The sequence below is a fragment of the Archocentrus centrarchus genome, chromosome 17, assembly GCF_007364275.1.
Source record: "Archocentrus centrarchus isolate MPI-CPG fArcCen1 chromosome 17, fArcCen1, whole genome shotgun sequence".
NCBI lineage: Eukaryota > Metazoa > Chordata > Actinopteri > Cichliformes > Cichlidae > Archocentrus > Archocentrus centrarchus.
This window is the reverse complement of record NC_044362.1, coordinates 21348981-21488621: the sequence shown is the minus strand read 5'-3', so window position 1 is coordinate 21488621 and position 139641 is coordinate 21348981. Positions and strand designations below refer to the sequence as shown.

At 40.4% G+C, this 139641-nt stretch overlaps 12 protein-coding genes and 2 long non-coding RNA genes across 22 annotated transcripts in view; 9 read left to right on the top strand and 5 right to left on the bottom strand.

Annotated features, from left to right (window-relative positions):
- Nucleotides 1–4226, bottom strand: part of LOC115795209 (uncharacterized) — a 17336-nt gene extending 13110 nt beyond the window's left edge. The window contains exon 1 of the long non-coding RNA XR_004021245.1: nt 4142–4226. This is a non-coding gene — a long non-coding RNA (uncharacterized LOC115795209). The remainder of the gene's footprint in view (nt 1–4141) is intronic.
- Nucleotides 4227–33944: 29718 nt separating this feature from the next.
- LOC115795745 (ATP synthase subunit g, mitochondrial-like) lies at nt 33945–35743 on the top strand. The gene is made up of 3 exons (XM_030751798.1): nt 33945–34047; nt 34314–34474; nt 35546–35743. The coding sequence occupies exons 1-3, from the start codon at nt 33996–33998 to the stop codon at nt 35642–35644; spliced, it is 312 nt and encodes a 103-aa protein (XP_030607658.1). The 5' UTR covers nt 33945–33995; the 3' UTR covers nt 35645–35743.
- A 22-nt stretch (nt 35744–35765) lies between these two features.
- ift22 (intraflagellar transport 22 homolog (Chlamydomonas)) lies at nt 35766–38364 on the bottom strand. Its single transcript, XM_030751797.1, has 5 exons — nt 38087–38364; nt 36804–36886; nt 36526–36609; nt 36203–36405; nt 35766–36123 (listed from the first exon to the last, which is right to left on the bottom strand). Exons 1-5 carry the CDS (start codon nt 38150–38152, stop codon nt 35975–35977), a joined length of 585 nt encoding a protein of 194 aa, XP_030607657.1. The 5' UTR covers nt 38153–38364; the 3' UTR covers nt 35766–35974.
- A 181-nt stretch (nt 38365–38545) lies between these two features.
- On the top strand, nt 38546–50610 carry LOC115796141 (outer dense fiber protein 2). Of its 4 annotated transcripts, XM_030752409.1 has the most exons (18): nt 38556–38614; nt 38937–39105; nt 39212–39335; nt 39432–39563; nt 39705–39779; nt 40520–40591; nt 40679–40795; nt 40891–41076; nt 41159–41268; nt 41364–41499; nt 41747–41857; nt 42673–42777; nt 43102–43260; nt 43658–43758; nt 43833–43995; nt 44419–44544; nt 44657–44835; nt 49591–50610. In XM_030752409.1, the coding sequence occupies exons 2-17, from the start codon at nt 38945–38947 to the stop codon at nt 44828–44830; spliced, it is 2052 nt and encodes a 683-aa protein (XP_030608269.1). In that variant the 5' UTR covers nt 38556–38614; nt 38937–38944; the 3' UTR covers nt 44831–44835; nt 49591–50610. The 4 variants fall into 4 exon arrangements, with proteins under 4 accessions (XP_030608268.1, XP_030608269.1, XP_030608267.1 ...); XM_030752408.1 differs by lacking the exon at nt 49591–50610 and having other exon boundaries at nt 38546–38614; nt 38911–39105; nt 44657–45026; XM_030752407.1 differs by lacking the exon at nt 49591–50610 and having other exon boundaries at nt 44657–45026.
- LOC115796142 (CCN family member 1-like) lies at nt 48244–50424 on the bottom strand. Its single transcript, XM_030752411.1, has 5 exons — nt 50209–50424; nt 49894–50107; nt 49468–49803; nt 49173–49369; nt 48244–49081 (listed from the first exon to the last, which is right to left on the bottom strand). Exons 1-5 carry the CDS (start codon nt 50248–50250, stop codon nt 48833–48835), a joined length of 1038 nt encoding a protein of 345 aa, XP_030608271.1. The 5' UTR covers nt 50251–50424; the 3' UTR covers nt 48244–48832.
- Nucleotides 50611–55455: 4845 nt separating the features above from the next.
- bcl10 (BCL10 immune signaling adaptor) lies at nt 55456–57895 on the top strand. 2 transcript variants are annotated; one of them, XM_030752285.1, is made up of 3 exons: nt 55456–55955; nt 56347–56635; nt 56750–57895. In XM_030752285.1, exons 1-3 carry the CDS (start codon nt 55905–55907, stop codon nt 57154–57156), a joined length of 747 nt encoding a protein of 248 aa, XP_030608145.1. In that variant the 5' UTR covers nt 55456–55904; the 3' UTR covers nt 57157–57895. The 2 variants fall into 2 exon arrangements, with proteins under 2 accessions (XP_030608145.1, XP_030608144.1); XM_030752284.1 differs by having other exon boundaries at nt 56747–57895.
- A 790-nt stretch (nt 57896–58685) lies between these two features.
- Nucleotides 58686–63755, top strand: LOC115795978 (mucolipin-3-like). The gene is made up of 12 exons (XM_030752144.1): nt 58686–59075; nt 59159–59326; nt 59421–59574; nt 59834–59915; nt 59992–60088; nt 60199–60298; nt 60563–60675; nt 61702–61851; nt 61999–62100; nt 62199–62321; nt 62427–62633; nt 62743–63755. The coding sequence occupies exons 1-12, from the start codon at nt 58833–58835 to the stop codon at nt 62878–62880; spliced, it is 1677 nt and encodes a 558-aa protein (XP_030608004.1). The 5' UTR covers nt 58686–58832; the 3' UTR covers nt 62881–63755.
- A 1833-nt stretch (nt 63756–65588) lies between these two features.
- Nucleotides 65589–74083, top strand: ssx2ipa (synovial sarcoma, X breakpoint 2 interacting protein a). Its single transcript, XM_030752030.1, has 14 exons — nt 65589–65830; nt 66717–66854; nt 67083–67246; nt 67386–67610; nt 68344–68454; nt 68550–68685; nt 68774–68849; nt 68945–69125; nt 70265–70412; nt 70568–70704; nt 70858–71031; nt 71130–71247; nt 73187–73340; nt 73542–74083. The coding sequence occupies exons 2-14, from the start codon at nt 66821–66823 to the stop codon at nt 73684–73686; spliced, it is 1803 nt and encodes a 600-aa protein (XP_030607890.1). The 5' UTR covers nt 65589–65830; nt 66717–66820; the 3' UTR covers nt 73687–74083.
- A 91-nt stretch (nt 74084–74174) lies between these two features.
- On the top strand, nt 74175–75978 carry LOC115795916 (guanine nucleotide-binding protein G(I)/G(S)/G(O) subunit gamma-5-like). The gene is made up of 3 exons (XM_030752053.1): nt 74175–74391; nt 75286–75428; nt 75694–75978. The coding sequence occupies exons 1-2, from the start codon at nt 74215–74217 to the stop codon at nt 75409–75411; spliced, it is 303 nt and encodes a 100-aa protein (XP_030607913.1). The 5' UTR covers nt 74175–74214; the 3' UTR covers nt 75412–75428; nt 75694–75978.
- A 1984-nt stretch (nt 75979–77962) lies between these two features.
- On the top strand, nt 77963–93312 carry gpt (glutamic--pyruvic transaminase). Of its 3 annotated transcripts, XM_030751489.1 has the most exons (13): nt 77975–78165; nt 81349–81393; nt 82447–82633; nt 86598–86687; nt 86871–86979; nt 87119–87252; nt 87740–87983; nt 88243–88322; nt 88411–88547; nt 88729–88903; nt 91041–91196; nt 92243–92355; nt 92672–92813. In XM_030751489.1, the coding sequence occupies exons 3-13, from the start codon at nt 82496–82498 to the stop codon at nt 92760–92762; spliced, it is 1467 nt and encodes a 488-aa protein (XP_030607349.1). In that variant the 5' UTR covers nt 77975–78165; nt 81349–81393; nt 82447–82495; the 3' UTR covers nt 92763–92813. The 3 variants fall into 3 exon arrangements, with proteins under 3 accessions (XP_030607348.1, XP_030607349.1, XP_030607347.1); XM_030751488.1 differs by lacking the exon at nt 81349–81393 and having other exon boundaries at nt 77963–78165; XM_030751487.1 differs by lacking the exons at nt 77975–78165; nt 81349–81393 and having other exon boundaries at nt 82006–82633; nt 92672–93312.
- fuz (fuzzy planar cell polarity protein) lies at nt 78175–80326 on the top strand. Its single transcript, XM_030751490.1, has one exon. It carries the CDS (start codon nt 78484–78486, stop codon nt 79783–79785), a length of 1302 nt encoding a protein of 433 aa, XP_030607350.1. The 5' UTR covers nt 78175–78483; the 3' UTR covers nt 79786–80326.
- Nucleotides 93313–110336: 17024 nt separating the features above from the next.
- c1ql3b (complement component 1, q subcomponent-like 3b) lies at nt 110337–112637 on the top strand. Its single transcript, XM_030751614.1, has 2 exons — nt 110337–111290; nt 111599–112637. The coding sequence occupies exons 1-2, from the start codon at nt 110670–110672 to the stop codon at nt 111776–111778; spliced, it is 801 nt and encodes a 266-aa protein (XP_030607474.1). The 5' UTR covers nt 110337–110669; the 3' UTR covers nt 111779–112637.
- Nucleotides 112638–113276: 639 nt separating this feature from the next.
- pter (phosphotriesterase related) lies at nt 113277–117995 on the bottom strand. The gene is made up of 5 exons (XM_030751613.1): nt 117892–117995; nt 116408–116873; nt 115771–116036; nt 113907–114047; nt 113277–113516 (listed from the first exon to the last, which is right to left on the bottom strand). Exons 2-5 carry the CDS (start codon nt 116837–116839, stop codon nt 113306–113308), a joined length of 1050 nt encoding a protein of 349 aa, XP_030607473.1. The 5' UTR covers nt 116840–116873; nt 117892–117995; the 3' UTR covers nt 113277–113305.
- Nucleotides 117996–121603: 3608 nt separating this feature from the next.
- On the bottom strand, nt 121604–139335 carry LOC115796147 (uncharacterized). Of its 3 annotated transcripts, XR_004021289.1 has the most exons (5): nt 138734–139335; nt 136197–136289; nt 136031–136075; nt 126421–126483; nt 125572–126073 (listed from the first exon to the last, which is right to left on the bottom strand). It is a non-coding gene; the product is annotated as an uncharacterized LOC115796147 (long non-coding RNA). The 3 variants fall into 3 exon arrangements; XR_004021290.1 differs by lacking the exons at nt 125572–126073; nt 138734–139335 and adding an exon at nt 121604–121953 and having other exon boundaries at nt 136197–136524; XR_004021288.1 differs by lacking the exon at nt 138734–139335 and having other exon boundaries at nt 136197–136524.
- Between the last annotated feature and the right edge of the window lie 306 nt (nt 139336–139641).

Sequence of the window (139641 nt, the reverse complement as noted above, 5' to 3'; positions counted from 1 at the left end):
ACTAATCAACACACTGAAAATTGTTTCTTTCCACGAACCAATCGGTGCTGAAGTGAAACAGTTCTGTGTAGTATAACTTGCAGTAGCAAACTATACAATTACACTTACACAGCAGTACATGTACTGGGTGGCTGAGCGGGTTGGCTTGGCTTTTAGAGTGTATTTTAGAGTTATGTAAAATAATAATGGCATGTGTAATACTTTTGGGGAATTACCAGTAACCAGTGGTTTTTCTCCTTTGATCTGTTACCACCTCCTTCACCAAACATTGGGAGGAAAAAAGAGGGAAAATAACTTTCCCTTCCTATTAGTCACCCTTTCCCGGGAAGGTTTACTACTATAAGCCTGGATATAGTAAAAACAGAAAAACAGAAAAACATTTACAATTCCAGTGCAAGTACCATGCTATTGACAGTAATTTACTATATGCACAATTTACAATATTTTACTGTACATATAACAAAAATCAGTTACATTGTGACAGAAAATGAAAACACAAGTTAACTGACTGACAACTAATTAATTATTCTGCTGTTTACTGTCGCACAATCAGGTGTGATAACAAGATTTTCAAACAATCAAGACTTGCTTCGTTAACAAGTCAGTGTGACAGAACGCTGCCCTAGCCTGATACTGACCTGCATTGTTGTATTCATTGTTCAGTTTTAATTTAAAGGCATGATATGGCATGAATGCAGCTACAATCAGGGTGGTGCTTGGCAGTCACCATGTAAGTCAAGCCCTAAAAAAACAAGTCCGGCCTAAACAATAGCTTTCTGTAATGTTTAGTATGCTTACTGTATTACTGTATAATAAATCATTACTTAAGCCTTTAGACAAGCTATTTTTTTCTTGGGCCTTCATTGTTGAGGATAATATGGTCAGTGAGATCAGTATAAATGCAGGGATTAAAAACTTGGCATCTACTTTGTAAGCAAGCTTCAGATGATTCAGTCATATTTTCTACAACATAAAAGATTATTAATACACCTGAGCGTGATTTCATGCAACAGTCATTGTTGCATCCTTCTCGTGTGCAACATAATGTCATTGCTTTAGACTATTTCAGTTTTGAAACACTGTGAACTACCTGTGCTTTCTCAGATAAACATTGGCATTAAATCATTAAGCGTGTTCTGCTGTGTTTGTGCTCAGTGACTGCATCGTTGACAAATATGGACTCTAAAAGCTCAATCTGCCTCACCTTAATATACAAGAATTGCCACTGCAAAGGTGTGCATAGGTCTCAGTCTGTGGGGTTTTATGTTCTTGATAAAGGTACCCATCCTATCATTTATTATGACTACCCAATATTTTTTAACTGGAGATTTTTTACGTTATTATAACATTTATATGTTATTACAACATTTTCAAGCTATGACATGTAACCATTTTATTATACTCAAACAATGACAACAGCTGAGGGAACCAAGATGGTGGCTGCTTTGCAGTGTTAGCCTACTGTATATGTTGTTGTTCTTCTAGCTTCTTCTTGATTGTTTAGCATTGAGCTTTTAGGATCCTACAGGAGTACTTTCCTCCCCCCCAAAATGAGCCTGAAAGAGCTCGTACAGGGGTCATTTCTTAGTTTGGGAAACACAGAAAGCAGGGAGCACCCTAAAATGCCCCTTGAATTTCTGCAATGAACAGCATCCTATTGTGTGTGTGTGTGTGTGTGTGTGTGTGTGCGTGCGTGCGTGTGTGTGTATGCATGTATGTGTGTGATAGCTCAAAGCTACTGTAACCTTTGAATTCAATTATGAGCTTTTTCATATTTCAAAACCATATGTAAATATCTTGCTGTAATACCAGATTAGCACTTTAAAACTAGAAAAGTTAGTTGAAACAAAAAGAGAAATTCTCATAACTTCTGATAAAAACAATAAGTTAATGTAATTTTATAGCAATAAAATGTGTCACAATATTGTGGAACTTTGTCTTGATAGTCAGGAAGAGTTTTAGTTTTTTTTTTTCATGGTGGCAGTAATAAGTTGTAGAGATGAAAAATATGAAAGGATGACCTGGAAGTTTAATTGCATATTTAATCGCCGTAATTCTCACAAGTCAAGCTTTAAGAAGTGTTACTGTCATTGTAAGACTGAGTGTGAATAGGCAGCAGCTTGATATTGCTAAATGTCATCATCTTGACTGAAAGCCTTCAAAGTGAGTGAAGTCTTTTTGCTAAAAAGGCGGGTCCATGACAGGATGGCTGCAACATCATTTAGGTTTGATGAGTGATTTGCAGGACTGAAAATGACTCACTACTCTAAATGACACACAAGCAAGTTTTGCAGTTCCTCTAATATAATGCAGTGAATTTGTTTGTCATTTGTTTTTGGCTGAAATAAATCTCACGTTTTACCTGTGATGTGAAAACAAAGAAAGAGCACCTCTTGGTCAGCTTTGAACCCCTGACACACTGTTTGGCTCCTGGCTGCACTGTCAATCATACCAGATGGCAGCAGTCTTTTTTGTTTTTTTTTTAACCTCGCTAACATTCAGCACCAGACAAACTGTCCTACCTGTCAGCTTTTCTTCCAACTTACTTTTGAGAAAAGATTCATTTTATGAAGCCTTCCATACTTTTATTCTTCAGTGCTTTTTGTGAGGCAGCCTCCTTTTCCTCCTCCACCTCCTCAAAAAAAAAAAAAAAAAAGAGCCACTGATGTGACCAAAACATATGAAGTGATAAATGTTCAGCCGTTTCAACCCTGTTGACCTTTAATGGAGCCACTCATATCCTCTAAATCTGTGGTTTTCTGCTGGCTTGGACTGGAACCAAAACTAAGAGCTACCAGGGCAGGAAGAAATAATGATTCACCAAAAAAGAGAAAAAAAAGAAAAAGAAAAAAGATGAATGCTGCTTACACGACTTCTCTGTGTGCGGTCACCGCCTGCAAGACATACATGATTTACTCCGATCATTTAATTTTTCATCTTTCGTGCACCTTATAAAATGCAGCTTTTATGATCACATCATAAAGAAGGATATTGATTTTTAAAGGGGGGAAAATTTTTCTCTGTCTCTTTGATCTAAAGATGCTGTATTTCCCTCTGCAGCCAGCTACCTGCACAAAAAAACCTGAAACAATGGTTGCCTGAGAGTTTGTCAGAGGAGGTCTGCGTAAAAAACACTCAAATGTGTTAACGCTTAACCTTAATTTAGGTAGTGAAAACCTAGTCCCTCTCCTCCAGGCAGTTTGCAAGAACACGGCCAATATAATGTAAAACTGTTGACAGTCATAATAGAAGACTTTGCGAATTTGTGAAACCATGAATACTGGATAAGGTTATGCAATAACTTCTAATCTACTGTGAAATGACATTAAGGTGTTTGCCCCTTTGGCAGGTTTGGAGTAAAAAAAGAAGAAAGTGGATTCTCCTCAACTTGTGTTTAGCTTTGGCATTAATTAAGGTTAGCTAAAATTATTTTTAAATGCTGCCACAAAAGCTCAATTTTGTGTGCCCAGGAAATAATGCAGAAAAGGATACTCTTATAAACACAGAGATAAAAAGACAGAGACGGCCTCCAATCCTTTCGCTCCTCGCTCTGCACTTCACAGTCATGAGTCAATCTTTTATTTTCCTCAAGGAACACACAGATGATGCCAAAATGAGAACTCTTTGAAGACAAGTTCAGAGTATACTTTGTTTAAAACAAAGCTGAAAAAATAAATGAACTACTGGTTCAATTTTTACGACTTTACCAGACAATTCCAGGCAGTCATATTATGTGGGCCAGGCAGCACAAAACAAAAAAAAAAAGAAAAAAGAGCGCGAGTGGATGCCTTTCCTTTCCTTTGAGAGGAGTGACATTTGAAACAAAGAGCCCAGTTATGAGCAGTTCTGGGACAAGCAGTCTGACGGAGGCCAAATACTCCCAGCCCGCCAAATCAACCGCCCACGTAGGGTGGGGTCACCCTGGGATGACTCATTCATACATGCAGAGGGAAACATGAGCACACACACACACACACACGCACACACACACACACACAGAGGGGGGAAAAAAAGGTATACAGTGTTTGCAAGTTTCTCAAAACACTAGATTTGCAAGGCAAAGCTGTAGAGAAAGATGCAACACTGTGAGTACATGCTAAATGAAAACAAAAGAAGAAATAAATCTCTCTCCTACACTCACATTTCTCCCAGCAGCTGCTTTTGTCTGCGGCTCAGGTGAAAGTATTCCTGGTGGAATTGCCTGTCTGGCTGTCTTTCTCTTGTCACTGATAGTCTGTGCGTAGGCGGCCTTTGTTTTCACTTGCCATTTGGGCAACCTGCCAGACCAAATAGGACTTTTTTATAGTTTGTGTCTAGAGCACTCCTTTGTGAGATAGCTCATTTTATGGATCCCTGGAAAGGATTTGTCAATATTTCAGCATCCATTTAGTCACAGTAAATTACAATGGCCAGACAAATAAACACAATTTACTGGAGTTTGTGGGGTTTTTGTCACTGATGTTAGTCAGTTCAACTTTCAGTACTAGCTTCTGCATCTTTCCCTGAAACATTTCTTTGTGTTTCTCTTTGAGTCTGCAAAAGGGAACTGATGACATCAGGCATATACGTTGCTGCCGCACACTGAGTCGCTAATGATAATGTGATAACGTTGATGGAGCTGGCTGTTCCCTAGCAACACAATATTTGGCCATAAATAGAAACTGATGGACAAACATTGCCCAGCTTGGCTACCGTCCAAACGCCAGCTCTGATTTCAATGAACATTTTCATGAACAATTATTCCTAAAATGACCGATTTATGAACATCGATGACTTAACCAAAAAGGAAAGAAAATTTTTACAAAGTGGTTGGAGTTGTTTTCACACCTAAGCTACAAAGTCATCAGCCTTGAGCCTTCCTTCTTTGGTCTGTTTTTCTTTTTCAAGTACAGACATTTTTTTTTAAATATTTACTTTTTACATTCATAATGTTTAAACAAATGTTTAACAAAAAAATAATAGAGACATTGTCTGGGCTGTGATTCAGTGAGACATCAGTTTACCACGACAGCAGTGAGTACCATTAAGTTTAAAAGTAATCCACAAAAAGTAAGTTACAATAGTAACATTGTAACAGTGATTGCTTATTTGGAAAAAGTTAAAAATTCAAAGTAAACAACTGATTACTCTAATTAATGACATCACGTTACTCATTACAATGTATAAGGAATCTTAGCACATGCACTACTCATCACAGTGCATAAAATACTACAGGTTGGTCAGATGCTGCTGGTATCTCATCTTTGGCATTGGTGCCACCAGGAACATCAATATTGTTGTCCTCCAAGGAGCTACAAACACACTTTACCCGGTGTGTTTGTATTCTATGTCAAGGGGTCCTTTGCCAGCATCCAAATGTGACCACTTTGGAGAGACAGACACACTTATTATTGCCAGAATATGATGCATCACAGCATGGATGCAAAAGGGCATCTTGTGTGCATCTGTAGGACACCAGTGACTTCGTATTTGGTGCCCTGTGAGCGATAGCTATGTTGTTTGTCTATCAGTAATATTTATTTAAAAGCTGCCAAAGTTGATTACATTTAGTCTGGTGAAGTGGTTGAGCATGGGCAAAAGAGGAACCCTTTAAAGCTGCAGAATAAAGCATTGGCACTGGCTTTGGCGGGGCTGCGTGCTTTTCATTTTTTTTACATGTATACTGTCAAGGGATGCTGAAAAAAAGCCATCTGCATTTGGGCTGCGATGTAGCAGAAAAGATAGGATGAAAACACAGCAACATGCAGTTGTTGTTTATTGGTTCAAAATCAGTCTTAAAATGTTTAGAATGTTGGAGTATGGCCCTTGCCTGTGCTCATTTGAAGCATTTTCCTCTTCTTATGGATACATTACCATCAAAATTAAGAAGTGTTTTCACTTTTTCAGCCAACAACAGAACATTTGGTGTGTGTTGCTCATAGGGGAGCAATTTAGAGTTGGGGAAGCGTCTTAGTTACTAAAAAGAAAAGACTAAATCGAATGTGAATTTCTCAGTGTCAACAAATCTCGCCAAAAAAAATAAAAATAATAAAAGATCGAAACCAACAATGAACTGAGCCCACTTACTAGTATTGTTTGCGTGTAGTCAAATCCTGATATTGTGTTGGTCACAGAAATCTGCGTTGTCCAGAAATGATTAAAAACACACACTAGTGCAAATAGCGACACGAGAACTGTGTTTTATTTTAAATGGATTCCATATGCACCGTCCTGTTGCTGTAAATGTGAGCTAGAGCACCAAAAATTCTATTCATCGATGAATGGAAATTAAACGCAGGGAGGGAAGAGAGGTTTGAAAGGATTGGGAAACAATTTTCAGCTGTGGTCTTTTGTGAACATGTATTAACAGTTACTAAAATAGAGAATATTGTCAGCCCTATCCTAAAAAAGGAAAATATGTAGTATTTCTTGGTAGCACTGTTCAGTCCAGGTACACTGCAAGACAAAAGGCAGAGTGTGGCATCGACACTACCAGAAACAGGAGCTTGATTCCTGCCACACCACGCTCAGCATTCACAGCACTGTAAAAACCTTTTGGATGAAAGAAGCCACCAAAGGGCCTTCTGTTATAATAAAGTGAGATCAAATAAACGGAGGGGCAGAAGAATTGCTCTGGGATCACACGTGTTTGGTTAACGCCAAACAGATGTAGGCATACTGTATGATTACTACATCATAGCATGGATTGTATACCCACTCAGACAGGAAAGCGATGGCAGCTGTTAGCCATCAGCAAGAATGCACAGGCAGCCCTTAACTATAGGCTGCAGCCGTGCCTACTCAAACACACATGAACGTATGCACATGTTTGCAAATGTACACGCTATGCAGCCGGATGCGCGCTCACAGGGGAGCGTGGGGAGGCATGAACACACACCAACACACTCACAAATGAGTCCCTTTTATCTAGTTAATCTGAAGTTTAACGTCAAGGCCCACCAAACGCCTACCGCCATCTTTACAAGCACAGAGCTTCTGCTAAATAACGTAAACATCCTGAAATGATCACTGCTCTGTGTCATAATTTTCTTTTCATAACAGATCCTACTGCCTGGTTATTTAAAGGCTATCGGTGACCCTGAAACCAGAAGTTTCCTCACCCCTCCTCTGTTGTTATTTAAGGAAAACTTCAGTGTTTCCCTTTCTGCTTGGCAACTCCCTCTCTCTTTCTCTCTCTCTCTCTCCCTCCCTGTCTTTCTCTCTCTCTCTCTTACTGGGTGTGGTTTTAAAGAGGCAAACTTGTGTGAATGATGTGGACTCTCTGTAGTCGTAGCTTTGACTCAGTCCACACCCTTCAACTTAAAGAGGAGTTTTAAGGAGGTGGAGCAAAGCGACTTCTTGGAGCACAGTTTGAGCTCGGACTTAAGCTCGGAGATTTTTATGAGTTACATGTACTCACAGTTCTGTGACCTGTGTTGACTTTGTGCTGCGCTCTCTGACTTTTGGATCTCTTCACTCTGATCATGTCAAGGCATCAGAGGTGCGCTTTAATCTGTCTCATCCAAAGACTGCGTGTGAGTATGAGAACAAATTTTGCTTCGCTAAAGTTTTGAAGCTGAGTGGAGTTTGCATGTGGTGGTGCATACAAAGGTGAAAATGAAAGAGGTGAGGGATCCCAAACCGTCATGATGAAAATGCATTACTTTCAAAAACAACATTCACACTTTTAAAAAACAACACAGTGGAATTACAGCACTGCAAGTTCTAAAGTTTTTTTTTTATCCTCCGACTTTTAAAATTTGAGATTTTAGATTTGGTTGGTTTATTTATTTATTTTCCTGGCATCCTTTAATTGAGTGCATATTCATAGATTTGTTTAGTTATTTTGTCTTTTGGCTGCTCATTTCATCAGAAATCTCATACATGGAACTGTCTGCGTGGAAATGCGCTGAAGTGACAGAAAGAGATGGGGTGATAGAAAGATTAATGGTGTGGCAAAGTTATGAAATGAGGCAAGAACAGTCCAAAATTGTAAATTTAAATCGTTCACTAAAGTGAATTTTTTTAAAAAGAGAATAATTTGCTCATTTGCGGCATGTTCAGATTCTGAAAAGCTGTTAAGGGGAAGGAATGAATGCTAGAAAGCGTATAAGCGAGGCCCATTTGGTTGTTTGAAGATTACTCAGATTGTGTGTGCGAATGGCAGGTACATTTTTCAAGTGTTTCACATTTAAAAGCTGCAAACTTATTCAAAGCTTTCTTAAGAAAGCTGCTTGAATTCAGGCTTGAATTTTTCTTTTTAGTCAGACTTGTAAAGTTTCCATTGTGTTTAGAAATGGGAGAATTCATCATTTCTTTAGCCTTCCTCAGCTCTCCTCATATATAAACAACTAATTTCTCCAACACTCCAAATCACTTTTTCATCTGAATTACTTTAATGTATAATTGTATAGTTGATAATGGGTAACTTTAGTAAGTTTATCAAAGGTGATTTGAATCATTTTGAATGTGCTGACAAACGTCTAACAACAAGAATATAAAGCTCAGGCCACGAGGCGTCTCTTCACTCTTTTCTTTTTCTTTCTCGTTCTTCTCATTCTCTCTTCCTTCCTCCTATGTGCCAATGTTAAAAGTTGGCACATACGGAGGAAGTAGCCAGGCTTTTCCACCTGACATCACTTTACAGTTACAAATACACACACACACACACACACACACAGGCCAGGCCCCAACTCACTGCACACTCGGGTGCTTTACCAGCCTATCTGGGTTTCCTCAGCAAGCAGTAAAATCAAACTGATATTGTCCAGAAAACTATGGTAAAACCTTTCAAACACTGACTTAAAAAAAAGACACCTGCCTCAGTCTGTGTCAGGGGGAGGTGCTGAAATAGTCCAGAGTTGGTTTAAGTTCTCATAAAAAAAAAAAAGCCGACCACTGAACAAAGCACTGCTAAGAGCAGTAGCATGTCACTGTGACAAATTGCTGTTGACACGAAAATACGTCGGAAATAAGTCAGTAGTTTGAGCGTCTGCAGCTGTTTTTGGAATGATTTTGCTTTTAATTTGCATAATATTTCATACAAGCTTTTTTCAAAATACATGAAATACACTTTTTACTTGTCTTTATGCCAGCAGTGAAACATCAGCCTAATAATCACAGCTGAAACTTAGAAAACTAATGCTTTTAAAACAACAAAAACATCAGTTGTGCTGCCGCAGTAGTACACAAAAACAATTTATTGATATTTTAATCTATGAGAAGCAGAGAAAATTACAGGAAAACACTTGAACTACAGCACTGTTGTCAGAGTTTAATCTTTACATCAGCACCAGATGAAATAAGGGGCGCACAGAGTTTGCTGTGACGGTGTCCAGGCCTTGCTGGTTGGATGTTATTGGTCTGATATTTCATGTGTGCAGTGAAAACCAGGAAAACACTCTCAAAAGAAGCTGTTTTATTGATCATCTTGTTTATAAAGACCGAGTCCTGTTAGAAACAGCGTCACACTTACACGTCACACTCCATGGGGTGCTGTCAAAACAGGCCACAGAAGAAAGTAATGGCGAGTGAGGGGGACTACAGAGCTGTTTTGACACAGACTGGATAAAATGTCAGACGAAAAGAAAGTGTGAAGTCAAAGTCAGTTCTAGGCTGAAAGTATAGAAAAGCAAGGGGGAAAAAATGGAGGAAAACAAAGATGAAAGGCTAATACTAGGCAGTGTTGGAAGAGTGTGAGAGGATTTGTTCTCTTGTTTACAGGAAGTTCTTTTAAAGGTTCCACAGATGGCTGCATTCACAGAAAGCCTTTTTTATTGCATTTTTCCAAGGCCCATAAACTCCCTATACCTTCGTTTATGTGTGGGAAACTATGATTGATGCTGCTGCTTGGCTCAAGGATGGTCTCGTGAGGTTTCTTCAGTGCGGACTGCACGCTTGCTGCAGGTTGACTGCAGACATCCCCTACTGAAGAATTAATTTTGTCTTTGGCAGTGTGGATTTCTGAGTCACGGAGTGTGTGTGTGTGTGTGTGTGTGTGTGTGTGTGTGTGTGTGTGTGTGTGTGTGTGTGTGTGTGTGTGTGTGGTTGGTTGCGGGCGGGGGGCGAGGCATACACTTAACTGTATGAGTTCATGGGTTTTCTGTCAGGATTTTTAAGGTCAGCGCTTTCAAGAGTTTTAATCTTCTCATCAATTATCACATCGTAACAAAAAAAACAACACGCTTAACTTCTAGTTTGTGAGGATGGTTCTGAACAGAGGTTCACATAACAGCAATTAAGCATCTGGTATCATTTATTAATTTATAATTGCTTTGTTGAAATTGTTAAAATTATAAACTAAACTGTTAATGAAACATCATAATTACAGTTGAAATTGAAAGAAAGTAAACATCTCGGTCTTTTTTGTTTGATTGTGACCGGAAAAATTAATCATGTAATGATGGATTTTAAGAATTTAAAGAATCGTTAAGGCTACAAACCTTTTCTGGTTTGAACTCCTAAAATATAAGGATTTGCAGGTTTCTTTTCGATTTATGTCATTCAATCTATCTAAATATTGTTAGCTTTTAGACAGGCAATGTACACCCAAGATATATATTTTATGGATGCATTAGTCATTAATTAATTGTTTTATTATTTAAAAAATAAACACAGCTAAATCAATGTTGGCATTAAACTGCTGCTGCAGCTCTAAGTTGCTTGCAGTCACAGAAGAAACAAAGTAGTGTATTTAAATATGAGTATTCCTCTATGTGAGTTCTGCTGCAGTATATAGGTCTTAATGAGCTAAAGGGTCTGTTTAGTTCCGAGTGCCAAACACAGTAATTTGGTAACTTGGAGGCCCCTCTGAGGTCTGAAGTCCATAGAGGGCTCCAAAACCCTGCATTGCCGTGTTGGCATCTTGGGAGGTAAATAAAGTTAAGGACTCTTTAAAGGATATTTAGCCTCCAGATTTTCTGCGACGTTGGTCTGTAAGAGATTTAGTGGGCGCGGAATTTCTGCAGAAGTGATTTGGCTGCTGTGCCCAAACCTCAACCTAATTATTTTGTGTTGATTTATTTTACAGGCAAACGTAAACCATCTTATGACTTGTAATTATCCTTATTTTTGGAGATTATTATTATTATTATTATTATTTTGTTTTACACATGTGTCGACAATTCACTTTATGTGGAAAAATATATACAGGTTACATTTTGATGTAAAAGTTTTCAAATGACTACCAGAGGAGCTTTCAAACATGCATTTAATTGTAATGTAATTATGTCCCAGTTTCTCTCATCTTTTGAGTTAAATTACTTAGAATAAGCACAGGGAAGAAAAACTTTTTTTTTTTTGCCTGCAAAACATAAAAGATCAAAGACCATCATTAGGTATTTTATTCTACTGAATTCTATCATCACCACAAAGTTACTGCTTTGACAAAGTCAAAAATAGACAGATAAAAGTACTTCATAAAGGGTGGAATGGTTAGTTAAAAGAAATTGATTATTGAAAATAGCTCCAGGCAATTAATACAGAAATGTCAAGCAAGAAAAAAAAAAAAGTGTGGAACCACTTGAATGTCATATAAAAGAAACCTTTAAAGTCAGAGTTTAATGTGACATTTTCTTTGGCTGATATGTAAATATCACCCCAAACAAAACTACTTTGGGTTATTTTAGGCTAGATTGACTAAAAAAGTCTTGGATGGTGCATCTGGGCTCTAGGCTCTGAATATCACAAGTACAAATCTGCTGTGAAAAATCAGCTAAAGGCCATTAGAAGTTAAACCCCTCAGTCGCTAAAGCTATTCAGCCTTGTTAAAGTTTCACTGTCTACCTCACTCTGACTTTCCTCTTTTCCCTCTTTCTGTGTCTGCCTGGCTTTCTTTTCTGCCACTCTCCACCTGCCTGCCCCTCTTCATGCCACCACAAGCATAAAGTCAACTGCACTCCTGGCTCAGGAAACCCCTCCTATAGGTTTACAAAAATGCAGTGCCGCCTTTGTTTGCGCTGACACAGGCACTGCTGCATTACCACTTGTGGCTCCGGTATTAAGCCACCTTAAGATGTTGACAAGCGAATGACTTACTGAGGCCTCATCCAAACCTTTGAACATTACAAGCAAAGTGCCAGAACTGATGATCCAAATGTCCAGCAGCTGCTGTTATTTTTTTCTTTGGCGCAGCATACTGAACGCTTCAGGTCAAACTAGGATAAATCAGCCATGTGCAAGCCCCAGACAGACCCCAACCAATCATGTGTGCCCTTGGCCTGGTCCCAGAAAAAGTGTCTAGCCAAAATACAGCACAGCTGAGGCTGTTAAAATCACGGGGTAATCACAAGAGAACGGCTCTGGCTAGTAGCTCTCCAGAGAGCAAAGGTAAGGTGAGAGAAGCAAAGATTGTTCAGCGTTCAGCGAGAGCTCTCTTATATGAGGTCCATCTATGTGTTGAGTGTTGGGTTAATGCATCAAAAGACTGAGGTGGCAGCCAGGAAATGGATGCACTTTCAGCATAGCCATAGCAGCGCTCTGTGTTTTAAGCATACTTTTCCACCTGATAAAAGGATGGTGAGAAAAAGCAATTTTCTGCAAACTTTATACCTGTCATTCTAAAGAACATGCCGGCACTTGTGGATATGGGGCTTCAGTACTTATATTCTGCAAAGACAGCTCGGCAGATGAGCTTCGGGCCCTGCTGCGAGCAGCATGTTATTGTAGCATTACAAATGGAATGAAACATGTTCAGTGCAGCTGCTCAGAAAATGGTTTTAATTGTCATGAGATGACTTTCTTCAAACTATGAAGCAGTTTTCAGTCTTCACTGGTCAAAAATCAGGAGCTCCTGTCAGGATTACTCTGTCATACAGTGACAGACATACACGTGATTCTGAACCTCATTTATTTATTGTTACAGCTTCTGTGATTTTCATTTACAAAAGCAGTCAAATGTGTTGCAATGAACAGCACTTGTCAGTGCGGTCTTAGCTGTGGAACAATGATGGGTGGAAAATGGGAAAGAACAAAAAAAATAAAAGGAGTGTGAAATCTGAGTGGAGGGCATTAGTCATGTACGTTCTTCCTGCTGTTATTGAGTAGCTCAGGCGGTCTGGAGCTTGGCCAAGCCAATTGTTGCTCATTTAGCTGTCAAACACCCATAGCTGAAGGGCAGCCACAGGCAAGGAGTGAACAAGTTTTATACTGGTTGAAATGTTAGATTCTGTTTCAGTGTCATGTCATGTGAGCATTTCTTTGGAGACATGTGATCAATCCCTTTGAAGTCAAAATCAGGGGTAATTTGAATTTTTGCTTTTTTTTTTTAAATTTTGCTCCACATCCTGTGGCTAACTTTAGTAGTGTCAGTTTTGCTTATTTGGTGCTTCCAAAAATGCTGCATGTGAAACTCTCACATAGAGGCTCCTGTAACTGCCCCTATGTGCAGGTTTGTCACTCTTGCCATCATTAATTCAGTGGCTCTGCATTAGAGCACATCACTATCCAAAAATCCGACTCTAGGTTGGTGGTTGACAGATGGAAATCGTGTGAGGGAGACAGAAATATGGATGGAGAAAGGCAGACAGCACCGAGCTATTGAGTTACCATGACTGGTTGTCAGAGCTGAGCCCAGAAACAGACTAGCTCAGGGCTGTTTCTGTCAGCGAGCTGTGAATCCAGATAAACACAACAGGGTACACAAAAGTTTGAAACAGAGTAGAGAACCACTGTGACACAGGAGTCCAAAATAAGGCAACTATTAGCAAAAGGGTAAAGCAACTAAACCTCGTCTCACTTTGGGGACTACAAAAAGCTTTTAACATAGTGGTGACGTACCATCACCTGAGCTGATGTAGTGAATTTAAGCTGTGTCCACACTGAAAGCAAATAGCTTGTCGCACGTTGCTCTGAAGCTGATGGCTGGTCGCTTGCGGACATTCCAGGCTCCAGTTGCCTAAGTAATCCTCTAACATACTGACTACCAGGTCATATGTCATTTCACTTACCCAGAAGTTGAGAAAAAAAATGTATTTCAGGTCCCTGGTAATTGCTTGAAGTCACCAAATGTCATTCACTTTATACGATCTCTGGTGATTGCGTATCACTTCCAGAGTCGATGCAGCCTTAGCAATTAATTGCCAAACAAAGCCTTTTAGCTTTGTTTTGGTCGCCACCAACTCCTGAGGCAACTAAATGCTACCCTCTGATTTCCCAAAGGGTCATCACGACCCGGATGGATCCTCATGTTTTGATTTGGCCAGATGCCCTTCCTGACACAGCCCTCCCATTTATCCAGGCTTCTGACCTCCTGAGCTCGGGTTTGGGTTTGTGTCTCCTCTGAGAAACAGGGTTTTTGACTTTGACACCATGGAGCCTGTATGTAAAATGTTAACTGCTAGTTGTTAAGTTAGTGTACAGAAGATTTTTTCACCAATGTTGTTTTTTTTTCTTTTTGGGGGGGGTATTTTTCATGTATTCATTTATTTTTTGGCTGAAAATTGATGGCTCTGAATGTATGATACCACACAGTTAGGTGCAAATATAGAAATATTGATTATAGCAGCTTTAGAGCTTAAAGAATGTTCAAACTATTCTTTACTTGTGGGCCAATGTGCTGACTCTAATGTGCGATAGCTGTGCCTTCATACACCACTTCCCAGACATATGCCAGGCTCTACACATTTGACAGAAAACTCTAATTTTTTTTTAATACATTTGTATTAACAGTTCCAAAAGTTATGGCCAGCAGGCATAGAAACATTTGACTGAGAATATCAGTGTAGGACAGACAGGAAGGCTGTTGTTTACTCTGGGTTGGTTATTCATATTTCCTCTTCTATCAAACACTGTGTTGAGATAAATATTTGGGAAAGCTAGCCACATGTGCCATATTTACTCCTGCTTCTTGGATGCAAAATCAGGAAGCAGTTTTCCCAGTAGTCAACAGTGTTTCCCAGTAGTCAAGTCACATTTTCTGCCTCCTTATGTTCTCTGGTATGTGGATAAAAGGCTGTGGTTTTAATTGTATGACTATAATCAGGAATATAAGCAATGGGGAAAGTTTGTCTCACATTGTATTTCAGAGAGTACAGTATGCTCATTTGAATGTGCCTAATTACATAGATGCATTTTGCTGCTTAAAATTGTTATGGAGAAAAATTCTCCTCTTTCTTCACCAGCTCGCTCCGCAGCTTTATTAGTGTTACTGCACGTTTGCAGAGACAAATGCAGGAATCTGCCAGTCAAAAAAAAATCACATTGTGAGAACTTAAAGACAAAGTTGCACAACAGAGGTTATGGACTTTTCTTATGGGTGTGGTCTGACCCACAAGTATTGAGTACTGAGGTAATAAGAAAATTATAATGTAGAATGACTACTTAGTGCTCATGTAAAAAGTAGTTTTGATAAAGTAATAATGTAATTATAGCAGAATAATGATGGTTTGAAACGGTTTTATTTAATAGGGGAATGGACGATCCTTTCGCGGTAAAACGATTACTCTGTTTGTATGTCTGTATATTCACTTTCATAGCCAGGATATGAACAGCATTTTGTATTATTCTGCCTTGTGGGACTGCTGTTTGTTTCCAGTCTCTTCATAGTAATGTCTTTAGTCAACTCTAATCAAAGCCAAGTTCTTTACTTCACCTTGAAGGGCTTGCTGTTTTCATACTGCATACCCCAAACCTGACAGAAATTCAGTGTTTAAAATTTGTAACATGCATGGCATGCCAGAAGCATAACGACTGGCTATTCTGTAGGTTTGGGTGATTGTTGTATGCCAGAGGGTAGAAATATAACCAGCACGGTCCTGCTCAGCTCCAAAACAGACACACTGCGTCTCCCAGTCCATGATTCACCTGCTCGAGCGCCTACAATGACTCGGAGCTATAGATTTACAATGCAGATGTTTGTCCAGGTGCATCAGTGAAAGAAAACACCATCGCCCACCCAACACACAACACAAATATGACGTGTGGGTGTGCATGTGTGGCCATTTAAAAGTGTGTGTGCCATAATTACATAGTGATGAAGGAGTAAATGTTCTCTGCCGTGCTGATGTGTACTCAGACACCTGTGGTCTGTGCTTTGTTTCTCTCTGGCCTCACCTGCAGCCTTGTCTTTTTCACCATGACATACATCCGTTTTTTGTTCTTTTTTTTGGTACCCTTTTCCTCGTCAGCTTCTGTCTACGTACACAGGATACCGAATGGTTGGTTTTGCTGGAGGGATTCCTGGCAGAGTGATTTGGTTGTGATGTAATGTAAATCACATTGCCAGGGATTTCCAACCAGCTACAGCTGAAACCCACGCAAGTCTCCAGCACCTGATGGCTGCTCGCAACATCAATGGCAGTTCAGCTCACTGCTCTAAATCCTTAGAGGAATCCCGTCAGACATAAAAAATAAATTAATCTTTAGAATCTCTTGTAAATGTACTGTTGTGATGCTTCTTTAATGTCTTAATTTAGCTAAGGTGAAAATGTGGTTAGTCTGGTTCTATCTAGAGGTGAAAACCTCCGTGAGAGCACCTATAAAGCTTATTGAAGTGCAAAATCGATTCTTTGTGATTAATGGAATTTATATGCCAGGCAAACATTTGCCAGATGCCTTCAGCATGAGTTTGGTGGAGGTGAAGGACTTAGCTCGCTCCGTGAACAGTTCAGTGAAGTCCTGTGTTCACAGTGGCTAAGTTCCGCTCCTCTCAAACCCTTCCAGCTTTTCACTTCCTCTGCCATAACAGCTATAAGATGCTGACATGTTTTTTTTGTTTGTTTGCTTTAAATGATATGAAGCACATAATTTTTTTTTAAAAATATGAGCGTTAACAGTAAATATATAATTGATTGCTTGGGTTCAGTGTCCTGCTCCCAGTGTTATGAATGCTTGGACGCATGATGCACATCCTGTATTGGTTGTGTAACTGACCTGCTGTAGCAGAGAGCACAATGATTTCCTACCAGACCATTTACATGAAAATAACAAGCTTCTCTTTTACAGCGTGTTAGATGGAGCGACTCCAAGGCATTCTGCAGTGCGCTCCCCTTCTTCTCTTACCATCTATATTATACCATCTGTTATATATGTTATGAAGCACTCTTTTGTGCACTCTCTAAGAGGACAAAGATAAGGCTTATGAAAAAGGAGGATGGGTTAGATGTAGGCAGAACAGAGGGATGGGTAAGTCTTACTCATACAGGAAGTAAGCACAGGAAATGTCCCATTGGGAAAACAAGTAGCAGTGTAATTGTGAACCCTGGGCTCATTTACTGTCTGGGTGGTCATGAAAGCAAGGTACTGATTTTGTGTGTATCTCTGTGTGTGCATGCATATGTGTATTCACGTTTCAAGTAAACACTTCTGTGAACTTGTAAGTTGATTATACAGTGCTGCTAACACTGTACTTTGTTTAAATCTGATATGAGATGGTTTTTAAATGTTTCTCAAAGTTGACAGGTTGTTGTCACAATGCTGCAAAGCGCTGAACACTGTAGAATCAAGCATCACTGTACTTTCATTGGGGTTATCCTGTGTTTACTGCATCTGTTTATCTTTCAAGCTAGCCCATTTCTCCACACAGTATGGAAGTCCAAACTCAGCATGAGATAAAAAGAAAGCGCCATAGGAATCTGAAAAATGTCATTATAGGAATAATAAAATGTGTGCTCTGTCTGACTCAGTTTTTATGCATTTTGATATTTTAATTTCTTCCCTTTTCTTATATTCTCATTTTTTAAAAAATATTTTATTTGTATTTTTGTCCTTTTTCATATTGTAACTTCTTATTGTTTCATACGTGTTTTTGTATTTTAATACTGTGAAGCGATTCTTGATTTCATTATTTTAAAAGTCCTATAAAATTATGCCGTTGTCACCAGCTGGGACGTCACTGAGGCTGTAGCGAGTCCCTCAGACTTTAGAGCAAACTGGACTCACTGCAGCGTTCTCCTGTACTGTAGATGTCACTACTTGATGTAAAACCTCCACATCAGTGCTGGTATAGGAGGAGAAGTCCTATTACTGATTTATTACATGAAAACTGGTGCAGCACAATCTTAGCAAAAGATTTTTTAAGTATTAGGCTGTTTACTTGAGTTAAAGCCATAACTGTACTTCTTTATATATTTAAAGTACCTAAAGTAAACAAGCTTATTATATAGAATGATAATATTCAGAATTACATGCAATAAAAGCTTCTTTTGGCTGCTCCTTTATTCACAGAGGGTTGACACAGCAGATAGTTCCACGTATTTAATTTTGCAGATTTTTACACTACGCCCTTCCTGACACAACCCCATAATTGTTGATCCATTGATTATTTCAGTTGGGCTGGTGCTACCCTATGCCCCATTCAAGACACACTACTGGATAATCTGGGACTTTCTGAGCTCAGTCTGTATCACTGAAATGCTGGTAAAGACCAACACAGTCGTGTGCATCTGTGGTGCAAAACAAGCCAAAAAAACCTGTCAGAAACATGGCACATACCAGCAGTTGTGACACCGCTTTTGCCTTTTGCGTTGCCTTTTGCAAGGCTGACAATGACAAGCATAAACCAGGCATTAACTTTTTTAGTAACAATATATTTTTACAGCTAGCATGAAAGCGTGGATTCAATGTAAACACTGATTCTGACAATGTCATATAAATGTCTGAACTAACTGTAAATTAAAGTTTAAAAAATGCAAGATGAATGTTTTTTCATTTATCTGTATTAGTATTTAAGTGTACTGATAGTTCAGTTTACCCAGGTTTTATGGATTGTACCACTGAAAAATAATTTCACTCTTCGTTCGCAAAGCAATAAAAAAAAAGTCCCTAATCCCATGTGTCTTTCACTCACCGTCTAAAACTGCTTTTTCTTAAAGTCCTAATTGTTCACAGTGAATTTGCACACTGTTTCTAGAATTAAATATTGCTTTTACTGAGTGTTTTAAATGTCCTTTTAATGGTGTAGAGCAGGGCTCTTCAACTCCAGGCCTCGAGAGCCCCCGTCCTGCAGGTTTTAGATGTGTCTCTGCTTCAACACACCTGAGTCAAATATAGAAGTCATTAGCAGGACTCTGGAGAACTTGACTGCATACTGAGGAGGTAATTCAGCCATTTGATTCAGGTGTGCTGGATCAGGGACACATCTAAAACCTGCTGGACAGGGGCTCTCGAGGCCTGGAGTTGAAGAGCCCTGGTGTAGAGGCACAAGTTTCAATCATACCTACATGGCAAGAAATAACATGAGACACATGAGTAAATACTATTTTGTAATGGGAGAGGGGGGGGTGGGACGGGGGGGGGGGGGGGGGGGGGGGGGGGTGGATTTATTGAATTTTATCTGTCTGGTTTTATGTCTATCCTACCTGTATACCTGTTGTTTGGTTCCCCTTGTGGTGAAAGCAGGGTGGTGCAGGTGCCTGGGCTCAATCTCCTGTGCCTACTGAGCTGATAACAGTTAGATGTTAACAAGCACTGGCTCAGTTCAGCAGGAACCGGAGTTAGGCCCTCTAGAAACATCGACTCATAGAGCTGCACTCAACTGGCCTGAACCATCTGTCCACTCTTAGGACAACACACAGCAGTAATCTACATGTGCAATTAGCGTTGCCTATTTACTGTATACTGTACTGCACATGTAGCATTACAGCTGGCTTTTCTCCAACTGTAGTTGTGGGTTTTTTCTTTCCTGCTCTAGAAGTCCATTAGACTTTTCCCACAAATCTTCATCAAGGCCATTCTCCAAGAAACAGCCAGAGTGCAATCATCTGTTAATGAGAGCAACGGAAGCACATACCCACACATCCTCTCTTAATTTAACTCGTGGGGTGTAAAGCTTGTGATGGAGGAAATCTGCTTCTGTTGGTTTGGTATTACTAAAACATCACAGGAGCAGAGTTTTTCCAGCTGTGTTCACCACGTCTTACTGCTCAAAGGTTCCAGGAAAATTCCCTTGGATGTCATTTAAGCCAAGCGGTGTATTTCAACAACTACTTGACATGCCTTCAATTAGGTTCTTTTTGCTCATAAATCTGGGAAACAGACAAGTTGCATGTTGGCTAAATTAACAAAGAAGTTCTTTAAAATTACAACCTTTTCACACAAGGTAAATCAGAACTTTTTGCCCATTTTTATTAAACTTGTTAAATACAGTTAATGCGGTAATAAAGACTAAACCTAGGTCAGGATGTGGCAGCACATTCAGCGGTCTATGAAATGTTAGAAGTTCCAATAAAGATTTCATCTTTATAACTGAGGCTCAAAGACTAGTCAAAGACTAGCTTGTTTTAGCATGTTTTATAATCTAACAACACCCTGATTTTGTGAGACAGTAATAGGTGCCCAGTGATAAGGTTGGATGCCAATTGAAAGTATATAAATTAAGCCAGATCCTACAAGACTGCTACAACAGCAAAATGTTCTAAAATAATAATAGTTGTTGGCTTTTTTTTTTCTTTCTTTTTTTTTTTTGCCAGCGTGAGGAATATTATTGTTACTTTTGATGTAAGTACATTTTACTGGTTTCAGGGGGAAATGTGTATTTCCCGACCAGTTGGCAAGTGGTTGCTGGAGGCTGCTGATGTTCGCTCAGTGAAACTGGCCACAAAGAGGTGCTGCACTGAAAACCACCTTGTGATTGCTTTGCTTGCTAGCAGATTGCTGTGGTTACCCATGGTGGGGATGGAAGACGTCGACTTGTCTGCACTTGCCAACTACTCGCTGACACTTTCAAATTAAGTCAGAACTGTTTTGAAAACAGAAATGGAGAATATTCATCTTCAGAATAAAGCCCCAGTATACCCACTGCACTGGCCACTTTGCATGCCACTGGTGACCTTACCACACCTTTGTACCATTTATACCAGCAGTTAGGGTGCAAGTACCCACTGCACTATTCTCCTGAATGATAAGTGTCACCACTCAAACAAAACCTGGTATGGAGGAGGAGAAGTCAATTTTGGAAGCAAAGAAATCGCTTTTTTTTCTCAAAAAAATATTTTTTTTAAAAAAATGTTGGCTAAATTAATTTAATTTATATACTTTTTTTTTTAATTTATATACTTTTTTTTTTTTTTTTTTTTTTTTTCAAACTATTGCAAAATCTTTGTCTGTATAATCGGTGAATCTTCTGTACTGATATACCATTAAAATGGCAGTAATATCTAACATAATCATACACAAGTGTATTCAACTTGGCTGTGGTGGCAGTGGTACCAGGCTAATATAATCAAGAGGTGTACAGCTGGCTGAAATGACACCAAAGAGGTGGCTTGCAACAGCAGATGTGACATCACATTTTTCATAAATGCCATTTGTCAAGGGGAGAACAGCAAAAGACAAACCTTTTGGTTTGAAGGTGAACCATCTCCATTTTCTGTTTTTGGTACAGCACCGTCTTTGCAACTGATTTGGCCAAGCGACAACTAGCAACCTCCAGCAACCACTTGCCAACTGGCTTGAACATTTTTTTTTCTAGTGACCAGTGGTTGTCAGGGGGTCACTGACTGGTCTCATGGTCTGTGTGGCTAAGGCTTTAGCAGTTGATTTCACAATGACAGCCAGCAACCATTCACCACCTGGTCAGAGAATACATCATTTTCCCTAGAAATCAGAGGCTGACAAGCCTAAGATTCTAAACGTTTTATTGTAACCAAGTAATTTTGCATTTCTGTACTTGTGCTTATAGCTAAATTGAAAGATCAGACCTAAGTGTGGAGCAAAAATGCAGACTCAGATGATGGAATTAATAAACAGAAAACAAAACTTTATTTGGGATGTAGAAAAAGACCAACTGGCAACTGAAAACAAAGTCCAAAGATCCAAATGGGTAAAACATCGGGTGCAAAAACCACATGGGCGGACAGTCAGTATGATGCGCCGGAGAACAGAAGCAGACTGACGGTTCAAATGCACAAGAGGAGATGAGGGCAAAATGGAGACATCTGGGGAACCCAACACCTGGGGAACTACACATCTGGGGAAATAAATCTGATAACAGGACATGGGGAAGTAAAAAAAAAAACAAGAAAACATGACTATCAAATAGCACAGGAGGTAACTAAACATTCAAGCATTCTTACTGAACTTCACTTAACCTTTCTGACAAATTCTATAAAATCTGTCTGTTCAACAAATGCTAAGGTCCCGAATTTCCATTGTTGTGTCTACTGTATGTGTTAGCAGACCAGCTCAACACATTGTTACTTTAGAAACAAAACATAATTAACAAGAATTACTTTTACTATACTTTTAATTATACATAATTTTTAAAATTATTTTTAATTTATGTGGATATAGTACATGTGTAGGATTAAAAAACGTATTCAGAATACAGGAACATATATTCAAATTGATATGTATTTAGATGGTTATAACCTGTTATTGTAATGTACATAACAAAGTCATAATAAAATAAATGTTGCCAATACAAAAAAACACAGCAGAATTGTAAGCATAGTATTAAAGATTAAAGACATTTTTATAAAAATTTGACCTTATTTGACCTTGAAGAAGAGGTCATATGTCCAAATTAATATTATATTTAGAATCCTCATATATCATTCGTTATATACCATATGTTGGCAATACAAACAATGACAGTAAGAAACATAGTTTTGAATAGCTCTACTGTATATAGCATTATTATCACTTTGACCTTCAGATCAATCTGTTGACCTTGAAGTAAGGGTCAGCGGTCAAATGTGACATGATATTTTAAATCTTTATATGGTACTTCCTATATGCTGACAATAAACACCACAATTGTAAGAACAGTAGTTTTTAAGTGCTAATGCTTTTTGTCAGTTTTCAACCAATAAATCATTAAGCTGACCTTGAAGACCTCGGTGGAATGCAAATTTTAATGGATTGTTAACACAACCCCACTCTACAACCCCTACAGAGTTTTTATTAGAATTAATTCAAAACTTTTTTGACCTATCATGCTTTCAGACAGAATGACACGCACGCTACCAAAAAAATAACCTCATTGGCAGAGGTCATTAATCAGAAAAGCAATCAGCAGAGATTTTGATTATTAACCGTAGCTGCAGCTTCTGACATCTGAATTGGCTGGTCAGTTTAATGTGACACGAACTTGAATATCTTAACCTTTAGGTTTGATGATTGAACAAAAGCTTTATTGTTAGCTGTAGGTTCAGTTTGGTACTCTGAAAAGCGATAAACAGCAGAAAGGTACCACTTTCTGACTGCTGCAGCCTCTCAGTGACAAAGTGCCACTTATCCAACAGCTTCTCCAAATTGCTGATGACAGTAATGGGATGGATCCAGAGTTCACTGTCAGACTGTGTATTTCCTGTCATTTCTTGGAGAAGTTTGCCCCTACACTTGCCAAAAATAAATAAATAAAAATCTGTTAATTCACTACCTTTAGTCTAAGTACAAACTCCTGACTGAATAGTCATTAACTGCCATTATATTTCACTTTGAGGCCAGGTGTTCTTGTCTTATATAAAAAGGATCTGATTGTGTCTTTGTCATCATGTCTCTGTTCTTTCATTTAATGCTGTAAACATGTATTTTCCTTCTCTGATCAAAAAATTAAAGAGAGAACATTAAATATAGCAGAACAGCAGGGTAACTTTGAAAAAAAATCTGAAGCACTGGTTTCCAGCTAAGCTTGGTTTATTATTTATAAATGAATCATCATGTAAGCATCTATGGACACACAGCTACAGATTGCTCCCCTTTCATTAAATCCTGTACTTTGTCTCGTTTCTTAGAACAAGACATCATTTACCAGTGTGCTGTGGCTTAAAAGGATATTTAGAAGCATTGATGTTTCTGGTGCTGTGTCTTAAGTACAAAAAGAGAGGATATGAGAGATTTTTAGCTTCCCATCCCCATTCTTTTCCTCTGTCTGGACTCTGCAGCCATGAGTCATGTACCTGTTTTTGTTCGACATCTGGCCTGTTGTATCCGCACACAAGAGATTCACATTAATACTATCGCACACACACATTTCTAAACACAATTGCATCCACACAAACTCTTACATAATGTTTAGTTTTACACAGGTGTACCCACTCCCATAAGCTGAAACAGCACCGAAAGAAGAAGATTCACACACGCACACGTCAGGCTTCATTTTTGCTCTGACCTGGCAGCTCACACAATTAATGCACCACCAATGAGCCTTCTTATGTTTCCTCTATCTTAGAGAAAACACAGGCGTAATGTTTTACCGAAGGAGAAGCCAGATTGCGTGACAATGGATCGTCTTCCCTATCTGGGAGAAACCACAGCAACAGCTGTGTGCGTGTGTAAATGTGTGTGTGTGTGTTCAGTGTAGTCTGTGTTCAATATGAAAATGAATCATCTGAAAGTGTGTGTCACGCTTGTTTGTGACAGTCCCAAACCCAAACCCAGAATGAGGTCTCAGATTTCAATAATTAAAGTAGGCTCATACATCATCATGCTGGACACTTTAATCCTGCTCTTCAGAGGCTATTTCACATGCAAGGCCACAAATAGAAAGGATGCATACATATAACATGCTGTTTTTAGATTTAACAAGTTGGAATTAGGAGAAAGCCTGAAAGACACTTGGTATTCTGAAGCAGTCTTTCTGTTTATATTGAAATTGTTAACTAAATCATCAGTCACAAGACAGGCACATTTATTATTGGAGAAGCTTAAAACCAGTAATTTGAAATTAATCAGATTTAAGAACTACGCAGGTCTGTGAGTTTTTGGCATTTTGAAATCCTTTTGTGAGTCAGCCGAGAAGAGAGATGAGAAAAATAAAATGCAGGCTGAGGTTATTTAAGGCTCCTTAATTGGCTCCAGTGTGAAATGTCGGCTTTACAGCGCTTAGGGAGAGACTGAATGTGCTCTATGACCTGTGTTTGTATATGTGAATTTTTGCTTTGTGTGCTGTGTTAGCTGAAATCTGCGGCTTCGACCTCTGGATGTTTACTTAGTTACGTGTTCGTCTCTGAATCAAAGATCATGTTTAGCTTCTAACGTCAAAGTAGTGAGAGCACGACTGCTATACAAGCAGATTTAAGCTCCACTGACATTACTGCGGTGGCAGCGTAGAAATAAACTGGTTTACACTGAGAGGGGAAGCAAAGATGTTTACTCCAACAGATATAGGTTGTCAGTGTGAATGTTGAAATTGTTCTGTCTTAGCACACATCTGAAGTTGGTTATGATACAGGCTGTGAGACAAAATCAACTTTAACATACCGCTCTGTCCAATCTCCACAGTGGGGATGCGAAAGTCTTGTGCGAAGTTGGAAACCGAACCTAGAATTACTTGGTGGCTCACGCTGATCAGCCATAACACTGAAACCACTGACTGGTATAGTGAAATTATCTCACCATGATACAATGTTCTGCAGGGAGCTCTAGGACCTGGCATCACGGGGATGTTACTTTGACATAAAACACTCACATACACACTTGCAGACCAAGCTCAACCCCCATTGCAAAGACTCTCTCCATCAGGAGAACGATGTGCTCCACTACACTGCAAGAACTGCTCAGCTACCATTCGATGAAAACAAGAACCCAGATTTCAGTCCCATCTGGCACTGATGCTCCTGAACAATTTTGATCCATCTCCAACCCATAACAACGGGACACTCCCAAAAGTCTACTGGCCATGTCTTCATCAGTCAGATCTGATGTGGCAACACCGGGGATCTACAGAACATTAATTAGGTTTTTTTTTTAATATTCTGGCTGCTCATGTTGTTTTTTTATTCATTAAATTTCATAAAGGAAAGCTAAGAGGATAGAAGTGAGGAAGCTGGGAATTAACCATTTGCACTCTTTGAGGCGGAAGATTTCAGTTCACAGGTCCACTTTCGGAGTAAACTGATCACAGGGTGAAACATTGCCCAAAATGCAGATTGTTGCATTTTTCACACACATAACCACAAAAAATAGCAATATTTCTGAAATTTTCTGGAACAGCTGAAACAAGAAAAGCCCAGAAAGGACATCAAGCTATTCAGATTGCCGTAAATCTAGTTAAAGTTTAAGTTTTGTAGATTAGTAACTTGCATTTCAATATAATTTGATAACTGCATTGTCTGCATATAACTATACCAACAAGAGTTGCTAGACAAATTTCTTGATAAAGGCCCATTACACTTCTGTTTCATAGGTTTAAACAGGGGTATTCAACTCCAGGCCTCGAGAGCCAGTGTCCTGCAGGTTTTAGATGTGTCCCTGATCCAGCACACCTGAATCAAATGGCTGAATTACCTCCTCAGTACGCAGTCAAGTTCTCCAGAGTCCTGCTAATGACTTCTATATTTGACTCAGGTGTGTTGAAGCAGAGACACATCTAAAATCTGAAGGACACCAGCTCTCGAGGCCTGGAGTTGCATACCCCTGGGTTAAAAGGTGAAGTGCCACAGCAGTAATGGATGAGTCTCCTTCTGGCTGCAGTCCTCTGTCCCCTTTAGAGTGTGATTTCAAAATTGCAAGAAATTAAGGAGTGATGATACAGGTGGTTGCTGGGGTAGTGCTCTTTTTTTTCAGCTGCTCTGTTTAAGACATTGCCATCTGCCTCCAATCGGGGCCTTAACCAATCCAATATGGAATTTTTCGGATCCACATGCTGGATGCCCTTCCTGACGGAACCGTCACCCTTTATCTAGACTTGGGACCGGCACAATGGGTACCCCGGTATTCTTTCTTTCTACATGCCAGAAGAACCCAAACCTCCTGGAGAAAACCCACAGAGGCCTGAGGAGAGCATGCCACAGAAGAGCCCTGCCCTGGTTCAAATCCAGCACCCTCTTGCTGTGATCTAATAATGCTAACCACCGAGCCCCTGTGATCCCACCATGCTTTACCCTCAACAACAGGCCTGGTTGCCATCACGAAGGGAAAAATGTGCTGCAAAACTATACCCAACATAAGAAATAATGTTTCACCAACATAAATCAGCAACAGGGAAACACATAATTGAAACAGTCAAAAGTAAAATGAATTCAGCACAAGAACATAATTCACCATTATTAGCAGTGCACATACTGCACATTGTTGACAACACAAATAAGCAAGCAGACAGATGCCACGACATCACGCATAACCAGATCAGCAGGAGAGCCATAAAAGAGAAGCAGATACTCATAACTCATAACTTACTGGCATGGTAGCACAGAGGCAATGAGTGAACCAGAGTCACGTATCAATTCCCAAATTATGTGCTTGCACAAAAACACTTTTTTAATGATTTTAAGCAGTTATTACCAAAGAATAAGCCTTTTTAAAAGATGATGAGAGCATCTACAGCAGAGTTTAGATGATCTAATATTAGTAGCACAGTTTATCACACTAAAACCATTAAAAAATAAATAAATAACATACCTAATTTTAATCTGGCAGACATTCCTACAACACTTCCAGCTCTGCTGTAGATCTCCACCTGGGTGTTCTGACCGCTTGCATCCACCTTGAGACGTGGACGATGAAGACTGAAAACTGCTGTTTGGTCTCTTAGATGGAGACCCAGCTCTCGTAAGCAGTGATGATCCTTGACATGAAGTGTTCTCTTCCATTCTGTGTCAAGATGATCTCACACTGCTTCAATATTACTGAGATCCAGGCTCTACTGTGTGTTTCCCTCTCCAGGTGTGCTTTTATTGCATTGGGAGTGTCTTTGGGATCACTGCCATGCTGAAAAATGAAGCCATTGCCAATCAGAAGCTTTACAGATGATGTTGTGCATTAAAATTTATACTTTTCAGCTTTCATAATTCCAGACAAGATCCCATGCACCACTGGCTGAAATGCAGCCCCAAACCATGACAGAGCCTCCACCATGTTTTATAGAGGGCTGTAGACATTCACTGTTCCTCTCTCCTGACCTCCTCCATACACACAATTTGAACCAAAAATTTACATTTTGGATTCTTACCTCCAGACTTTCAGTCCAGTTCTTGTGCAATTTGACATACTTCAGCTTTTTCTTCCCATTTTCCTTCTTGACAGCCATCCTTCCAATGAGACCATTTCTGATTAGATAGATGGATCAGTAGGTGGATAAATGGAAGAGCCAGATGCATCTCTCAGGTCCTGTGTCAGGTCCTTGATGGATTTTTTTTCTATTCTGTAAGGACATGACTTTTAGATACTGTTCATCTGCTGTAGATAGTTTTTTAGGCCTGCCACTTCTTTTGTCCTCTGCTTGTCCAGTTACCTCAACGAACACACTGCACACTATGCCAAGATATACCAAGATATAAAAAAAACTTTCAGCAAAGAGCTGAAAAAACTGTGAGAAAAAAGAAAAAGAACTGTGAAGCTTTGCTACCTTCAAGCAATTCTTGTGCTGATGACGAATTACAGTCATTATTCCACTGATCCATCAACCTATTTTTTTTTAGATTCATTTGCAGTCTCATCTGTCTCTTTACTTTCTTATCAGAATCTCCGTACCTCTGGTGGGGTGTGGGTGGGATGTAATATATCCTTACAACAATCTTCATTAAACCATCACATAACCTGGCACTCATCATGATAGGAATGGCTGAACTCCAATGGCCGTCTGCACAGATGACCTTACCAGACTGAGAAAAAAGATCAATCTGTGAATGAAGACCTATGTAGAGAAGTTTAGAACTCTTATTACCTCTGTAGGCTGCTATAATGATCACAGCACTGCTGAATGCACTCAACTATCTAAGCTGAGCAAGGTGCGGGGAGTAGTGCTATAACTGGTCCCTTTACGCTAATAGACTCCGACTCCAGCAAGAGTTCACAATGTCGCCTGTTGTTACAGAACATGGTTCATTTGCTGGCATTAGCATGGGATATCTGCTGTTTGCTGATGGCACTGAGCTTTGGGTTTCCCACCTATATTCACTGAAGCAGTTTATTAAAAAAAGTGTGGACCTCCCAAATTTGTAAGCAGGGTTATCTGCTAATGCTGGTTCTTCTCAGGTAAGAAGGGATAGGCTGCATAAAGAGGAAGAGTTTGAGTTCAGCATCTGACTGAATTTTGTGATCATTAGGAGCGGTATCACAAGCACTAACATGTTATCTGTCACCAGGTTCATATTGCAAACTTGCTAGTAAACAGTTGGATCAAACATATACTCCACTGAGGCTCATGTTTGTGGTCAGCTGGTGAATTTAAGTCTAAAAGTCCCCTTGTTCACCACCATTTCCAATACTTAAGCTTGTTAATTTTGTGTGTACTCTGGGTAGTGCGTGATGGGTTTATCAGAACATTTTAATTGAAACCAGCTGCATGTGTTGGCTGAAACAACACCGATGAGAGAGAACCAGAAAATAAATTGCAAAAAAATCTGAAACATTTCATCATAAAGCACTGGGTAGAGCAACTCTAAGGCTTCTAGTGGAAACCAGGCTCAAACTCAAGGCTGCAATTTTTGACATTAACTGGCTGATTCATTCAAATTATTCGACTAAAGGACAAGCACAGGTAATTTTATTATAACAAATGTGCCAAGCACAGTGTGCCTAACATAGGATACAGACCTGTTCCAGCTCTTCCCTTCATCTAACATTTTTCACTTTTCCTCATTTGAGTTTTTATTTCTTAATCCAATTTGTAAATACACAATAATCTTCTTTTGAAGCTTGAGCACAGATTCCCACAGATAAAATCTGCAAGCTGGGAAGCAAAATCTAATCAGAATGCATCTGACAACAAATTTTATGAAAGTTGTGAACTGTAGTCAGTTTGTGATGGATTATCAATACAGTCACATATCAGACACCAGCTCCGAAAGGGGCCAAACAACAAGAGGAAACAATAACAGCAGAGAAGGGGAGAAGAAGACTGATCAGGATAAAGATGCTAATTAGAAGGGGAAAAAAACTGTGCAATGAAAGAATCAGTCTCAGGTTCTGAAATAGCTGCATATGGAATTAAAACAAATGACTTCATCACCTTAGTCTTCGCACTCAGCGTGACACTTCCCCATAGATCAGCACACAGAACTGGATGAGGTCCCTATCTGTCTTCATAGCCCGCAGGGCTACAACTGATTACTGCCTGCACTGCTGCTCTATCTCCAAATGTGTGTTTGTGCCGACTGCCAAGGCAGAGGTAGTGATGTCATTCGTTTTAATCTCATCTGCATGTACAGGCCACTTTATACCGTGAAAGGCAAGATTTACTTCATCACTGCAGCCTCCATTCATGTCTGTTTTTGTCTTTCTGTCTGTCTCCTGTGACTCACAGCATCCTTCTGTCTCGCTGTGTGGAACATTTCACTCTTGTGTGCTCTTAGTAATTTTTTTGTCCTTTACTGATCTAATATTCATAGAGTTAACCAAAGTGTTTCATCTTCCCATGTTGGCTTTCCTGTTGAAGAAACTTAAATACACATGTCTTCACTAAGATGCTGGAGCTGAGAGGTTAGTGGAAAGAGTGGAAACAGGGAGAAACAGCATGGTTCTCTGCAAAGGTTGGAGAATATAAATAAATAAAAGTTACTGCTTCATAGAGTGGTAACAATTTTTCTCATCTAATTCTAAGTCATCAGGGACATTGAAAAAATATCTTACTAAGGAAGTAATTTGAGTTGTGCATTAAAATAAATTACACTTTTCCACAGTTTTACTTTAACACCCAAAGTTACTCATTTCTCCACACCGTCACATCTGTTTGTAATCACCGTCTGCTTGCACATACCGTATTTTTCGGACTATAAGGCGCATTTACAATTCTTAAATTTTCTCAAAAATCGGCAGTGCGCCTTATAATCCAGTGCCCCTTGTGTATGAATTCTTGTTGTGCTTACTGACCTTGAACCAATTTTATGTGGTACACTGTGCTCAAAAATCTTTCACAAAGTTTTAGAGTGACTTTTGGTAAGGGACGCTTCACAAATATCGACATTTTCCAGAGCGTACAAAGCTTACGACAGGGGGGTAACACCCAGCATACGCTTTTCAAATAGTTAGAAAATGTCAGTCAGTCTGTGTAATTTGAGCGCTGCCATCTGACCACCAATGGCCAAGGGTATCCACACCCCTGCACCATTGCGTGGTCAGCAGTGATATGGCCTCAAGTCTGGCGGATCAGTTAAAATGCCTCATTGAATTCTCTAAAATAGTCCATCATCGATTCACAAAATGATTCTACTGACGATAGTAGACAGGAACAAGCTGTGAGTGCGGCACAGCAGGTGTGTAAAGCAGCCAAAGCCACCGGAGATAAATTCAACAAGAAGTGGAAGCATTGTTCCAAAAATAGAAACCGCAGAAAACTATGATGGATTTGGCCTGTTTCCATCTATGCTGGCCCGTATATCTGTGAGTAATTTGGCGATCGGCAGCCGTCACTGATGCCAACTTTTGTGCAACAAAACTCGCTGTTGGCTGTCTCAAAAATCGTTAGAAGTAGCTTAAGGACAAATCGAGGTCCGGGGGTGTGTGTGCTGTCCCCCTCTGTGCCAAAGAGAGGTCCGGGCGATGCCACAGCGTATGAAGGGACGCAGTACGAGCGCTGTATGTACACAAAACACGGTGACAGCGGAGTTTTCAGGTTTCCGGTGTTAAGTCAAAAAGGGATTTCCTTTTTTTTTTAAAAATGTTTTTTCCTTGCTTATATCGGTAAATAGACAGGTGCACAGGATTTGTGAAGGGCTAATATATAAATGAAGAAATGACTTGTTCTTACCCTCATTAATAAAGAATATATTGTAGCGTCTGTTAAGACGTTGAAGAAGATGGCGAGAGATTGCCAGCAAAAGTTGCCCTTTTATTAACAATTAAATGGTTGCTGTGTGTCGCAACCAAAACAAAAGAGTAATAACAAGGAGACTGACTCGAATAATGACGAGAGGGAACCCGGCATGCTTGATGCCAGAATCGCACAACTGTTCAACTCAGACACTGAAGATGAGGAATTTGATGGATTTGTGGAAGATGAATGATTTAAAATGTGAGTGTATTTTTCTGTACTTGTTACAGCTGAACAATATTCTAAGTTACTGTGAATGAGTTGAATAAAGTTCAACTTACCTGACGTTTTTGTTTCGTTCTACATATGTTTTATGATGTGCCTTATAACCCGGTGTGCCTTATGTATGAAAATAGACCCGTTCATTGATAGTGCGCCTTATAATGCAGTGCGCCTTATGGTCCGCAAAATACAGTAAATGCTTTGAGAAGCTGTCACACTTAGAGTGAATGTAATCCATAGTGGCATTTTCAAGGCAACTTGAAATGGAAAATTCTTTCTGCATTCTGAAACCTCTTTTACTTTGATGGTATTTTCCTGTGATGTGAGATGACATGTTTGGTATTTTTTGCATGATAGTTTTGGTTACTTTCAAAATAAAGCACTGTTTGCCTGGGAAACATGAGTTTGTAGTGATGGGCCCATCAAAGGATCTAATAAGGCTAAGAAATGAAAGGGTAGCTCATATTCGGGTTTAAATTCAGGTGCATTCAGCAGTAAGTGCAATGAGAACATAAAATATAAGAACATACATCATGTAAAAGACATTAACATACACTATCAGTACTACCCCTCTGACTCCTTCCAGGGGTTGTAAGATATTAGAGAGCACCCTCTAGTGATTTACTCTTTAAAAATCTAGTTAACGCTTCTGTTCAGTCGACCACATCCACCTCCTCTTTTTGACTTGAACTCTGCAGGAAATCAGAAAATGTCATGAGAATCCTGCAAGAAGTTACTACTGCACTTCTCAACTTGCTTTACAGCCATCTCAAAAATATTTTAGAGATAATTTAGGCATTCATGTTCTTGCGTGTGAAAGTTATGGTTATGCTGTGAATTAGTTAAGAGCTTTATATCAGTAAATCAAATACATGGCACCAGCAGTTGGGCGTTTACCTGGGAAACGCAGGTCTATCCTGTGTTCTTGTTTGTACTTTGTTGCTGCTCCAGTTATTTTGTTTAACATGGGCTGCAGGGTGAGTCAGAGGACAGTGAGTAATGATTTAGTCATCCATGTAATATTAAAAAAAAAAAAACTACATGCACACACATGCAGTACTGTACAAGTTCTGTCTTTTGTGACTCATTATAACACAGATATTTAGTTATTTTGTTACACCTACGCCCTTTTATTTCCAAACATAATGAAACATTTTCTTGTTTTACTCTGGTTCACTTGATAAAAATAAACTGAAAACCAGGTGTGATAAAGCATTTTAGGTAACTGAAATATAAATAAAAATTAGACTTTAGAAAACATACAAGAAAATGTTGTAATTTTGGTGACTTAAATAAAATACAAATAAAAATATAGAGGATACAGAGGAAATTTATTGTATTGTAATACCTATCTAGATAAGAACTAATAAATACCCTACATGTCATAGTCCAATAATAATAAACACTACAGCTAAAAGCTACTAAAACTAGAGATAAATTAAAGATGAAAACTAACCTGAGAGTCACTCTAGAAACCAACTGAAACTAAACTGAATTAAAAACAAAAAGTTCCAAATGAAATAAATGGTTTATTAAAAGAAAAAAAAAAGCCGGGGGGAGGGGGGCTCATTACAATATGCAAAAATATGTTATACATATAGAAACATATTTCTGCCAAAAGTAGGCAAAGGTAAGTCGAAATTTCAAATTATCTCAAATTTTCAAGTTAGGTATTTCAAAATTACTAAATCAAAATTTCAAAACGTTTCTTTAGCTATTTTCTATTTAAGTCCTTTAATCTCCAAAATTACTGGAACATTTTTTTGTTTCACTCTGGTTTAGCTCAGTGCTGTTATAGTTAACTAAGACTAAACTAAAACCGAGATGTGATAAAATATTTTAATTAACTCAAATAAATGATCTACCTAACTTATATATAAACAAAACAATAAAACAAAACAAACAAACAGAACACTTTTTTGCCATCCTTAAGTCAAAATGCCAGGTTATTATCTAAAATTTTCGACTTACTAACACAAATTTCTGAGAAAATAGCTTGAAATTTCGAATCATTAGATCGAAATTTTGAGATAATAACCCGAAATTCTGACTTGTAGAAAGAAAAAAAAAGTCACTTACCGACACACGTAACACATTTTATTTTGAAATCAACGACCCGGAAGCTGATTTTCTTCTTCTGGTGATCTCCCGGCAAGTCCTCGCCATGGCGCAGGCAGTTAGGAACGTTGTTGCAAAAGTTCCTGCTTTAGTCGGCGGTAGGTTTACGCACTTTTATTTTAGTACTGAAACATAAAGTAAATTAGTTGCGGTGAATCCTGTAGCAGTGATAAAGTTGCGTTGCTTCAGTTTGTAACAGCTGCACTGTGACCTCTGGCGTCAAAACATCAAACACTGCAGCAAATCGATAGAAGGCTGTAAAGGTTGAATTTGTACTTTATAAAGTTTTTCATGAGAGGCGAAGTAATTGTGTGGCTTTTGGTTTTTTGCTCCTTGGCTGAGGTCGTTTGCGTGTCGCTTTCAGCCGCTGTCACATACTCCAAACCCCGACTAGCGACCTTCTGGTACTACGCCCGAGTGGAACTGGTCCCACCGTCACCGGCTGAGGTTCCCAAAGCCATCGAGGCCGCAAAAGGTCTGATCAGGAGCTATCAGACGGGACGCCTGGGCCAAACTACAGTGAAAGTAAGTTTATAAGTTTTAACTGAGGCGTTTAACCTCTGTTGACCTCTTAGATTGTACAGAAAGTAGACCTGCAACTAAAGTCAGGTTTATAATTTGTTCTGAAAATATAATGTATGCGTCGGAGCTGCTGTGAGAGTTCAGGGCCCAGAGCTATTAGATTTCACGTTGCTCCTGTTGCTGATATCAGAATAAACAATATGGATTAAGAATGCATTGTTAGCCAAGTTCATGTGTGTGTGAAGGCTAATGAGCAAATACTTTTGGCAATATAGTGAACTTGCCCTGAAAACTGAGGGAGCTAGCTCAAGTAGGTTTCAAGATAGCGGAATTTTAAAATGGCCCCTCAAAAGCAATATTAGAAAAACATCATACACCCCCTATCTTTTATCTGTTAAAGCTTTTTGAGAAAACTGACAGTAGGGACCTGAAATTTTGTATCAACTTTCCCCCTGGAATTTTTTTCAGGCAAATCTTTGCTAAATGATCAGTTGGGAAGTTTTGTTTTGTTTTTAATTTGATGAACTGAAGTGGACTGACCCTTGACTCAGTGATCAATGGGTGGGTACCTTGCTTTTAAGCTGGAAAGCTTGTAACACTTTAACAGAATATTAATGAAGATGTTAATCAGTTAAAGAAGCACTTGTGAACAGTCATTCATTTATGGCCTGATTTTTTTTTTGTTTTTGTTTGTTTTTAACAAAAACACCTGTTTAAATGTGTAGCACAAAAGACAAGTTGATACACAAAGTCTGTTATATTGTCTCAAAGTAAATATTGTGGGTTTCACACACAAAAAAAACTTGTGTAAAAGTGAAACACACCAGGACTGCATAACAGTGCAGTAACACAAGGTGAATAAAAAGTTAACAATTAAACAAACTCAATACATCACTCTCTATGATGCATGGTGGTTCAGCTTGTGTGTGTGTGTGTGCTCGCATTTTGTATATTTTCGATGTATAAAAATTTTTTGTTACATCATCAGGCCTCATGAAGAAACTTCTACTGTGTATGTTATTCTAGACACATTTAAACAACTTTCTTGAGTGACAGCTTGCTGTTTTCTTGCAGGATGCCATCAGGAATGGACTGGTGGCCACTGAGGTGCTGATGTGGTTCTACATTGGAGAGTGCATTGGCAAAGGAGGCATTGTTGGATATGATGTCTAAATATTGAACTTTTCTTTCTCCTTTTGCTCTTTCAATCGTAACATTCTCAACAACCTGCACCAGTTTTTCCAATTAAATAGATGTTTATATACTGGAGTAGATTTTGTGTCCCGAGCATTAATTTTCAGACTGAACTGGATCGTATTTTATTCATGAAATATTTACAAAATACAAGAAACCAAATATATTTTCTACACCTAATGCATAAAATGTTAACATTTGTGACTAATTCAAAGTGAAAACGTATATTAATAAATTAAAAATGAGAAGCACTGCAGATGGCATCAAAACATATCTTCGTCTGGACTGCATATTTAATAGATCCTACTGCTATGTAATGATGGACATCTCCTCTCGCTCCCGACTCTCCGACATTGTATTTATGACATTCCCCAGGTATCTGCAGAAAGCTTGCCTCACATCCTCTGGTTCCTCTTCCAGGTTGGAGTGAATGAGCAGCAGTTTGCTCAGATGTGATGCTGCACCAGAAAGAGTGAATACATTACCTCAGAGATAATAACTCAGCGACAGCTTCATAAGGACGGTAGCACGAGTTACCTAAAGGCAGTCGTCCGTCTTCTATTCCGCTGCCGGGCTTGTGATGAGCTATGAGTAGACACTGGCTGTCCTGCAGACCTTGAGAGGAGATGAACATCGAATGCCAAGTCTCGATTTCTTTGAGATGACTCGGGACATCTGGGTTAAAAATGATCACCACACCACTGGAGTCCTTCATGAGCGCAGGCCAGCATGATTCAAATCTGTATGAGAAGAGTATACTTTATCTGGATCAAGTTACTACACATGACAATGGAAAGTAATACTTTTCTTAATTCACATAAAGATGAGCATAACTTCTATGCCTCTGTTAGTCAGCTTACTTGAATTCCCCTGAACAGTCCCAAAGCTCAACCTCACATGTCTTGTCACTGCTGCCCTCAGGCTGTGATTCAAATTCCAGTATCCTTGAAACAACAGAAAGTAACTGCATTTTGTATTTGTACACTGAGCTGTGATATTCCTCGAATCTCATAATCGAGACAATTGAGTTTACACTAAAGTGACACTCCAAGCATGCTGTCAAATTGTATTATTTTTATATCTTAACACAGGCTTAATAGGCTTGGGTAAATTGGTAACGTTCATGTAGGGTTTGTACCTGACTCCTTGAGTAGGTCTGTATTCACCTCCCACATTTTCTGTTGTGTCTGAGAGAAAGTTTGCAAGAACTGTTTTCCCACTCTGAAAGACAGAAAATCACATGGCTTTAAAGCCGATGACAAAAAAAAAAAGGAACATTACCCAGGCTCTGAGATGGAAATTATTTTTTTTAAAACACTGAAGTACACCTTTAAAGTACTTTTAATTTGCAAGTTCCACATTTTGGAAGGTGCAGGGATCTGGTAACCTTTATTATTGCTTAGTTACAAGCCTAAGCAACTAACTCAAGGAATGGAGCAGTGTTGTAAGACTATTTTAAATTGTATCTTTAGGCACTTAGGCCTGTCATATAACTGCCAAGGAGCCATTCTTAAGGGAGGGAAACAAAGAGAAAAGGCTGTATTCCAAATTTCACAAAAACTGGACTGAAAATCAGTGGCAACAGGTATAATAGAGTAATGAACCCAAATTTGAGAGTTTTGGTTCAAGTCATGGTTATGTACAGAGGAGGAAACTCTGTTATGGTATGAGGCTGTATTTCAGCCACTGATGTTGGGAATCTTCTCAAAATTGATGGAATTATGAATCCAGAAAAGAACCATCAGATTTTGATCCACCATGCTGTGCCATCTTAAAAGAATTTGATTGGCAACTGATACATTTTTCAGCATGACAATGATCCCAAACACACTGCCAATGCAATAAAAGCATATCTGGGTAGAAAAACGGCCTCCCCACAGCCCAGACCTCAACATTATTGAAGAAGTGTGGGATCATCTTGACAGTGAATGGAACAAACGGCAGCCAACATCCAGAAAAGAGCTTTGACTGTCCGTCAAGCTTGGAGAATTATTCCTAAAGACAACTCAAATAAGAAAGCTGCCTCTGAGAGTTCAGGCTATGTTGAAGAATAAAGGTGGTCATGCCAAATATTTTCGAGCTCATTAGAATTGTACAAACTGTTTTTGCCTTATATCCTGTATTTCCATTCATGTTTACCCGCAAAATATAAAGAAGTGAGGGGTGATGAAGTCTTTCGCATAGTACTGCACACCTCTTGTCACCTTCATTACGGATTAATGTATACATGCTTTATTGAGCAATGACAAATAAACTCTGACTGTAATTTTAACGTTAAGCGGTTAATATTTAGTCCAGTACTTCCTCTGTTTGCTAGTAATATTAGCTAAGATAACTTTCACTGCTAAAACTGTTAGCTACTTGACGGAATGCGAAAGGTAAAATAAATTATAGCATAAAGTGAGATGTGCATTTACTCACCTCGTTGGGGCCAACAAAGAGTATTTTGGCTTTGAACATTTTTAAGCAGCTGAAGCTGGTTAGCATTTAGCTATTCAGCTAACTTCTCTTAAAAAAAAAAGCTCCGGCAATGCGAAGCTGTACCACAACAGCAAGGTAAATGAAACTCAGCCAATCTTAGCTGCATACATATCTAAATAACGTTAAGCTGTGTTCTGACTTTCACGTAATACAATATTTAAAAAAAAAAAAAAAAAAAAAAGAGGGAAAGATCTCTGATGCTTCCCGAGGATGGCGTACCAGCTAACGCGACAGTAAACTCCTTTTTCGTTTCTATGGTTTCAACCAGGCTCTATGTTCATTGGCTGTTCATGGTTCTAATCAAATTTGGCCCCGCCAATTCAGGCTGTTAGCGAACGAATCAACACAAAAGAGAGTAAGGCGACGTCATCACGCTGCCTCAATTCTAACCAATCTGGTGAGACCTTCATAGAAACGACTCCCCTGTGTGGAGTGGCGTTATTTACGAGAGAAACAAGGCGAAGAGGAGTAAGTGTTATTTACATTTTCAGAGGCATGGTTTTGAAACTTGTTACTTGGTTTTATCGCTGATAAACACGCTATAGTTGTATGATGATTTTCTTGGTATAATTATCTAGGTGCTTGTCATGCTTGCTATGCTTTCTTAAGCTTAGCAGCCACTTAACCTTGTCTGTTGCTAAGAAGTAGCTTCCTTGACGACTGGCTTTCTTAATGTCCAAACTGGGCTATATCTGGTGTAACAGATTTGCCTTTAAATTCACGTTAGTTCTGACTTCTTGTCTCATTCTGTGTTTTAAAACTAGCAGATTATATGTGCTTCTATTGTCAGTAAGAGGCATGTCTCCAGAGGATGGCCTCCAAAGTGCCCCCCTTGGTTTCAGCGCTGTCACGGAGGATTTCACTCTGAGTCGTGGAGATCTAGACAACAGTCGTGAACCTGGTGGAAGGGCCAGGGCACGCAGCAGTCTGCATACAACCCCAGAGTCTGGGATCAGCTGGTGAGTTCCTGCAGTATGATGCATTTGAATATGCACTCCCCAGCTGCCACAACTTTATTGATTCAAAGTATTCTTGCTTTTATATATTTATTTATTTTTTATATAGTCATGGAGACTTTGCCAGTAAAAAGAATACTTTCCTGAAAATACTGATGGATGCAGAAGCAGCTGCCAATTCTGCAGCAATCCAGCTAGTGTCTTTTAAAGATGCCATGGACGATGAGTATGCCGTATGTCCACAGCAATTTTGCATGCATAAAGCTGGCATTATGTAAAGCCAAAAGTTGCTGCCTGGCATTTTCAATTTTTTCTTCCTGTCAATTAAGGTTTCGAAACACTCTACCAAAGATAAACGCCAAATTGCAAGACAGCGTGGGCTTTTGCTGGAAAAGCTGGAAGAGTTTAGACGAATTAATAAGTCTGTGCGGCAGAAACTGAAACAGCTCCAAGAAGCAGAGGTTTGTTACACTGCTACTACACTGTATGAGTCTCAAGGTCTACTGTATTTGCTTTGAATTCATGCCAGCAAATGAAACAGTGATTAAAAACATACTGAAAATGTGTTTATTTATGTACTTGCTTTAAATAACTCCACACAGGCTAATCGAATTGGTACAGACCAGCAGATTGACACCCTGCTGAACAAGATCACGCAGGCTGAAAGTGAAAATAAGGTGAGTGTTTTATTATATTTATACAATGGCACAAAAGAGGGAAGTGTAAAGGAATTAAGCTTTGTGATTAGGCTGTGAAGATTTAGGCAGTAAAAAACAAAAATTGATTGAGGATAATCTTATAGTAGTGAGATAGATACTGATGAGATTTTATTCATATTCATTCATTAGCGAGTCTGCCAATGGTCAGATTATTTATGGATTCCCACACTGATTCGATATTTCTGTGTAGGGAGCAAAAGGAGAAATATAGTTTTCAGCGTCAACTCAACTGTTTTATTACCTTTGAGTTTGAACACGGCATAGGAGCAAGACAAGAAAGAAGGCCAGTATTTCAGTTGTGCTGGAGTCCCAGTGGCAACTGGGCAAGTGTTCCTCCGAATGAGCTGGAGGAGGTGGCCATGGAGAGGGAGGTCTGGGTGTCTCTGGTTAGACTGCTGACCCCATGACCCAGACCAGGATAAGCAGCAGAAAATGGATGTATGGATGGATAAGCTTGGGTTTGTATGATTCTGATAAAATGAATAATTTGGAACTGGTTCCATCCGAAGTTTTAGATGATTAAGCTGGTGAGAGCACAGCCACATTGGTACTGATGTGATAGGACATTCTGTAAAGGTATACACTTTATAAAATTAAGGCCACTTAAGGAAATAAGCACTTTTAAATGCACAGAACAACCCTAAAGTAAAGTATGGTGATGTCATAACATGCATTGGTTTCCGTCTTTTCTCTCCCAGCTTTTAAAAAAAGACTTGAGTGAGAGTGAACAGAAAGTCAGAGAGCTGATGGATCTGCGGAGAGCAGAGCAGGTAAGTAAAGCATGTTTGATATAAATATTCTTGCAGACGAATAAAACCATTGCATGTGAAAGCATATCTCCATGCTGGCTTCAACAGGAGAACATAAAGAGTGCAGTTCACGTGACTAAGTCAGTGGAGGCAACGCGTGCTCACCTGCAAGGGCAGCTACGCAACAAGGAAGCTGAAAACAACCGCCTCGCTGTACAGTTACGGGTACACACACCTTTATCAACCAGATGCTCTGTAGACTAACTGCTTTAAAAATGTATAATTAATACTGTACACTGGTGGGCTCATGGTTTTTCCAGGCTCTAGAGAGAACTATAATTGAGCAGAAGATGGAGATTGATGATCTGAAGGGGTCCATCACATCTCTGTCTGTGAAGGCAGCGCAGGACAAAGAATCTCTGAAGAAAGCCACCCGAGCACAGAAACTGAGAGCGGAGAGATTTGAAGCAGCTATTGAGAAATGCTACGCGCAGCTGAGGGAAAAGGTATGGGGTCAAATTGCTTCATTATTTTTGTTTCTGAAGTAGCCGAGGATCTTGTTCGGACCTTCTTTGGCTTGTTCGGCAGGATGCTCAGCTGGCCAAAGCCCATTCAGAGAGAGACTTGAGGAGACAGCGGAAGGAGCAGATGACAGATGAGAAAGACAAACTTGTTGCTGATATAGACTTATTGAAAAGGTAGGTTGTTTCTCCTTCCCAGCCCTTTCCCCTTTTAGTATACATTAGAAATCAATATTCAGAGTATGTATGGACTCTGTTTGTCTCCAATACAGTCAAATTGCAGACTTGACGGTGAGACTGCAGAAGGAGAAGGATGAGCTGACTGCAGCAAATGAAACTCTGATGCAAAAGCTTGAAAAACTCAACACGGACAACGGAGAACTCAGCATCAATAATGCAGCACTCAAGGTACAAGTTGCCAAACTGCTTGCATGTGAGATTCATTACTGTGGAAGATAAAAAGCGCTTTCTTTTACAGTGTATTGCTGGTAACTATAGACACAGACATTTAGCAGGAAGTTTAAGTCAGTGGTCATTCACTGGTTGCTAATTAGTGAACCTATAAATTTCTTCAAATCACCACCACATTTAGGAGTTAGCTGACATTTATTTTATTCCTGTCACTGAAATTGTTTGGATTTCTCTGTCACTGCAGGAGTCTGTAACTCAGCTGGAGCAGCAGCTCGCCGATTGTGAGTCTGCCCTCGTAGAGGAGAAGATCGTCTCACAGGAGAAGAAACATCAAGCTGAACAGTGCCATTGTCAGGTTAGTGTACTGGTTTCAAATTTTTTACTTTCTCAGGTCATTTTCACTCATGTACTACAGCCCTGAAATATTGAGTGAATTCAAAGCGAGCGATTATGCATCTTGTTTGCTGCCGCCTTCATTTTCTATGCAGGCAGCACCCCAAAAACTGAACTGAGTTTTTGCAGAAGTGAGAAAGCATCTGAGCCAAACCATCTCCTGTTATCTGCTACATTTGAGATGACGAAACTTCAGCCTCCCCATTTGATTTCTGCTAAAATTGTTCAAAAATCGTATTTGTAAGTGGCTGTTATTTTTGTAGACCCACTGCTTTTCTCAGAACTGAACAAAGATTAAAAATGTGCAATCTAGAGAAAAAGACACCCTTTCATCATATTTGACCCTTTTAACCATCATTTTTGAATAAACTGAAAACACTACCACACAGCAAAGAGTGTTTTTGTCCTGGAAATTTCTAATGCTTTTCAACTATCCGTTTCATTTATTAACCATTCAGTTCTTGTTTTATGTTTTATTGTTCATTTTTTTTTCTATCTTTAATCTTTTTTTCTGAAACAGTAAAGGGAAAAAGCAGTTTCCAGAGGGGATTATAACAAACCTGTTATTTACAGACACTGAATATGGTCTGCAAAAGTCACTGAATGAATGATACTATTTTTTTAATGATACTGAAAGACACAGCAGGTTTAATATTAATATTCTGTATTTTCTTTTTTTTTTTTTTTTTTGGGTTTTTGTTTCTTTCTTTCTTTCTTTCTTTCTTTCTTTCTTTCTTTCTTTCTTTCTTTCTTTCTTTCTTTCTTTCTTTTTTGCAGGTTGCACAACTTCAAGCTGAACTCCATGATTTAAAGATGAAATATAGAAATCTTTTAAGAGACACAGAGAAGACACGAGAAGGAAAAGACACAGAAGTTGAGAAGGTACTGCCCCCCCCCCTGTTATTTTAGCTTTTTTTTTTTAACAAATTCTAACAATCCTTTTCAAGTCTGCCCAGCTCGGCTGCTCCTGCTGATGAATGGCCAGTCATTGTGGGCTTAGATTTCTTTTTCAGCTGCATAACATTTGCTGCACCTGGACCCACGTGTGCTCTGACAAACCTCAACTACAGTAATTTGAGGCAGCAAACACACCTGCACCACGTTAGGGGGAAAATAATGTCATGTTCTCCCCGCTGAAAGAATTATGTGCAAATTTTAAAGGATATGACTGTGTTACTCTTTCTGCCATCCTCCTCTGGAGCCCAGGTGAGGCAGGAGCTGCAGAGGCGTGTGGAGGAACTGGAGGCTTACCCTGAGTTACTGAGTGCAGCTGAGCAGAGTCTCTTTGAGTGCCAGGAGAACCTGCGACGCTCGGAGAGGAAGTGCTCAGAAAAGTCAGAGTCCATTAGGCAACTGCAGGTTAAGGTGTGCAACACAAGCGGCTGTGGTCAAAGAATGCAAAATGCAGACATTTTCCTATTTTGACCACTAGGCAGCAGTATAACCCCATGTGTTTTCTGGTGCATTGTGGTTTCTAATAGTGCTGTGAGTTTTGATGTTTGTGATTGCAGTGCAACATTTAGATTGCATCCATCTGTACCCTTTAGTGAGTCTTGTGCCGCGTGCCTGTGATCTCTGGTAGAAACGACCAACCGCAGGTTTCCACCAGAAATGTTGAATATGTGTCTTGAAACCACTCTTTTGTTTTAGGTCTGATCAATTTCCAGCCTAGTTGTTGCATGTGATGTAAACAAAATATTTTCTGCACCATTTGCTTGTAGCTCATTTAGGCAACTCTGAATTTGACATTTTACATATACAGATGGAGAGTCAAAGCAAACTGCTGAGTTCATCTGCAGAGATGAAAGAATCCATTCATGAGTCCAATTTACAATTGCAGGAAAAAGTGATTTCTCTCCAAAAGTAAGACTCCAAATATCAAATGTTTGTTTCTATTTTCAGTATAGAAACTGATGTGTGTTTTATGTGGCATGTAGAGAGATGGACAAGCTGCAGCAGGAGAACCTGGAGCTGGTGCGGAGGCTGGCAGCTCAGGAGGAAGCTCTCAGCTACAGTAACCGGCAGCTGGATCAGCGCTCGTCAGAGTGTCAGGCCCTCAGCCGACAGCTGGAGGCGGCTTTAGCGGACGTCAGACAACAGGTACAGTTTAGCTGTTGGTGATGTCCCACAGATTAACATGAAGATTTCTGCTCACATCATCAAGTAAGATATTACAACCTAACAATCCAGGTTACAATTCTTATTAGCAAAATATGTGCCCAGTCATGCACATATTTCAATTTTAGTGATAATTGCCTTTTTTTGTACAGCAAGAAAATACCGAAAATATCGTATAAAGTGATAGAAATTCTATTAACAGGAGAGGAAAAAAGGCTAAAAGGTGTATTTGAAGACATTCTATAATTAATCAAGCAGGCAATAAATAATAAAGAGGCAAAGCTGTATATACATATGTCTGTGTAACACACAGCATATGTAATTCCATCTTGGTGTCAAAGAGAGATTTGTCCTACAGAAACTGGAATGTCCCACTTTGATATTTCACATTTTTACCTTGTGTAGGTCAGTAAGGTAAAAGAACAGGCCATTTCCAGAGAAGAAGCTCTTCAAACAAAAATCCTGGAGCTGGGAGCCGAGAAGAGCAGAAGGGATAACGAACTGAGGCTCCTTCGCCAGAGTAAGCTCACTGTAAGTGTCACAGAGCAGACATGCTCAGGTTACACTGAGCTTTTCTCAGAAGCAGATGGTGAGCTGTGTTGTCACTGAGCAAATGTGTGTCTGCCTGTGTCTCAATGCGCAGGCAGAGAAGCAGTATGAGGTGCGTCTGAAGGACCTGCAGCTCAGCCTGGACCAATCAGAGAGCCACAAGCGAAGCATTCAGAATTATGTCGATTTCCTTAAAAACTCTTATAAGGCCATGTTTGATGAAGGACTGCAAACATCAACTTTTGGATCATCTTATTTTCCGAAATGATGAAGGTTTGCATTTATAATCTTGATTTATTTGATTTTGTGCACTGTAATATTTATTAGGCCTGTTTAAAAGGGAGACACGAGGTAAGTAAAAAAAAAAAATTTTGATTGATTTGATCAGACTTCATCTTTACAATGAGTTTTTGTGATTACATTTCCAGGGATCAATGCAATCTGCTGGTGTGTGTGTTTTTGTGTGTGTGTCGGGGGGGGGGGGGGGGGGGGGGGGGTCGTCATAATGAGTTGTTTTCAAATGTTTGTACATTTTGAACTGTGAGGTTTTGGTGCTATTCTGTCCCTTATGACAACAAGCTCGTTACATAACTGTTACATAAGATTAGCCAAACTTTGTTGAGTAAGACCTGATAGTGCTATTGCATTAATATTTTCAAATGTAAGTGGAGGATAGCAAAGACCCACCTTGGACTGTTATCAAAGCCTTAAGAAAACAGCTTTTAAATTTCTATAATTGTACCATTTTTAAAGACTAAAGTAGGGATAGCAGTTATTTTAGACATAATGCATTATATACTTGATCTTTCTTAAGCAAGCGGTTACAGGTGAAAGTCTTTTTACCACAGTTTGAAACTGTAGACCAACAAAATAATGAAAGCAAATGTTGGCCAATACAAGCGGTGCTTGAAAACTAAAAAAATTTTTGGTGCTTATGTCCTTTGGTGTAACTTTTGTGTCTTTATAATGAAATCAAACAGTACAGGTCTGTAATCAGGAATTAGATTGCCAGTAAAACTGCTGACACTGCACTCAAAAAAATGTTTGATTGCAAGTAAAATAAGTTTGTGATTAAAATGTGAATCCCAAAAGTTTCACTGCTTCTGTGCAGAGTGTTGAGGTCATGACCTTCGCCTTTCTAATCGTATGAATGCTGACTGGATCTAAAAACAGTGACTTTGATATGATTTTAGTGTGCAACAGGATTGGTGTCAGAAGGGTTACCCAGCCGGCAGTGTTGTTTATATAAAACCCTGCCACATTAAACAGGCAGCACACACTATAGATTACCTGCCATAGGTGCAGTGTTTGTGTACCATAAGAGGGAATTTAACATACAGCCTTTTCAGTTTAAATTTTGCCACATTTTGTCAGCGCTGAATGGTTGATGCTGGTGCATGTAACTCCCTGCAATATCTGAATAGTTGAAAAATACAAAACATTAACATCACTGCTCACTGATTTCCTGTCTTCTCCATGGACTCTCTCTTTTCCAGCACTGTTAATTGCAGATGCTTCCAGCCTGTCATTCCCATCCACACTGGCCAATAAATCTTTTGATGTAGGGGTTTCATTCAGCTCAACAGCAAGCAAAACTTTTGGATTCACACACACACACACAAAAAAAATTGTGGGTTCACATTTTAATTGCAAATTACTTTTGTGATTGTGCACCTGTTCTGTTTGCTTGCAGTCTAAACAAGGCAAAGGTAACAACAGGATGTCCCAGCTGTGTTTACCTGTGGTAGAATGAACTGAAATTTCCACCAGTTCTCTATTTAACTGTTGACTAACTTTGCCATCACTCATAAATTGTCTGCTCTGACTACTGAAACAATAATGTTCATTTCACCTTTTTCCTGCCAGTGCTGGAAACAAGTGTCTGTTTTTGGTAGTGACCATAGCAAAGGTGTGGTGTGCATTGGTTGTGTTTATGTTGGGATTCTTAGCTGGATTGAGATGACTGAAGCTCTGAATAATTTGCTGAACCATTAGGCGTGAAGTCCACACCTTTAGGTTATTGAGACTTAAAAAAAATATTCCAGCCACTTCTAACTCTGTTGTTGGTTTTTCTAATAAAAGTTTTATATTACTCTGGCTTCAGGGCAAACACAAGACCTCTGGTATCTGCTGCAGCATGATTTACCTACATTTACTTAAAAACTGAGCCATAAATGTACTTTGTTTGTGAATTTTTGTTCTCTCATTGTTGCTTGTGCTTCCCCGCTGTATCTATGGTAATACACTACTGTGAGTCCAGACCTCTGAAAGACTGATGTGTTCCTGCATCGGACGTATTCCCTCGAGTGAGCAGGCCTCCTCTCAAGTTCTCAGAGACAAAGCTCTATTGTGCTCTCCTTCAGGGGATGGAACGATTTCATGTCTGCGTGCGTCAGTACTTCTGTTTTTTTCCTTTGCTCTTGTGGTCTTGCCTGTTTACGTAATTCTGTCGATCACTTTGGGAATTGGCTTTTTTTCTGCTGCCTTTTGCATCTACATCTGACTTTCGGCATTTCAGTGCCAAGATGGGCACACCCTGAGCTTATGTGCTCGTTAGGCTCAAATGAGTTGGATAGGCCATTTGTCTTTTTCTTGAAGGTTTTGGTGCTGCAGAGCCAATTATCACTAACAAACAGAGGCTTCACAGACGCACAAAGACTCGCAATCGTTGCGTAAACCTGTTAGTTGGGTTAGTTGTTATGTCCCAGCTCAGTTAGGATGGTGGGAAATGTCATTCAGCCAGACATTAAAATGCAAGATTTATGAATTACAAAAGAGGCAAACTGCATGGATAAACATGGCTGCTGAGCCCTGACAAATCAAAGAAAAGAACAGAAGGTAGACTTCGAGTTCACAAGATTGCAAAACTGCGAAAGAAAATAGCTCCCATCCCAAAACAAAGTGCAGAGCAGCAACACCCTTTTCCCTAATGGACCTAAACCAAAGAAACGGCTAATGTGTGTAATGTGCAATGTAATGGAGTGCGTGCAACTGTGCATCTAAACTTATCCCAGCCCCAGGCAGGCGGTAGCATGTACCTCAAAAACACCATTACTTCTCCTTAGTAGCTCCTCATAACCTTAAAACTGAATCAGCAGAACACATCTTAAGTGTGTGCATCACAAACAGCATTTTTCAGTGGCTTCATTGGGGCATCAACCAGGTGGATCCAGTGATTGTTGGACAGGACTGGGCATCTCTCTCTAATCAGCAATGAGTGCAGCCAGAAGGCAGAGTGATTGTCGCAGAGCAGAGTGACTGCAGAGCAGAGGCTGCATTTGACAAAAATAGTCAAGAGTTAAGGACAGGGAACCAACAGCAGCCACTGCCATGACAATCAGTCATATTTCAGTCACATTTATCTTCCATTCTGCATATCATAAATCACTGTGGAAAGTTTAGATTATCGGTGTAAGCCTATACCATTCCCAGAAAACAAAAATCTGCAACTTGTGCCCAGCATCTGCGCAGCATCAGGCAAACCACTGAGAAGTTTACATTACAGTCATTCCCAAAACTATTCAGTGACATGTAGGTCCTCTGAGAAGTAGGTCAGCCAGATGCTTCAAAAACTGTGAACTGTTGCAGCAGACCCCCTGAGAATTTCCCATTTTTTCTAAAGCCAAACTCCTGAGGAAGATAATGGGGGAATGAATTGGTTTTCCTTGTATTTATTGGAAATTATATGTTAACCATAAAATTAACAGCTTGGCGATCACAGTGCGTGTCCAGCCTTCAATCATATTTCACTGTTTTGCATTGACAACCAAGTATAGAGAGCAGGATAGTAAACCAAAGGTTTGTACAGTTTTCCATGCTTAAGGTTAACTTTACATTAAACAAAGTATGAAAGATAAATCCTCTTAAATAACATGAGTGCAGTAAATCAAAAGAAACATTGCAAACTACTGCATGATGACACATTTAGTAGCTGCACTGCACATTTCTACACTGTGATGTCACGTTTTATCATTAGAGGCTTAAATATTAAGTATGTAGAAAGAATGAGAGTTGGAAAACAACAGTTTAACAGGAAAATTACATTTCATTAAAAGAACACACACACACAACTTTAACAACATTAATGCAGCTTCACAGTGAAGCAAATCACAGTGCTCCAATTGTATGAAGCAAAATCATGGACAATGTAGTTCACCAAAGTGACACTTGCAGCTTCACTTCACGACTCTTCAGTCTTTCTTCCACTTAAATCCTAAAGCCCTTCTGTTAAATTTTCAGTTTGTGGAGATCATTGAAAGGTTTGTAGAGCTCAGATGTCTTTTTTTTTATCAAGATTACACTTGCAAGACTTGATCATCATCACCATCCTCCTGAAGGTCTCCCCATTTTTGCACTGAAACCGGACAGGTAGCGTCTGGGTCCTGTGAGGCCTGCAGTATTGCCCTTCTGAGCAGGGCCCGCAGTACCTGGGCTGGAACCTCCTCAGGCTTTGGCAACCTGCATAGGACAGTTGAATCGGATGGCTGGTTTTTCCTCTGTGGTTGCATTTTTGACCTTTCTGCAAGAGAGAAGAAGTCAAGACTTTAGTCTTAAATGTAGCAGGAAGGTTCCCAAACTGTAACGTGAATGGTCATCAGCAAACAGTGTACCTTCGAGGTCAACTGTTTGCATGGACGGATTTCACAGATTCGAGTTTCTTTCACCAGCTTGCAGTGGGTATTGCGGTTGGTCACCCTGGTGGACACTCCAGCACCACAGGATTTGGAGCAGGGCGACCAGGCTGTGGTTTGAGGTGCGCACTGGACTCCTCTGGCAAACATGTGGTTCACTGAATGACTCCTGAAAGCTGTACAGATGGTTTTTAAGTATAGGTTTTTAAGGTAAGGGTGGGATAAAAGAAAATCGGCAGCAAGACTAAATGCAAGAAAAATCGAGATTACTCACCAGGTAGAGACTTTGAATCTCCTTCCCACACAGATATGAACTCATTCTTTTTGAAGAGGTCATCTTCAGTGGTTTTGACTTTGCTGTACTTTCTTCTGTGCTTTTTTATCTTTGTTTCCCCAGGGCAGACTAGTTGTTCACAGCAGTGTCCTGCTGCCTTGATTCTCCTCGGTTTGGCACAGCCCGACACGGGCAGCGAGAATTCATGCGGGCACAGGGAGATACATCCGACTGCACCATCAATGCAAGTACACTGGTGTTTGCAGTTTGGATGGAAGGTTTCCCCGTTCTGGTAAATCTTGCTGTTGTACTCGCATGTTCTCCCATTTAATTGGGCTGTTAAAGGGAAGCAGAGAAAGGCTGATGTGAGAAAAAGTGAGATTTATATAACAAAAAAGGCAGAAGAGAGAAAAGAAGTCGGTGTACCTCGACAGACGCCCTTATCCAACCCATATCCACGTCCAAAGTTGCACTCCAGTCCCTTCGTAGCGTCACATGGATGTGTCTTGCTGCAGTCTTCAAAGAGCTGTCGGGCACAAACCTTACAGCATCCACAGCTGTCCAGCATGAGGCTGACTCCAGCTGCACATGTTGGGACTTTAAGGGGACACCGGCAGTCATTTGGACATGCGGCCGACACCTGGGGTTAGAGCAAACATCCCACCTTTGTAATCAACATTTTTTTCACCCAAATCTATCCTTACATGACAGTACGCAGTAGGTAGAGTTTTTTTTCCTCACCAGTGTAATGCAGAAGATCTCAACAACAAAGACTTTCCACATCTTCTTAAGCTGAAGCAATCTATCCCGAGTGAATAAAACAGTCTTCTTGATAACACAGCAGCCCTGAGATGATGAGTTTTTGCTCTCTCTGTCTTTGAGAGTCCCCGTCTGCTTTTATCCACTTTAACCAGATCTGACGTAGGCTAAAGAGGTGTCCCGAAACTATGAGAGGAATGCTTCTCCACGCTTCCTCCCATAAGCCCAGCAGACGTCCCCCCCCTCTTGCACTCAGTGTGCCAAGAACCACCCTGTGCAGCTTCCTCCTCTGCCAGGGCTTTCTCTCCACTTTCATCATGTAATGTTTTATTTTATTATTTCCAACCAAAGGGATATTTCTGACTTTTCTACCAGTAAGAAGATTCTCCAAAAATAAAATATTACATAACATACAAAAGAAAGGTGTGACAATTCATTGAGTGCAGTGCTGGAAACTGAAGTTTCTGTTTTGTTAAACATTAATTGCTTTTCTGTTTAACTGTATGCTACTCATGCCTGCATCCTGTGAATGCATTATTTGTTTGTTTTTTTTTCTTTTGTTTTTTTTTTCAGTTTTATTCAGTTTTTTTCAAATGTATATATTGTTATGAAAAAGCTCTTTTGCCTAAGTCTTAACCAAGAGTCTACCAGCTGGTGGTATACCATATATGTATGTATAACTGGCAGCTGAAATGCATGTGAGCGTGGCTCCTTAAGGGATTCAACACCGGGCCACTGCAAGTTCTGACATAAATATTGAAGGGAAGCCACATATTTCTATGACCAAGTGAATTTCTCCCTCAACTGCAGTTGCATTTAGACTGCTGTCTGCAAATAGTGCAGATAGCGTTTATATTTTCCAGCCTTGCTCATGTTAAAGATTAAATTTCTTTCAGTCACCCTGTAAGGGTGTGTGTATGGATTTGAGTTTGACTTTAGGATTTCATAAAGGATACAAGAGCCTCCTGGAATGTTTGAAACTTGGTAATCCTTTGTTTAGTCTAAATCAGAGCAGTCAGAGACACATGACAAAAAAACAAGAATAAAAAGAAAAACGAAGCAATGCCCGAAGCAACATTCCTTTCAGGATGAACACTGCAGGTTTCTTTGAAATAGATGCCAGGGTAAAAAGCATCTTCTTCCATCCACATCAAAGAACAATGGCATTTATAAGGGAGCGAATGCCTTTCCTTTAATTATAACCTGTGAGAATACGAGGCTGAGCAGATTGGCACAGTCTCCTTTTTCTCTAACTAAGGTTACAAAGGCCAGTTTGAGTCAGTTGCAGCTCCAGCAGATGAGGAGGGAGCAAGTGTGAGCTTGGTGAGTTTGCTGATACCTGGAAATCTCTGACTGTTGTGGTTGAAAACCTCCTTCAAAAACTTTAATATAACGAATTTGCACAAACATGTCAGGTAAAAGGAACAGAAGAGGACGTGGAGGGCCGTCTGCATCTCACATTCCCACAGTTTAGAAAAATGAATGTAAAATAAAACGGGGGAGAAAGGTGATATTTCCTCTTTCTTCACGTCACACACCACAGTAACACCTGGTTCTGTGTTCACAGGTCAGAATGAGATGCAAAGGGTTGTTGGTACACGGGTTTAAAGTCATAAAAAGCTGCTACCCCAACAGCTTAAAGGAATCGTTATCAGTATTTTTGAGCTGATATCGGTCATATCAAATATCTAATATGCAAATCATATGGCAACTCTCAGAAAGGAGAGTGAGATGACTTTTGATATCACTGTTTTGATATTGCTGTTTATACCTGTCTGCAATCCACTGAGCATTTATGTTTTCAAAAGGAAATGTTAAATAAAAAAGGTGCAATGCAGCTAATAAAATGCAGCTGTACTGCTTCTATTCTGCTGGTCAGTGTTGCTAAAGAAAGCTTCGCCTCTGTAAGTGGAACTTTTCCTCAAAATTTGACATGACTTATGGGTGCATTAATAGCATTTGATAAAAAATTAAACTCATAAGTTAAGAACTCATAAAAGCATTCTTATAAGAAATAAAAGAAAGTTGTACAAAGAATAAAACTCATGTAACCCTACTGATTCATTATGTTTGTGCCTTGAAAAAGTCTGGATGCAACATTTCCAAGATGCACGGTTGCAACTTAGTTTACACCTCAAATGTAGGGAACTGAAGACCTTAACATATATGATAAATCTTGGTGTAATGAGGGATGAGGACCTTAGTGTCACTGACAATAACAAGGCCGTAACCAAATCAGCTGTTCATCTCAGAAGTCTAGCTGAACTGAGAGTCCCAGCGAGAGCTAGAGAAGCTTATTCAAGCCTTTATTTCTTGTAGCGTCGATACTACAATGTTCTTTTTTTATTGTCCTCCCTAAAAAGACTATTAGACAGTTATAACTCGTTAAATGCCTTGGGCCCTAAATATATATTTTTAATGAATATAAACCTGGTGCACAGATGTGAAACTGATCAGGGTGATAAGCTGCAATACTGTCCACTGAGGTCAGCGCTTCTTTTTTTTAAAACAAGCAAAAAAAAAAAAACAGTATTATTCATTACTGCTTTTAAATAATCAGGTAGCTGCACCATTTTTTTTCTATTTTATTTCTAATTTCAATTTTATCTTGTAAAGCAGACTGGAAGACTGGAGTGTTTGAAAGGTGCTGCATAAATAAACCTGCCCTGTCTTGCCTCATGTACCAGTCTTGCAAAAACTCATATATAAAAGTGTATTCATAAAAATGCCAAACTATTCTTCTTTGAGCCGTAATAATCAAGCACCTTAGAATCAAAGGAAATGTGAATCCTCGCAGCATTTTCTCATATCTTGCAATTTACCTCTTGTATAAGAGCAACATGTAATTACTTGAAGGTAATTCTATCAGAGAGACCTTTTATCTTCCCACAGATATTTGATACATGGCAGGGGTGGACGTGTATTGCAGCACCCAGTTAAAATGACATATCCCTGATGCTTAATGGGATACACCCAAATGAGTAAGGTGGGTGGACAGGTGGGTTATAATGGGTTGTAGAAAAAAAAGCACCAAAAGAAGTAATTTTGAACAGATTCCGGCTGTAACACAAATAGACACGATATGGGATTTAAATTCTGAGACTGAAAGGTAGACATACCTCCTCAGTTGCACATATTGTAAAACCACAGTGGATATGAGGCCATGGTGGTGTCTTGGCTCGTATGTGAGAGTGGGTCTTGTGCGGATATGACTGAACGTCCAGTTCATGACATCATTTCTATAAATGCCTTCTTTTCTTTGTGTCTGGCTCTGCGCAAAAGGCCACTCAGGAGTCAGCACACTGTGTTCATTTGGAACGCGCAGCTGGTTATTTCCAGGATGCTGCGCTCTGCTCTCCAGCATGAATGATGGGAATTGTCATGGAGCAAAGTGGGCAATGTTAATGCTCATTCAACATTTTCTTTTTTCTATGTAAAGACAACAATCCACGCACAGTTCAGACCTTCTAACATTTCTTCCTGTGCCACTTTTCCCACAGAAATTGCTGCAGTGCAACAGCAGCCAAACAGCTGTGAGAGGCTGCATTTCTCCTTTGTTTCAATTCATTTCGAATCATTAAAAAAAAAAAAAAAAAAAAACCTTGAAGGAAGTGACTGAGGCCCGTGGCCAGATTTACCATTCGCAGACGTTTCTGCTTGCTAAAGGTGTTTTCACACAACACATACTACACTGCAGAGCATGACAAAACAAGCCTGAGAAGAATCTCCCCTCAGAGCCATCCTCTATTAGTGCTGTACAGAGATTAAAGGGAAGTGAAAGTCTGCATGTTTTCAGCCATTGTATGATAGATTTCATGATTACCAGAGTGTTACATCACTTCTGCTTCACTAGGCATCACTTTGTATTTATGAACTTTGACCTTGTCTTCTTGCTCCTTTAGTTTTTTTTTTTAACTAAAAAGTTTATCATTACTAGTTGTATAGCAGCTGTTGCCTTTTGAATAGTTCATGCACCTAATGCTATGATCCCTCAGCTTTATAAATTATCCGCTCCACCTAAATTATTAAAATGCTTCTTAATTTTTATATATTAATAGTAATTTTATCACATGATACACATTAGATACTGATGAACCTGAAAGGGACCATTCTTTGTGAATGGGCGCTAAGTCCCTGCTGCAAAAACAGTGCTCTGGTATCCAAGGAGCATGAGATGCCAGTCAAACACGGTCCGCGTGGCTACGCAGGCTTTCAAAAAGGTTTAATCAGGCAAAGTGGGTGAGAGCTCGGATATGCACAACTGCATTTAAAAACACACTCATGCATGAAAGACAATATAATTCTGCATTAATTATTACTTTAATATTTGCTTCTGCTGATACTGTTTCAGATAGGTGTTCAGTTTGTGGTGCTGTTAAGCTGCTTTTTGTTACACTGAGAGGTTTTTTTTTTTTTTCCAATATTCTCTTCATGCAATTTGTACAGTGTAACACAGACTAAATATTACATAAACTTCAGACTTAGTTCAGACCAAATTAATCTTAGGTACCCATTTTAAAAAAAAATGGCAGGCACATCTAGAATTGGCCACAGAGTGGTTCAAAGTGCTTCATTTACTCAACTTCGGGGTGCTTAAACTTTGTATAATTTTCATTTAGGGATATTTAACTTCTACACTGCACTTCACAAGAATTTTTTAACTGACAGTGACGGTTATTTTGCACACAATGGTTCTACCCACAAAACATGCAATCAAATTGTAAAATATAATCATTTCTATGAAACAAATAAACCCCTGCATCTCATTAAAAAGCCTGAGCTTCCTCTGAGACTTGCATCAGTGCAACAAATCAGAGGCAGTAGTTCAGAAAAATAAACTATAATTTTCCAGTTTGCTTATTTTTATTTATCTCACTTATGAATTAAAATGAGCTGAAAATAGATTTGTGCTTAAATTTCTTTGTAAATTACAGATGTCCTATGCATTTTGTAGCCTGCAGCAAGCTAATAGAAGTAAATATTAAAAGTAAATGCATTAAAAATAAAAATGTCGGCCATTTTTTAAGTGTAAAGAAAAAATACTAATTTTTTTTTAATGAAAAAAAGTAAAAGACAACTCTTATCCCTCTTGTTCCTATAAACACCTGCCAGATCACAAGAGGTATCATCAAGTGGCCTTACATGCAGCACATTGTGAGGTATAGCCAAAACGTGGGAGAGATGAGAAGGTCCGACAGCGCCACCCAGTGGAGTTAATGAGAACAGCGCGTCACCGTCGTCGGAAGCGTTGAAGCGCAGGAAGCCCTACAGCAGGACTCCAAGTCGAGAAAGTTGGTCAGTTTCGACCTGTTCTGATAAAGTAGCAGAAGGCTGAGGGTGAATATGCACTTTTTGGTTGAAGTTACCGGCATAAAGCACCTCTGAGTGGGAAACTGACGTCTTTGCCGTGTGTACTTCTCTCTTGTCGTAGTTAAACCTCGACACAATCAGGAAGTCCGGGGTTTTTTTTTTTTTTTTTTTTTTTCCGTTCTTGAAACAAAAAAAGTTGAATGGATGGTCGATACGCCACCTTTTATCGATTTATAATAAGGTGTCGGGTTGTTTAACTTTTGCTGTTGAATTATTGTTGTCGTTTTAATTCACTACTTCGAGATTATTAACTGAACTTCAGTCGTCATTCGTTACCACCTGGATTTTCACTTTGCGGGGGGAGAGCGATGGATGCTCCTCACCTCACTGAAGATGAAATGGCAGAGATAAAGAAAGACGTGAGTATAATAAGCCAGACCCGCGATGGCATCCTAATCCTATCCTGGCTGATCTCTCTGATGAGCTGAGCCGGGGGAATATAGATTTACAGCAAAATATTTGTACCTTGTTTGTCTTTAAGGGCCTATTAAAGGAGGAAATACCCCACCACACCCTTTCTGTGACCACACAGTCATCATTTTCTGTAAGATTTAACATCAGGACAATAAGTTTGAAGTTTGGGGCGCTTATGGACATGAAGCCTGATTTTTATATGCCACAGAGAGCAGACCCAGGCCTGCTGTAGTTTTTGGTTAGTGGGGGGAAAACCCTGGACTCTTGTGTTTCCTGTTCCTTGACATCTCAGTGTTCTCTTTTTGTCTTCCCTGCGTGCCTGCTGTGTATCTCCAGGTCCTGACCAGACTGCGGCACTACCTCTGCGATAAAATCAGAGCAGATCGCCACCTGGACTACCTGCGCTCCCGCAGGATCCTGACACGAGACGATGCAGAGGAAATCAGCTGCAGGACAACACAGACCAAGAGGACGGCCGTGCTGCTGGACATACTGGCTGAGAACCCCCGCGGCCTAGATGCTTTGATTGAGTCAATCCGGGAGATGCGCTCGCAAAACTTTATCATCACTAAAATAACAGACGAGGTGCAAAAGGCCAAAAACGAGAAGCTCGAATCCCTCAGAGGTTAATACTGCAATTCCCAAAATATTTGTGTGGTGCAAATTGGTGGCAAGTGTTTAACGCTTTTTGAAATTATAGGAATTAAAATTGTTCTCTTTTTTTTCTGCGACTCAGCAGCAGGAGCTTCCAGTTCCTCTTCTGACTGCACTTTCAGCACTCCGACCTCAACCAGCGACCTCCCCTCAACGTTTTCAAGCAACTCCACCTTGCTCTTTCACCCTGATGGCGAGCGAAGCCCTTCCAACTCAGATGTAGCCACATCACTCAGTCTGCTGTCTTCACAGAAAGCTGGAGACTCATCCTCCGTGGCCTGCGCTAGCATCGCCATACCTTCCACAACTTCCTCAAGCCTCCCAAAGCCAGGAGACCCCGGGGCGCCTCCTGTGCCGGACGAGGTAATGGTTGAGTCCCCCTCCAGCATAGATGCTGGAGCGCCGGGGTGCACCAGCAGCGGAGGGGACCCAAATTTCCAGCCCCTCCGGTCACGCTCGCTCACTCCAACTTCAACAAGGAGCATCTTTTAGGAGCGCACCCCAATAAGACAGTCCACATGCAGTTAAAGAGACAACCACAACACTCATCCTCTCTTTTTCTGTTATTTTTGCCTTTGGTGGGGCAGATGGTGATAAATTGCTGCACATGGGATATTACTGTATACTACCACTATATTATTCACCTTTAATAATGAAAATGGGGGTATTTCATTAGTTTTGTTATTGTTTCGTTTTTTTTTAACTGGTGCCAATTTGTTGTCTTAGTTTTCATATCAAACAAAATAAAAAAAACTAGGTATGGGGAATATTGCCTAGTTTAAAAAGGAAAATGTGACTAAAATCAGAAAAAGGTGCCATCAAAGTAGAAAGAGGAAATCTGTGCATGCATCAGATGCATTTCTAACATGGTTAGATTTCCAGCGTGATATATCATGAGCTAAGAAAATGTGACTCACCTCCTCTAACCTCTCCTACTCTCTCGACTGGAGGTGTGATTTTTCTGATGAGCTGTAGGCTGAATGCAGTTACCATGTTTCATACACTGGAATGACTTGAGCACGTGTGTGTCTGTGTGTGTGTGTGAAGAGGCAGTCTTGGAAGCCAAACGGATGTTTTTCTGGTTCTTTGTGTATTAAGTTGACATGAATATGCTTTCTGTTTTTGTCACTACAGCAGTCTTAAATTACAAAATATAGTTTGTGTCATGTCCCACTGCTTCCTCGATTCACTGGTCACGTAGTAATGATCTATAGCAAACTAATGATCTATAGCAAACTAAATATATATATATATATATATATATATATATATATATATATATATATATATATATATATATATATATATATATATACTCTGCTTGTATGTTTCTTTTCTTTTTTGTCTGTGGTTGATTTTCTGTAGTGATTATGAGAATCATTAAAAAATGTTAGATTACCGATAGTTGTTGCAACAGAGCATTCAGTAATGTGATGATTGACAGGCCGCTAATGTGTAAATGCATTATGGGCGTGCAGAGGTTCTGTAACTGGGAGGGTTTTTTTGTTTTTGTTGTTCTGGAAAAAAACTGGAAAAGCTGCAAGTGGCGCAGAGGAATGACAGTCATTGTGGTGACGTCTGCCGTGGTGACTCTGCCACCTATGTTTCATACACGGCTGAGATGCTTTGTTAGACCGATTGTGTTTGGATCGCTGGTGCTCGGCAGGTGCTAACAGGTATTTAATTTATTATCTTCATTATATGTAGGATGGAGTTTAGCAGGTATTTAACAGCTCATTTTAAAAATATTATGTCGGAAATTTAAAATATAGAATTACATAATAGCATAAAGTAAATATAAGCATCTAACTTTTATTCATTCTTTGCATTTTTTAAATTTATTTATTTTGCGCACACAAAAAAAGACTCACTGTGTCTTAAGTATATGTATATTTTAAGCCTCTCAAATCTATGCATTTCTCTCTGATTGATGCTCCCTGTTGCAGGAAGTTCTGGTAAACTGAAATTGGTCAATGTGTGTTAACCACATAGCTGTGGTTTTGTAGTGTGCTATAGATTTTTGTTGCATAATTAGTACTTACTGAAGTACAAAAATTAAACTATAAAGGACACAATAGCAACAGTGAACAGATCCTGGAAAACCAGTTAGATAAACATCAAAATGACAGGAATGGCTGAATGCTTTCTTTATCTATTAATCATTTCTGATGTGTAGTGGAGTTTTTGAGAAACTCTTCAGCCTAATGGAGGAGTCCGAGCAGCTTTTGGCTGCCAGGTCAGAGGCGAGCAGGCAAAACGGCCACTGCAGGCTGGAGACAAAGGCGGTGGAGGATTTTAGACGGAGGATCAAATATTTCTTCATGAACCCCTGTGAGAAGTACAGAGCCAGGGGTCGGATACCGTGGAAACTGATGATACAAATATTAAAAATCGCGATCATTACAATCCAGGTAATCCTTTAAATAATTGTGAACTTGTACAGAGGTTAGGGGCTATTCGTCTCATCTGCGTAACTTCCCTCGTTTCCAAACAGCTGGTCTCCTTTGGCCTGAGCAATGAAATGATGGTCACTTTCAAAGACGAAAATCTGATGACATTCAGGAATCTGTTCCTCAAAGGATACAAGGATCACCAGTACGGAAGCTTTTCCCTTTACACCAAAAGAGATGTGTATGAGCACATTAACTACATTATCAACAAGGTACTGAAAACTTGTGAAAATTCTATCTAATTTCTCGTTATAATTTTACCCCATTAAAACATATTTTGCGTTTTCTGTTTGTTTGCTTTTTCAGTACACCGGTCTCCAAAACCTCACTGTAGGTAACCTCATGTATGAGCAGGTTAATGGTGACTACACTCCTCTGACTGTGTGTCAGGTGTTCTACAGAAACAGCACCATTGATCCTGAAGATGACACCTTTGATATTGATCCGCATATCGATGAAGGTACAAAACCATGAAGTAGCTGCAAAACTGTTTAGGTCAAGTGACTACCTTGGGTTGTATCCATGTACTTAATATTCTATCCAAGATATATTTATGGAAGCTGATTCATGGCACGAATGGAAAATAATCCCACTGCACACTTGTGACGTGAAAAGAGGAAGCTCGTTGTGGTGTTCACAGGGATTCGTGCTTAATCATTCCTCTGCTAAACTAAAAATCAAACAACTTTTGAACACATTTTCTCTCCCCCCCCCCATAGATTGTATTTCCATACACCCTATGCAACCATTGGGCAATAACACTTTGGCAACACATGCCAACTTCTCTTTGGATTTCAAAAGGTGACTAAACTAAAAATACTGGTTTCATGTCTGGTGGTAAGAGCGTTGCCTGCTAATATTATGTTTGTGTGTCCAGGCTGCTATCAGTGAACATCTACCTTAGTCTGAAAACCATCAATCTGCAGACTGTGCGGCACCACGAGCTACCAGATTGTTATGACTTCCACATAATGGTTAGTGACAGTGCCACACCCTCAACTCTGCTTTAAAGATATACAAACAAATTACATTTTACAAGCTCAGAAATAACCGCAATCACAAACTGTCCTTTGTTTTTACACAGATAATATTTGATAATCGTGCACACAGTGGGAAGATAAAGGTTGATATTAAAAATGATGTTAGAATTTATGAATGCAGTGACTGGAACGTGGAAGGCACCTGTGAGTAAAATGTTCCCATGTTTCTAAAGTCATTAAAGATGTATGTTTTACAATCATTCCACCCGGTAAAAACCAAAACAAAAAAACAGTTCAAATAAATCATTAAAAGTCCAAAATGACCATGACAGTCACGCCCACGATGAGTGTGTGTAAACTTTTGACCACAGCTGTACCTGCATGATCTAAGAAAAGATAATGGTTATGTCCAAGTTTTGTACAAACAGAAGCAACAAAAATGTTAACACCTGATCTCAACAATTATAGCTGGGAAGAATGATTATCTCCTGCTGTCATTTGATTCTGTGGTCATCCTCGCCTGTTTCACCTCTCTCATCCTCTGCCTACGATCTGTCATCAATGGTATCCAGCTCCAGTTTGTAAGTACCAGTATGAAGACATTTGTAGCCTCTGGCTCAGTTAAGACACTAATATGCAGAGCAGCATCTTCCATAGTTTTGACCTCCTTAAAAGGGCAGGTCATAATTACAGCTGCTCACTCAGAATCTGTTTTGTTTTGTTTGTGTTGGACTTTAGATACTGTGTAGTAGTCAACATGATATAGTTTTTGAAAAATGCACATACAGTACTGTGCAAAAGTCTTGAGTGTCCCTTCATTTCTTTATAAACTTAGAACAAAAAGTAAGGACATTTGTGTTTGGTCAATTATTTCTTCATTGTAACAATGTTTCTTGGCAATAAATCTTATACTGTTGGAAATCCTGTTTATTTCCCCTTGAAGCAACAGGCTGCTGGTGACAAAGTGTCTAATTATACAATTTAAAATTTGGTTCTTTGCTAAGTTGAGTGAGGTTCCTATTTTATGCTTGAATGAGCCATATGTCAATGAGTAAGTGGTTCAACAAGAAAAATAAAACATTGCTCTGTAAATGGTCAGGTACAAGGATGGGCTGAAAATAAGTGAAAAAGCAGCCAATGTCCAAAGAAAAACTTTCTAAGAACTTCAGAAAGCCTGAAGAAGTGCTGCTCAGGACCACTTTAAAAAAAATTACAACTCTGACTCCTTGGGAACAAAATATAAAGAAATGAGGCTTGACTCCAGACTTTTGCACAGTACTGTATTAGGTGTTTTATTGGATAATTTCAGTGTTTTTAGATCAAAATGTGCCTGTGCTCAACAAAAACTTTTTCTTTGTTTTTAAAACCTAAATTCAACGAAAATGAGGGGCTTCTTTTTTGTTTTTGTTACAGTCAGTGTTTTTTAATAACACAATGAAGGTTGTATTAGTAGAATAAAATACTGTAAATGTTTTGGTTAAGTAATTTAACTGCTGCTTTGTTTTGCAAAACAAGTAAAAATGTTTATTGTTTCATGTGGGACTGAATCCCTGGTTTTCTTCTCGTTGGTTGTTTTTTTTGACAATATATTGATTTTTCATATGCAGGAGTTCACCATATTCTTCCATGCCTACTACAATAAAATTGTGTCTTGGTCAGACCGCATGGAGTTTGTGAATGGCTGGTATATCCTCATCATTGTCAGTGACACGCTGACCATCGCTGGATCGGTGCTGAAAATTGGAATACAGACAAAGGTTTGCTTTTTATTTTTTAGTTATTGAATTGTCACGGCTCACTGGAGGTATCAGTGTATGTTTTCCTAGTGGTCTCAAATCAGCATTGAAATCCTCATGCCTCTAGTATTATTATTTTTTTAATTGTGTTTTTTTTTCTGTTGGCAGTTCCTAACAAACTATGACATCTGCAGTATCTTGCTGGGAACAGCCACGATGCTTGTCTGGGTTGGTGTGATTCGTTACCTAAGTTTCTTCAAGAAATACAATGTAAGTACTTCCATAAATGTGCCTAATAATATCGGTTCAAACATTTAAAGAATAAATGCGTATCTGGAGGACCTGCAACTTTTGTTTGTTTGTTTTAGATCTTAATCTTAACCTTAAGGGCGGCATTGCCCAATGTGATCCGTTTCTGCTGCTGTGCAGCCATGATCTACTTTGGGTACTGTTTCTGTGGCTGGATTGTCCTTGGACCTTACCATGACAAAGTATAAACATTGTAATTCATATTTCACAAGCATTCCAGTGATCTGTTCTGACATAATTTACAGAAATATTGCAAAAATGATTATTTTTAAAACTTTGCTTTGCAGTTCAGAACACTGGACAAAGTGACAGACTGCCTCTTCTCTCTCATCAACGGTGATGATATGTATTCCACCTTTCTGAAGATGAGAGACAAGACCTACATGGTGTGGCTCTTCAGCAGACTCTACCTCTACTCCTTCATCTCTATCTTCATCTACATGGTGCTCAGTCTGTTCATTGCTCTTATCACTGACACGTATGAAACCATCAAGGTCAGTCTGAGTCATCCTGATATCTGATATCTTGCAGGGATTTTATGTATTCTTGATCTTGAGTGTCTTTTCTTTCTTTTTTTTAACTTTTTGTAATGTTATTTTCCAGCATCATCAGCAAGACAAGGATCTGGTGTCCCAGCTTCAAGCCTTTATCTCAGAGTGCAGAGATCAGCCCGAGTCTGGACAATACCAGACTGACAAAGAGCCAACCTGCTGTGTGTCTTCATGTTGCTGCTTTGGATAAAACAACAGGGCCAAGTGTGAGCAAAGAGTTGGCCTCATGTGACTGCAAAATGCCCCAACGGGTCCTGAGCGTCTGTGTAGAGCCTTTGTGTACACTATTGCCTGAGAGTGCTAGAATATCTTCTAACTTTAATAGATGCACTTTTACTTCAGTTTAAACTTGATGAGAACTATTTAAGGAAATAAGCAAACTTCCTCTGTTAAAGACTGCTTAGAAGATCGCGTGGTGACATGATAAGGTCACATTAAGAGCCAGTGTATCATTAATATCAATCAATGCAGTATAAATATCTTTAAACTATATTCACTTCTTTTCAGTGTTGTATTCAAAAGTGCAGGGCAGAAGTCTCAGACATTAGTGGGGAAAAACACTAAGAACTTTGTCCTGGCTGCACAACAACAATGTAACTTGTAACAATGTGCCTTTTTTTCTTGCTTTCTTTCTTTCTTTCTTTTCTTACAAGCACTTAAGTAAAAAATTTAAACATATTTCCATTTTCATAACCACTTATCCAACTTAGAGTTGTCATGGGTGCTGAAGCCTAACCCAGATGATATAGTATGAAAGGTAGGGTACACCTTGGACAGGTCACTAGTCCATCACAGGGCCAAAGACAGACAACTATTCAAGCATATGGCCAATTTACAATCACCAATTAACCTAACAAGCATGTCTTTGGATTGTGGGAATAAACTGGAGCACCCACACAGGGAGAACATGCAAAGTCCACACAAGAAGGAGCTGACCAGGAGGTCCAAACCCAGAACCTTTTTGCTGTAGGGAAACCATGCTAACTGCTCCACCACTCAAATAAATGTCACAATATAATACTTGTTTGTATTTTTGTTTGTGCTTTCTTTTCTTTTCTTTTGCACCACTTGTCAAATTGAGCACCTTATTTGTATAATAAAGTTTGAATTTCAGTACCGAGAGACACGTGTCAGTCCTTTCTGATTATGTTTCAGTGCACCTTCAGCAATAACCTTGACAACTATTGTTAGTCTAACAGTAATCTGACTTTTTTCTCAAACCACAGTCAGCAAAATATTTGAAAAAAATGTTTATAAACAACTGAATGAATACATTTTAACTCACAGTATTTCTGATAAGTACCAATCAGGTTTCAGAACCAATCGTAGCAGAGAAACAGCTCTTACTAAAATCAGCAGTGACCTGAAGATCAGCAGTGACTCACAGAGGTTTTCAGTCTTAGCTCTGCTTGACCTCGCTGCTGCCTTCGACACTGTTGATCATGATTCATGATTCAGATGGTTTAACAGGTGTGTTTTTTTTATTGATTTTCATCATACCTAAAGAGCAGGAGTATTTATGTTAGTAGCTTTAGATCTGCATGAATAAAAAATCAATCAGGAGTTCCTCAAGGGTCTGTTCTTGGTCCATCACTTTTTAAGCTTTACATGCTCCAACTTGGTACTATCATAAAGGAATCACAATATATCCTATCAATATTATGCAGGTGATACACAATTGTACATTTTCCTCTGAAGATCTAACTTCTGTTCACAATCGAATGAGCTGCACTGATGACATTAACTGCTGGATGGCTCAAAACTTTTTAGAACTGAACAGACGAAACAGATAAATAGATATGTTTGTTGTCGGTCCAAAAGGTCAGAGACAGAAAATTTGTTCATATTTCTCATGCCTGTCAATGAAATAGTGAGCAAGTCAGGAAGCATGACATCAGTGATCTCTGTTGTGATAATCATATTAATAAGGTCACCAGAACTGCTTTCTATCACTTAAAAAAATATACATCAAAAGTTACAAAATTATTTTCTCAAACTGACTGAGAAATTGGTCCATGCATTCGCATCAAGCAGGCTAGACTACCGTAGCACTCTATTTGTAGGATTATGCAAATTATCAATAGGATGATTTCAACTTCTCTAGAATGCAGCAGCCAGAGTCCTTACACAAACACAGAAATTTAAACATTTTACCCCACTATTGAAGTCGTTATTCGCTCCCGGTTCAACACAGAATTACCTTTAAAATCCTTCTATTGGTTTGTGTTAAAGCTCTCATAAAGATCTCAGTGGTTTGGCCCTCCAGTACATCTCTCACTTGCTTAGTATCTATAACCCAGTCAGACCTCTCAGGTCATCAGGCGCAGATCTTTTAACTACTCCCAGAATTAGAGCGAAGTGTGCTCAAGGTCTTGTTCTTTGAAACAACCTGCCTGCTGATCTGAGGTCAGTTACATCTGTGTCTATATTCACAGACTCCACACCTTTTTATTCTCACAGGCTTAAACTTAATACCTGTGTGTGCTTGCGTGTGTATAAACCTGTTTATTTCTTTGTCAGGTTTGACTGTGTTGTTGCAGACCTATACGTTTTTATGTTTTTATCTTCTATGTTAAACACATCGAGTTTACATGTAATGAAATGTGCTATGTAAATAAAATTTCCGCTGAAAACGAGGGAAAACAGGAGTTTCTATCCTACGCGTCACAAAGACAGTTATTTCATCTTTTCAATAAAAACGCAGGCTTTATTTACAGTAATACCGTCTGCAGCCACAGGGGGCGTGGCAGTGCCGTATGACACCTGACCGTGACACCTGACAGCATTTCTCATTTGCATAAATCCTACGCTGCGCATGTTCACGTCCAATGCATGGCCCGCATACTAGTTGCTTAACAACGTTGCCACCAATAACAACGCAGTTTGGTTGGACGACAGCGGAGGAATAGACTTCAAAAAAACCACAACCCGCTGCGGCAGGGTGTGCATATCTAACCTGTGGCGGTATTTGCTGAGCTATGTTGGGAGTTTTTATATCTATTGCTGCTGTTGACAGGATGGTGACTGGAGTCGACGCGAAAGCTGGAGGTGCTTTCGGTGAAGGAGGAGTGTATTAACCGTGCCAGCGCCGGCACGGAGCTTAAACTGTGGGATTTAGTCGACCCGTTTCACGCCCTTGAGTGAGTATTTTTTTATTGTGTAGTCATGTCAAGTTAACATGGCTGCTGTTCTTTCAGCTAACTAACGCCTCGGGAGTGAAATATGCCAAGTGTGAACATTATTTATGCAAACCAGAAATGTTTGGGTGAGTTAAGTTGCTGAGGTGTTTGACTATAAGCATATAATTGGCACAGGGTCTAGCAAACGAAACGCTAAAGTAAGCAAACATGTTTGCTCGGCGTACGTATGCTTAGCAGTTCCTGACGTTAAGCATTTAATATGTTGCGTCAAAGCACTCCGGACTTTATCTCCTCCTCAGTGTGTGTAGCTTTAGATAAAAGCTGTGACTGTTTTCTGCTTCGTTAGATAAGACTGGGAAGAGTTTTCTGAGATGCAGCAGGCATTTCCCATGATTGATGGTTGTGTCCGATCATTTTTCCTCCCAGGTTTTTTTTTTGTTTTTGTTTTTGTTTTGTTTTTTTATTCCTTTTGTTCATCAGCACAGTGTACCTGTATTTGAATGCAAGTCACAGCTGTAAGGCTGTGGGAGTGGCCCCTGTGTGGTTCAGCCTGTTTCACCGAGCATGTTAATGCTGTACATTTGTCCTGAGGGCAAGAAAGTTAAAAAAAAAAAACAAACAAAACAAATGTAACTGTCAGATTTACTCCCTCTGTAATGGATTCTCTTATTTTTATCTTTGTAATCCTTTGGCTTGAGGCTGAGATCATCTTACAACCCAGCAGTTTAGATGCCAGTAGCCAATAGGAGTACCCTTCTAAACCCCATTTGAACCTCCCTCCCTCCCACCCAACTGGCACACATCTGACAGTTAATCTTGTGTGGATGAAGCATCAGCTCAGATTATCTGTTGCTGGTTTGTCTCATGGTTTAATGCTCCGTTGCAGGACTCTGTTCCAGTGCTATCCTCTGATCCAGCGCCTGGCTGCTAACCCACCTCCCTGGTGATAACTTATGACCTCGCATCCTCGCGTCCTGATGCGTCGGTGATATGGGAGAGTGGTGCACAACTGAGACATCGATGGGTAATTTTCTCTGCTAAAATGGTGCATTTGATAGTGTTTCAAGAATAGCAAGGCCCATCAGCCTTGCTTTTTTTTTTTTTGTTGTTGGGGGCTCTGCTAGAGGTGACCCACATTTCTGTCCTCTTTCTCATCTGCAACCTAATTCAAGTCTCTTAGTAGAGGAAAGCACAGTAGCTGTAATGTACCTGCAGTTTCTGTATTTTGCCTTTCTCTGTTCTCTATTTACAGAAAACTATGAGCTATCCAGCATATCACATGTTACAATGTCACCCTCGAGACAGAACAGCCTTGTGTCATCATACTCTTTTCCCTTGGCCAAAAGCTCCTACAGTGTAATAAGTGCCTTTTGCACAGAGGATAACATTCCTCAGTGCATTTCATACATCAATCAGGTATGGAAGTCTGCAGGTTTAGTAACTTTGTCTTTGATTTGGTTCATATGCAAACTTTTTATTTTCTCCAGAGATAATTTGATTCAACCCCTAGGCAAGGACATACTTTTGAAAAGTCCCCTCCTTCCCTGCCCTACAGGAGCTCGCCTCACTGGGCCTCTCCTCACTGGGCCTCTCCTCTACATGTATTGAGGCCACCTCACCAGGGGAAGCTGGCCTGAATGCAGTGCCAGCTCTAAATGCCATGTATGAGTTGCTGCAGATTCACAGACGAACTATGTGCAATGTAGATGCACTTGAGAAGGAGCAGCTGAAGAAATCCAGCAGCTTGGAGCTCATGCAGACAAGCAATTCCAGACTCAAGGCATGTATGACTGTGGGTCTGTCTTTTAATGTAGTTTAATGTGTCTTTTTCATGTCTGTGGAGCCAGTGCTTTATATCTTCAGGCTATAATCTGTATACCCATGTCATGGCGCAAAGGTGCAGTAATGCAGTATCAAATTTTGTCACCCCTTATGTAAGATATATGTACAGTACCAGTCAAAAGTTTAGACACACCTTCTAATTCAGTGGTTTTTAAACATTTAAAAATTGTCTGCATTGTAGATTAATACTGAAGTCATGAAAATATGGAATTATTTAATAAACAAAAAAGTGTTAAACCAGAATATGTTTTTATATTTTACATTCTTCAACATAGGCACCTCTTGCTTAGATGATAGCTTTGAACATCTTGGCATTTTCTCAGTCAGCTCTATGAGGTAGTCACCTGGAATGGCTTTCAGTTAACAGCCATGTCTTGTCAAGAGTTAATTTCTTGAATTTCTTGCCCTCTTTGTTGCCCTCTGTGTTTGAGACCATCAGTTGTGTTGTGAAGAGTTAGAGTTGGTATACAATGAATATCCCTATTTGAGTAATGTTCTAATCCATATTATGGCAAGAACTACTCAACTAAGTAAAGAAAAACGGCCATCATAAAGTCCATCATTAATTAATAATTACAAAAATGAATTGTAAACTGGTTCACATATATGGAAAATCCTCAGATGGCACATAACAGTTTTAAGATTGGTGTATCACATGTGTTTCCTTCCAGGATCAGTTGGAACTGTCCATCAGGGAGAAATGTGGTCTGCACGAAATGGAGAGGCAGCTACAACTGAAAATTAAGACTTTGCAGAGCTGCTTAAAAACAGAAAAAGATGAGGTAAAGCTTCTCCTTAGGCTGTATTTGCGTTTCATAAATGTTACTTGAGGATGCACAAACCTGACAGCCTCTCATTAATCGATTATTCTGGACAGGTTCAGAAGCTCCAGAGTATCATTGCTAGTCGTGCCTCACAGTACAGTCATGATGCCAAAAGAAAAGAGAGAGAAGCGGCAAAGCTCAAGGAACGTCTCAGCCAGCTGCTGGTTGACCGAAAGGATAAGAAACTAGGTAAATGTGCTTGACTTAAACAAAACTTGATTTGCATAATTTCAGACCAGTTCCAAAGGATTTTGGCTCAGTGTTTGTTCCCAAATAGCTATAGATGTACTGAATTCCTTGGGTCGGTCAGATGGGAAAAGGGGCCACTGGAAGACTGCAAAAGCAACAGCGAGGTATTTTGAAAACCAAATTGTTTTCTGTTAGCCATGGCAAATATAGAATGTGTTATTTCATTTACATACATGTGATCTGTAAATGCTTTCTGCAGCCACGAGGGTGAGATGTACAAGTCTTTGCTGAGTGACTATGAGGCAAGTCAGAAGTCTTTGATGCTGGAGAACGCTGAGCTTAAGAAAGTCCTCCAGCAGATGAAGAAGGAAATGATGCATATCCTGAGTCCACACAGTTCTTCTGCCAGGGGAGCCAGTGCTGATGACAGCCAGGAGCAGGTATTTGATTCTCGCACACAGATATCAAGAAATCTGGTAGACAGGTTTGATAAGCTGTGAAATGAGGGCTGGAAATGCTGTTGCTGGTTCTCTTATAGATAGGAAACCATCTGGATAATGAATCATAAACTTTACATGGAACATGTTAAAGTTCTCAGGGGGCATTTTAGATTGGAAACTGGGTAATTACATGCCTGTCTATCCTTCCTTATTTGGATAGATGTCATAGGCCTACTTTATGAATGAAAATCTTACTCTTAAAATTGTTTAAATTGTGGATCAGTAAAGTGTTTTTTCTCATGAATAGCTCATGCACTGAAATTAACATGTTGGTGGTCATGTTTTTTTAATATTATGGTTAGCAAAAACATGAAAGAAGAAGAGGACTTTTATTGCCATAACAAAACTCAGGCCCACCAGTGCATCCAGCAGGAGTGGGTCTTGTTTCTTCAGCAGTATGTTTAATTAAAATTGATTCAAAATGGCAACAAGGAGCAAGCAGCTGCTTGTCATTGGCTCTGGCATAGCTTGTTGGCCCAGAAACCAGTTCAAGGCTTTCTCCTATATTACTTAAGACCAGTCATACAATGCCAGGCCTTGACAGTACTACATTGGCTAGTTTTGCTTGTCAGGAATCTCCATCATTGTCCATACAACTCTCAACACAACAAGAAGGAATGACATGCCACATTGAGGTGTTATTTAGCATGTGTAGTTGAATTCTTTAGAAAGCAGACCACTAAAATCTGCTTATGCAACCTAGCCAAATGGACTCAGCCAATCCTTAAAGCTCCTAACCCTAGAGGTTACTTTGCCAAACAAGAGAGAATAGAACAGTGGATCATGCCTGTATGCAAGAGAAGTGATAAGATCAGATGAGAATATATTTTTGAAAGTGTTACAATATGCATGAGAGTCTTGTTGAATTGTGTTCCTTAATAAATTGTCACCTGGTTATATTTCCTTTTACATAAAGATTCTTCCAAAATACACTGATGTAGGAAGGACAGAAATCGATATGTAAAAAATTTACCAGAATACAAGAAATGGCATATATAAAGTCAAAATCTCCTGATTTCTTGCTTTAATACCAGTATATATTTTATTTTATTTATTTATTTTTTGCTGTTTTGCTGCAGAATGATTCAGATGGGGAGGAGAAGACAGGAGACGCAAGCAGGGAAGCTCTGGATCAATCCTGTGAGCATGCCAGGGAGCAGCTAACAAACAGCATCCGTCAGCAGTGGAGGAAACTGAGGAACCATGTTGAGAAATTAGACAGCCAAGGTACATGCTGCATAGTCATAGTGGCAAAACTGTGAACTTCAAACATTTTTCATCTCTAAAACTTTTACTTTGTAGTTGTTTAGTATTTAGGTGTGCATGATGCCTGGAAAGAAACTGGGATTATCAGCTTATCCATTTGGTTTTTGTTTGCCAAGCCTCTCAAGTGCAGAATCAACTGGAGTCCAATAAAGAGATGATACCTCTGGAGACCCACGAGGATGAGATGGAGAGGATGAGGTGTGAAGTCCAGCAATGCAAAGAGTTCATTCATGCACAACAGCAGCTCCTCCAGGTGAGCATCTGATGAGAGGTGGTCAGTGTGTCTTACAAAGGGGGGGGGAAGAGAAATGCAAATTAGATGATGTTAATGCAGTTAGATTATTTGGTTCTGGAAACATTTAAGAAATAATGTGGAGTCATAGGATAACCATTTCTGCTTTTGCAGCAACAACTCAACACTTCGTTTGATGATGAGACTGCCGCTCTTCTTAATGACTGCTACACACTGGAGGAGAAGGAGCGTCTCAAAGAAGAATGGAGGCTCTTTGAAGAACAAAAGAGAAACTTTGAGAGGGAGAGAAAAAACTTCACAGAGGCTGCTATTCGTCTGGGCCGAGAGGTACTGAAGTCCTCTGATTTAGTTAAATTAAGCAACCATTGTGAGAGTGTTAAGTGCATTTCTTTCTTTTTTTTTTTTTTTTTTTTAAATTTCCACAGAAAAAGGCCTTTGAAGAGGATCGTGCTTCATGGCTCAAAAATCAGTTTTTGAATATCACTCCCTTTACAGACCGTAGGAGATGTTCCTCATCAGATGGTCAAAGTGCCTTGTCAATTAGTAAGTTGGTGTAATTTAAAATGAAATGCCCTTTGGAGAGGTGATGGTGGTGACATAGTATCTTAGTGGCTAAATGTTTTACTTTAAACCATGCCTAAACTGTGGCACAGTTATAACCCCAGTTCTGAAAAAGTTGGGATGCTGTGTAAAATGTAAATAAAAACTGAATGCAATGATTTGCAAATGTCATCATGCCATATTTTATTCACAATAGAAGATAGAAAACATCAAACATTTAAACTGAGAAAATGTACCATTTTGAAGAAAAACATTAGGTCATTTTGAATTTGATGGCAGCATCACGTCTCAGAAGTTGGGACACGGCCATGATTACCACTGTGCATCATCCACTCCTTTTGCTGGACCTCTAGGAGAGAAATGTTGTCCCATTCTTGTCTTCTATAGGATTCTAGCTGCTCAATGGTTCTGGGTCTTCTTTGTCATATATTGTTAATCCAGCGCCCAGACTCTCCTATGCTGCCATGCTGTTGTAATAGATGCAGTATGTGGTTTATATGTAAGGCCTTTCCTAAAATGTCATCTAGATGGGAGTATATGTTGCCCTAAAACCTGAATATGCCTCTCAGTTTTGATGGTGCCTTTCCAGATGTGCAAGATGCCAGTTCCACAGGTACTAATGCACCCCCCCATACCATCAGAGATGCAGACTTTTAATATGTCAGATGCTCCCTTTCCCCTTTAGTCCAGAGAACGCAACATCCATGTTTCCCAAAAAGAATTTCAAATTTCAATTCATCTGACCACAGAACAGTTTCCCACTTTGCATCAGTCCATTTTAAATGAGCTTTGGCACACAGGAGATGGCAGAGTTTCTGGATGATGCTCACATTTGGCAGCTTGTTGGAGCTTTAACCTGTATTTGTGGCAAACTGTGTTCAGTGATTTCTGGAAGAGTTCCTGAGACCGTGCAGTGATTTCCATGATAATCATGCCTGTTCTTAATGCAGTGCCACCTGAGGGCTCAAAGATCACAGATAACCAATGTGCGTGTAGATTCTCAGTCATCTAGGTCATGGTAGTCTCAGGAGCTTTGAAAAAAAGTTGACAGGATTTCTTTAAAAAAAAAAATATATATATATACATCCAAGAGGTGTGTGTGTGTGTGTGTGTGTGTGTGTGTGTGTGTGTGTGTGTGTGTGTGTGTGTGTGTGTGTGTGTGTGTGTGTGTGTGTTTTTTTGTTTTGTTTTTTTTTTTCCCCCTCAGCTTATCCATCGTGCACAGATTCTCCAGATTTTCTGAATCTTATTATTCACTGTAGATGAAGAAATATTCAAAGTCTTTGCAATTTTACGTTAAGGAACATTATTCTGAAATTGTTTCAGTGTTTTGCAGATTAGTGAACTTCTGAGAAACTGCCTCTCTAAGATGCTATTTTTATACCCATTTATACCGTTGTTATACTCTGACCGTGCTGCCGATTAACCTAATTAGTTGCAAAATGTTCATCCAGCTCTTTCTTTTAAGTACCACTTACTTTTCCAGCCTCTTGTCACCCCTGCCCCAGCTTTGAGACACATTGCTGCCATCAAATTCACAATTGGCTAATATTTTTCTTAATATGGTATATTTTCTCAGTTTAAACACTGGATGTTTTTTCTGTGTTCTCTTGTGAATAAAATATGGGTTTGTGAGATTTGCAAATCATTGCACTCAGTTTTTATTCACATTTTAGACAGCACAACTTTTATGGAATTGGAGATGTAAATTGAGATGCTTACATAGTAATCTTGTTCATTGCTGTACATGCTGCATAAAAACAAAAATTGAGGGCGGCTCATTGTTTGAGTTTTACTAGGGTGCCCTGTGCTAACTGAAGAACAACAAATGAGATTATTTTTCTGATATTGGATATGAACACGTGATGCATTACCAGAAAACTGTTGCCCTTAATTTGAATTTGTACGGTCTACATTGCAGTAAGTGAGCCAGAGATCAGGATGTCTTCAGTGAAAGCGCAGCTGGCCAAATCGTCTACCTACACTACCTTCTCCACTCCCAAATCTTCACAAACTGCTGCTGTGCCATGTACTACTGAGCTTTACCGGACACTCCGCTTAATACCAGAAAGCAGGTATTATTGAGTCACTAGATAACCATTTTCTCTAAACTGTGTTTTCATGGCTGGAATTTCACTTGTGCAGTAAAATGCTCTGCGGGATATCAAACTTTAATGTTAACAGATCTGAAATGCTTTTTAGTACCACAAATGTACTCCATGAATCAGTGAGGATCAGACCCTGTTACTTGGCGTATATATTTTTCTCTTTTTTAGTTCCTCCAGACATTCAAATCGAGGACTCTGGCAAGAGACTAGCACCGCTGAAGATGGAGATATGCGGGTCAATCCAAAACACGGAGGTCGATGTGGTGACTTGAGTATCTTTTCTTTGAGTGAAGATGCGAACAGCCTCACTTAAAGAACTTTCAGTGCCTTTTTTTTTTTTTTTTTTTTTTTTAAATTTAAATCTGTGCGATGAACTTTTGCATAAATCCACGCCTGAATTTCATCGGCTCTGATGAACAACCATTTTCAGTGGACGTGCACGGACAATTCACCAAAGCTGATCACACAAGAAAGCACTTTGAGTCTGCCATTGCTTTTTTTTTTTTTTTTTTTTTTTTTTTTTAAACTGACAATTCAGATTTTTAAGCTGTATTTCAAGGGAGGGTATCTACCAAGCAATGATAGGAATATATTCTTTCTACATGTTGATTGTACTGAAATTCACTTTGTTTACATATTCAATAAGTATAAATTATGATTTGAAGTACGTATTGCATTAACATTAGATCGATTAGATCTGCTCTCTAGAAGTAATGACAATAAAGTTTGTTCTTTTTTTTAATGGAATTAAATTTGAGTCCCTTTCATTTGTCGCCCCCTGGTGTATCTAAGCGGGAGTTGCAGTCACAAGTGTGAACAACCGGAATCCGGATGTCATCATATGTGCTTTTGTTTCAGCAGCATCCATCCGAGACGTGTAACCCCCCGCCCAGGGTTTTCAAATAAACACAAAAAAGAAAAGAAAATCGGAAAAAAAATGTCGGGTTCATCCAACTTGGTGGCCATGAAAAAGGTGGTACAGCAGCTTCGTTTCGAGGCGAGCATAAACAGAGTTAAGGTAAGTAAAGACGTTTTTTCTGACAAATAACGGAGAAATCCGCTAACGGCGCTAGCTGGTGCTAGTGACTAGCAACGTGAAGCTAAGTTAGCCGATAGTCGGCGTTAAGAGCAGGGCGTTGTTTGGACCGTAGGAAGTATAAAAGGAAGTATTTCAGTTAGATTGTTTATGATCAGAAGACAACGCCCGCGTAATGAAAGACGCTGGCGATACGCCAGCTGTAGTTGACTTTTTTCCAAGTTATGAAGCTATTCAGGAGCCAGTGGTAAAACACTAGTTTAGCACTAAAAATGATTATTGCTAACATTTTACTTGGTAAATTAAGAGTTTCACAGCCAGCTAGCAGTAAAACCTGTTGAATTTACAGAGTAGGCAAATACACCAAGTAATGAGATTTAAATTGGCAACTTGGTGTCTGCGTATTGTTCAACTTCATTGACTTTATCATTATTGGATGCTCCTGCTAATTCAAACGCTGAAAGTGTTCACAAGTACTCTATACAACAGCATTCAAACAGAGCCAAAAATACTGGGTTCAATGTAGCAGATGTTTGTGTAAATTAAGATCATCTATGTAGAGCACATTCCTACATTTCCAGTTGTGCAGCAATCAAAATTAGACAGCAGGGTTTCTTCTGTTAGTAGTGAGGCTTAAATACTGCATCCTGCAATTTCCTCTAGTTATTGGGGGGGTATTTAACCCCGGTCCTGACAGGTGTGTTTCTTCAAGTCTTACCCCAGAGCTCCAAAAGACATTATACAGATGTTTTCACTGGCCAAGCAGGACAGAAATATTGGAGTACACCTTGTAACTCCCTTTTTTTTTTTTTTTTTTTTTTCTTCAGTCTTTGTATATTCTATGTATGTTTGTAATTTTTTTTTTCTCCCCACCAGGTTTCCCAGGCAGCTGCAGATCTACAACAATTTTGCATACAGAATGCTCTCCAGGACCCTCTGCTCACCGGTGTGTCGTCCAGCACCAACCCCTTCAGGCCACAGAAGGTCTGCTCTTTCTTGTAAAACCACTTTATTCATTGGTAAGTCTCACTCACACTCACACAGCTGCATATGCATTAATTTACCATGTGCAAAACTCAATGCTAAGGTCTTGTCAAATTTTCTTTCTTGATTTGAGTCAAGTGTTCCCATTTGTGCCGTCACTCTGGGGAAACAAATCCATTCACTATAATGAAAACATTTAAATTTAAATAATAATGGTGTGGTCAGCTTGCAAAATACTGTTCACATTGAGGAAAACATCTACACCCCACCCCAATTATTAATTTGTGTTTTGTTCTGCAGGCCTTCATTTTGATGCTACAGGGAAAAGTTGACCTCAGCACTGCTCCTCATGCCAAGCCATTATACTGCCATGGGAATTCTCAAAACTAGAACTCAGTTGACTTAGAACAGGAAAAAGAAGACTGCCTGTTTTTAGCCAAGGTAGAAGACAGCAGACTGTGTAATTTTTTTCACGGCACAGTGCGATTTTTGACTAAATTATTGTGCCTTTTCTATTCTATTTTAGTCATCACTGTTCTCAACCTTTTTGTATTTAATGAATAAAAATGTTCTTTACTACTCAAAGGAGTTAGTGCTATTTTCTTCTTTTATCATAATTCAGCAAATTGTTACAATGTCATATTATTGTTGTTGAATTCAGCTGAAATAATGGAAATATATTTCATGTAGCCTTAGAGGCAGCAGTTTTGGAAACAGCCTGTATGCAAATCATTAAGTAGACCAAAAGAAGACATTAAGTCAAAAGACACTTCATTATACATGAAATATAGTCTGTGTGTGTAAATGTATCAATCTTGGTGGTCAGTGCTAGACTTTTGTTTTAGTAGTGAAAAATATTTACCTCTAGATGGGAGAAATACTTAAATTTGTTTTTTTTAGTCAAAATTAAAATGGGTACAATGTCAAATTAATGGCACCTTGAAAGTTTTTCATACAGCTTTCTTGTTTTTAAATTAAAGTATTTCATGAGGTAAGCAGGTTTTATGTGTTAAAGGTCATGATCAGGACTCCATAGTGTTATTTAAATGTTAAGCCACTGAGTTTGCTGTACATCAAATTTGACAGGAGGATTTGTTTGCCATATTGAATAGGAATCAGTAAAGCAACTATAGTAACTACAAGTGGTAGATTAATATAATCAACTAAAGTTATGATGCAAGCTATAGAAAACCTTAAGAGGAAATTGAGTATCTAAATATTATAAGATGAAGTACTTGAGTGAATGCAATCCATACAGTACCTGAACTCCCAGGGAAGCTGTCTTCTTAAGTAGTTTTCAGGAATAGCTCTCCAGACTTATTGAAGGAAGCTCAAAGCTCTGCTTTGGATGTTAGCTGCCCTTTGTTTCGTTCTCTGTCAAGATGATCCCACACTGCTTCAATAATGTTAAGGTCTTAGCTCTGGAGAGGTCAATCCATGACTGACTGGTGTGTTTTTCTATTTGGGTATGCTTTTGTTGCTTTGGCAGTGTGTTTGGGATCATTGCCATGCTGAAAAATTAAGCTTTTGTCAGTCAAACTGTTTAAAGATGATATTGCGTGGTGGATTTCTGTGTTCATAATTCCATCAGTTTTGACAAGATCGCAAACACCACTGGCTAAAATGCAGCCCCAAACCATGACAGAGCCTCCACTGTTTTGCAGATGGCTGTAGACACTCTTGTACCTCTCTCCTAACTTGTACAAATTGATGATTTGAACCAAAAGTTTCAAATTTGGATTCATTGATCCATTAGGGATTTATAAAGTTTAATCTAATTAAACCTGATGCCACTGATTTTCAGTCTAGTTGTGTAATTTGGTATACTTCAGCCTTTTCTCCCTGTTTCCCTTCTTTAAGAATGGCCTTTAGACAGCCACCCTTCCATTTCTTATGAGGCTTCAGAGAACAGCAGATGGATCAGCTGAAGGACCAGATACACTGTCCGTGGAAACAGCACTTTTTTTGGAAAATGTTCATAATCATTGTATTGAGTTGGCAGTAAGAGTTAAAAATTGCATCTTAGTATCCTGATTTTTTTTTTTTAAATGATGGTAATTAATTATAGCATATATTGCTGGTAAAATTACATATTTGATAAAATTCAGTTAATAGCCTAGGAAAGAAACATCTTCTCTTTACCACCTCAAGCAAATAAAAAGCAACACAGAATTATTAATCATACTCTTTATTTGGAATTGCTTAGACTGCTTTTTAATATTATGTTTCTCATGTAGAGTACCGTTAGGCTTACATAGAGTCTGGGTTTACTTTTACTTTTACTTGCAACTGAAGCAAAAACAAGTATTTGCTTCAGTTGCAGCTCCTATTTCTAGAGACGAGATAACATTTGGTTTAATAACGCTCTAAAAAAATTATGAACTTTACAGTTATGTAAATCGGTGCTTAGCGATTCTTTACATAACCTACTCAAAAAATAAACCATGAAATCTTTTCTCAACGCTTGTTTTCTTGAATTAATCTAGATTTTCAAGTTAAAATAAAATAAACTCCCATCTGCTCGCGAGCCCGCAAACGTTGGTGAGCTACTGATTGAGCTCTCGCGAGATGTGACTCTGCGGAAATCGCACCCATGTTGAGAACAACCGTTCCATAAACGCGGGGACTGAACTCAGGTCTGTCTCCATGTCCCTCTTCTTTAGCGGTTACATCAGGGCGGTTAACTCGTAACTGTAGCTCGACCAGCTGAATGAAACCGCCCTTACCAGTGTGAAGAATGAATCATGGGACAGCGTTACTGTGGAAACGACGGTAACTGCTTTTGTTAACCTGGCATTTTAAGTACAGTTAGCTGACAAAAGCTAGCAGTTAGCAAACCGGCGGAATATATCCGATTATCTAGCTAGATTGGCTGCTTGAGTGTCTTATTGTCGGTAGCTGGTTCAGTGAGCTGGAAGAAAATGGTTTACGTGATGCTAACGGCTCACCCTTGCTGATGTAACTTCACTCGGTGATTGTCATTATACAATCAGCTCACTGAAAACCGTGAGTTAGCTGGCTTAGTAAGCTGGTGCAGCGGAACAGCGAGGTTATTGGGCATAAGTATAACCTTAAATCACAGTTAGTCCCATGATGATGCTCCAGGATGGCGCTACACAGCTTCTCTGCCTCACAGCGAGCAGCGGGGTCCCTCTTTTCACAAGGGGAGCCTCAAAACAGCTGCCGTTCTCTGTCATAGGCTCTCTAAATGGTGTTCACATGTTCGGAGCTGGTCAGGGAGTAGTGTTGACCTGCTGTGAGACTGAAGGTGGAGGGAAGGTGGTGTGGAGAGTTTTCCAGGACAGTGTGATGCTCATAGCTGTGAGTGGAGGTGGACATGGTGGTGTGGGCAGCAGCAAAGAGGAGGAGGTCCGTCTACAACGCCTTCTGGAGAATGTGTGGGGCTGCATGGTGCTGGTGTTGGGGCTGGATGAGCTGGTTAATCTCAGGAATGTTGAGAGGCTGAAGAGGGACCTCAGGTCCTGCTTCAGTCTTATTGATGAGCTGCTGGAGGACAGGCAAGAGGGTGTTCTGGGAAACCTTACACACTGTGCTGATTCACTGCTGCCCCCAAACCCCACTGTTCTTCAGGAGGCTGTGGATGGCTTTGCTCAGGCGGCAGACAGCGAGTTTGGTTGCCTCGTTGTTCACGGGCGAATAGCTGCGGCAACTGAAAAGTGGTGGCGCCTCGCTCCACAGGAAGTTGTCCTGCTTTCTGCTTTGATACGGTCACTGTCGGTCTCTGGATCGGCTTCTTGTGATTACCCGATTTTCCTTCCTCAGGGCAGCCCCACCGTGGCCCACCGCCTTCTACGCTTCCAGCTGCTGCCCGGAGCAGACGTGTGCGTGCTGTGCGGTCCAACCCCGTCTCTACATGGAGCTGAGACTAGGCTGGTGGGTCGTTTTTGGTCTCCTCTGGTGGAGACCCTGAGAGACTGCCTGGCTGTTGGAGAGCGCTGCCTACTGGGGTCCGTATCCCTGCGGCCTGATGTACTGGCACTCCTTCTCATCAACCATGAAACACGTCGTGCTGTCTCTTGTGTGAGGACTTCAACTTATCATTACGATGCTCCTTTACTCTCCAAGGCCCGCTGCTGGGAGCTACTGAAACTCTTTTATATCTTCAGCACATCACGCTACTTCATCCAGGGGGAGACTTTATGTGTCTCCCCGGAGGAAAAGGCTCAGAGAGGCAACACTGAAGACTTTCCCCTGGGATTCTCCCACCAGCCCCAACAATGTTATCTAGTTACAGATGAATGCAAAAGCTACGGACTTCAAACACCACAGCACCAGTTGTTTCTGCTTATCTTACCATCTGTGCCCACATTTGCGCTGCGTACACTGGCTACACAGACTCTGTCTGATATAGTAGCAGCCACAGGGTTTTAATTAAATTAGTTACTTAAACCATTTTATTTTTAATCACAGGTGATTAGTTATAGCAGTAATGTGAACTCACATTGTCTTCACTGATGACTGCAAGTACATTACATTCTCACACACAGATCTAGTATCGTAGTGATCATCTTCCATGTTTTGCAAAGACAATGATGAACTGTGCACTGGTAAGCAAATGTATGGTAAAAACATTGAAACACTGTCCAAGCTCTTACAGTTTTTCCTGAAGCTTCTAATGCTTGAAAAATATGAAAACACACTGAAATGTTACACCAAATTGAGTTTTGTTTTGCATCACTGTTGCATGACTGCCCTGGCTCTCTGAAAGCTGGTTATTACATCAGAGGGTAGCACTGTAACAATGTGTATTAAAATGTAACGGAGAATAATGTGAAGATGTTACACTGGGTTTCAAAAGTGCCTGCTGTTTTATTGTTTTGGCATTTTGCCTGAGAGAAGGTGAAAGTATTTGTTTGCGTGTAAATATAGTTGGCTAATTTTTCTGGGTCTTGGCCTCACTGAGTGAGTCATTTACATTGTTCCTAATGCCGATAGCAGTCTGAACACTACTGGCTGCAAGATTCATTTCAAAACTCAGCAGTTATGCAACAGAAAGTAAAACCCCAAAACCACTTCCCAAATGAAACTAAATGTTTAGTATTATTTAAAGTCGTTCAAAGCTGAGTCATAAAAGTCAGTGAAATCTGAAAGCTCTGACCTAAACCATCTCAAAATCAGCTGATTATTTTTTTACAATAGCTTTAGTATATTGAATAAAGCCATGCACAATTTTTTCTCCATAGCACGAACAGTTTCTCAAAGTATATGTGGAGGCTCAAAATTTGACACAGGGGATACAAGTACAGGAGCTAGTCACATGAAACATTTCTGGGCCAAAAAGCACATTTGAGCTCTGTTTAATAACTGCAGCCAGATCAGTTTTACATCCACTCAGAGGTCACAATCTAGTTAATCCAAAATCTTATTAATGTTCAGAACACTGTTTTGTTTCAGTAACAAAACTGCACCAGGTTCAGCATCTGTGGTGTAGAGTTGAAGAAACAAGCTGTAGCTGCAGTTTTTAATAGAGCTCAAATACAGTTTTTAAGCCCTGAAGATTTCATAGCTCCATCTCCTGTCATTAAGAACTTATGAGGGCTCAAAAATTCTGGGTAAATTAAGTACTTCAAGAGGCTATAACTATGAAAGTATTCACAGTATAAGGTAAAAAATTTTGCATGCCATCATTAAATATGCTGAAGTTATTGTGCAAAAACTTATTTTGATTTTTTTGGGGGGGTTTTTTTGTTTTGTTTTTTAACCCCACCAGTTGCGGGTTTATGTTTTTCACATTTTCACACAGCTGTGAGACAACTTTCTCTTGTTACAAAGGGTTTATTTTACAGGACTTGATGGTATAATAATGGTGACTGTGACTACTGACAAAACACACCATTACCGAATGAGTACTTCTGCTGGTGATAAATGACAATAATTTTGCATTTATAACTGCAAAGACAAATTGAGGAAACCTATTGCTCTCTCACATTTCAGTGTGAAGACTCAGCTTTACTGAAAACCACTGAGGATCGGTAGCATGTAAGTGGTTTCTAATCCTCGTTTCTCATCAGATGCACTGCACGTCATACTCATTTTGCATTTAGTAGACAGTCATAGAGAAGGACCATCCCATTTTTAACCTGTGAAACAGGAGATAAGTACCAGTGTTACCAGGCCTGACCTTATTTCCTATGTTTGACCCCACTCCCAAGGGCCTGAAAACACTGCCCAGTATGAGGAACAACAATGCCTCCTCCTGGAGATAATAACAGTGAGATGATGTGTAAGATTTTTACATGAACTGCAGCATTGTTTAGATTATTCCTGTGGTAGGTAATGTAGATTTCTCACATTCTTTTGTATTAATTCACTGGGCTGGAGAAAGTTTAACAAGGCTGCAGTCAACATAGGAGGAGCTTTCACAACATTTAGTTCACATAAAGGAGCGTTTATAGTCTCCTCCCAGATATCTTGGGACAAAGAGAAAAGCGCGGTGTAGTGTGAATAGCAGCAACCGGTTAGCCTGTTAGAACATCTTTCAGTGTGTGTGGTTTAGACTGAGTTACCGGACAACCGACGCTGATTGATAGCCTCCCGGTGCTTCGGATAACTGAGGAGAAAGGGTGGGATAACGGTGGTCTCACAGAAAGGGGAGGGATACGCTCGCTGGTTGCCGTTCTATATGCACCGCCTAAAAAAGTTCTGTTAGTGTAGTTCAGTCATAGTTTTGTTATAACTCTCAGATTCTTGCGCATGCGAAAGGTCCAAAGGTCTGAGTGCGGAGTCATTTTTAGGAGCGCGGTCACTCGTCTTGCACAACTTTGATTTCACTCCTCTCCAGAGAAGCAACCGGCGTGGTGCAGGTCGCTGTGCCCGGCAGAGGCTTTTAAAGTAGCTCGGCTGTTTTGAAAGAAAGTTTGGTAAAATGTCAGCCACTCGGATGCAGATGCTCTCGTCCAGAAGCGTCCGGATTTTAAGCCGCGGGCGAAACGAAATGTTAGCCGGTAGAAGTGGGGCGCAGCGGCCCGGCGGTGATCCCAGGACCCGCTCACTGACCTGTTCCCCTCTGTCCTCCTCCTCCTCTCCCGGCAGAGCCTTATCGAGTCTGAGTGCGACGCGGCGTGGACTTCCCAAAGAGAAAATGTCCGAGAATGGGATAATGTCCCGGGCCAAAGTGCTGACCATCGACACCATGAACCCCACGGTAAAGAAGGTGGAGTACGCCGTGCGGGGGCCAATCGTGCAGCGCGCGGTGGAGCTGGAAAGGGAACTCTCAGAGGTTTGTGAGACAGCGTCTACACCCCTACTCCAATACTACTTTGTGTCTCATTTCTCAATAAAGACTAACTTCTGATCTGGGAATGTAAAATTAATGTATAGCTATTTAAATGCTGTACCCATTTTAATCTCATGGAACTTTAAATGTTAAGTTTCTCTGAAATCCTACAAAATAGCAGATATTCTATAAAAGAGGTTCAACATGTCAGCAGGTTTGTGTCTTTACTTCTACTGATCTTGAATTGCAGATCAGCAGGTTTCTATTAAGGCATGTGCTCTCACCATTACCCACAAACCATGTCCCAAAACAAGTCTGTTTACATGTGGTACACACCCTTCTGTCAAAGTCTGTCAGATGAAACACCATTTGCTGAACCTGATCATGTGTGAGGGTTTGTGTACTAGTCCAGCTGATGTGCCCCATGTCATCATTTGTTTCTCTCTCTGTTGCTCCCAGTTTATTTGTAACTTGTTTTTAAGCTGGTCTTATTGAGCCCTTTTTTTCTAAATGGCAACAGCTTATGTAAAAACCTCACAGGGAAAGTCCATAGTCTAATCCACAGATGCTTTTCTGCATTCCTAGAAAAGGTGGTGTTTTTACATTTAATTATCCTCTTAAAATTGAGCTCTCAGCTCTCGTATACAGCACCCAGATTCAAGAGTTAAATAAATAATAGAAATCCTTCTATACAGCGTATTGACACCAAATAAGAACCTTTTGTTAATTCCTTTTTTTTTTTTTTTTCCCCTCAACGGACTACTCAATCCCCTCCTCTTACACTGTCTTTGGTGATGTGGCAACCAGGTGTTACTTTGCTGAGTGCAGTCTGGTGTGAAAACTGTCCTCTCTTGAGTGGTTTGCTCAGTAAAGGATGAGTATGTGAACAGGTTCTTGCGCAGGTCAAATGCACGGCAACATCAGGCAGCAGGGTCCATAATGACAGCGGTAGCCCTTTAACCAGATGGTTCAATTACTTTAAAGGTATTATGTTCTGTTTACTGTGACTGATACTCATCCACAGATGATCACTCTATATGGGATTTTCCTCTCAGCTACAACAGTTGTATCAAGCACTAATTGATATTTAGATGCTCAAAAAAGCAAAGGAAGCTGGATTCAGACAGTAGAAGCCAGTTGAAAAATAAAGGTAAATGTATTTATCGCATTTCTGCCGAGGACAGGGGAAGTGCAGCAGTCTGTTTGTTCACTAATTGCATATTGTTGCATAGTTGGTCTTTTCAAAAGTACAGCCACAAGGCAGAAATGTACCACACTTCAGGTTCCTCTCAGCTTAGTCTGCATTTTTTTCTGAAGCACTCACCAAATTGTGCTTCTGCTTCCTCCTCTAAGTTTTATGTGTTTTGGCAACACACCTGCCTCTTCGTTTTATGGAGACACCTACTTTTCCAAACTGGTTTGGATGGTGTTGGATTACTTTGGGAAATGAGTTGGAATGTATTCCCTCTTTTGTCTGGGAATTAAATGTCACAAGAAGGCACACTGTTCCCCTGCTTTGTAAATTTTGTTCAGTTTCTTGACAGTACAGGTTTTCCCTTCTTCATTTTAACCAAATACAAAGTATGCATTGTTCAGAGAGCGCAGAAACAAGACAAACTGCACCAGCTTACTGTACCAATATGCATATGCACTGATAAACTCACACTGAAGTGTTTGTTTAATCCTAATGAGCAGATAGCTGATGGTGAATGGGGCTGTTTGAATGATATGTCAGATATTTTTACTGTACCAGAGTGAAAGCAAATGTCCCAAATGTTTTCCATGGTAGAATAATGTGATGGGTTTTTATTTGACACACATGGATGTGACTGTAGTCACAGACTACTGGGAATGTGTTGGAGCGCCATTAGGTGAGCAAATCAAGGAAACAAAAAAAGACATAAAAGTGCAAAATGAATTTTCTTAACAGACTTTTTGCTGTTTTACATCATTGCAAAATTGATACATCACTGCAAAGCCCTGCAGTAGAAAGAAATACTGCCTTTTCTGCTGCTTCAGCATGTTTTTTGTTTTTGTTTTTTGTCCTGGTCTATAAGTGATGAACAGAAAGCACGGACCTTTCCAAGTCAGCTCACAGGAGCAGAGGTCAGCTTTTTTTTCTTTTCCTTCCCCCTAAAAGATCACCATTATGAAAGGGGGGGGGGGGGGGGGGGGGGCCTTTGACCCAGGGGTGTTATACACACTTCATAAAGTTATTGGCTCAGCCTGAGAGACGCCTCTTGAGCGTGACCAATGGGAGCGCACGGGACTCATGTTTCCTAAAATCTGAACTGGACTGGACTGGACAAATCAAACGTGCTGTTTGGATTTCTGCAGGGTGTCAGTGTGACGCTTCACTGGTGGATTTTCTGCAGTGTCACACTGTCTTAACATCTGGTGTTAAGCAGCATGTGTGCGCGTGCATGTGTCTGTGCATGTTTCCCTGCATTGCTGTTTGTCCTCCGTCAGCGGTCTCAGTTGTTCAGGAGATTATCTTTCAGACCTTGAAGTATTATATTATTTGCCTGGGAGACAGTAAAAAATACCTTTTATTTAGATAATATTCTTGTCTAATTATTGATATTTAGCTGTTGCTTCATGTGATGCATACTGTTCTTCTTTTTAAGGTTGCACCAAAGAGATTGAAAGCTCTTGTGTAATGTAGGTCTGTTTGTTTCAGAAGGTTAATAGAAGTGAAGTGATAAGCTGGTTTGCACAGGCTGAAACTTTGAATGCACATTTGACTTCCATCTATGCTGTTCCAGATTTACTAAACTACTTTTCCAAATGTCTGTGTCTCCTCCTGAATAAACACAGTATACAATTTATCTGCTCGATGCTGTGTGTACTTATCTGGAGTTTATATTTGACTTAAACAATCTGGCCTGTGGAATTTAATCAGAATCCTTGAGGTATTTTGTTTCATTAACAGTATAGAGCTTGAGGCCTAATGATTGTTTTGAATGCTTTATCATGTAAAAGATTTGCAGGGAGAGCATTTAATTTATTTACATAAGCATTTGATGCTAATCGGCCATGATTTTCCTTGGTTTTGTTGAACAAACAAAAAACAACTGCTGACTGGCTAAATGAAATCAAATTTAACTAAAATCTAGAGGAAAATGACAGTGTGCTTTAAAGCTGCTAAAGCTTTTGTGTCTAGGATAATTTTTGGCACATGACACCCTTGTAAAGCAAACTGGGGATGCACAGATTGGCCCAGAAATCACTATTTTGCAGATTGCCAACTCTGATATCGATTAGAGTCCGAGTGATTTGTCGGTGGCCCAGTATTATTAGCCAATATTAGCTATCTGGAGATCTGTTGGTATTGGCGTTTATTACCATGAAGAGATGAGAGAAACACCCTTCAACAATGTTATTAGTGTTGACGCTGCATAGGTTGTCCACTAGAGGGCACTCTGCAACTTCCCTGAACGGCCACAAACACAACAACCAGCTGATCCAAGCAAAGCTGGGCAGAGCATAGAGGATTGAATAACTAACTACACAAAAAATGTCAGGGAGATCTGTTTATGTTTGTAAGAAAGATAAAAAAATATTGGCCGATATATTGAAATATTGGATTTCTAAAATTGCTAAATATCAGTATCAGGCTGTAATACCTATATTTTATCTGTTTTGTTATGTTGAAGTATTTAGTATTTAGTTCTTTATCAAACTGTCTTTGAACAATTGGGCAACAGATAACTGGCTTGACACCACATATAAAAATTTGGTGGTGTCCATGTGTATGGAACACTTATGTATGTGTTAAAAAGTGTGCAGGCATAGTGTTAAGGTTGTTTAGGTGCAGCTGACATTCTTAGTCAGTTCTCACAAACTTTGACATATCAAAGCTGGTTTGTTAAGGGGCAGTCTCTCTAAATTTTAGAAAGGCTGATATTTCTTGTGTTGTGTACAAAATAAAAAAATTAAACTGCTGTTAATTGTGTTTGTTTGACAGGGAATGAAGAAGCCCTTTGCAGAGGTCATCAGGGCCAATATTGGTGATGCGCATGCTATGGGCCAGCAGCCAATTACTTTCTTCCGACAGGTCTGTTTCTAAACCCTTCCCCAGACTTCTCATCTAAATATAGCAAACCTCTTTCATGTCTGTTAATGTGCTTCAAACTAACTGCCACACTTCAGACAAGTTGATGTCAATCAGTTTTCCAGTCTTATGTAGTAGTGCATGCAGATAGTACACCCTTATGCTAACACATCTCTTTGTGTCAAGGTCCTGGCGCTCTGCTCCTACCCTGAACTGCTGAGTGACAGCACATTCCCAGAGGATACTAAAAGTAGAGCATGCCGCATTCTGCAGTCCTGTGGAGGGAACAGTATGGGTGTGTGAGGGTTTTTCTTTTCTTTTCTTTTGGTTATTAATTATCACCTTTAGTCTCTTTATACACCTACTGAGAGATATATAGCCACACTTTACGTTACCATAGCAGCTTGTATTGTCTCCATATGAATCTCCTTCAGGTTCCTACAGTGCCAGTCAAGGCATAGACTCTGTGCGCCAGGATGTGGCCAGTTACATTGTGCGACGGGACGGTGGTGTGCCCTGTGACCCAAATAACATTTACCTCACCACAGGGGCCAGTGATGGCATTATGGTACAGTACACCTCACTATGTCTCTGTTAAAAGTTTTACTTTTAATCGTAACAGTGAAGGAACCTGCAAAACAGACTTTTGAAATGAAAGCTTTAGCAGTGAGCCTGCTTTTAAAGGATGCATGATACACACAACAGCTAGCAGGGAAATAAATATGTGTGAGAACAAATGGGATCTATTCAATGTCAGCTAATCAAAGAGAGGCTGAAACTGGATCACTGATGCATGAACATTTTGGCTCAAATGCTAGGTATTACCTTCTCCTGACCTCTTTCATGGGTTGTCTGTGAGCTGCTTAACGGTCTTGTTTTCCATGAGAAAAGACCTCAAAACAATAGCACTTTTATCTGGCAGTGATCTTAAGTGGGCTCTCATTTACTCAAGCATAATAGATATTTATTTTTCATAAAATTATATGATGTGTGCATATGTGCAGTGAGCAACATAACTGAAATGACTGAAAAGTCTTTTTTGACCTCTCTCTCAGACAATGCTGAAGCTGCTGGTGTGTGGCGAAGGTACAACCCGCACAGGCGTCATGATACCCATACCTCAGTATCCCCTGTATTCGGCTGCACTGGCTGAACTGGGCGCTGTGCAGATTAACTATTTCCTTAATGAGGAAAAGTGCTGGAGCCTGGACATCACTGAGCTGCAGCGCGCCGTAAATGAGGCCAGGCAGCACTGCAACCCGCGAGCCTTATGCATCATCAACCCTGGAAACCCCACAGGTAAATTCTTTTGTCAAAATGACATTTATGGCATTTATTTAGCAGCCATCTTCATATATTATATATGTCAAGATCAATCAGTCAAGTAGTCATTAAAGAAAACAGAGCAAAGAATAAAAAAGCAAAATGAGCTTTGCAAAATGAACCTTTAAAGCCTTTAAGCTATCTAGTGGCTCTTTTCAAAGAGCCACTAGATGGCAGCAAAGCTAAATAACTGCCTGCTAAAGTCACCGGTGTATCATGAGCCTTATTTTTACAGGTCAGGTTCAGAGCAGACAGTGCATTGAGGATGTAATTCGATTCGCTGCAAAGGAACGTCTCTTCCTCATGGCTGATGAGGTAATCTCTCTGAATGTCTTAAAACATTTGCCTGATGTATAATCTTCTTCACCTTATTAATATCTGTTCTACTGTTCCCATCTCCCAGGTGTACCAGGATAATGTGTATGCTGAGGGTTGCCAGTTCCACTCCTTTAAGAAAGTCCTGTTTGAGATGGAGCCTGAGTACGCAGAAACAGTGGAACTGGCATCCTTCCACTCCACCTCCAAGTGTTATATGGGAGAGTAAGTTTTTCTTATTCGTATGGGGGTTAAAATAACTAAAAACTAGCTATTTGAAGGAGGTGTTTTACTTCAATCAGCTCCTATAGTACAGTAAGGGTGCAATACATAGTTTGTGTTTCTGTCTTTCTTTGTATTTTGTTTTGTGTTTGCTGTAATCCTCACATCTTAATTTGCCCCACAGGTGTGGCTTTCGTGGCGGCTACATGGAGATCATCAACATGGACGATGAAGTGAAGGACCAGCTCACCAAGCTGCTGTCAGTCCGCCTTTGCCCTCCTGTTCCTGGACAGGCTCTAATGGACCTGGTGGTTAACCCTCCACAGCCTGGGGAGCCTTCTTACGACACCTTTATCAAGGTACTCAGTCTACCATCATAGGCTGTATATATATATATATATAAATGGATGAAACTGAAGCTTAAGTACCCTAAACCTACATTCTTTATCATAGCGGGCAAGGGGCGACCCCCTCCAGTTGACTAAAAGAAGTCAAATTGTCAGGAAGTTTGTGTGAAAATGACGATTTAGTTCACTTGATCAGTGATTTCAGTAAACACTAATGACTTATGGTCTCAGTCACTAGTTTCAGGTAGGTTTGAATACAGCCAAATATCCATTTTGTGAATTATGGTCTTCATTAGATTTTATTAATCACAAAAATATATATGCATTTTCATTCTCATTGCAAAATGCTGTCGGTACTTAGCTACTCACAATAGATTTTACTTCATTTGCTTACATATCAGAACATGTTAACCTGTTAACATCCTGCCCACCAAGAGTTCGGGGTGGGTTATACTTAGTAGGCAAATTTTCAAAAACATAAGTACATATGTTTAATTTGATTGTGTCGCACACATTTTAACATTAGTTTTTCAATTATAAGCAAGAGTCCTCAGTGATCTGGTGGATATCAAGAGATTAAATACTGTGAAATCACATTTTAACTGTAGTACTTTATAAATGGCCTAAAGCGTACTCACTTTGTTTCATAAATATCTGAGAAATCACTTACATCCATTATGTGCAGGTCATGAAAAATTTAGGTGGGGTTTTTTTTTGTTTTTTTTTCTTTGTGTATATGTGTGTTTACAGACACACACAGAATATCTGGGCATTTGCACAGAATAACTTCCTATCAGTGCCTTCAGGTAGGGTTGCACAATTGCAGCCAAAAATGAGAATCGTAATTATTTGTCACCATTAGTCATTGATTTTAGTGACAAAATGTTTTTATTGCACAGTCATGTAATCAAAACACCACTATCACATCTTCACCTTTCTACAAATCATTGCATCAAAATAAAATTCTCTTCTTCCTCATTCACCTAAATTCAGTGCGTCTCTTATAAGAAAAATAACAAATAAAAATAAACTGTATCAAAACCTAACACATAATTAAATCAACAGGGCACAGCTTTCACTTTCAGTACGGCCATTTTCCTGAAACATTCTCACTGTGCTTATTGGATGCACATCTTTGGCCAACTAAAAAGCGATTGCATTGGTGGTTTCGGTGTGCCTTTGTGAGCTCAGCGGATACACTGACATGCTGTACAGCCTCACCTTTAAGGACATCTGAGCTGATGTTGGATGATTGATGTTAGCAACCGTTGCGCTGTTTTACTACTGCAGTTTTTGGTGTATTTTCAGGCAGTCAAAGAAGTTAGTTTAGTTGCTTTGAAGTACAGGCGCACAGCACTCTTTGCATATGATTTCTCTTTGCTTAACATCACTCGCACTAAATCTGAAATGTTTCCAGACAGTGGATGATGATCCACTTTGAGGCACAAGCTCTTCATCTTCTGCTGTGTCAGGCATTTGAGTTTTGATGTATATCTGTCATTTAGTATATTGTTACTCCAGAAAACTTCAAGCTGCACAATGTGGGGAACAGCTGTGATTGGCTCATGCAGGCAGGTGGTCAGGTGCTGATTTAGGACGCACTTGATTTGCTTTTACTTTGCATTTTAAACAGCAGAGCATGCATTTTAAACATCGCTTGGTTGTGCTTATTAAATTATGGGAAGCCAAAGTTGTGATCGAGATTAAAATTTGAGTAATCGTGCAGCCCTGTCTTCAGGTATCACAGTAGTTCCTCCAGAAGAACGCAAAAATATTTTATGGATTGGTTATTTAAAAAAATATAAAACAAACAAGCTTAAAATCAAAACCTCTTTTGGGCTTGGAATGATCATGATTAGTTTTTGTATGAAAAGATGTTATTCATATGAACTGTTTTTAATCTTACTGTATTGTACACGTTTATTCATTGCGGTGTAAATTCAAGAAGAAAACTGCTAATACAGCTCAAACACACTAAGGCACAAAACCCTTTGCAGAAAATGGTCATTTGTAAGTGCTGCCTAATTTTTTCTTTCACAGGGGATTGGTACACACAGATAAATTAATCCAGTACAGTCAATTACAGCTTCATAAATGTTGGATCTAATTTTGTGTTTTTATTTTCTTCCCAACTCTTTCCCATATCCAGGAACGCACAGCCACATTAAGTGCCTTAGCAGAAAAGGCCAAGCTTACAGAGCAAGTTCTCAACACGGTGCAAGGCATCAGCTGCAACCCTGTGCAGGGTGCTATGTACTCCTTTCCTCGCATAACCATCCCTGAAAAGGCTATCAAAGAGGCCACGGTCAGTCCTGAACCCTTTTTTTTTTAATTATTATTTTTAAATAAATAATTCACTGTTTCAGTGTCAGGGTGATGGCATTGATCAGAAGTAGCAAAAAAGAGAGACGATGCAGTTATACAAGAATTTCTGTTGAACAGATTCTCTAATCGCCTACATTTTGAAAATTTCTCTCCATGACGGTAACAGCCTTGAATGCACTCATGTTACAGTACGCACAACCCATGTTAGGGACGGGATTAAATACAACATGCAAACTGGTGGTGGATGTGCAGTGTGCTGGAGAAGCTCAGCTCTTTGCACACCCGCCCCCCCTGTCTTCTAAGTAGAACAAATGATTTTCAGTGGCTCATAGTTTCAGTTCTGTCTGACGGGTGGCTGCTCGTACATACTTTTACACCGAGTTTAAAAGGATGGAATAGGAAATTGGAATTATATGGATTTTTTTTTTCTTTCCACAAAAGGACTTTCAGACTTCAGACATCCATTTCTTTTAGTTGAATTTTGCACCTGAGGGCCTCCACAGTTAGACACCTTAAAAAAAAAAAAAAAATCTTAAACTTGTTTTTGCAAAACCTTTTGATTTGAAAGGACTTTGATGTACTTCAGGTTTATTTTACCTCCTTACCTTACACGCCTAAAGGACTTCTTTACTACAATAAGTATGCAGAATATAAACCAAATTAAAAAGAATATTTCCATTTAAATGTAGAATACAATTATGATCAAACTAAACAATAAATGTAAAAATTATAAGAAGTGTTTTGAAGGATGATAGCACCCTGTATATTAAACTGCGACATGTTTTTGTTTTACAGAAGAGTGTTTGATAGAAAAGATGACATTTTGAGCTTTTTCTGCTTTAATCTGGTCCAGTTTTGTTTTTAAAATGGATTAATTTTGTTTGTTTGAATTGAGAATACTATTTACTATTATTTAAGGAAAAAGGACCCGGAGTACCTGGCATCCTGATAAATGCTTTCTACATGAAACAGTCCCATGCCACCAGAATTTTGAGATTCATACATATGTTTCTTTTTGTCGCTCAGGAAAAGGGACAGCAGCCGGACATGTTTTATTGCATGAAGATGCTGGAGGAGACGGGAATCTGCCTTGTACCTGGCAGCGGTTTTGGTCAAAAGGATGGGACCTATCACTTCAGGTAAATAACAGTTATATTGATTATCCATTTTAATTAGAAAAAATATGCAACCTACAGTCAGAAAACCAAAAGACATTCAGTTATTCAGTTTTGGCACATTTGTAAAACCTTCACAAATGTTGGTTTTAATGCTGTGTTGTTTTAGAGTGGATTTAACTAGGTGTACATAAGTTGGTGTTGTGAAATAGTTTGTTGTTAATCTTTCATGTTATCCTTGTCACAGCCTCCAAATGAATTCTTCTGGGATTCTCTGAAGTTGTTGTTGTATCAAAAAATCTTTATTTGTGTCTTCCTTTTCTTTGCCCCTCTTGCCCAGAATGACCATCTTGCCACCGACAGACAAGCTGAAGATCCTCCTGAATAAAGTCAAAGAGTTCCACCAGAGATTCACCCAGCAGTATTCTTAAGTTTCCACATTGGTTTTCCCCTCCATTCACGAAAGGACGAGCTTGCCAAACACAACAAAAAATATCAGCCAATAAGAGTTTTATCTGTTACTATTAAGTGCCTTCTCTGTGATGGCTCTGGTAGTCTCTGTGATGACACACTCCAACCTCCTATAGCTGTCACATTTGGACATTTGCTGATCTTTGTCTTAAGTCGCTGTTTATGCCACAAACAAAAAAAAAACAAGTGAAGAAATTGAAATTGGAGACCTGTGTCTTTTTTTTTTCTTTCTTTTTTTGGGGGGTGTTTAATCTATTATCTGTGTCGTTTTTAAAAGATGTATATACTCTAGGTCTGTAACTTTCACTTAATAGCTTGAATGTGAATCGTGAGAAGAAAAAGGTGATGCTGTTTACAGATTCTGAAAATGTGTAAAAAAAAAAAAAAAAAATGGCTAAAATATTCCTCTCCTGCAGGCTTTGCTCAACTGGAAGAATATGCTGAAAAAGTTCCTCTTGCATGATGGCTCACTAGTAATTTTGTAGTGTCAAAATAAATGTAATGCTCTTGTTTTGGCTCATTATTCCATAGAGGTTTAAAAAAAATGAGAGGAATGTTCCTTTTTTTCTTTGACTTTGAACTCTATGGCAGCACTCTTATTTTGCTTTGGAGCTTTGTTCAACAGCTTCCATTGTTCCTTCATGGTGTTTTATGTCACAAACCACAAATTGAGAATAGTAGGACAGAGAGACAGTCAGAGAGACAGTGATGCATCATACATCAGCGGTCATGTGGCTGTCCTGGTTCTGACAATGACCAGTCTTTATTCGCTGTGTACAGTCTTATATAAGATTTATTTGACTGACCCGAACATCTTACTGAGATTCAGCTGTGTTTGTGAATAGACGATCATATTTTCTTTTTACTTGAAATCTGTGTGTCTGACCCCAAAAAAGCATAACGTCTAAAACAAACGTGCTGACCCTTTTTAACCTCAGTCTTCATCCTCGAGACAAACGCAAACCTACACCGAGTTAGTCATCTGCCATCTCTGTGTTCATTATACCGTGTAAGGCCAAAGGGCAGTGTTACGCATTGTTACTTTGTGGCTTTGCTGTAATATATATTTTTATAAAATCAGTGCATTGTGTGTAATTTTAGGAAACCTTTCAGTTCAGTTTTATTTATATAGCACAGTTGCCTTAAGGCTCTTTATTTCTTAAAGAGCCTACAGTATTAGAGAAATCCCCAGCATTCATACATTCCCCTATGAGCAAGCACTTGGCAACAGTGGGGAGGAGGAACTCCCTTTTTAAAGGAAGATACTTCTGGCAGAACCAGGCTGAGCCTCCCTCAACCTGGTTGGGAGGTTGAGGGAGCCTCCCAACCAGTTCGGGGTGCCATCTGTCGCAATCAGTTAGGGGTGAGGGGAAGAAGAGACAAGGACAAAACAAACAATCATAGAAGTCAAAATGGCATATAAATGCATAGGGAGTGAAAAAAGGTGAGTGGAGAAGGAAATTCTCTGTGCATCACCAACAGTCTAAGCCTAGAACAGCATAACTAAGGGATGGTTCAGCTTCACTTCTGTGTAAAGGGTTTTATCTCTTGCTTGCTGCTCAACAGTTGTAGCTCAAAAGGCTGTAAAAGCTGAAGGAATGAAACATTTGACAATCACACAGAGTTCAGAAAAGTTAAATGTAATGTTTGTATTTTTAAATTGGACACTTTAAAGCTTGCCAGTAAATTTTCAAAACTAACTGGTGCTTTTATTTTGAAAATTAGAGGTATTTCTGAGCATCTTGTTAATTTTCTAAAATAGATTAGGAGCTTTTATCTTTAAATTTCACAGCATCAAGCATCTTGACATTTAAAGAATCACGTTAATTTCCTATGACTGGCTTGGGGCTTTTATTTTGAAAATTTCACAAATTTTAAAACATACTGGTCTTCCAATAAGAAAGAGGGCTTTAATTTTGAAAATCCAATGCACCTGAGCCCTGTATTATGAAGAGAGCTCAACACACACACAGGGATTCATTTTCCCTCACACTGGCAATTAGGATAAGCGGTTACATGAAGGTGGTTATCAAGTTGCTGCAATAAACCTGGCTATGTGCACTGTTAGCAGAGCAGCTGATTTTAAATACCATTTTCAAAGATATTACGTCAGAAGGTCATGTGATGTCTTAGTCACTTGACCAAAGAACAGGACAAAAAATGTGACAATCTGAAAAGAATATTTTCTCCCAGATACTTCAACTTAATAATCTGTTACATAAGCCCTACTGAACGCAAAACGAAGAGATTGAATTTTCAAAAATGAAGGAACTAAAATAGATGAGAGGAGGGAGAAGAATGAAATGGCAACAGACCACTAGGTCAACTTTTGTTCTGCTGCTGAATTCTACTGTCCAAGGCATGCTATCTTCAGCTGTGACACTGTGTCGTTTCAATTGATTTCTTTTGTCCTCTGCTATCTGCGGTTGATAGAAGAAACACAGAACACACAGAAACACACTTTATTCCAAGAAGACCTGGCCAATATTCCTCCTGCAATACTCAGATGGATCAGTAGGTTTAAACAGGTTAAAAGTGTATAATGTCCATTTCAAGCAGAGCTCTATAATCAGATTCAACCATTTGTTTGAGAGAGGAAAGCCTTATATGTGAACACACAAGACAATTATCAACCACATGGAGAGAGAGATTAGATTCAAACAAGCCAATCAGATGATAATATTTAAATGAATCAGCTGTCAGTTGCTTATACCTGTGTCCGTGAAGCAGTTAAAGTTACCATCGCAATGGCATTCTGTGAAACTGACAGTGAGCTCAATGTGAAATTTTGTTCAACGCTACCTGTGAGAAGACGCTTATAAAGTCAGAACCACAAGTTTTACTGACACGGTTTAAAAAACTGTGAGTGTCCCAATGAGTTGTTCTACAGATCTTTGTTTTTTTGTGTTCCTGGTTTTAAAAATATGCTCTGAGAAGCAAGAAATAAAAGCTGGTAGTTTCTGGTTTTCTCCAAAAATCCTTGATCAAAATATAATGGGTCTTTATGGGGGATTTAGACAGATCAAGTTAACACCATTTGTAAAAACACATGTTCCTATGATTTGGTAGTGGAATGATGCCTCTAGAGTGAAAACTGTGGCCTCAGCAGCAGGTTAGAGAGAATGTTTTCAGAACAATTTTTCTGCTTTTCCCACTCTGACAGTTAATTTATTCACTCTAGTCCTCCCATTGACTTGAATGGGGAGAGGGTTTTTTTTTTTTTGTGTGACAAACTATGAAATAATTTGAAAAAAGTAAAATGTCCATCCAATCCATTTTCTTAACTGTTTATCCAGTTCAGGGTGTCAGTCTATCACAGTGCTGACACAGAGAGATGGGGTGAACGTCACACACAAAGTCTCATCATCTCAGGCATCTCAACCCTGAAAGCAAAAGTATTGTGATTTAGATTTAAGTCTTGACTTTATAGCACTTAGAAGGACTCCACATGAGGATCAAAGGCTTGGCTCATAACAACATTTCTGTTGTGATGGTTGGTGTTAGTCCTCGAAATACATTAAAAGCCACTAAAATCTTTAAAATAATCAGTGGAATCAGTGGAGGGAAACCAGGATTAAGGTGATGTTGCAGGAGCTGTATGCCATTCACAAGAAGTTGGAGGTGAGAGAATAACTTTTCATTTCAGATAAGAGGGGGGGGGAGTACATTTGTCAAATCTAGAGAGAAGGTTTGTGTAGGTTCTCAGTCATCCAGGTCATGGTAGTGGGATGAAAGGTGAAATGTCTTCAAGAAACTTAAAGAAGTCCAGTCGCCTTTTTTCAAGAGTCTGGAGAGAAAGATGCATGAATTACTTTTCCCATGTTGGGGTTTAAGGACCTTAGTTTAATTGTGGAGGTGCATCTTAACTTAAAATACAGAAATATTCAATAGACACAGTGGCAGCTTTAATCAAACCAGTTCAGTAAAGGAAATGCCCTTGTAATATCATAACTGAACATATAAATAGACAAGTAATGTAGAAATACTCCATTTCAGCGATAAAGACTGTGGTCGAGATGGTGAGACGTGAGCTGTCTGTGCGCTCGTGAAGCTGTCTCCTCTAATCACAATGTTGAGTTGTTTCTGGCTCAAAAGGACGTACAAGCGGATACCACAACTACTTTTACTGTCTTATTTAATCTTTCATCTATTTTATTGCCTAGCATGCAGTTTCAGAGCAAGTTGGGCATGATGGATGGTAATGCAGGTTTATGTGTGTCAAAGTGTGTATGAGAGACAGAAAGAGTGAAAGAGCATGTAGAGTGTGTGTTAAAAGTGAAGCTTGTAGTTTGAAGGGGTTTTCTGTTCTCTTCCCTTCTGCTCCACAGTGGCTGTCAGCTTTAATTATCTTTGACAAAGGGCCTCCTGAATCCTAATTACACTGAGCTTTGTCTTTTCCTGGAACCCTTCACTATTCACTCCAGCTGCTTGACGCACTCACACATTCCAGTCCTCTTCACCCAAAATTAATTGGGAGCGTTTGCAGTTTTTCTCTCGTCTCCTGACATCTTTTGGGAATCAAAGGTCATCATTAGTTCGGGTGAGGATGTAGGGCGACAGAGAGACAGTCATGCATCATACATCAGCGCTGTCATGTGGCTGTCCTGGTTCTGACAATGACCAGTCTTTATTCGCTGTGTACAGTCTTATATAAGATTTATTTGACTGACCCGAACATCTTACTGAGATTCTGTGTTTGTGAATAGACGATCATATTTTCTTCATTATGCCGTATGTGTGGACACTGATGTGAAACCTTGTGAAAAGTGATGCCACACAAAGGGTCACAAACACTCATATCAAAGGTGTCTTAACGTGTAATTAGTGGTTGTTCCCAAACTGCTGTTTGTCAAATGACCACTTGTGGCTGGCTCCAATAAATCCCCACAGACTCCCATGTAAAAATGCCAAAAATTAGAATAGAAATAAACATGTTTACATTACCCTACAGAGGTTTTGAGTGCCACATTATGATAAGAGAGGCAGAAAGGGGTCTGGATGAGTTTAGTGTTGAGTAAAAACAGGATCTGTCTTTATGCAAGTAATGAATTTCCTGACCTTCTCAACTGCATGAAGACATAATGCTATTTATAGTCTTAGTGATGTCAGCGTCTTACATTAATACACACGATACATTTAAAGGAACTATTTTGCTTGAATTAATTCAAAAGTTATGCAGAAACATCGACATTCATGTTCACATTTAGTGTGTGAACACAAAATAGAGCTGCCACATTCAGGCACTTCCATGTCAAAATGCCCTACGGCAGCACGGTGGCCTCACAGCAAGAAGGTCCAAGGTTCAAATCTACTATGTGACCAGGGCCTTTCAGTATGGGGTTTGCATGTTCTCCCGTGTCTGTGTGGGACTCCGGCTTCCTCCCACAGTCCAAAGACATGCACTTAGTGGGGTTAGGTTAATTGATTATTCCAAATTGCCCAAAGGTGTGAAAGTGAATGCTTTTCTGTCTCTGTTAGCCCTGCGACAGGCTGGCAACCTGTCCAGGGTGTACCCTGTTTCTAGCTCTGCGGCAGCTGGGATAGGCTCCAGCTCCCCTGCAACCCTGAATTGGATAACTGGAAGAAGATGGATGGATCTAACTAAACATGCCTGATACAAAAAAAGCATTTTGGCCTCTATAGTGGGGTTGATTACTTTTATATAACTTACTTGTTTGAATATTTTTAAGACCTGAGGTTTGCATTTGAGTGACAGGTGAGCGCTGACAGGGCTGCAGCTGTCTGCTAGGCTTCACCTCTGCTAATTTAAATTACCAAACTGGACCTCACAGCCACGTGTCTGATTTTGGTGCCTTCTGGATTTTTAATGCAACTATCTGCCAAATACAAAAGTTTCCTGTATTGTTCATGTGCTGACAGCCCGATCAAGAAGTCTCTGCTCCAGTTGTGGTGTGTAGTATTTGATGTAAGTTTTTCATTTGTTACTTAGTACTTAATTAGCAGGTATCTTTGTGTGATGCACCCATACAGTCTATGTATCTTGGTAACTAAGTATATTAGCATTAGATGATAACTCTTTTACAAATATGATAAATTCTGAGTGAAAAAACAAAACAAAACAAAAACAAGATAGTAATCCATAAGGCCAAAGTATATGGTTCAAAACAAGTTTTCATAAACCAGTGGTTGATATCATGGTGGCTAAGTCCAGTTTTTATGCACAGTATGTGGGTACTAATCACACGTTAGCTGCTACAAACTAGGCTACGGTCACCAGCCAGTTGCAAACTTTGCTGTTTGGTGCTATGGCAAAGTGGAACTGCACAGCATTTTGTTTTATTTTTTGTTTTCTTATTGCAAAGAACCTTAAATAACTAGTTTATATTTTATTATTGTTCATTTCCAAAGGGAAAAAATAGATGGTGGACCATGTCAGTGAAAATAAGCATATGAATTTCACGTGTTTTGTGGAGTCAACCTTACAGAGATTGACTTTTATGTCAACAAAGAAGGTAAAATACTCCAAAATACAGAATCATCCTGGTCCACTTCTTTCATTGTCCTGTGCTGTTGCCATACTGAAAGTAAAATGTGCTAAAAATTAAACTGATGCATTGTAGGAGGTGTAAATGAGTGAAACAAACCCCGAGCGTCTCCAATCAACCACTGTATTGTGTCCTTGAAGACATACGTGGCTGCTGCTTAAGGTTAAACTTAACCTCAGCTTTTGCAATCACTGTTTTGAACATAATGATTTACAGGAAGGTGTGGTGTAATCAGGAGAGAAGGAGATTTTCTGCTTTCACATTAGGTGTTCGGTTGCAGCTGTTTCTGAATGTGAGCATGATTTTAGTCCAGTTGAAGAACAAGAAGCTCTTTCATTTTCACACAAGAGCCACTTTGTTCTGCCAGAGTCACCATAATCTCAAAAACCATAACAGCACTACAAAATTGCCTTAGGTCTTCATGGTACAGATTTACTGAGGTACTAGAAACATACATTTTGGACCATACTGACAGGATGGCATCACGCAGTTGCTGCAGATTTTTCAGCTGCACATTCATGATAGGAATCTCCCGTTCCCCCACATCCCAAAGGTGTTCTGTTGGATTGAGATCTGCAGACTGTGGAGGCTGTCAGAGTACAGTGAACTCATGTCATGTTCAAGAAACCAGATTGAGATTTTTTGAGCTTTCTAAACATGACGTGTTATCCTGCTGGAAGCAGTCATCAGAAGATGGGTACGCTGTGGTCATAAAGGGATGGACATGGTCAGCAACATTACTCAGGGAGGCTGTGGTCTTTATAATATGTAATTTTGGCCATGCAAATTGTAGGTTCAGTTTCCTGTTCTTAGCTGACAGAAATGGCAACTGGTGTGATCTCCTGTTGCTGTGGCCCATCTGCTTTGAGGTTCGACTTGTGCATTCAGACATGCTCTTCTGCATCCCTTGGTCGTAATGAGTGGCTGTTTGAGTTACTGTTGCCTTCCTATCAGCACAAAGCAGTCTGGCTATTCTCCCCTGATCTCTAGCATCAGCAAGACATTTTTTTTACCCAGAGGGCTGCTGTTCACTCAGTATTTTGTCATTTCCAACCATTCTCTGTAAACCCCAGAGATGATTGTGTGGGAAAATCCCAGCAGATCGTCACTTGATGAAATACTCATACCAGCCTGTGTGCTGCCATGCTACGTTCAAAGACACTTAAATCACCTTTCTTCATGATTCTGCTGCTTGGTGTGAACTTTGGCAGGTCACCATGTGATTGGCTGATTAGATATTTGCATCAACAAGCAGTTGAACAGGTGTATCTAACAGAGTGTATTTTGTTGTTGTTTTTGGGAATCTTGTACCTGACTTGAGATGCAAGAGCAGAATATTTAAATAGCATATTATGGTTAAGGTTTCATATTTTTAATAATCACATTGACTGTTCTGATATTATCAGAAGGTCTTTGTGTTGTTGATGTTCAGTTGCAACTTTATTGTTAGATCCCTTGTGACAGTTTTATATCCTTAGATTAATTATTTTTTTATAACCTTATAATAACCTAGTTGATTTTTTTTTTTTTACTTGTTCCAAAGAGGGTCAAAAATATTAGAGCGCACCATTCAGACTTTTATGAGACGCACTCAGCTCAGTAAATTAAGAAGGGCAGATTGGGAAAAGTATGAAAAGAGAAAACAGTAAGAGGGGTGGGGTGATGATACCAAGATTGGGTGATAAATCTTGTTCTGATCAGGTTTCTCTGGTGCCCTCACACCTCAGTCTCTTTCTTGGGGTAATTAATCAATCCCAGACTGGAGCCATTGATCGGCCTCTTGTAGCCCTCAGTATGTTTACACTCCTCGATTGTATTTGCCACTAAGCCCCTCGCTGCCGCTCAATCTCATCGGCAGAAAATGTGACACTCCGCCCTCTGATGCCTTCAGCAAAACAGAGCATCGATTGACATCTCGATGAAAATCAATCTGCTTTTTTTTTTTTTGCATGGGGGATTTGGTTTTGTCATAATCCTCTGTAGTAATTCTGTTTTCCAGGTTACAGTGCGTAAAGTTTTATCATAAGTAAACACAACGCTTCTGGAATACAGGAATCGGAACTGTGTTACACTCACAGACTTTCTTTAAGTTATGTGTTGCTTGCAAAACAGATATTATACTGAATATTTAAAGTACTTTTATCATCTCCAATCAAGGGTGGGGTAATACAGTGTAAACAAATGTCATAAAAACAGCTGTGTCTGTGTGTGCAGCCCTGTACCTTGGTACAGATGGTATTCATGAAAAATGGGACTGCATAATTGTTTTCTACTCAATTAAGATCAGTTTTATTTACATAGTGTCAATTCACAACAACAGTCACCTTCAGGCCCTTTATATTGTATGGTAGAGACCCTACATTATTAGAGGGGAAACCCAGACAACAGGACGATCGCCTATGAGCGAGGTCTGCAAATTTAATCATGTTTTACCAGCTTAATAATCCACATTTAGTTGAAATTTATGGAGACTAGTTCCTTTCAAGTTTATTATAAAACGATGCAAAAATTCCTTCTGTGTTTCCCGTCTCATTGCTGAGGTGCAGACAGAGCACACCGAGTAGCTACTAACACGATAACATACATCTCTAGATGAAATCCACTTGCTCTGTCAGACTCAGACTGCCAAAGCCTCATAATAACCAGACCAAAAACTTGAGAGGCATTTTTCAGACAACGGGAACTTCAGATATTGTCCTGCATTGTTTACATTCCAAGAAGGAATTACAGCAACAAGCAATGCTTTCATTGTACGTATGGGTAGCCTATATGACTGATATGCAAAAATGTGAATCATGTCCTGTAATTACAGGAAATGATTCACATTTTTCTCTCTTCTCATTCCATTCAACATGTGAGGGGAAAAAGAAGAGCAAATAAAGGGGAGCACAGAACTGTACGTTCATTTGTGTGCGTGTTCTTATATGCTGTAGAGGCATTTGAATACATTTTAATACCAGTGAGAAATGCTGTATTTTGGTCTAAAGCTACTTCCTGCTCCCAGACTTCATCCCTGGATCTCTGATTGCCTCCTCCAGCGATGGAGTATAACGAAATAACAATTCCACCTGATTATGAAGCCATTAAATCTCAAATGAGTCACTAAGTAGTTTTGGTGTAGTTCTGAAACATTTAAAAACTGCTTTTGCAAAGCATTTATATAACTTTCAAAAGTATATCTTTACTGAGTCTCTAACAGGGTGCAAATCATGATTCAACATCTTACTGAGACTGTATGTGAGATGACGTTCTTGGCTTTGTGCTCCCGCTGGAGGACAGGAGGATGCTGCAGAGAAGGAAACAGGATTAGCAAATTAGTTACAAGAATTAGTGCCTCAGTCATTAATGCTTTTAAATAGGAAGCAATTTGCAGCACTCCTATTAAAGGTGTTCTTTTTTTTTTTTTTGCAGGCACTTTTAATATTTAGAAGAACAATGCCAACGTGTGTTAAGGTTGGATCAAAGGAAACTGTAGAGTGCCTTGATTAAATTATTGTACAAAAAGCCTCATTAATGGCTTACGTCAGGCTCTCTTTGATCACTCGGTGAGGCACAAATAAAAATAAAACAATGGAGAAGACAGAAAATGCCTGTTGGCAGCACTGAAAAACCACCAAGATACATAATGTCTGAATTTCTATATGTATTTTCAAATATTCTCAAATCACTTGCATGATTGCTTGAATTTGTAAGGAAAGAAAACACCAAGAGAAGAAAGAGCATTTCTGGTTATGCACCTATTGTCTAAACTGTCTTTTTGAAGTGATTTTCTCAGCCTGTTGATTTTTGTGTTGTATTGGTTACACACTCTTCTTGGCCAGATTTCTCAGGAGATTTAGATTTTATTTATGAGATTTTTTTAAATTGCTACCTCGTCAAATTACAAGGAGGTGTATGGAAGCTCATTTCCACCACTGGAAAAAAAAACATATTTTTTGCCATCTGTAAGTCAAAATTTTGAGTTTCCATCCATCCATCCATTCTCTTCCGCTTATCCTGTTCACAGTCACAGGGGGGCTGGAGCCTATCCCTGACCCAACATGTGCTTGAAGCTCTGAATAGGTTCACTGTTTTTCTGAATATGAAACTTTCATTTGTGGGAGTAATGCTTTTCTATATCAACAAATCTAAATTATTTCTTCTTTTAAAAAAACTCTCAGAAGGACACCAACTTTTTTTGCTTTTAATAAAGAATAATAATAAAAAAATGAACAGCAGCTCAGTGGTGCAAGGACAAGCACACAAACCAAAAGGCTTTAAATGCAGCTGTTTTTCTGGTTAACTGGAATCAAATAAAGAAATCAAAGTAAACAATCGCAGCCAATCACACCCTGATTTTCACTTGAATGAAAAAGCCCTGCTCTCCAGTCCCACCCAGGACATTTATGATTGCTTCTCCATCTCAAATACAGGACAAGACCAGCTTTGAGTGGGTTGTGTGGTAACGCACGCTGTTCTGCCCCCTGCGGCGCTAAACTGGCTCTCTGTGGAAAGAAAAATAAACACCCAAATTCTGAAAGAGCAGCATGTGAAAAGTACATGCATCTTCTCACAGATACCCAGCACACATGGTGTTTTATCAGTTGATAAACACTCGGTCGTCAGTGGTCACATAATATTTCTGTTTATATTCCTGGCTGCTTATGAGAGGTCCATTCAGTTTCCTTCCCATTCACCACATAAATTCCTTGACAAACCCGTCTCAGCTTTGATTGTCATAACCGCAATTGAACCCTGCTTAGCCAATCAGGTCAGGCTACCTAAAGGTCATACATATTTCATGCAGCATCACATTTATCTGACAAAAGAATATTTTTTCCTTGTGAATTGAAATCACGCCTCATATTTCATTAGACACTCGGAAAGCTGCCGATCTGCGGTCAGATGGGCTGTATGTTTTATTCATGTCCTCTGAACATCTGCTTGTCCGGGTGTCAAAAATCATCAGATTCCCAGAGGAATCCTGCCTGACTGGTTGTAAATGAACTCCGAAGCTGAGACTCAAAACAACCTGTCAGATCTCCTCACCACCAGAGGAATCTCTCAGTACAGCTGCAGAGGTGGGCTGCTAAGATCTAGTGCTCCAGTAAAGAATGATTAAAGTCAACTTTGGACACATGCAGGTTGATTTTTTTCTTTTTTAAGTTAAACATAATATTTAGATTCTGATTCATGATACTGTGAAAAGCTTTTAATACAAGTTGTGCCTTCTTCCCACAGCTTTTGGTAAATTTTGACACTGCTGTTCACTCTGGCTCTTGGTCGACAAGTCTCCCTGAGTCACTGGAGGTTTGTGCCAACTGGAGGGAAAGAGCCTGACCACTAACAAGTGCTCACTGACTCAGAGCCGCCACAGTATGTCCCACTGTGTTGGTGCATGTGTGACTGTGCATGTGCGTTTTATATACTAATCAATCATATACCATTCTATTTATCACTTTGCACCCATCCCACAGAAAATGTGTTCTTTTAGACATGTTAATGTATTTTAGCTCACACACAGTGCCCTTAAAAACTACTGTTAGCAGCAACAATGCCCAATAAATAAAAGGGATATGAGTAAAAATAGTTATCACAATTCAGTCAATAAAAACAACCGCTTCTAAGGGGAAATTGAGAGGACAATAATATTTAACACAGCCTATGATTTGCAGTGTAATTTTGTTTCTGTGAATCAGGCATCAGTGAAATAGCTACCAGTTCATACTGCTGCTTAAATCAGGTATTGTGAAACAAAAGACTGAGGGGAAAAAAGTTAACAATTTTAGTAGACAGATAATTAAAACTTTATTTTACTGAGTACTTGTGAGTACATAATTGGCTAACAAAAAATGTATATATATTGAGAAAAGCAAGTGGGAAAAAAAGATTTCTGGTTAAATTCACATTTATACATACTTTTTTCTTACTGTGCAATTAAAGGGAAAAAAATACTAAAGGTTAGATATCTTGGTAAATTGTATTATTGTGTTAGTTTTTTTTTTTTTCTTGACATGCAGATGACTTTTTTAGTTGCACTAATGACTAACCTCTCCTAATTTTCTATCAGCATACCCTTTATGAGCCGCTCCATTGTTGGACAAAACTGCTGCTAGGAGCAAATTTTCAAAAGCTTAGAAATATCCTTTGACTCATTAAGATCTTATGTTTAATTACTCTACATGCAATCGTGTGGAAAGGAACACTTTCAAAGGACTACATACAGTCTTTTGTACACCCCCTGATTCAATAGCTTGTTGACCCACCGTTAGCAACAGTAACTTGAAGTAATTGTTTTCTGTATGACTTTAAGTCTCTCACATTGTTGAGGAGGAATTTTGCCCCATTCTTCTTTACAACATTGCTTCAGTTCATTGAGGTTTGTGGGCATTTGTTTACACACAGCTTTCTTAAAGTCCTGCGACAGCATTTCACTCAGGTTGAGGTTTGGACTTTGAGCCAGTGCAGCACCTTGATTCTTTTTGTTTGCAGCCATTCTCTTGTTGATTTGTTGCTGTACTTGGAATCGTTGTCATGTTGCATGACCCAGTTTCCCAAGCTTTATCTGTCAGACAGATGATCTCACATTTGACTCTAGAATACTTTGGTATACAGAAGAGTTCATGGTCAACTCAATGGCTGCAAGGTGCCCAGGTCATGTGACTGCAAAACAAGCCAAATCATCACCCCTCCACCACCATTACTTGACAGTTGGTATGAGGCGTCTGTGCTGATATGCTGTGTTTGGGTTTTGCCAAACATGGTGCTGTACATTATGGCCAAACACCTCTACTTTGGTCTCTTCTGTCTATAGGACATTGTTCCAGAAATCTTGTGGTTTGTTCAAATATAACTTTGCAAACCTAATCCATGCTGCATGTTCTTTTTAGAGAGGCGAGGCTTTCTCCTGGCAGCACGTCCAAACAAGTCATACTTGTTCAGTCTTTTTCTAATTGTACGGTCATGAATTTTAACATTTAACATGCTAACTGAGGTCTGTGGAGTCTGAGATGCAGCTCTTGGGTTTTGTGCAGTTTCTTTGAGCACTGCACAGTCTGAACTTGGGGTGAATTTCCTGGGACGTCAACTCCTGGGAAGACCGTGTCATTGTGTTAACACACACCTGAATGCTCCAGACCAGCAAACTGACAAAACCTCTGCTTTTATAGAGGTGCTCACACTTGCTGATGATCAATTAATCAAGTGGATTTGATTAGCAGCACCTGACTGCTGCTTACTTAAAGCACATCTTTAGTAAATCTTTAAAATTCTTTAAAACTATAAGTATGTTAAATTAGGTTTGAAAATTGTGGAAAACAATATGCAGTATTCTTTCTGGGGAAAAAAAAAGCTTTAGACACTGTTGGCTAAAACCAGTTATCTGTAACCCAACCACATCTAACAGTTCAGCACCCCCACAAGAACCAGGCACCCTGAAAGACACCGTCCACTATATCTGTCTGAATCCATGAATAGTTGCTGGAACTATAGGGCTTCTCTCAACTGTCAGATACAACTACAGCTTTCACACCAGCTAAATGAACTATAAAAGTTTTAACAAATGGGTTAGATGTGAAATCACAACAGCGGTAGACAGAATATTTTCATCAATATGTGACCCTTCAGTGTGGACACAAGTGTCAGTAACTCTTTGATTTTATGAAACAAAAAACCAGGCAGGTTTGCAGGCAGGTTCAAACTTTTACTTTTGCCCAGGAAGACGTGTTGTCTAGTCTATACTTACAATAACCCATAAGCATAAAGATAATATGTACATACAAGAGACTGATGGTTATTTTTAAGATTCTGCTCATGGAACAGGATTACATGCCAAAACAACAACATTACAGGCTAAATCATCTAAGATTATTTTTAGGTAGCTGCACCTCTGACAAAATTTTTGGAGTCCCTGTGGACTAAATTGTGATGTTAGCATACAAAGTAGCCAACACATATTATAGGCAAATTTGGGCTCATCTGATGATGATAGCAGATATCAGTGAGTGGGGAAACTGAAGGTCTGGTAGGGGAAGAACTGGTTCAGCCCCATTGGCCAGTAGCAGTGGGCTATCTGAGAATCCTAGTTATATATGAAAGTTTATAAAACTTCCAGGTTTAAAATGGTGACTGTTCTTTATGTTTCCATCAGTGTGGCTCACCATAAAATCAACACATCTTTTCTTCATCTCATCACAGGAAATGAGACCGAGCTGTTGTACGTCTAAAAGCCATTGAACACCACCTGTCCGGCACCAAATGGCAGATAAAGTTAGCAACTGGTGTGGCACATTTAGCTGTTAAAATGCCAGATATTTCCCACAAGAGTTGAGACAAAGCAAAGCTAAGACTAAAGTTGTTGCGTGTTTCCCACACAACCATCTCTAGGGTTTACAGAGAATGGTCTAAAAAAGAGAAACTACCCAGAGAGTGGCAAGTTCTTAGTACTCAGATGGCCTCCACAGTCACCAGATCTCAACTGTGGTACTGTTGCTGACCATGTCCATCCCTTTATGACCACAGTGTCCATCTTCTGATGCACCAAAATCTCTGAGGAACGTTTCCAGCAGCCCCTTGTTGAATCTATGCCACGAAAAATTAAGGCACCTCTGAAGACAAAAGGGGGGGTCCAACCTTCAACTAGCATGGTGTGCCTAATAAAGCAGCCAGTGAGTATACATTCACTTTGTAGGGCTTTCCAATTAAGAGAAATCAGCCTGGGACTGGAATTCTACGCAGGAGTCGCCGAAAGTTACAAGCTTCATCACTCATTAGATATGCCCAGTTTAATGCATAAGGTAAATACTGTGTACAATTACATTTTAAAGAAATCTAGGTTAATCACGGTGATATTTTCAGAGTTTATTTGTTCTTAAACCTGGATAATTGATGTTATATTCAACATCAATTAAATAGTATACTTTGGTATACTATGTTAAGCTGTTGCCTAACTCACCCCTCTTAAGTGTGGGCTATGAAATTTTTTCAGATAATGAGTTTGCATATATTTTCATTTTTAAACGCATCACATTTTTCAATGCAAAAGGAGACAATTTAGTTACTATGACTGTTCTAAAAATAAATAAATAAAGCAGCCTAGATGAAAACATTTACAAACAGCAGTAAAAACAAAACCTTTTGCATTGTTTGCCTAAAAACATTAAAAACAACAACAACAAAAAAACCCAACACAAAACTTAAAGGTTTGTAGTTACTTGCGTTACAGTCTGATATCACACGTTATGACCTTTGAATAAAGAACATCAGGTAATTCGAAGATTCCCTGCCAACATTATATTCAGGTAGTTTAGTTCTGTAAGTGATCTCAGAACAATATCCATTTATACAATGTAATACTGATAGGAACTTTACCTTGAATCACAAAAAATGCATCACTGTTAGCTGGATGATTATTGTTCAGTTGGAGAGCTTCCAGTCTCCCTCCTTTATACGGAGGAGTCCTTGATGCGTTGTCAGTCTGACAAACTGGTTCATTTTAAATGAATCATTTGAGCCACATTGAAAACCTGGTTTCCCTTTATCGTTCAGTGGCCTGAGACAGAAATAAGTGGAAAGCCTTCATCGCAGCCCTGCATGCCAGCCAGCATTCTGGATATTAACTCGCTCCCTTTGCAGATGGACTGTGAATGCCCTTCAAAACCAGACATTGACTGGCCTAAGTGCAATCACATGTTTTCTTTGTTTCATGATTGAATGTTGGTTTTGTACCCCACCCCACCCCACCCCACCAAAAATGGAAAAGATCTGTGCAAAATACACATTTGTGTAGTTTTTCACATACAGTGATGTGTGTCTGCAGTTATCTTTATGGTTGTTGCTTTGAAATAGAATAAATGTATAAAAAAATCTTGGAAAGAAAATTATTAATAAAACTTTAAGAATATATATAAAAAGCCAGATGGACTCTATAGAGACTGACAAGCCGGGATGGGGTTGGGGATCTAAATTAAACCTTTGACTTGAAGATATTATATATAAACACACATCATAAATACATGACCTTTGAACTGTTTTGTCTATGACAGTGTGATGACCTAAGTTTGTAAAGTAACAAATTTTAGAACATTTAAAATGTATATACATTTTTAACCATGTCAACAGCTTTTGTATGGCAGTTTGAGTTTGACGATCCCACAAACACATTCCATAGAATTTGTAATCAAAGTTTTCCTCCTCCCAAACAAGCAGGACTATCCGTGTTTTTTCTTCCTCTGTGATCCATCTTTCCCACCTGGCAGTGAGGTGCCATCGACAAAGTGACATCCTCTGCATTCATGAGCACATCATCATCTGCTCTCCTCACCAGGAATTAGCCCTTCATCACTCAACTCTCGCAAAAGCCTTCAAAGTGCTTAACTTTTATCTGCATGGGGCACTGAGAGACTGCTGGGGCCATTTTAATTAGGTTAATAAGACAATAGTACAAGATTTTTTTAACTAACGGCTGCAAATGGTAAATCCCCCATTGGTAATTAATAAGTGACTTCAGCCCAATTCCCATTGAAAAGCCTCAGCATTCATTTCATGACTATATCTGTGCGAAGTCATCCTTCACTGCCAGCTCCTAGTGACTCCCCTCTTCCTATCAGTGGCTCTATGGATTTTCTCCAAATGATAAATTGGACACAGGGGGCCACTGAGGTGTGACCAGGTGTCAAAGGGGTATAGCTTTTTTGTCTTAAATGGGCCTAATTATGCTGAGGACCTTTAGAGTTGTTTGGATAGGCGCTGATAAAATGTTGTGGGATGCAACGTTACAATAATCAATAGGAGAAGTAATGCATAGCGCTCCGCATTGAATATCTGTTGATTTTTCCTTTTGTTTTTTAAAGCAAAGTTGCTCCCTTATTTCACAATTGAATGCATAAAATAAAATAGTCACGTTTCAGTGCTTCAAAGTTGCATCAGTGTTTGCATGTCGTTCACCTTTCTCTCTTTTGACTGAAGAAATGCACCGATTGTTCCCCATCCATCACTTCCATCCATCCCTCCTCCCACTCTTCAAACCCAGAAACGAGCAACGGTTAATTTCTTGTCCATTCTCTCCTTTGGCACCGTGGAAGGCAGAAACTTGTGCGGCTGATTTTCCACTGCGTAACGCAGACGGTAGTTTTCATCCGAGCAATTCTTCTGACGGTCTTCTTGCGCTGTGAAAGTGGAGATGAACCAGTTCAACGTATTCCGCAAGGCATAAAAGTTGTGGATGGTTACTTTCGCGCACAAATATTTTAAGGACAATATTATCTCCAAAAGTTGCAGGTTTATACAGGAGCCGGTCAAATTCTTCCCTCAGCGAAAATATCCTCAACAGGCAGGCTGGAAGACCATCCACCCGGGAGATCACAGCGAATCCGAAGAGCGCAGATGATCGCAACTGGTGTTTGTGGCGTCGCGCTGGTTCTGGGGTTGGTGGTCCTGATTCCGGTGGTGGTGAACTCCGCCGGAACTCCTGCCCGCTACGAGATGCTCGGATCCTGTCAAATGGTGTGTGACTCCCACGGGACCGCGGCTACGGCTACAGCCAAGGCAACCAACCCGATCAAAGACAACCGCCTAGTTCAGTCTCTTCCTACGTTCATCCAGGGTCCTCAAGGAGAGCCGGGACGCGTCGGGAGGGTGGGTCCCAGGGGTCCGGTGGGCGAACCCGGGCCACCTGGACCTGCTGGTCCGCCCGGGGAGAGAGGGCAGCCTGGCTCTCCGGGTCCACCCGGGGCACCTGGAGCAAATGGGCCAAACGGTGCCATCAGCGCAGCCACTTACAACACCGTTCCCAAGATAGCCTTTTATGCAGGACTAAAGAAGCAGCACGAGGGATATGAAATACTGAAATTTGACGACGTCGTTACAAACCTTGGAAACCACTATGATCCCTCTACGGGAAAATTCACCTGTTCAATACCGGGGATTTACTTCTTTGTTTACCATGTGCTGATGAGAGGCGGGGATGGAACAAGTATGTGGGCTGACCTCTGTAAAAACAACCAGGTAGGACAACTCAGGATAGCATTGTGAAATCATCATTTATTTTTTGTATTTGTTTACAGTACGCAGTAAAAACAAGACACAATTTGATTACCAAAATTTGGACTTTTTAAGAATTTTTACGCAAAAGTTCCACACAGAAAGACGCTTTCTGGGCATTGCAAAATAACCAAAGGGCAGAAAAGTTTACTGCGGGATGTTTAAAGCTTGAAATTAAGATACAGTAAAGATGAGCCGCCAGTTGTGGAGCTGTCCGCGGTTCTGATTTCAAAAATAAAGCCGTTACATGAAATGTCCAATTTGCCTTTCAGGTGAGAGCCAGCGCCATCGCCCAAGACGCCGACCAGAACTACGACTACGCCAGCAACAGTGTTGTTCTTCATCTGGAGCCCGGGGACGAAATTTATATTAAGCTGGACGGCGGGAAAGCGCACGGGGGCAACAACAACAAGTACAGCACCTTCTCCGGCTTCATGTTGTACGCTGATTGAAACACGGGGAGTTTTGCTGAAGAGGAGAGGAAAGAAAGAAAAAAAGAACTGCTCTGCATATAGCTTGCTTCACTGCTCGTGCTCAGTTCAATGTCAGCTGGATTATTAGAGACAGAGCTCAACGTTTCTATAATTCAACAGAATCAACAGTGATGTGGAGGAGGTCATGCAAAAAGAAAACTGTGCTGGGCAACAGCGAAGAGCTGACAGTGTAATTACAAAATAAAATAACAGTTTTAATTTGTACAGCACCCAGTTGTACCCTTGTCAGATTGATTAGTGTCGCTAGTGCACCCTGAATGAAATATTGTGCTTTATAACTTTGCTGATATCTCAAACAAACGGTAGCTCCTGTGTTACCATATCCCAGTGACTGTAGATGGAAAGTTTAATGTAATGACTCAAGTATCAATATTATATTCACATGGTAACTACACTGCTTACAGTGCTGGTAAACCATTTGTGTGCTTTATTTAAAAAAAAACAAAAAAAAAACGTGTCACAGTTGTTGAAATTTGGATGAAAAAGCTGTAGTTCTGCATGTTTAATCAAAATGACATTTTAAACACTGTGCAACATTAAGAGACTTTCAAGAGAAAAAGAAAAACACCTGTAAAGGGCCATCCATGCACAAGCACAAATTCATCACTGTAACTCATTTTTCTTGCGTGTCAACATGGCATCTGGTTGGGACAACATGGTGGTCTGGTGGTTAGTCACAAAACTGGACAGCCACACTGACAGATATGTTATATAACGTTCATCAATCTGCTTGCTGATTATTAAACTCCTCCAGAGCTGACTGTCAGTTAAAATGTAAAATGTAGTGTGATATTAAATCCTCAGTCTCACTTTGTAATCCTCTCAGAAGATTAATCAAAGTTAGATAGTTGTTCACGCGCCACAGTCAGCTGTGGCGATCATGCCATTGATCATGTGGTGAAGTCACCCTGTGAGGCCACCTGTTCCCAGATGAGAGGAGAACGTGTCCTTCATCCAGGCCTGCCAGCCAGTCAGCCTCCCATAGACAGGCAGACACCCACCGAGGGGCAACAGGACAACTCATCTAACACAACCACGTTGTGTGGAGAGCAGAGCGGCGTACAGATTACTAATGCGATCATTATTTCCCTTCCATATAACGTGTTTGCGTAAATGTCACTTACAATTACAAAGAGAGCAGCTATGACATTGAAATTAAAAACAATAATAATAATAATAAAAAATCAATTAGCACCATGTTTGTGAGCACCTGGTAATATTTTATCTTGGATTGTAACCACACTTCTACTGACAACCAAAAGATTTTCTTGTGCAATAACAGGCACTGTGATCCTGCAAGGCTACTTTTTGTATTATTTGCTTACAAAACGAATAATGTGTAATCACAAATATTTAAAAAAGATGTTTTAAATTAAAAGGGCCTCTATAAAAATGCAAAAGCCTGTAATTATTTCCCTTTGAAAATATGAGGGACATTTTGCTTTTCTGGATTAATTTGCTTTCCTCATGCCTTTAATTTTTGAATTATTTGAAGGTCAACCAGCATTTAGGATTGTCGATAAGGATCTTATCCACCTGGTGCTGCGAAATGCCCCTCGTCAGCATCTTTGGCACGATGTTCTTCAGGATATGTGAGTAGCCGTGGCCGCCATACTTAGTCAGGCGGTTCTTGGTGTGGATGTCATGTGCCATCAAAAGCTTGTCTTCATAGCCCTCCTTCACCAGGAACGCCAAGCTGAACATGAGCAAAGAATGGTGTGAAAATCCAAGGGCCTTGATCGTTAAGTCCTTCTATATATTTATGGACAACATATATATGAGCAGAACTGATTCAGCACTGCTATCTGACACACTCCTTCCTTTAACGTTGTGGGAAATTTGTGTCTGTTAGTGTTACTTTAAAAAAAAAAAAAAAAAACCCCTACAAGCCCCGCTCTTCTTTATGATGAAAGTAAAACACTTAATGTGGAGTTGAGCTCTAAAGACATCACAAGAATTTACATTACTGAACTCTCTCATAGAATTTAAAGAAGGATTTGGTTACATTTAAAGTTTAAGTGCAGACACATCAATGTCAAAAATAGTAAACACCTCGCACACATACACAAAAGAAAGCTTTACTCACGCTTGTACTCTCTGGCTGTCGCTGGGCATGTCCACTTCCAGGTTATATGGATAGTTCAGCATCTCCGTTCCAAACAGATCATACTCCAAGTAACTTCCCAACTTAGCGAACTCAAGCAGCTCACCTTCATCAATTATTGTCCTGCAAAAAGGGGCAAAATAAAGCTGATGGTCATGGCGCTTCACGTGAACAACAAAGCTGTTGCCATTAAGATGCTTTCTGGATGATACTGCATGGTGGATCAAAATCTGACAGTATTTTTTCCTGTTCATAATTCCAGCAATTTTGAGGTACAACTCACTGTTGTACCTCAATCCTGATCTCTGTACATATTGATGACAATCTGGATTCATCATAATAAGATCTGATGCCACTGATTTTCAGTTCAATTCTTATGGAAATTGGAATACGTCAGCCTTCAGCCTTTCCGTTTTTCTCTTCCTTAAAAATATCTTATTGACAGCTGCCCTTCCACTGAGACCATTTCTGATGAGGCTTCAGTGAAAATGGATCAACTGAAGGGTCAGATGTATCTCTCAGGCCCTGTGTCAGGTCTTTGCTGATTTTTTTTTTTTTTGCTTTATTTCACCTGCTGTAGATAGTTTTTAGGCCTCCCACTTCTAATTTTGTCCTCGACTTATCCACTTTCCTCAAATTTCTTAACGACACACTACACACCGTGCTGAGATATGCCAAGTTTTTGACTAATAGCTCTTTGGAAATCACATTGTTGTAGCAAAAACACTATTTTATGCCTGTCAAGCTGTGTTACCTTTGATATTTTTTATAGATTAACTAAAGAAATGGGAACAAATTATATGCATTTGCAACAGGCTTCTGACAGCTGCTAACAAAGTGCCTAAAGATACAACTTCTTTGCTAAGTGGTCTGTTATATGCAGACACAACACTTGTTCATCCCTTAAGTTAGGCGCATCTTTTATGCTTGAATGAATCACAGGCCTGTGTTAAGTGATTCAACAAACAAACAAACAAACAAAACCCATTCTGGGCTGAAAATGAGTGAAATGGCAGCCAATGTCCGAAGAAAAACTTTGAAAAACCTTCAGAAAGCCTGGAGAACTATTGCTCAAGACCATTATAAAAACTTACAAGAAAAGTCAGGCTGCTCTGAAGCAAAATATAAAGAGGGGGCTCAAGACACTTTGGCCTCAAACTACAGCTGGGAACAAGAAAGCATTCAGCAGCTAGCCAACTCTGGAGCAAACAGCATTGGTTCTTCAAGATTTCGTCACTGGCAACACAGGATCATGAACCTAATCGTGTCGGCTTTGACCAAATGCTACAATATAAATAGGCATATGATGGTATCTATGTGTTTAGGTGGACATCATAATTATGGAAGCTGGAGCAGAAGGCAATCAAGGTCCAGTTTTTTTCCTTTAACTGTCCATGTTTGGCAAAAGTTTGAGGAAAGCCAGGCATCTGCTTGTTTTGTGTTACATCTGTTTTATCCTCCTCTCTGGTGTATTATAAATTTGGAAATTAATAAAAATAAGCTAATTAAATTTCAGTATCAAAAATGCACAAAACACCAGCCTCGTTTAGACATTTGCGTTACTTTTAGGAATACATGAACATGTAAAATTGATAAGAATAAGTAAAATATTACTATGTATACAGTAAATAACACTTTGTTTCAAAATGGTCTGACCAAACAGTACTGTTGTTGCTGCTGTTCTTCCAAAGCACATTGAGGTACAAATATATTAACATACTGAAATGAATAAGTAGCTAATTAAATGCCAGGGAGGAGATGTGTGACAGGAAATACTGTGCCTAATAGGAAAATGGCACCCTAATTGTCACTGTATATAAATGACCTTATTTTAGTGACTTCTCACCTGTCTAGGTGAGACATAACAGTTTTGCTGATGTCACCACCGGCCTCCTGGAGTATCCGAACGACCTCAGCTGGAGCAGCAGGATTCCTGCCAGGATGGATGATAACAGGACAGCCCAGCTGAGCCTGAGCGTGAGCCGTGGCTCTCAGCACCTTTGTTTCGCTCTCCGTGATAGGCCAGCCGGTGCCAATCTCACCGATCACACCGCAACGGATGTCAGTACCATCAGCGCCATGAAGCACCTCACTGATGATTATGTCTGTAAGCTGAAGGTCAAGAAAATGAGGAGCTTGAATGTTAGCTTATTAAAATTACATCTTCTGATTTCCCCTTTCCCTTTAAAAAGGCTTGAAGGAGACAACCAAAGCATGATAATACTGTCTAAATATCCATGAGTACTGTATGCTGACTCTCAGTGCATCACTACCAAAAAAACTGGACAGCTTAGCCAGAAATCCATCAAAATGCACAAAAGAAATCCTAACAAGAAATCAGGACAACCAATTTATGCAACACATTCTTCCAAGGCATAAAGTGGTCAATCTGAGACACTCGCATACTGAAACAGTTCACACCATTTGCTGAAAACTTTCTAACAAAGGTGAATGCGACAAACTCCACCACAAACTGGCCGTACCTTCTCCACACTCATTTTCTTGGTGGCCTCAGTGTGGGTGCAGTCCACGTAGTACCCTGCACCTGCAATGATGTGGACCCCGGTGTCCTTGGCCAGCTGGCGAAGGGTGGGAAGGTCCCGGTCGATTCCAGTGGTGGTATTCTCCACTATTGTCCCCCCACCAGCTTTCCTGTAAGCCAGCAGCTCGTCCCGCACAGCACCAGTCTCCTGCTTCAGGAGCAAGTTCTCGTGGCAGCTGTACGGGTTTTGCCTCAGCCAGTACATGTGCTGCATCTGAAACGGGTTCTCCGCCACTGCCTCGTCACCTGCGGGAGGGGGGAAGTAGCAGCACTCGAAGCTCATTGTCAGGTGCTCGTGGGTCATAGTGCGGCCAAGCTGGTCTGGATCTACCAGACCGAGCACAGTCTGGACCTTCCCACTCAATTCAGACATGATCCTGTGAGGAGTGTTCAAGATTTCCCACAACCTGAAAGGACACAAAGTATCAAAGAATGATCCCTGACATAACTGTGTGATGCCATCGTGTCAATATGGACCAAAACCTCTGAGGAATGTTTCTAGTACCTTGTTGAATCTGTGCCATGAAGAACTAAGGCAGTTCTGAGAGCAAAACACTGTACTAGCAAGGTGTACCTAATGAAGTACCCCAAAACTGTTCTTTACTTGTTCCAATGACTGCTGAAGGAATATGAATTATACACCACATGAATACACACACCCCCCCCCACACACACACACACACACACACACTTTCATACCTGCCTTTGGCTGCAGCAGGCGTGCTTCTTTAAGCCCGAGTTATTGATTAAATTCCTCCTATTTGGTTTTTGGATTACCTCATAGACTGCCTGTAAGAGGATTACCCACGACCCCTGAGGTAAAACTTTTTTTTTTTTTTTTGAATACACGGAGTGAGAAATGTGCCGCTGTAGACCGGTCACTGTTTACGATTGGTCATCTGTTGCTGACACCACCCTTTCAGTGAGAACACGGAAAAGCTGGGCTGACCCTGCGAGTTGAATGTTTTACAGCCACAATCACGTAACCGCTCGGCCTGGTTGTGGATTAGTGAAGCCAAATAATAAGAACATCCTGAGTATGAGCAACTTGCTTTGTTGTGTAGTCCCCACGTAAAACTTCTGTGCAACACTGCGTGCGTGTGTGTACTGTATTTGTGTGTGCAAAAACTCATTCACCCTGCTGACTTTACAGTGCGTACCAGAGCGGGACCTTTGGACTGCAAAGTACAAGTCCTGATCTTCACGTTAAAAAGTTGCATTTGTTTCCTCAATGCACTGCTGCATGCACCAAAAAAGTGACCTCCACTCGCTGCATGGTAACTGTTAAGTTGTTGCTGCCTTGTTGAAAGTATAGCTGCTTTCTTTAACAATGTGCAGTGAAGTCAGAGCTGCAGCGGGAGGTTTAAGCTTTCACCAAGCTTCACCCTGAAATATATGTAAACGGTGGAAAAACAGCTTGCTGACCTTGATTCTGCTTACGAAGATCCAATTCCACCACCTGCCGAGTATAAACAGTTGCTCCTACGGATTAGCTGGACGCTATTGGCGATCATCGCGAGACTTTACGAGATTACACTTCTACTAGCAACGACCAGAGACAAACAGAGCAATAAAGTTTGTTGAAATACAGCTGTTTCTGAATTGATTGATTAATAGTTTCCAGATAAAAACAAAAGCTGGAAAATCATTGCCAATTTTAATTAACTTTTATTTGTTTCCATCCATCCATCTATTATCCAACCAGGTGGGGTTGAATGAAGCCCATCCCAGGTGACTGTAACAAGAAGAAGGGCTCACCTGTGCACAGCCGCAATCTGGCAACCTTAAAAACGCTCTGATCAAAGGTGTAATAACAGTTATTAAACCTCTTATACAAGCTAACCACCTTCTATAAGAGAAGAAGAAGAAGAAGAAGAAGGTGGCACCACATAGTTTACTTTGAAAGCATGAGCAATTTAACAGATTTATTCACGTAACCACATTAAGCCAGAGAACATGTGAAGATGATGCAGGCTTCGGGAGACAGACTGTGACTCTTTCTGTTTGCTCTTCACTCAGCAGATGGTCTCCACAGCAGCATTTGGTCTGCTGGTGCAGGGAACTGCCCTGTGAGCACTCACCATAACTCTGCCCATCCCTGCAAATGGCTCAGCAAAATCACGTGCTGCAGGGGCCCGTGCCATCCATTTGTCAACAAAATGACTCTATAGATCTCAGAATGATAACATATGGGACTGGGTTCAGTTTTCATGTTCAGAGTGGTGTTTTTTTTGTGTGTTGTTTTGTCTCGCTCTAACCCCCAAATTGCATGTTTTATAGCTCTATCTTACTTAGTTTACTATGCTTTGTATTCATTAGCTTGTAATTAACATGCTGAATTCAAACACATGAAGAATATGCACATTGTGAACAATAAATAAAGAGGAAAAATAAAATTAACTATTTTTTTTTTTTAGCTCAACTCTCTTTCCCAAAACAGACACTCAAAATGAGACCAAATACATGACAAATCATAAAAATATGTGAAAATAAACCTTACAAGAAAACAGCACCAATACATATTTAAAGAAAACCAACCAATATTACTTATAATAAGCTGAAAAACAAAATCAGTGCAGTCAGCCACCCAGACAGCAACCACAGAAGTACATAAAATAATCCACAAGGCCACAGGAATACAAAATAAATGTACTGACTGAAAGATATAAGGATTTTTCCAGTGCTATTACTCACGAGCCCATACCATATCACTGCAGGGTTCCTCATTATAGGAGAAGATGTCACCTCCCTTTCATCTGCTTGGATGACATGCTTCTGAGGGACATAACCAGAGGGAGACTCTCAAAGAGAGGTATGAGTAAAACCATCTCTCATGTGGACTTATACTACCTGAGGCCCAGCTCAGCCTTTAACAAGTATTTAAAATAGACTTTAACAAGTATTTAAAATAGATATATAGTTTGATTTTGTGGAGATAATGTTCTTCTAGGGTGGTTGTTCAGTCGTGATCAGAGCCATCAGATTTGAAATGTAGAGCTGTGGTCAGAAGTTTCCATACACTCATCATGGGCATGAATGTCATGGTAATTTGGGGCTTTTAATGATTTCTTTGAACTCTTCCTTTTCCAGGGTGGAATGATTGTACAGCATGCATCTTTAGTGACTGTAAAAAACAAGAATTTGGTGCACAAGTTTTTATTTATTTGGGATTTGCTTTAATTCACACAGGGTCAAAAGTATACATACACCTCCACTAATATTTGTTTAAATGTCCCTTGGCTGTTTGCACCTCAACCAGACACTTTTGGTAGCCATCAAGCCAATTTGGTATGCTAACAAGCCTCTGGCTATGTTGGCCACTCGTCTGGGCAGAACTGGTTGAGTTCATTTACATCGGTTGGTTTCCTGGCATGGACCCAGGTTTTAAGCATAGTCTACAAATTTCAATAAGGTTGAGGTTGGGCTTCGAGAGGGCCATTCCAGAAGCTGAATGTCAGCCCGCTTTATCTGTGTGTGTGTGTGTGTGTGTGTGTGTGTGTGTGTGTGTGTGTGTGTGTGTGTGTGTGTGTGTGTGCGTATGTTTATAATACCTTGTGGGGACAATTTTCCTGACATATACTACGTTGTGGGGACCAATTGCTCCTTGTGGGGACTGGAACCTTGTCCCCACAAGGGGAAACCCTGTTTTTGGGTCAGGGGTCAGAGTTAGGGCTAAGGTATGAATTGAGTTTAGGTTAGGGTTAGGGTTAGGTATGTGATGGTTAGGGTTAGGAAAAGGGTAAAGGTAAGGTTTAGGCTGTAGAAATGAATGGAAGTCAATGGAAATTCCCCACAAAGATAGCAAAACACACTTGTGTGTGTGTGTGTGTGTGTGTGTGTGTGTGTGTGTGTGTGTGTGTGTGTGTGTGTGTGTGTGTGTGTGTGTGTGTGTGTGTGTGTGTGTGTGTTTCGGATCATTGTCCTGCTGGAACACAATTGGGTGTTCCAGTAGTCTAGGAAGTAGTCCAGTAGAAGGAAGTAGTCTTCATTATTCCATCCTATTTGTGCAATGTACCAGTACCACTGGCAGCAAAACAGCCCCAGATAATGATGCTACCACCACCATGCTTGACAGTTGGTCCAGTGTTCTTAAATTTGGAAGCCTCATCTTTATTACTTCAAACATACCTCTTGTCATTGTGACAAAATACCTCAATCTTTGTCTCCTCTGACCATAAAACATTTCTCCACGAGGCATTTGACTTGTTCATGCGGGCAGCTGCAAATTTCAAACTTGAAGGTGTTGCTTTTGGAGCAGAGGATCTTGGACTTTCCCATTGTGCTGAGCATTGGTCAATCAACTGAGTGCTGGCAAAGAGAAACTGCCAGTTGTAGTCAATCATGATCACAAGCAAGAAGTTAATAGGCCTTGCCCTTGTCAAGTTAAAAGACATTGTAGAACCTTCAGCACCACTTATTAGAGAAAATCCTAAATAAATTCAAACTTGTGCACCAAATTCTTGCTTTTTTTAAGCATTTAAAGATGCTGTAAAATCATTCCACCCTGGAAAAAAAAGGAAGAGTTCAAAAAAACTCAATAAAAGCCCCAAATTACCGTGACATTCATGCCCATCGTGAGTGTATGTAAACTTCTATCCTACGCATTTTGTTTTCATTTCTTCCTATATTTTCTTTCACTGTAATTTACATTTCAATTTAAGAAACCACTGTTGGTAACCTAACAGTATTTCTGTAACTGCTAGAAGTCTCTCAGAGTGGACTACAGGCAGCATGTAGAGCTGAAAATCTGTCAAATGTTATGCTGTGGCGCCATCTGCAGGCAGAGTGGAGGCACATCATTGTAGTTTTACGTGGAAGAAAACGTTCCAATTGTTTTAAATAACCACTATTGTCCACCAATATGATTGAAAGGAGGAATACACAGATAGTTGTACTCTTGCCGGGGGGGCTGTGGTGTTTTCAGTCAATAAATCTGATGTGAATGACAATAAAAGCTGTAGTTTTCTGCGGTGTTCTGGTTGTTGTTTCTGGTCTTTGTCACATTTTCAGGCTGGTTAGGCTGACCAGAACCTCAGGCACTGTGAATCAATAAATTAGTGTCAAGTGATAAATGTGAGATAATGCATTATGAGAACAATGAAATGTGATTCACTGGATAGAATCTTTATTGTCCCTGAACACACAAGTTGCAAAACAATATTTAAAATGCAGTCCTTTAAGGTGCCTCAACAATAAATAATAGAAAGTATGAATAGTAAAATAGTTAATAAAACACAAACCATAATAAAATTAGAAGAGCCCATCAGCACCAAATGCACACATACAACACTACCACCCCCACATCATTGCAAATCTAACCCTAAAGAAGCTACAGCATTCAGGCAGAGGCAAATATTTCTTGATGATGCACAGAGAAGAAAACAGAACCTAACACTGATCTTCCATTTAGGTTTATTTATTAAGATGGTATTAGTATTTAAAGGTCATTTCCTTTTGATGCCTTTCCCTTGATGCCTTTCCTCATGACTGGTTTGAAAAACAGAAAGGAAAAAAAGAAGAAGAAAGAAATTTAATGATGGAAAGTACATCAATCCAGCTAAAGTAGAAGAGAAAGTACATGAACAAAGATCCACAATACATAAAAAAAAAGCACTGGATATCACTCAAACATCTGCTACAACTCACACATTCAATTCAGTTCAATTTTATTTATATAGCACCAAATCGCAAGAAAAAGCCGCCACAAGGTGCTTTATGTTGTAAGGTGAAGACTACACAATGATTGTAGGGAAACCCAACAATCAAAACAACCCCCTATGAGCAAGCACTTGGCGACAGTGAGAAGGAAAAAACTCCCTTTCAACAGGAAGAAACCTCTGGCAGAACCAGGCTCAGGGAGGGGCAGCCATCTGTCGTGACTGTTGGGGGGGGTGAGCAGAGGGAGACAGGACAAAAGACACACTGTGGAAGAGAGCCAGAGATTAATAATAACTAATGATTAAATGCGGAGTGGTGTATAAACACAGTAAAAAGCGATGAGTGAAAAAGAAATACACAGTGCATCATCAGAACTCTCCAGCATCCTAGGTCTATGGCAGCATAACTAAGGGATGGTTCAGGGGCACCTGATCCAGCCCTAACTATAAGCTTGATCAAAAAGGAAACTTTTAAACTTAATCTTAAAAATAGAGAGGGTGTCGGTTTCCTGAATCAAAATTGGGAGCTGGTTCCACAGAAGCTGAAAACTGCAGGCTCTGCCTCCTTTTCTACTCTTAAGTATCCTAGGAACCACAAGTAAGCCAACAGTCTGAGAGTGAAGTGCTTTATTGGGGTGATACGATACTATGAGGTCTTTATGATAAGTTGGAGCTTGATTATTCAAGGCCTTGTATGTAAGAAGATGGATTTTAAATTCAGATCCTTAATAAGCCACTGTAACAGTCACCACTCATTTGTGAAGGCTTTCCGCAAGATCTTGATATGTAGCTGCAGGGTCTTTTTTCCCCATTACATCATCAAATGCATCAGTGAGTTCAGTCTGATGTTGGCTTGTTAAAGCGTGGCTCGCAGTGTACTTCACATTTAAGTGTATTACAGTAGATTTGTATGCCTCAGGGCTGTGTGCGTGCTCTTGGTTCTTTGTTTGCCAAAGAACGTAAACTCATTCTTTTTTCTTTTCTTTTCTTTTCTTTTTTTTTTTTTTTTTTTAAGAATCTGCTTTTGTGTGCAGGAACACTTGAAAAAGAAGAGGGCTAAAGCACAGTTTGAAATTTTTTTTCTTTCTTTTATTTTTTGTTTGTGCCAAAGGGCCACACATTAGATAAGTGAAGTGAAACATTGTACTGAGTTATATTAAACTTCATGAATTTGGTAAACATGGCAGAGTGCTTTAGAAAAGGCTGTCTTCCTTCGCTACATCCTCCTCTAAGATCTTCCTCTTTTCCTCCTGCCTGGCAGCTGCATCTTCAACATCCTTTGACCAATAGCCACTATCTCTCCACTGCACATGCCCAAACCATCTCAGCCTTGCTTCTCTGACTCAACCTGAGCTGCTCCTCTGATGTACTCATTTCTAATCTTGTCCATTCTGGTCACTCCCAATGAAAGTCTGAGCATCTTCTGCTCTGCCTCTTGTCTACAAAGTGCTACCATCTCCAAACCATACATTATAGCAGGTCTCACTCAGACATCATACCATCTGTCCTTCAGCATTCCTCTCTTTGACACCATCACCTGATCATCACCTCTGATTCTTCTCCTACATGTCCAGCCACCACTCTCTCCCTCCTGGGGACCCTCTCTACCATCCAACAAACTCCAGAATTCCTCTTCTCTTCTGCCTCACAGCTAGTCTTTGGGAAATGTGCACCGACAACATTCAGCATCACACCGTTGATTCCCAGCTTCAAATTTATGATCCTGTCTCTCACTCTCTTCACCTACACAACACTGTTCATATACTCTTCCTTAAAGATTGCCCCTTCTCTAATTTTCTCCTATCTAGACCATTGTAGAACAGTTTGAATCCACCTCCAGTCCTTCTGGCCTTGCTTCCACCCAGTCTCCTGCACACACAATATTTCTACCTTCCTTCTCTCCATCATATGAGCCAGCTCTCTCTCTTCACCAGTCATAATACCTACATTTAAAGTCCCTACTCTCACCTCCACACTCCTGCCTTTCCTTTTCCCTCACTGTGTCTGAACACACCTTTCTCCCTCTTCTCCGGTACGCAGAGGTGGTCGTTAATCTGGACTCTGGCCAATCAAGCATGGAAATCTCATTCTTGATGACCTGCATTTTTGGTTTGGCAGAGATTTTATGCCAGATGCCCATCCTGTCACAACCCTCCACATTTATGCAGGCTTAGAACCGACACTAGGAGTACACTGGCTTGTGGCCCTTCCATGGCTCGGTTGATACTTATAAATCCCAATCTATTTGTATGAAGGAGGGCATGAATTTCATGTAAAGCATCATGCTAATTGTTTCGCCATGGATCCACATGACAAGCCAGTGGTCTCCAAGTTGGTTCTTTTCATGCAATCTCCTATATTAAAAAAAAAAACAACCGTAGAAACATCCTCCCAGTTCAGCCTCTGGAGCAAGAAAAAAAAAAAAGACTTCATCATGGCTCTGAAAACTGGTTTTGGTCTGTGCTCTGTTTGTGGGAATACGCATCATCACAAATGGAAAAACTGCTGAAGCAACACGTCAAGTCAAGTCAAGTTTATTTATAAAGCACATTTAAAACAACGACGTTGACCAAAGTGCTGTACAAGATCTGTAACCCCAAGGACTATACTAAATAAAAATAAAAATATATAAATAAATAAATAAAATAATAAAATAAAAATAAATAAATAAAAACATTAAGAACAATAAATAACATAAGAAAATTAAAAATTAAAACGTTTAAAACAAGTACCATAAAATACCATAAAACAATCATCTAAAAGGAGGTAGCACTGCAGCCAAATGCCAAGGAAAAGAAATGTGTTTTTAATAGAGATTTAAATGTGTGTATCGTCTGAGCTGTGCGGATATGGAGAGGTAGATCGTTCCATAGCTTTGGTGCTGCTGCTGCAAAAGCTCGATCACCTCTCTGTTTTAGTCTAGTTTTAGGCCTCTGTATAAGCAGCTGGTTCGATGACCTCAGAGCTCTTACGGGGGTGTGACAGTGAAGCAGCTCAGACAGATACAAAGGTGCCAGTCCGTTTAAGGCTTTAAAAGTAAGCAATAAAATCTTAAAATCGATTCTAAAACGGACAGGGAGCCAGTGAAGGGATGACAGGACTGGGGTAATGTGTTCATGTATTTTTAAACCGGTTAAAAGACGAGCTGCCGCATTCTGGACTACCTGCAGGCGGCGCACAGATGATTGATCTATGCCAAAGTACAGAGAATTACAGTAGTCCAGGCGGGAAGTAATAAAAGCATGAATAACTTTTTCCAGGTCCTGCTGTGGGAGATAAGGTTTTACCTTGGCAATGACTCTGAGTTGGTAAAAACTGATTTTGGTAACAGCACTTACTTGCTTCTCCATTTTAAAACTACTATCTAAAATGACACCCAGATTTTTCACAGCATCACGACAGTGAGGAGCCAAATGACTCGGAGTGCCAGAGGAGTAGCTTGAGGGGTCAAATTTACCAAAGCATATGACCTCGGTTTTGCTTTCATTAAGTTTTAGGAAATTGTTATCTGCAAGACTGTGTGGTAAGAGTTCATGTAGCCATGACTGGATTTACGTTACGTTCCCTTCCTTTGAGGAGCAATAACAGAGATGGATTGTATGTTATTGTACATGTGACTTTCTTTTTTCTTTTTTCTCCCTGTCCCCAGGTTACTCAGAGTCCCATGTGATCAAGTAAACATGGCCATTGTGACACAGATTAGAGCCATGTATTCATACAAGGTGAGAAGATTGTTAAAGCATTTTTTTAATTTTATAGGATGGCATAAACATTGTTTAGTTAATACTCATTTATAAAATGTTTTACTGAACTTCCATACAAGCTCGGTCCAGTAACTCCATTTCTAATGAAAAAGAGTTACTGGACAGGTCCAGAGCCTTAACTTCACCATGATCCCCACATCTGTGAGCCCGGGCTGCCGTGTAGAGGTTAAAGATATATTCCTCCACCTGAACAACACAATTTAGAGGAAACAGAAGATGATCTTTATTTTAACTCAGGTACAAAATGTGCTAATCATGTTTGTTTTGATTACTGTTCAGGGTTCATCTGTGTCTGCATTTTGGTACAGCCTGATTGGCACTAACTACAGTAACCTCCACAGCGTAATACAAGGCAAGTTTCTACGCACCTTCATTGGATTTTTTTAATTCTAATACTAAGCAAGTGTGGAAATCTTTTATACAAAGAAAACCTTACAATTCAATCAGAATCCAAACCTAACATTTTTAAATGGAGTTCAGTCACTGTCTATTTATACCTTTTTGTTTCCTGTCTGAATAGAAAGTGGACTTACCAAAGATCTGGGCTTTGTTGAGTTCACTAATGAGTGGCTCTGCCTTGGATTGGGAGTTTCTGCCTGCAGATAATTAGAAAATTTAAAATGTTTTGTCATCACAGCTGGAATTTCTGACAGGTCATACAATAAAAAACATATTTGTGACAAAAATGTTTGAAAATGTGTTTCTGCTTCAGCGAGGGAACTTCTCTGTTTCCTTTTGGGTAAAATGTCTCAGCTCATTATTGTGTTTGCCACTGGTAACAATTTTATTTTGAAATTTTCAACTCATACATATATATATCCTAATTTATTATAGAAATATAGGGTTAGTGTTGGACTTAATGCGGAACTTTTAAAAGCACACATGCAGCTGTTATTGAGGTATTTTCTTGCATGTCACACAGAAATCTGCAGACCTTCCAAAAAAAAAGGAAATGAAAATATGTGAGCAAAAACTTGATTAGAACATAAAGCAGAAACATGACATACAAAGATTTACAAAAACTGGAGCTGTCTTAAGAGGCAAACAAACCCTAAGTACTGACCCTTTATTTTCTATTTAAATTTAGTTTTAATGCAAGCCATATAAAATCAACTTTGGTTGACTAAAAATGGCAAGTGCTGTAAATAAATAATAAATCAATTTTAAAAAAACCCAAAAAACACAAGACTATTAACTTACTTTTTACAAAACCTTTTTTTTTGGGCATTGCCCACTGCATGCTGTGCTCTGACTCTCACAGCCTTCAGGTCATGCTGAGCAGATTTACTGGTTTTTCTTCAAGAACAGCTTGGGTATATAACACTTTCTGCTGTAAAACACTATCTAGCAATATTTTTTCCAACTAACAATAAAGGTTTTTTTATGTCACAGATTTAAGATTCAAAATTATTAAGAATTATAGACAACTGTCAAATGTACTTCTTGGAAACACTATTATTTTTTGCTTGTTTTTGCAAATCTTGACATCAGACGTATTTCGCTGTATTATCTTCATCCCCTTTCAGCCATGAGTTGTTTTTTTTTTCTTTTTTTCCTGTTAATCTGATAGCAATCAAGCATCAAATCAAGCATGTTGGCCTGAAAAAGCAGCTAGGTTCAAAAGTCAACAGTAATCTTAGAAGGTCAGAGCATGTAATATTCTTCTCACTTCTTTCCTCTTCACTAGACTATAAACAGGGTTAGACAAAAGGCCACCCTGCCAGTGACTATAAAGTGATTATTCACATAAAATCACGGCAACACAACACTCTGACTTTGTCATGCAAGCCATCAGTAAGATCAGTAAGAAAACAGCTGGTCATGGTCGGTTTCATTTGTTTTCCTTATCAGAAGAATTCCCTTCTGCCTGCTGGCTGCACACAATCAGGAGGAAGTTAGTCAATCTGATTGGCGTAGTACTGTGGTGAGATTAGCTTTAAAGGAGGGGGAAATGTGCTGCTGCAGCCTCGCAGAGCTTCACTGTACAGTCAGTGTCTTCATTTATCCAGGCAACCAGAAACCTCTAGCGCTGAAATTATTAGCTGATTAATGAGGTAGAAATTGGACAGGAAAATAATCAGTGCAATTTAATGTCATTTGGGTTCAGCTTCTGCTTTATGTGGAATGAACCTGATTTCAGGGGCATGATTTGCCCAGTTTGTAATCCACCTTTGTGTATTACAAAACATGAATTATGAATTCCTAAGTAAATTCATTTTTCCACTCCATTTCACCTTTTGACAATATATACCCCCGCTCCCCTCTCACACACACACACACACACTTGTGATTTTGAAATAACAACCTCAACTTAACTTTTAGACAAACTATGTACCAGATATGTTAAAGAAATAAAATCCACTTTGGTTCGATGGTTATAAGCATGATTGAACACAAAAATCAAACTCTCAGGGCGGAGGATAACAGCATACATAATGCCTGGGCTTGTTGAGGATCTGTTGGTTTAAGAGTGTGGTTTAATGGGCATAAACGCAGATGTTTTGCTGTCATTACATTACTAGTGCATGCCCCTGCTACAGTATTGTTTGTTTGTTTGTGCTGTTGGCAAAATGAGAAGCACACAGAGAAAAGTTAATAAATAGGAGTGGTGCAGCTTGTTTAAATAAATAGAAGACAAATATAAATATTTGATTTTTTTATACAGCAAAATGTATTTACATCTATGCATGATTTAGGGACCACATCAGCTGTCCATTGTCTGAAAATGTCTAAAACAAATGCAAAAAAAAAAAAAAAAGAAGAAAAAAAAATGCAACCATAACTTTCATTATGGTTCAGTATTACATGGATATTTATATACCACATGGTTTACCTACACATGTCAAAAGCATGCACCTGACAAAAATCCACATAATGACATGCTGGAACAAAGGTGATTTTGTAGGCTGCGCTAATTCACATGTTTAGCGGTCAAATTTTGTGTATGTTATCTGATTATAAAGAGGATGATGATGACTATTTTTTGTGTGCAGAAGTAAAACAGTGCCTACAGTACCATACCGTAAGTCTTGAGCCACCTCCTGGTTTCATTATATTTTGCTTATGTTTTGCTTCCAGTTTGTGGTGGTCGTAGTTCTCCAGGCTTTCTGAAGGTATTCCAAACCCTTTCTTTGGACACTGGCTTCTTTTTTACTCATTGAGTCCAGTCCTTGTACCTGACTATTTTCAAAGGAATGTTCTTGTTTGTTTGTTGAACCACTTAACACTGACCTATGAATCCATTCAAGCACCAAAAAGGCATAAATCTCAAAGGATGAACCAGCACGACAATGATCCCAAACATACTGCCAAAGCAGTAAAAGCATATCTGGACAGTTAAACACACAATGGGGCACTATCAGCCATGGACTGGCCTCCCAGAGCCTGGACCACAACATTATTGAAGTAGTGTAGGATCATTTGGACAGAGAACAGAACAAAATCAGCCAACATCCAAAGAAGTGAAGAAGAACTTTAAAACTGATTGAGGCATTTATTACATCTAAGTTGGACCATTGTAATTCATTTCTATCTAAATAGGTATCACCTGCTGGGGGGTTCCCATGATGCACTGACTATATCATTTTCCACTCACCTCTTTTCACTCTGTTTATTCACCACTCTGCATTTAATCATTAGTTAATATTAATCTCTGGCTCTCTTTCACAGCATGTCTTTTGTCCTGTCTCTCTCCCCTCAGCCCCAACCAGTTGAAACAGATGACTGTCCCTGTCACGGCTGTGTGCGGGCAAGGCAGGGAGGACCCCAGTGCAGGACACGACGAGAGCTAGGTTCAGTGAAGATTTATTGGTTGTGCTACACAATACACTCAAAACATGAAACTAGAAACTTGAAGACTCGAAACTCGAAGACAAAACACACAGCGAAAACTGACGAGGACCCGAACAAGGAACAGAGGGAAAACAAAGGGCTTAAATATACAGAAGGGGATTAGGGCAAGTGGAAACAGCAGGGGACGACAGGTGAACCAAATGAACCTAATGACAAGGGGAAGCAAAACTAAACACAAAGCACAGGAAACAGACCGTCAAAATAAAACAGGAACTGAGTACACATAACAGACGCAGACCTAACACTGAAAACTTAAGGGAACATACACAAAAACAAGGGAGACTAAACAGCATACTCAAAACAATATATAAGAAACACAACCTGAAAAATACAACAAAAGAAAGCTACACAAAAGAAAACTCAAAACGCTGGGCCACCGGCCCAGGATCATGACAGTACCCCCCCCACAAGGGCCGGCTCCAGACGGCCCAAAACCCGAAAACAAAAAGCCACACCAGGGCGGGCGGCGGGGGACCAGGACGGAGGGCTCGAGACAAAAACAAAACAAAATCCCCAGGAGCAACAACGTCCAAAAAACAAACCAGGAACGAAACAGAAGGCGGCAGCACACGGCTGGAAAAAAGTCCAAACAAAAGAAAACACAAGTCTGGAGGCCGACCGCGTTCCCAGCGGCGGTGGAGAGGACGAAGGCGAGCAGGGGGCCGACCGCGCTCCCAGCGGCGGCGACGAGGACGAGGACGAAGACGAGCAGGAGGCCGACCGCGCTCCCAGCGGCGGCGACGAGGACGAAGACGAGCAGGAGGCCGACCGCGCTCCCAGCGGCGGCGACGAGACAGGACAGGAGGCTCGGACAGAGCATGACTTTCCAGCACGGGTTCTGGCTGAGCAGCACACACAGGCTCTGGTGCAGGACCCTCTGGCTCATGGCGCTCGGGCTGAGCGGAACCCTCCGGACGCTCGGACTGAGCGGGACGCACGGGCTCTGGCGCAGGACCCTCAGGACTCTCAGGATGCTCGGACTGAGCGGGACGCACGGGCTCTGGCGCAGGACCCTCAGGACTCTCAGGACGCTCGGACTGAGCGGGACGCACGGGCTCTGGCGCAGGACCCTCAGGACTCTCAGGACGCTCGGACTGAGCGGGATCCCCTGGCGGCTCGGACTGAGCGGAACACTCCGAAGACTCCGGAGGCTCGGACTGAGCGGGACCCCCTGGCGGCTCGGACTGAGCGGAACACTCTGAGGACTCTGGCGGCTCGGACTGAGCAGGACTCTCCGGATGCTCGAACACTGGATGCGCAGGCTGGGGCTGCTTTGCAAGGCATAGTGCGGGTGAGTCTGATGGTGAGGATGATGGCGACATGGGAGTTAACTGGGACTCTGACTCAGAGACCAGAGACTCAACAGCAGTCGACGGGAGAGACCGGGGCTGAGACAAAGAAGCTGAGTGCGTGGGAGCTGACACTGGGGAAGCTGAGTGCGTGGGAGCTGACACTGGGGAAGCTGAGTGCGTGGGAGCTGACACTGGGGAAGCTGAGTGCGTGGGAGCTGACACTGGGGAAGCTGAGTGCGTGGGAGCTGACACTGGGGAAGCTGAGTGCGTGGGAGCTGACACTGGGGAAGCTGAGTGCGTGGGAGCTGACACTGGGGAAGCTGAGTGCGTGGGAGCTGACACTGGGGAAGCTGAGTGCGTGGGAGCTGACACTGGGGAAGCTGAGTGCGTGGGAGCTGACACTGGGGAAGCTGAGTGCGTGGGAGCTGACACTGGGGAAGCTGAGTGCGTGGGAGCTGACACTGGGGAAGCTGAGTGCGTGGGAGCTGACCCTGGGGAAGCTGAGTGCGTGGGAGCTGACCCTGGGGAAGCTGAGTGCGTGGGAGCTGACCCTGGGAAGCTGAGTGCGTGGGAGCTGACCCTGGGGAAGCTGAGTGCGTGGGAGCTGACCCTGGGGAAGCTGAGTGCGTGGGAGCTGACCCTGGGGAAGCTGAGTGCGTGGGAGCTGACCCTGGGGAAGCTGAGTGCGTGGGAGCTGACCCTGGGCAAGCTGAGTGCGTGGGAGCTGACCCTGGGGAAGCTGAGTGCGTGGGAGCTGACCCTGGGGAAGCTGAGTGCGTGGAAGCAGGCCGGGAGACGACTGGCTGCGTGGAAGCAGGCCGGGAGACGACTGGCTGCGTGGAAGCAGGCCGGGAGACGACTGGCTGCGTGGAAGCAGGCCGGGAGACGACTGGCTGCGTGGAAGCAGGCCGGGAGACGACTGGCTGCGTGGAAGCAGGCCGGGAGACGACTGGCTGCGTGGAAGCAGGCCGGGAGACGACTGGCTGCGTGGAAGCAGGCCGGGAGACGACTGGCTGCGTGGAAGCAGGCCGGGAGACGACTGGCTGCGTGGAAGCAGGCCGGGAGACGACTGGCTGCGTGGAAGCAGGCCGGGAGACGACTGGCTGCGTGGAAGCAGGCCGGGAGACGACTGGCTGCGTGGAAGCAGGCCGGGAGACGACTGGCTGCGTGGAAGCAGGCCGGGAGACGACTGGCTGCGTGGAAGCAGGCCGGGAGACGACTGGCTGCGTGGAAGCAGGCCGGGAGACGACTGGCTGCGTGGAAGCAGGCCGGGAGACGACTGGCTGCGTGGAAGCAGGCCGGGAGCTAGAGAGGGCAGGAGCTGAGGGAACTGACTGAGAGGGCACTGAAACTGCTGACACTGGGGACCAAGGAAGAGCGACTGGAGCTAGAGCTGACTGAGGGCGAGGGAGAGCGACTGGAGCTAGAGCTGACTGAGGGTGAGGGAGAGCTACAGGGGTTGACTGAGAGCTGGGGAGAGCGGAGGCTGGAGCTACAGCTGACTGGGATAGAGCGGAGGCTGGAGCTACAGCTGACTGGGATAGAGCGGAGGCTGGAGCTACAGCTGACTGGGATAGAGCGGAGGCTGGAGCTACAGCTGACTGGGATAGAGCGGAGGCTGGAGCTACAGCTGACTGGGATAGAGCGGAGGCTGGAGCTACAGCTGACTGGGATAGAGCAGAGGCTGGAGCTACAGCTGACTGGGATAGAGCGGAGGCTGGAGCTACAGCTGACTGGGATAGAGCGGAGGCTGGAGCTACAGCTGACTGGGATAGAGGGAGAGCCACAGAGGCTGACTGAGTCCCTGCTGCTGCAGCTAACGCTGAAAACTGATACAAAGGCTTGGACCTAACTGCCCCCACCCGAGGAACAGGAACGGGTGCAGAGGTCAGCCCGTCCGTGGCTGCCCCCACCCGCGGAACAGGAACGGGTGCAGAGGTCAGCCCGTCCGTGGCTGCCCCCACCCGCGGAACAGGAACGGGTGCAGAGGTCAGCCCGTCCGTGGCTGCCCCCACCCGCGGAACAGGAACGGGTGCAGAGGTCAGCCCGTCCGTGGCTGCCCCCACCCGCGGAACAGGTACGGGTGCAGGGGAAGCTGGAGCTAAAGGAGCAGGGCGAGCAGAGGGAGCTGGAGCTAAGGGAGCAGGGCGAGCAGAGGGAGCTGGAGGCTCCGAGGCGGCTGATGCAGGAGCTGAAGGCTCTGATGCAAGGTGAGCGGAGGGAGCGGGGGCTGAGTGAGCAGAGGGAGCTAAGGGAGCTGAGTGAGCTGAGTGAGCAGAGGGAGCTAAGGGAGCTAGGGGAGCAGGAGCTGTGGGTGCTGAAGCTAATGGCTCTAGGCGCAGACGTGGGGCTGCTGCAGGCTGTTGGCGTGGAGGCTCTGAGACGGGCTGCTGTGGAGGCTGGCGGCGAGGGGCTGCTGCAGGCTGCTGTGGAGGCAGACGGCGAGGGACTGCAGCTGGCGGCTGTGAAGGCGTGATCCGCTCGATCCGCTCCGGTGGCGGTGAAAGCGTAGAGCAGGTAAGGTGATGGGTATCCGGAAGAAAGAGAGGTGATGCGGCAACAGCTTGAAGCAGGGAGGACAAATCCACCTCTTTAACAGGGTGGCCAACGCGAAACAGTTCGTATTGCAGATGGTCTCGGAGGGAAATGATTGAGTGAGGCAGGGAAGCTGTGGTAGGGCACTCCTGAAGCCAGGGCGTGGAGGAAATGAATCCACCGCAAAAGGTGAGTTGCATAAGTCTCTCACACTTGTCCGTGGCATTTAAAATCCGCAGAACATAGTCCATTAACTTAGGAACTACTTCCTTCACCTCCCTTAAAATTCCATTAGAGTCAGTTTTAGGAGGGGCATGCAAAACGTCTTTGTCTTTGGCTGACGTAGAGACAAAAAACGTGGGGCCTGAGTCTCCAGCCAGCTTGGAAAACTCACTTCCCTCTGTGGTCAAATTATTGGGAATAGCTGTAGTAAACTCAGTCTTCGAATTAAGCAAAACAGCAGAGTTACTCACAAATTGCCCGGTGCCGCCACACATGGGTGAGTGAGCAGAATTGTCCTGATGCTGCACAGTCTGCGCAGTGACACCGAGCTGTTGCTGTGCAGTGCTTATCGGTGTGGCAGCCGAAGGCTGCCGTTTCCCTCGTCGAACACCGCGCTTCTTTCTCCAAGAAGCAGGCAGAGGCTGCGACGAGGTGACAGACGGCATAATCCGCGGTGGCGGCGAAGAGACATAGCCACCCAACGTGATCGCCGTCGGAACGGGTGGAGGGGTTGCAGCTGTCGGTGCGATCAGCTGCCGTGGCGAGGCTTGGGCTCGATGCTGAGGTGGAGCATGACGTTGCTGGGCCTTTTGCCAGCTGGCCGGCCCGCCCAGGGCCAGACGAGTGCCGGTAAACTCAGATCGGCGCTCCGGGGTGAGCCAGGGCTTCCACCTGATCTGTTCATTGTGGTAATATTCTATCACCGTATTGCGCTCCTGAAGATCGTAGTCCGCGGGGTCCATCTCGGTTCGGGTCCTACTGTCACGGCTGTGTGCGGGCAAGGCAGGGAGGACCCCAGTGCAGGACACGACGAGAGCTAGGTTCAGTGAAGATTTATTGGTTGTGCTACACAATACACTCAAAACATGAAACTAGAAACTTGAAGACTCGAAACTCGAAGACAAAACACATAGCGAAAACTGACGAGGACCCGAACAAGGAACAGAGGGAAAACAAAGGGCTTAAATATACAGAAGGGGATTAGGGCAAGTGGAAACAGCAGGGGACGACAGGTGAACCAAATGAACCTAATGACAAGGGGAAGCAAAACTAAACACAAAGCACAGGAAACAGACCGTCAAAATAAAACAGGAACTGAGTACACATAACAGACGCAGACCTAACACTGAAAACTTAAGGGAACATACACAAAAACAAGGGAGACTAAACAGCATACTCAAAACAATATATAAGAAACACAACCTGAAAAATACAACAAAAGAAAGCTACACAAAAGAAAACTCAAAACGCTGGGCCACCGGCCCAGGATCATGACAGTCCCTCCCTGAGCCCGGTTCTGCCAGCAGTTTCTTCCTGTTAAAAGGGAGGTTTTCCTTCCCACTGTTGCCAAGTGCTTTCTCATAGGGGGTTGTTTTGATTGTTGAGGTTTCCTTTGTACTATTGTGTGGTCTTTACCTTGAGGCGATTGTTGTTGTGATTTGGCACTATTTGAACTGAATTGAATGGAATGTCCCTCAAGAAGCCTGAAGAACTGTTCCTGAACACTACTTAAAGAAATTACAAGAAAGCTGCCTAAGAGAGTTCAGGCTGTGTTGAAGAATAAAGGTGGTCAGACCAAACAAGTTTCCATTTTGTTATAATTGGACAAACTCAGTTTTTGCCTTATGTACTGTATTTCCATGTATGTTTACACGTTTCAATTATCCTAGCAAAATATAAAGAAATGAAGGCTGACTCAAGACTTTTGCACAGTACTGTATAAACAAATATGATCTTGAACATCATACATGTTAACTGATTTTATTGTATTAACAAGTTCACTGTGTTTAACAAGTTTGCATATTTTTGTTAAACTGTGTTATTGTGTATCGAACGCAGTATGACAAACTGCAAAATTACCACAGACAAGCCCACGCACCCATCATAAGTGAAAGAGGCCTCTTACTAAAATCAAAACATGCATACCCAAACACAGACACACATTCATTTTTTATGGAAATTATTTTTCCACAGTTTAATAAATTGGTTTTCATGTTGTTTCCCAGTTGATTCTGTGGCTCAGGAGGTCTATTAATAAGAAGGTCAGAGGTTTAATCACTGCTCACCACTGAATGAACCTCACTGGCCTCACTGGTACACGTCTTTGAGCAATAAACCAGCGAGGCCAATATACTGAACTCCAAATTGCCTTTCATGCATAAAAGCAGTGTATGAGTGAATGGAGTGAATATGCACCATACATGTTCACGTAAGTCATTTCTGTTTTATAAAAGATGCTCACCTGTCAGCAGGTTTCAAACGATGCAGTATTCTGGCCACTGAAATGCTGATAGAGAGAAAAAAACATGAGAAGCAGGTTGACCCTATAGAGGAAAAGTTAAAAAACAATAATTTTCTATGTGTTATTCACTTGATTTAAGAAGAATAATTATAGGTAAAGGACTCACTTATAGAAACACTGCTGCCACCTGTCAGTATGATTTTGCAAAACTCACTCTGAGCTCTCAACATGCAGGTTGTTTGGAGATGTGTGGTGGGTCCTGATAGATGTGTTGTTGCACGGGACAGAGGAAAACAGGAAAATGAACAGTTTGACTTTCACAGTCAAATTTTGTGTTGCAGTAATGCATTTGATTATGTACTTTGATTACCCAAACATTATGTAGGAGTAAATAATAGTACAGTAATAGGTGTTGATTTGTAAATAACTTGACATGAATAACTTGAGCTTATATAATATTATACTACAGTACATTTCTAACTAACTAGGCAGCTCATTCTCTTTCTCTTGACAGTACTGTCTTTAAAGATGTAACTTTTGGGGGGGGGGGGGGGGGGGTCACCTTAAAAGAAAGGCAGATCCAAACTGTAAAAGTGAGATCAGAGGTCAGATGTGACATGATATTTGGATGCAAACTATAATGTGATATTTAGAATCCCCATATTCCAGTATCATTTCCTAAATGTTGCCAATACAATCAAAGGCAGCAGAATTTGAAGCAGAGTTTTAAAGATAAGACATTTTATGAAAGTTTGACCTTAATTGACCTTGAAGAAGAGGTCAAATGTGGCATATTTAAACCCTTCATACAGTACTTTCTATATGTTGACAATACACGCCACACTCATAGCCAAGGCTTTAGCCAATTTTTGACCAATAAATCATTAAGTTAACCTTGAAGACCTCGGTGGATGTAAGGCAAATTTTAATGGATTGTTAACATGACCTCACTTTACACTGCTACAAAGTTTTAGCAGTTTTGAATGAATTCAAAGCTATCACGTTTATAGACAGAATAGTACGCAAGCTATCAAAAACATAACCTCCTTTGAGATGGTAATAATATTTCATAATATCAAATTTGTTTCTTAAATGTGACAGAAGCACATAAAGAGCCTTTCTATCAGATCCTCACCAGACTGTTCTGCAGAAACCGAATTAAGGAACAGGTACAAGTACACTCTTTTTCAGTCCTAAGCTTTTATGTATCAGGACATTAAAAAAAAAGTCGTCTGGTTCTCAGCAGGTCTTACAATAGCAGACGAACAACACATGGAATATTACACCATGTCATTATTTATTTAGCAAAAATTAAGCCAAAACATGTGATAAACTAAGTACACCCTCCAATTCAGTAGCTTGTAAACCAATTTTAGGAGCAATAACATTCTTTATCAGTCTGGAAGAATTTTGACCCACTCTTCTTTACAGTGTTACTTCACTTCATTGAAATTTGTGGGCATTTGTTTATTCACAGCTCTCTTAAGGTCCCACCACAGCATTTCAGTCAGGTTGAGGTCTGACCGATGACTGGGCATTTGCAACATCTTGATTATTTTCTTTTTCAGCCATTATGCTGTAGATTTGCTGCTGTGCTCAGGATCATTGTCCTGTTGCATGTTTCGTCTAAGCTTTAGCTGTCTGACAGACGGCCTCACATTTGACTCTAGAATACTTTGGTATATAAAGGAGTTTATGGTCAACTCAATGACTGCAAGGTGCCCAGGTCCTGTGGCTGCAAAACAAGCCCAAATCATCACCTCTCTGCCAGCGTGCCTGACAGTTGGTATGAGGTGTTGGTACATCTCCAGAAACAGCACTGGGCATTATGGCCAGACATCTCCACTTTGGTCTCACCTGTCCAAAGGACATTGTTCCAGAAAACTTGTGGTTTGTTCAGATCCTCCTCACCTCAAGCCTCATCTCCTGAACTGAATTCAGGGCTCCAACACAGGAAAACATGTATAAACAGGTTTATTTATTCCTGATATTGTTGCCATTACTTAATGTCAGCAGAGAAATGCGACTTTGCATCTTTAGACAGCTAAACAACAACAGCTGGTTATTTGCTAACATTATGCCAGCTAATGTTAGGCTTGACTGACCTAAATATCACACTTTCCCTCTGAAAAACAGCTTAATTACAATCTCATATAGTATGAAAGTTTAGTGTCAGAGTCCAACAGCGTTAGATCCACTTCAACGAAAGTTTCAGTAATGCCGGCAAACAGCAGCAAAAACAGCAGCGCTCACCAACAGAAAAGTTCAGGATATCCTCAACAACTCACCTCAATATCCCTGTCATCACACAGAAGTGAACTTCACCGACTCATCAGCTCATTCAGTCCATTTGCAAACTTTTACAGCCTCCTCCAGAGCAAATACATGGACACATGGATGCATGGAGATAAACAGTGGACTGACAGCCTACACTCGATGCAGATAAACAGTGGCCGGAGTTGTTTGTCCTACAGCAGCCACTGTAGCTAGGATTATGCACTTTAATTGGGATGGGTAAGAAAACTTAACTGAGTTGATTGCAATCTACTGACATCTAGTGGTGAGATTTTACACACTGTGCCTTTAACAGAAAGATGTTGATTAACAGTTCTTTTATGAATATTCTTTAAAGTCCCACAAAAATTCCCAAAAGCAATTTTGTTGTAAAAGAAGAGAAGTCACTGTTTAAAATATGTGTATTACCGAGTCTTACAGTCACTCTGCAGTCACAGCTCAGAACAGTGGGGGTCAGTGTGAAGGTTATGTTTTCTGCCTGGAGGCTATCAAGAGAAGTGTGGTTAGCTTTGATAGGCACAGGAGTGGCTGACACAAGCTGGAACAAAAACCATTACATTAAATAACTCCGACATCAGATTTCTTATCCATACAGCCTTGAAAAAGCGTGGGATTAACATATACTGACTGAGAGACTGAATTTCTTGCACTATTGCCATGCTGATTCCTGCGCAGTGTTAGACAGAGCCTAGAAAAGAAAGCAGGATGCAGTTTGGACTCATCAGTAGTAATTTTGGTATACATGGCATATAATAATGACCAGCATATTGACCAAAGTGACCAGAGTGCAGAAGGCATGGTAAAGAACTAGAATAGGGACAGGAATAGCAGCTAAAGCACCAAGCAGTCCTGAAAAGACTGCAAAGGCCAGCAGCGAGGTCTTCATGGTGGGCTGAAGCAGATTTCTTCCTCCTGTAGTGCAACGATGTGGGTGAGAGCATGCTCCTTCAGTAGACTGTAAATGAACACCGAGCCAATTTATACAAAATATCAGGCTTGTCATGAGGCTCAGAGATGAAGCCCAAAATTGATTTGAGTGGTCTCGTGGTTATTCTGTGACTTGGTGGTGGTCTCGTGCCCAGATATGTTCAGTTACGCAATAAATGACCTCTGCTTTTCTTATGTTTTACAGATGCTTGTGTGAGTTATGTTTTTAAACAAAGTAGGGCTGCTTCATTATAGTAAAAATTTTAATCACAATCATTTTGTCAATATTGAGATTACGATTATTTAATGCAAGTCAGTTTCTGACACATGGTGCGTTTCTTGAAAACAGTATTTCCTTTCCCTCGCTGGAGTTCTTGTTCCTTGATCTC

Bases quoted from the DNA above. Each gene is read 5' to 3' on its own strand.
- gpt (XM_030751487.1), top strand. From the start codon at position 82,280: ATGTCAGCCACTCGGATGCAGATGCTCTCGTCCAGAAGCGTCCGGATT. The intron at 87,253-87,739 runs GTACAGTACACC...CCTCTCTCTCAG, and splicing joins GGGCCAGTGATGGCATTATG to ACAATGCTGAAGCTGCTGGT. The intron at 91,197-92,242 runs GTCAGTCCTGAA...TTTGTCGCTCAG, and splicing joins AGGCTATCAAAGAGGCCACG to GAAAAGGGACAGCAGCCGGA.
- bcl10 (XM_030752284.1), top strand. From the start codon at position 55,905: ATGGATGCTCCTCACCTCACTGAAGATGAAATGGCAGAGATAAAGAAA. The intron at 55,956-56,346 runs GTGAGTATAATA...GTGTATCTCCAG, and splicing joins TGGCAGAGATAAAGAAAGAC to GTCCTGACCAGACTGCGGCA. The intron at 56,636-56,746 runs GTTAATACTGCA...TCTGCGACTCAG, and splicing joins GAAGCTCGAATCCCTCAGAG to CAGCAGGAGCTTCCAGTTCC.
- fuz (XM_030751490.1), top strand. From the start codon at position 78,484: ATGATGATGCTCCAGGATGGCGCTACACAGCTTCTCTGCCTCACAGCG.
- pter (XM_030751613.1), bottom strand. From the start codon at position 116,839: ATGTCTGAATTGAGTGGGAAGGTCCAGACTGTGCTCGGTCTGGTAGAT. The intron at 116,037-116,407 runs GTACGGCCAGTT...CTTGACCTTCAG, and splicing joins AGAAAATGAGTGTGGAGAAG to CTTACAGACATAATCATCAG. The intron at 113,517-113,906 runs GTGAGTAAAGCT...GCTCATGTTCAG, and splicing joins GACAGCCAGAGAGTACAAGC to CTTGGCGTTCCTGGTGAAGG.
- LOC115795978 (XM_030752144.1), top strand. From the start codon at position 58,833: ATGTGTAGTGGAGTTTTTGAGAAACTCTTCAGCCTAATGGAGGAGTCC. The intron at 60,676-61,701 runs GTAAGTACCAGT...TTTCATATGCAG, and splicing joins ATGGTATCCAGCTCCAGTTT to GAGTTCACCATATTCTTCCA. The intron at 62,322-62,426 runs GTATAAACATTG...TTTGCTTTGCAG, and splicing joins TTGGACCTTACCATGACAAA to TTCAGAACACTGGACAAAGT.
- ssx2ipa (XM_030752030.1), top strand. From the start codon at position 66,821: ATGGGAGAGTGGTGCACAACTGAGACATCGATGG. The intron at 67,611-68,343 runs GCATGTATGACT...GTTTCCTTCCAG, and splicing joins CAAGCAATTCCAGACTCAAG to GATCAGTTGGAACTGTCCAT. The intron at 69,126-70,264 runs GTATTTGATTCT...GTTTTGCTGCAG, and splicing joins CTGATGACAGCCAGGAGCAG to AATGATTCAGATGGGGAGGA.
- LOC115795916 (XM_030752053.1), top strand. From the start codon at position 74,215: ATGTGCTTTTGTTTCAGCAGCATCCATCCGAGACGTGTAACCCCCCGC. The intron at 74,392-75,285 runs GTAAGTAAAGAC...TCTCCCCACCAG, and splicing joins CGAGCATAAACAGAGTTAAG to GTTTCCCAGGCAGCTGCAGA.
- c1ql3b (XM_030751614.1), top strand. From the start codon at position 110,670: ATGATCGCAACTGGTGTTTGTGGCGTCGCGCTGGTTCTGGGGTTGGTG. The intron at 111,291-111,598 runs GTAGGACAACTC...TTTGCCTTTCAG, and splicing joins ACCTCTGTAAAAACAACCAG to GTGAGAGCCAGCGCCATCGC.
- ift22 (XM_030751797.1), bottom strand. From the start codon at position 38,152: ATGCTAACCAGCTTCAGCTGCTTAAAAATGTTCAAAGCCAAAATACTC. The intron at 36,887-38,086 runs GTGAGTAAATGC...TCTGTCTTTCAG, and splicing joins TCTTTGTTGGCCCCAACGAG to AGTGGGAAAACAGTTCTTGC. The intron at 36,610-36,803 runs GTACAAACCCTA...TGTTGTTTCAAG, and splicing joins AGACCTACTCAAGGAGTCAG to GATACTGGAATTTGAATCAC.
- LOC115795745 (XM_030751798.1), top strand. From the start codon at position 33,996: ATGGCGCAGGCAGTTAGGAACGTTGTTGCAAAAGTTCCTGCTTTAGTC. The intron at 34,048-34,313 runs GTAGGTTTACGC...TGTCGCTTTCAG, and splicing joins AGTTCCTGCTTTAGTCGGCG to CCGCTGTCACATACTCCAAA. The intron at 34,475-35,545 runs GTAAGTTTATAA...GTTTTCTTGCAG, and splicing joins TGGGCCAAACTACAGTGAAA to GATGCCATCAGGAATGGACT.
- LOC115796141 (XM_030752409.1), top strand. From the start codon at position 38,945: ATGTCTCCAGAGGATGGCCTCCAAAGTGCCCCCCTTGGTTTCAGCGCT. The intron at 41,858-42,672 runs GTTAGTGTACTG...TCTTTTTTGCAG, and splicing joins CTGAACAGTGCCATTGTCAG to GTTGCACAACTTCAAGCTGA. The intron at 44,545-44,656 runs GTAAGTGTCACA...CTCAATGCGCAG, and splicing joins TTCGCCAGAGTAAGCTCACT to GCAGAGAAGCAGTATGAGGT.
- LOC115796142 (XM_030752411.1), bottom strand. From the start codon at position 50,250: ATGTGGAAAGTCTTTGTTGTTGAGATCTTCTGCATTACACTG. The intron at 50,108-50,208 runs GTGAGGAAAAAA...CTCTAACCCCAG, and splicing joins AGATCTTCTGCATTACACTG to GTGTCGGCCGCATGTCCAAA. The intron at 49,370-49,467 runs GTGAGTAATCTC...CCATCTGTACAG, and splicing joins AGATTCAAAGTCTCTACCTG to CTTTCAGGAGTCATTCAGTG.